Source organism: Gymnoscopelus braueri (assembly GCF_963280865.1).
Source record: "Gymnoscopelus braueri genome assembly, chromosome: 7".
Classification (NCBI taxonomy): domain Eukaryota; kingdom Metazoa; phylum Chordata; class Actinopteri; order Myctophiformes; family Myctophidae; genus Gymnoscopelus; species Gymnoscopelus braueri.
The window spans coordinates 32,113,359-32,254,353 of NC_137608.1; the positions used below are offsets into that span (position 1 = coordinate 32,113,359).

Below are 140,995 nucleotides of genomic sequence, written 5' to 3' on the forward strand. Positions count from 1 at the left end.
CCCGCGACAACTGTGACAAACAACCCTGGACCTTTAGTAGAGAACACACATTTCTACTTCATAGAGTCCCCCAGGGCTATAGTGTCTTTTCAGTTTTCTGTTATTTTGTGGGGAAAGCTTTCGCTGCGTTGTGTGAGCTTGTCGATCAGCTAGTTTTCAGCGAAAGCTTTCCCCACAATACGGACGCTGGGGTTTAAGTGGTTAAAGCATTAATAATGACATTTGGTTTGCACAGCAGAACTAACTAACGGCTCAAATTCAACAGTTTGGCTTATTTTCCTCTGTTTCACCTGCAGATAGACTGTCGTGTTTAGATTAGAATAAGACAGACTTACCGAGATTTCTTGTCTCCAGAGTCCAGACCAGAGTCCAGATCGCACCGTTATTTGCTGGTCCGACTGTAATATAGTGAGAAAAAGACCCACCCAGCCTGGACAAGCGGCTCATCCAGTCCTCAACTTCTAAGTTTGCAGAATGTTGCTTGGTGGTTGGATAAACTACTAGCACACTCGTGGAGTGAAGGTTGTGGATTAATACAATTGTTTTTGATCTAGCTGACCGATCGACAACTTATTTCCTTCGCAGCTCCGACTGCATGGTTGTTGTTGTCAGTCTACGGTTCACTTCGCTCTGAGAAAAACAGACATATTTGGAGAGAGGGAGAGAGAACAAGATAGGTGGGGGGGGGGGAGAGAGAGAGAGAGAGAGAGAGAGAGAGAGAGAGAGAGAGAGAGAGAGAGTTCTACTAGCCAGGACTGAGTTTGATAGCCTACTCCACAGAACAATAGTAGTACCACTATGAAGTTGTGAAGTTGAACATAATATCCTAACATAACCCACACAGTACCATAGGATAGTACTGTATGTATGGGTTATGTTAGGATATTATGTTTGGTCCAGAACCAGAACCAGAACCAGAACCCACACACACACACACACACACACACACACACACACACACACACACACACACACACACACACACACACACGCACGCACGCACGCACGCACACGCACACACACACACACACACACACACACACACACACACACACACACACACAACCGACCGAGAGAGAGAGACAGAGAGATAGAGTTCTAGCCAGGACTGAGTTTGATGGCCTACTCCACAGAACAATATGTGTGTGTGTGTGTGTGTGTGTGTGTGTGTGTGTGTGTGTGTGTGTGTGTGTGTGTGTGTGTGTGTGTGTGTGTGTGTGTGTGTGTGTGTGAACATCATATCCTAACATAACCCATACCATAGGATAGTATACTGTATGGGTTATGTTAGGATATGATGTTTGGTCCAGAAACAGCCCCCCCCCCCCCCAACACACACAACCATATCCACTGTTCTTCTTGTGTTGCTTCTTGTGTTCTCATTGGCTAGTGAGTGATGTACAGAACAGGCTGCATTTACCCACATTTGCTTGGTCTGAGCACCTTATCTCACCTATCTCTCCCTGGTGTGTGTGTGTGTGTGTGTGTGTGTGTGTGTGTGTGTGTGTGTGTGTGTGTGTGTGTGTGTGTGTGTGTGTGTGTGTGTGTGTGTGTGTGTGTGTGTGTGTGAGAGAGAGAGAAAGAGAGAGAGGGGGAGGGTATAAAAAAGAGAAATGCTTAATTTTGAGTCATTCCTCTCTTTTGTGATGGTGAGGAGGTGCAAGGAAAGTGGGTGTCTAAATTGAGGAGTCTGACACACAACCTTAGTCAGGTACTTCTGTTACTCACACACTCACTCACTCTCTCTCTCTCTCACACACGCATACATACACACACGCACGCACGCACGCACGCACACACACGACACACACGCACACACACGCACATGCGCCAGGAGAGAGAGAGAGAGAGAGAGAGAGAGAGAGAGAGAGAGAGAGAGAGAGAGAGAGAGAGAGAGAGAGAGAGATGATGCTCAGGCCAAACATACTATGTGGGTAAATGCAGCCTGTTCATCACTCACTAACCAATGAGAACACAAGAAGCAATACAAGAAGAACAGTGGATATGGTTCAGGAATTATTGATCCTCCTCCACCGTCTGTGTGTGTGTGTGTGTGTGTGTGTGGGCGGGGGGCTGGTTCTAGACCGAACATCATATCCTAACATCATATCCCCATACAGTACCATCCTATGGTACATCCTACACACACACACACACCCTTGTATTTAGTCACATTAATAAGCTACAGGTAAACTGAATTAGCACACTCACACTGGGGTATCTGCCCCTCTATCAGATATCTCTGGACAATGTAGGAGAGTGGGGACATTCCTTTGTGTCCAGCTGAGTATGTCTTTTGGCAATGTTGTGGGATTTGTGGTAAGTGCAGCTGTCTCATAGGAGCAGCTGCTCAGTGCAATTCAAACAGAAACATCCTTCACTCAGCCCAAGCCTGTGGCAGATACTGTACATACATACCATATAGGAACAAGTAAAAATAAAATCCAAGAATCCCACAAACAGGTAAACTGGATAACGTGGAATGTAATATTGGTGTTAATCTGTATTCATTAATACTGGATTACTATCAAGTGTACCCGCATGACTAATTGGGCTCTTGGTTCAGAGAGCTGGGCTATGTAGCTGCAATGACACACACGTTATGGGTAATTTGGGTGGGATGCATGTGAATGTCAATTGTCAACGCACAGAACACCATCGATTGTGAGAGCAGGGGGCATTGTTTGTTTTATGTCTTCATCCTAATTGCCAATGATAATCAGTGTGAGACAGTGGGAGTGGAGTTGCTGCATGTGCTGTGCTGGAACGCTCCAGGAACAACCATTTCTGACCCACTGCTGGTTTCCATGACAACAGGAGAATCTGCCAGACAGCAAGTCTGCTGTCCTTTTATCTGCTGTGACGGGCAACCCCGCCGCCAGCCCTGTGCATCTGGCAAGTGTGTATACCAGGGAATGTGTGAGAATATTGTCTGTTAGGCAAATTATCATAAGATAAGATAAGTGTTAAGATAATAACATCGGTAACAGGATAGCTGGGCACTAGGGACATCTGGGCACCTCGATGTAAAGTGGCTATTTTGTCCAAAATGTTAAAAGATTAAATATTTGTAAAAGATTTTTAAGTAAAGTAAAGTATGCATGATTAGAACATGCTTAAACATTCGACAATTAAGGTCTAATATTTCTACAATTGCAAAAAAAAACTGTATATCCATTACATTACAGTCATTTAGCAGACACTTTTATCCAAAGCGACTTACAATAAGTGCATTCAACATAGGTAGGTAGGCAAGGAAACAACTAATCACCAGAAGTCTTAAGTGCATTCTCTTCTAAAACAAGCAACTAAGAGTATACCTATCGCTAAGGTAAAAGTGCAATGTATCCTACTTTGTCTTTTTGGGGCATAAACAAGAAGTTGAAGGATAACATTCAGTCTGATAATGATGTACCGTGCATGTTCACATCATGTATAGGCTACTTTACATTACTTAAGACCATTTTTCAAATATGTTACTTTTTAACTTGTTACAACTTTACATTGAGGTGCCCAGATGTCCCTAGTGCCCACCTATCTTGTATCTAACATGCAGGTGTTACATAGCAGCAACAGCAGTAAGAGTGAAACAGATACAGGGTACAGGCAAGAGTAGAGCCAAGAGCCAAATCAAGATAAGAATGCTTGGCATGTGCACTGGTACTGAATGAATTAACATAATGTATTCTATCAATAAATATAAGCATAAATGTAGTCTATCACAAGTGAATAGTATATGTATTAATATACTGTACATCTATTACATATAATATAATCATCTATACCATCTATATATCCATTCATATATTAATGGATATATAGATGATATCACTAGTCAATAGTGAAACTGAATATATTGTATGTACAGTGTCAACTGGCCTTCCACATTGGGTATCTGGATAATATATGTACAACCGCAGGTATAAATGTATCATAAAAAAATGCTTGAAACAAAGCACTAACAATATCTGGTACAGTGTGTCGCCCACCGCCTGCACTGCAAAACGCAAGAACAGAAGGCAGAGTTCACGGTGGAGGACAACAGACGGGCTTCACAGTCCACCTGCAGGGCATTTAAAAAGGGTGAGGAGGAGGAAGAGATGACAGCCTGCACTATCTGTGTCTCACACAGCTTCCGAAAAAACACTGCGTCCTCCATCGCCTCGCTCAGCGCTACGCATGCTGTAACCATAGTGACCATTGTTGCCGGCGAGTCACACTGCTCTCCCAGACAGACCGAGTGGCAGATGAGGACACATGCACACGCGCCAACGTGCACACACCTCGAAACACAGAGCTGCACTCAAAGGATCCTCCTCACCTCGGTTGCAGTTTTCCCCATTGTTTGTTGTCCTTCCTTCTCCGACAACCCCCCCCCCCCCCTAAAATGTACCTAACTCTAACCTCAAAGTCCATATCCTTTACCTTAACTAAAACAGTTCATTGTAAATAGTTGTTCAACAATCTCACAACACGTCACACCGTGCTGCATTGTGAGCTTGTTTGGCTATCAAAATAATGTAGAATTTTTGTGGTCAAGTGTCTAAGCAGTTAAATGGGGCACTGACCACATGTCCCATAATCACTCTAGATCTTTTCATTATAGAACCTAATGCACTACACCTGAAGGGCTGAACTGGTCCTGGACATACAGTAGTAACATAAAACTGACTTGATTCTTAGTCAGGTTTCTCTGGGAGAATAAGTGTGGAAATACGTTTTTTAATAAGTATTATGCATATTAGTCCAGAAGTCTGATCTGGTTCATAAATATCAGTCATGAGAGATATCCTTCCTTGTACTGAAATGAATCGTCTGTTCTGTACAGTCTGGCACTGTGGACTATCTTCTCAAAGCAGTCCCTGGAGAGACCCATTCCTGGTCACTGACTCAGAGACAGAAATGCTTATGGCATTAACACAGTCACAACATAGCACAGACTTAAGCCTGTTAAAAAAAGGCTGTACGTGATTATCCTTAAGGTTGCACAGATTGGCAGAGATGGTGCAATTAACAAGAGACTGAGAATGTGACAGCCATCTTGGATAGTATGACTTGATGATATGGATAAACAGGTTTTATTTTCAAATGTCTCACACATAGCCTTTAGGGATCAACAAATGTGTGATGTGTTACATAATAAGTATTCCAATTCCATTTACAGACTCAACTTCATCCCTGCTGCTTTATTCATTCGATAGTTTGAGCAAATGTATTAAATTGCACACTACATTAAGAGGAACTGCAATGCTGTGGTGCATAAAAATACATACATAAAAACGTACCAGTGCATGTACTTTTTCATAATACAATAGCTTTTACGCCTTACAGAAAGTAACAAAAAATAATGTTTTCCAGAAGATTGAGGTGGTAGACAAATTAAATTGAAGACCTCTTTGGCAAAAACGACTAAGCACTTTTGGCCATAGATAAAATGTGTAACTGGCACATTGCAACCAAACATAGATATTTAAAACAGGCAGGTATGATATGCAGCTATGCATATTATACCAGGTAGAACCTGGCCATTACTACAGAATGTACTGTACCTTGTAACTAAATTAGATCTTGGCAATGATTAAGTTCTACTGTATAAGCAGTCCAGAAATTGTTCCACACACAGTCCCAAGACCAGGCAGGTAGAACTTCAGCTGTATTCAAATGGGTCAGATCTCCATGAAATTCCTCTTCCAGAGTGTTTGTGGACCCCTTCGAGTTCTCCAACTAGATTCTACATGAAGACTCCTATCCTCAATCTTTTTTCAGAAATGAAAGCAAAACATCTGTCAAGAACAGAATGCATTTAAAAAAAAATCAATAGGCAACAGATATAAAGCAACAAGGCATAAAAGAAAAGTGAGAAAAGTGCAGGGAGACAAGTCATAAAAACACATTAATATTATAAAATCTATTCTTTGATCACTGGCTACCTCACCAAAGAGCAAAATTCACGATTGAGTCAGCCTCCTTCATGATTGAATGTTCGGTAGCTATAGCCGATATACGTACTACGTCTGTACGGCATCTGCTCATGGTAGACTCACAAGTCAGTCTCTAAACACTTCACTCAGTAAGAGTCGGAGGACAATCTCCCAGCTTTCATTGTTAAAACTGTGAGGAAACAATTAGAGAGCTAAAAAACAAAAACAAAAAAAATGCATTGCCAATCCAAATCCAAACTCCTTTGTATTGTGTCAGTGACATGATTGGTTTTGAAAGTGGTAGGCGTAGGTTTGTTAGCGATTGTTCTCACTGCTGCTCTAGCATTTTGAAGTCCCCAGATGATTGGTAGGCGGTGAGCTCTTAACGTCTGGCAACACAAGACTTAAGTTCTTATGGATATAGCTGTGCAGCGTCTGTTCATGGTGGCTAGATATTTACTTAATCCAGATGCAGTGCTGAAAACTGGAATCGTCCCGCTGCAGCATAGAATCTTTTGAGACGGAGCAGATTTTCATTGTCATTGTACCTGACATACTAAATTGTAATTTATACTTCCTCGCACAACACTTGTGATAAGTGTCACGTGACAATGACAAATGACATATTTTCAACTGAAAATCAAGGTGAGGTCTAATAACGCAGTCACTGACTTCCATTATAAAATTAAAGTTGAATATTTAAAAACATAAAATGTGAAAAGAAGCATTTACCGGTACTTGGCCTACTGGCACAAGAAATTTGGTGCTGAGCGGTTTGCAAGATTAGCCCTGGACTCACAGGAACCATTTTGTAGACTGCTTGCCGCTTACAGAGCCACGCCATAAAAAGGCTCAATCTTTTCAGTTGAAAATATGTAATTCTGCTCAAGTCCCGATCCTGCCGGCCTTTGCTGCATGTCACTCCCCATCTCTCTCTCCCCATTTCCTGTCAGCCTACTGTCCTGTCAATAAAGGCATAAAAGCCTAAAAATAAATCTAAAAAGAAAAAAAAAAGTATTTTGGCCAGTGACACTTGCCATGACATCCACCCAGGGTCTGATAGCTTGCGGCACCAGTGGATTGTGCTCAAGCGTTAGCGGATGATGTGGAGGTATCTGAGGTCAGGGTACAGGAGGTTGGCTAGCAGGGCCAGGAGTCTGGGTCCATCTCTCAGACTGTGTCCTGGGTAGCGGATGAATTGAACAGCCTTGTTCACGGAGTCTTCCAGTTCAGCATACTGCTTACTGCTGGTCATGGCCTCCAATGCTCCCAACGCCTCCACACACAAAGAGAATACAAGTTGTTATTAGAACGTAATTACACAAGGAAACAATATGGGTACAAAAACACCATGTGATTAACATACTTGCTGTGCCTTAGGGGAGAGCTGCAGGTCACTGGTGGGTTGCAGACGAATCTCAGTCTCTGTTGGCACCTGGGCCGAAAGGAACGCTGCCAGACAACGCACCACCACCCTGAACCTACATGTAAATGGACATGGCATGGGAATAGACTGATGTATGAATAGCCAGTTCTTTATCTCTGCTGTCCGGCAGCAGCCAGCTAACTCCAAAATGATCATTTTTCAAGAAATGACAAAAACAAAACAAAAAGTGGAGGTTTTGTTCATCATTGATAAGAACAGCTAAATGGACCTCCAAGCTCACAATGAGGTTGGAGGTCAAAACGGGGTGGAGCCTGGAGTCAGCAAAACCAGCTAACTCCACCCCCTTTGGTGGATATAGCTGGTTTAGCAGAAAGTTTGAGGATCCAATGGAGTTAGCTGGTTTTGTCAGAAGCACTTTTTAATACTTTTCATTGGTTCAATATTGTTTTAATCAACACACAGACATAAAGGGTGTTCAATAGCACTGATTTATGGGAAAAAAATGTAAAAGCGTAAAAATTTTGTTAGCTGGTTTCTGCCGGACAGCAACGATATATGGCTTGTAGTCCTCCATAAGTGTCTGTTACTTTACCTATTTGAAACGGGTGACTTCTTTCCAAGGCCTATGGCTCCCAGCAGCCCAGAATTAAGTCTCTCTTCTCCCAGCTGAGAGAGCCTGGTCTGCAGTCGCAACAGACCCAACGCTACCCTTGTAACCTCCACCTGGCCTGCCTGGGGCTGCAGCTGCTCCACTGACAGGTTTAGGGATTTGTGCCACCACAGGAACAGTTTGGCTTCATCACCTGGACCACTGGAGACACAACAAACTATTAGAGACAAAACGTTCTATAACAGCACACACAAAACAGGTGTAACCCCTTCAGACAGGTCATACAATTAATATCAAAGAGGAAATCTGTGTCATATGCATTTTCTAAATACAGCCTTAGCAGGGAAAGAACCCAAGTGGTCAGGGATGATTGTGCTGTATGAGAAATACCTGGGAAAGGCCTGACTGGTCCATGAGTTGAGTTGAGCTAGTGTTCTCCTGTCATTGGCTGCTGTGTGTTCTGTGTTGAGACGCTGCAGGATGAAGGCATACAGTGTCAGGAAGCTTCCTCCTGACTGGCTCTCAGACAGGAAGTCATCTGCTGTCAACTCAGGCACCTGAAGGGACACCAGCACCGGACCCCAACCTGCAGACTCCTCCTCTGCTGCACATGTAGAAGAAAGAAAACAAAGATATTGTAGTAGTGTAAGGATAATCTTAATTAAAGAAACTTATGATCAATATTAACCTTTTTAATATTTATATTGATATTACAGTTGGCAGTAGTTAGTTACCGTGGTTGAAGTAAGCAGTGATGCATGCCTCCATGATGCGCGTCATGTGACGCACTGATGCCAAACAGCGGGAGCAGGCGGTGAGGAGCGGCAGGATGGGGAACCCCCTCCCTTTCCTGTCCAGCCACACGGTCACATGAGCTGCGAGGGCTTCTCCCGTGGACACGCCCACTCCATTCAGTAATGCCAAGACATCGCTGAACAGACCGCAAAATGCCATGTGCCTCTGCTCCAAACCAGTTTCTACAGACAGAGAGAGAAGGTTGAAAACACCATGGATGGCTGGCTGACAGCTGATGATACACTGATGACGATGTGGAAGGACCCAGCTCACCAGGTGGGTTGAATGTAATGACACTCTCCAGCAAAGCCTCCAGCTGGTTTTCCAGGTTCCCAAGCGTGATGCTGCCTCCCTGCTCCAGAGTGATCAGGGACTGTACACACCAACGCACACAAGCTCCAGCCTTCAATGTCTCCTCCTGACAGACAGACGGACACACACACACACACCATTATTTTGGATGCACCGTGTTATTTAACACGCACATCTGCCTGGAAGCAGAGTTTGCTTGTGATCATAATTTTACCTTGCTTGATATCACAAAGTGCACTCTCTCCTTTATGTATATGCATTTAAAGATTCTTTTGTGTGCCATTTTGAACTCCACCAGGCCAACAAGCCAAGAGGCTGATTATGTATTTGCACCTGCCCGTGTGTGTCCGTGTGACTGTGTACAGCTAATCTCGGACACAGCTGGACCGACTGGTGTCAAACTTTGCATGCAAATTGGCCTCATTATATTATGTTTGGAAAAGTGCTATATAAATAAATTCATTCTCATTGTGGTGCGATAACAGGCTGCTTTACCTTTTGGCCAATAACTGTAGAACCTGTTGTACAATCAAAACCTTTTTCCTGGTTTCCTTGGATCATGCAACTGCCCAAATAGACCACGTCCAATTACGCCTAACTAGATTTTCCGCCACATTTACTTCAAAATACTTTTTACTACTACTACATTGGAGACAAACAGTATCAATGCCATCTACACCCTTTAACTGCTCTGAAATAAGCATCTGCTGGTCAGCTCCATGCAGGGATCCACCACCATAGTTGCGGTGGCTTGTATTTTATTATAAGCAACCTTTTCTTTGTTGTTTTCTATTACTCTTGTCTTTTTATAAACACAAACAAAACACTGCCGGCATTAAGTAATTCTGATCATAACATTTCAATGTCCCATATTTATGTTCCATGTGTAATGATTATGCACTTGTGGGATGAGCTGCACAGCTGATTATGTGGGGGATCCCAAGTGAAATGTGCCACATTGCCCTGCCAAAGTCAAGCAATGTATTCTGTTGGTATTGTCTCAATTGGCAACAGATTGGCAGCTTGGTAGTGTTAAGAGTAGCCTAACAAATGCACCCACGTTGGCTGACCTGTGACGAATCCTGGTTGAGGAATGGAATGCCATCACACAGCCGGTGTGGCGAGCATGAGGAGGTGGAGTAAGGCTGTTATGGCTGTATATGGTTCTTCTACCCACTCCTGACTATTGGTTGTTTAACCATATGAGTGTCCCTATTCTGGGGGAAAACATTCAGCTAAAATAACCAATCTACAAGCTCACAATGCGTTGCATTGAGACGCCTTGTTAGATTGTAGATTGGCTATTTTCAGCAAAGATATTTAGTATAGAGGGAGAAAACAGGAGGGGGCCTAGGCTAGGATAGTTCCCTGGTGGACGCCGGTTAACTAAGTATATAGGGCTTAAGTGGTTAAAAAAAAAAAGCATAAAATTGCTAATATATCCTGTTTATTCCTGCTTACTGATAGGGAGTTGGTTGTTCTGTTGGGCACATTTCACTGAGGATCATCCCCCCCAAAATGCAGGATCATTACAAATGGAACATCACTAGGTAAAAAGGTAAATGGACAAACTGTACAATGTTACAAGATATAATGCAACTAGTACAATAACAAATAAACAAAACCAGAATATCAAAACCTAATAAATACCACTTCCGATGCCAACCAAACAATTCCCAACATTTATGAATTTGATCTCTGTTATACTAAATTCAATTTATATTGATTAAATGTACTGTAATTTTTCTTTTGTAGTCATTATGTTGTTAATTGTTCGAATAATGTGTCTCTTCTTATCAGTTGTAAATAGTACACTCCATTGCGGTCGGGGGAAAATAATTCTGCATAATCTAACATTTATTTATCTATACAGGATGTCTATATCTCTATTTATTATGTGAGCAAATGGGTGAAACAGGTAGACAATAATGGGGTAACTGAATAATTCTGATGATGCCATATTTATCCTGGCAGATTACATAAATCATGTAATAGATTGTGATTGCACACAGGGTAATTATTGCACTGTGCGTTTCCTGTATTTAAATCAGTCCAGAGTAATAACAGAAAGGCAGAGGTCAAAGTTACAGGTTCAACTTTGTTCTGCCATTTCATGTTATTCTTGTACATTATAGACAGCTGAACAGAGACTGGTGGAATCTATACTGTCCTGTGTCCACAGAAAGCATTTCAAAAGGTCAACTTTTGATGAGAGTTCCGCTCATCAATGTCACTCTTTTTGACCAACCAATCAAAATCAAAGAAGAGGCGGGACTGAAAAGATCAACAAACATGGCAGAGGACACAGGCTGATTGCAATTGTGCAACCACATACAGTACTACCCCTTCTCCTGACAGTGGGATCTTCATTGAGATCCACCACAAGGACTCAGATTCTGGCATCCATGCTTACCATTACTTTATCCATTATTTTGCTTAGGCTATTTGTACTAAAAATACCGTTGTGCTCCACCATGGGAAAAAAAAAACACTTTCTGTGGACACAGTAAGAGGATCCATTCTCTCTCACCTCATGTGGAGTGCCATGGGCCTGTGGGTGAAGTCCAGCTGCACTGCGCAGTGACTTGAGCAGCAGATGAGGAGCAGAGTCAGTGCTGAGCAGCAGGGACGGAGGGTAGTGGGTGCCGACGTATCCCAGAATGCCCTGGTAAGAGGAGAGGTCCAGCTGGTACCAGGGCAGGGAGGAAGACTGCACCAACAGGCTGAGTAAAGGGGAATCCTGTTTACATGAAAAGGGACCAAAAAAGGAGGGAGAAGAAAAATATGAATAGAGAGGAATCGAATTGTTGAGTTTTCCTTTAGTGTTGATTTCGTCGACAAATGAAAAATGTTCGTCGACTAACTTTTTTCAATAAAAATAAAAACTAAATAAAAACTAAGCTATGATGACTAAAAATTTCGTCAACAAATAAAGACTAAACTAAAATGTTAGGGAGGGACTAGTGGAGAAGAGATCCAGTGGAACTAAAAGACAAGTCATTTTATGCTTGTCTTTTTATGCTGAGCACAACACCTGTTGTGCTCAGGTGTTGTGCTCTGAAAATAGCAGATCTACAAGCTCACAACGCCTCGACGCGTTGTGAGCTTGTAGATCGGCTCTTTTCAGCATGCAACCGAGTGTAAAATCAGCCATTACGACGCCATCAAGAAACCGCCAAAATACATTTTAGTCGACTAAATCAACTGTACATTTAGTCGACTATAATCTTATGATATTTAGTCGACTAAAACTAGACAAAAACTAAGACATTCAGATGACTAAAATATGACTAAAACTAAATGGAATTTTATTCAAAAGACTATGACTATGACTTTTTATTAAGGTAAGAAAATCTAGTCTAAAGTTTGTCAAAAACCCATCCGCTTGCGTTAAGATAAATTATTTCTGACACCAGCAGGGTTAAAACAGCGCAACTGCAGGCCATTCATATGAACTGTCTCTTCCGTATTAGCCTCAATGTAAAACTTTCAAGCTGGGCCCTTGGTTTGGACGTACCGGCTGGCTGAGGAGCTGCTCCTCTTTAGTGAGAAAAGCTAACATGTAGAGAAGATACACCAACATGGTGTGTGCATCTTTCTGAGTGCCCACACTGGCTAGAGTCGGATAGGCCTGTATCGCAGTGCTGGGCGGGGTCTGGAAGCTGTCGCTCAGGACGCTGACCCAGTTGACCTCGCAAAGGACCTCTCCGAGGAACAGGAAGCAGCTCTTGGGGCTCCCCCTCTCAACCTGAAGGGAACAGGTTTATGAAGAATGAATAAGAAACAGCAGCACTATGTAAAAGACGTAGCAAATGACTTGAATTAAATCAGTGGTGTAAAGTAACTAAGTACTCAAGTACTGTACTTCAGTACAATTTTGAGGTAGTTTTACTTTACTGGAGTATTTCCAATTTTCTGTACTTTTACTCCACTACATCTCAGAGGCAAATATTATACTTTTTTACTCCACCACAATTATTTGAAAACTAGTTACTAGTTACTTTGTAGATTTCGATTATTACTACAAAATATACATTACCCACTTCAGCCCTATATACATTTTGGCCATTTGAAAACACCGATCTACAAGCGCACAATGTGTTGCGATGCAACGTATTGTGAGCTTGTAGATCTGCTATTTTCAAAAGATTTTAATACATTTGAAAACTTGTGAATTGGTTCATTTTGCATAATGAGTACTTTCTACTTTTGGTACTTTAAGTACATTATTTTTTTTTTATAATTGTTTTTATCCCGCGATTTTTGTAACCCATTTTTTTCACCCGGTGCCAATTTCCTAAGTGATCCTGGGCGCTACACCAGCCCTACACCAGCATTACACCAGTCCCCCACAGTAGGGAGGCCAGGGCCGAGCTCATGCTTCCTTCAGGCATGAGAGCCAACTGACATTCTTGTCACCTGACAGGGGGGAGTTTCCCTGGTTGGACGTAGCGCGTGGAAGGAACACGTTATTCCAACCAGGGCGCCTGATGGAGAGCATCAGGCGCCCCGGCTGTCATGGGGGAGGCGGTATAGTGACCAGGATTACTACATGTTTTTGTGAGGGTATTAACTACCCTAGGAGACACGGGGAGAACATGCAAACTCCACACAGAGTAGGCCCTTTCGCCAACCCCACCTAGGGTATGGGCGCTGATGACACGGAGGAGAAGACACGCCCCCAGCGCCCACAGCGTCCCCCGGCGGGAATCGAACCCAGGACCTTCTAGCTGTGAGGCGACAGCGCTACCGACTGCGCCACCGTGCCTCTTTAAGTACATTTTGATACTCTTCTCTCTTTGATACCAATACTTTTGTACTTTTACTCAAGTACATTTTTAATTCCAGACTTTTACTTGTAAAACAGTATTTCTACATTGCAGTATTGATACTTTTTCTACATTGCAGTATTGATACTTTAACTTAAGTACAAAATGTGAGTACTTTTTCCACACACTGAATTAAATAAAGTAATAAAGGAAATGCGACACAGATCAGAGTGCCTTCTCGGTAGTGAGTGGGATTAGATTGGTTTTCCATTACAAATACCATTAGACCATTATTCATACACCTGTGGTCCTAGAGAGAGGTAAAGGCTAATTCAGAGACAGGTTGCAGAGCCTATATTTACGTCAGGGTCATTATATCAGTTAGGGGTCAAAGGGCAGCGACGAGGACCAAGGTCTGAAGTCAACAGCTGCATGGCTTGCATGTCTAGGTCCAGTGTTTACATGATGGGGGTCAGGGGTTTTCAGGTCAGCGGTCAGAACCAGCAGTGGACGAAAAAGTAGTCTGATATTTTACTTAAAGTAATACTAGGTAACTTTTTCAACAAAACTAAAGTTAAATTGTATATCTTTTGTGAGTGGCAAAAGTTTCACAACACCCACTCCATGAATTTCACCCCCGAAAGCCTTTTATACATATATTTTCTATTGAACGGTGATAGGGGTGTCTTTCCCGCGAAAATTACGTCATGTAGCCGGAAAACGGAAGCGGAAATGCACCGGTTTCCTGTTTGGCCAGGAACTACCGCACCGGTTTCCTGTTTGGCCAAGAACTACCGCGCTAATAACAAAAGGGAAACTCACGCTGATTTTAAGAGATTGTATGATTTGAAGATCGATAAACAACAGAAAAAGAAAACACAGCTCACGGTAACTAAAGCTCCACTGGCTAAGAGAAACGATCCACAGATCGTATAAAACAATTAAAAGAACGTTTTTTGAAACGCTTCCGTCTTCCGGTGAAAACAAATGGAATTCTGGGTAACAGAGGAATAAACCAACGGCCTGCAGTGACGGTAATGACCAGCAGAGGCTGCTAAAAATCGTTATTTGTGGACCTGCACTGTATAACTTTAAGTAAAAGTATCAATACTGCAATGTAGAAATACTCGGTTATAAAGAAACTCTGGAATTATATAATTCACCTGAGTAAAAGTAAAAAAGCATTGGTATCAAAATGTACTTAAAGTACCAAAAGTACTCAAATGTTAGAAAATATCAGATCTACAAGCTCACAACGCGTGTAGTGGAGTAAAAGTAAAAGTACAGAAAATTTGAAATAATCCAGTAAAGTAAATATACCTAAATGTTTTACTTAAGTACAGTACTTGAGTAAATGTTTTTAGTTACTTTACACCACTGAGAACCAGGGACTGTGTGTGTCATACTTTGAAGAGCTGCTCCATGAGCTGCGTGTCGGGGTGCAGGAATCTCCAGGGAAGGCCGCGGAGGTGAACGTGGTACAGATAGAGCAGGTACTCGGGGGTGCGAGGAGCGGTGCAGCTTTCGCAGTACTGCATCATGCACAGCCACAGGGCTCCTCTCTGGCCTGGGAGCAAACGGTCTGGTGCACACACACACGCAAACACAACTGTAAATTCTGTACACAAGTGCAGATTACAAAGCCTAAACCATTGGTTCTCAAAGTGGGGTCCGGGGACCCCCAGGGGTCCTTGGGGGGGCGGGGTACCAGGGGGTCCCCGGCTAAATAGATCTTGTAGATCTATTTTTTTATCATGAAAATGTGTGCAAATCTTTGAATATATATATATATATTTTTTAAAGCGAACATGTTTAACTCAAATCTTTGCTTATGGTGGTCCCTGGAACAAAATATGAGATGGGGTCCGCAGCCAAATATTTATCATTTTGGGGGTCCTTCACGTGAAAAAGTTTGAGGACCAATGCCCTAAACAACAACAACACACTCATTTTATATATCATATGGAATGTGTGTGTGTGTGTGTGGGGGGGGGCAGTTCTGTAGACAGAGCTATTTACTTTGTTGGAGGAACCCACCTCTGAATTTGTGATGTAGTGTGTCAATGAGTTGGGAATAGAGGCCAACCAGACAGCCTGCAGCACTGGCATCGGTTTCCAACCAAGGATAGCAAATTGGGTTACTAAGACATGAGACAGAACAATCATGTGATAAGTGAGAGAACTGTAACTGAATGGTATCAAGCAAATGATTCAGGATTGTCCAAACTGTAGTCATTGTCTTTGTACGTTATTTATTTTGTTGTTATTTCTTTGTAATGCACAACTTCTTCTTTCCTTATATTGATCTGCAGAAAACAGCAAGGGATCACGGCACTTTACCCAATTATGGTCACATGGTTTTGCCAATTTATTTATACTGTGCAGAACTTCTTTCTATGCGAGTAATGTGTGCCACACTGGGATCAATCAATAAAATCTCCTAGTACTACAACACGTATTAAAACTACCACTATTGCTGGAAATAAATGAAGAGTTTATGACATCACATTAACAGACACATGGTGTATAAATGAAATATTTCCATACCTCATTACTTTAACATTTGCTTTTCATTTGAACACTATAGGCCAGTAAAGCCTGATTCACGTTTATTGCAGTCTGTGTGGTCTTGATGGTGCGGTCTCCGTGAATGTCGGGTCGTTTCGAAGCCTGGCGTCATTTTGTTTTAAAATAAAATGTTTTGGTCATGGGTGGTATGGCCGACTTTAAAGGATTAAAGTCGGAGTGGCTCAAAGATCTGAGTGAGCCTCCAGATCCCCATAGCAACAAACTGGCCCTCTGTTTTTGTCTTGTACCATTGGTCAGTGGTGGAATTTATTTTGGTACTTTACTTGAGTATTTGTATTTTTGGCTTTCACTCACTCCACTACATTTCAAAGACAAATATTGTACTTTTGACTCCACTACATTTCTAGGAAGGATGAATGAACCCTTAAGCCCTATTTCAAATATAGTGAAAATAGCAGATTTACAAGCTCAAGATGTGTTGTGGGCTTGTAGATCGGCTATTTTCACTATTATTATTCTTTATTCTGGAAAATCTTTGAATTTATTTGGAAAATGTCTACATTTTAATACAGCAATGCATTTATATTAAAAAGAAAATGTTCTTTGTAATTTGTACTTTCGATTACTTACATATTTTTAAAAGCATATACTTTTGAATACTTAGGGATAGTACTCCAGTACTTTAACTCAAGCACAAATTTAACAGAGCAACTTTCAGTTGCAGTAGTAGTTGTAGTCGAGTAGTATTTGACGAGGTGCATCTATACCTTCACTCAAGTACTGGGGTTTTAGTACTTTGTCCACCACTGCCACTGGTAGCCAGCTAATCATGGCAACACGATCTGTGCACCCCCCTACACGATGTAACAAAATCTAGGATGTGTGCGTCTTCACGCTAAGGGCACTATCTTGCCTTACCGCTTATGCCTAAACTTTTCTTTATTATAATTATTTTATGAAAATAGCTGATCTACAGCGACACGTTGTGAGCTTGTAGAACGGCTATTTGAACGTAAGGGGTAAGGCAAGATAGGGCCCTAAGACCCTCCATGGACAGTCGCACAGGCCGTGATTGTGTCATATTGTCACAGATGCAATGTAGACAGCAAGAAGCATGAATCAGGCTTAACTTAAGAGGAAGCAGAAGAGGAGCCATGATTACCTGGCATCGTCGGTGTGCACTGGTAGGATCCACGGCTTAAACAACTTCACAATCTTACTGTGCAGGTCCTGCAGCACTGTCAGTGAATAGAGTAGAAAACACTTTAACCACTTAAGTCCTATATGCTATATACTAGCCCTATTTAGTACTAATAATGCAGGTGATGTGACGTCCCATTGAGCTTGTAGATTGGCTAGTTTCACCATTTTAAAAAAATCTTCAAATACTGATCCAAAGTCATTCCCAGACCAGAGCACCAGTATACTGTGATAACTTTACCTTTCAGAACTTTGCTGCTACCCACTGGCTCCCTGGCACAGCTGCTGAGCTGCACATTGATTAGACAACCAATCAGATGTTCGCAGAAAGTAACAACCTCACAGATGTACGGGGTCCAGGCAGAGTACAGGCCAAAGGTCCGCAGGTCAGCTTTACTGAGGCGACTCCGCAGAAAGTAATCACTCAGCCAATCAACGGTCTCCTCTACCTGTTAATGACCAAAAAGAAGGCAGAGAATTGTCTAGATTAATCGGAGTAAATTCTATTGCTTTATTTTAACAAACAGATGCTCTGATAAACTGCAAACATTTGCTTTCACAATATCAGCAAAAAAGCTAACTAGGAAAGTGCGATCTTCGAAGCGCATAGCTCCGCCAGACTAGGTTGCCTAGAAAGGACTAGTCTTGTGTTTTAGCCATGGGGACACAAGGAAGCGGGCGTGGGGTTGGGGGGATAAGTGTTTCTACAACATAGCGGGCAACATGCGATTCCAATTTGGGATGTTGCGTTCATTATGTTTAGTTTTTTTGTTGTAAGAAATTGTTTAGCCAAATACAGGCAAACATTATGGAATATCAAAACCATGTTTGACAGTCAATGTCACAAGACCATTTGTACCTACTTTGATGAAGGAAACCCCCCCCCCCCCCAAAAAAAAAAACATACATGTTTATCGCATGACTCCAGAGATAATGTGATAATGTGTACCGATTTGTGAGAATTGGCAAAAGCATAATCTCCACCTTCCGGCCTGGCAGAGATAATGATTAGCTTAGTACAAAGTTAAACTATGCTCTCAGGGTCTTATTTCTTATTACAGACATCAATATTAGTTAGTGACATTGTTTTTGTCTCCCCTTACCTGCTGTGGAGAAAGGCTGACAGGGGATCTGTGGGAGGAAGGTGGGCGAGCTAGGGCAGTGCCTTGGCCGTCAGTAGTGCTGCTTCCTGGTTCAGTCTTACCCTTAGTGTTCTGGGAGGTAGGTGAGCAGCTCAGAACTCGCAGAGTCACCTTCCAACACTCTGGACTCAGTAATTGGTCTGAGGAGCCTGTTTTTTATTTAAAAAAAATATATATATTTATTTTAAATACATTCGAGACAGTTAACACATTGAGTGCCAGGGTCTTTTTAAAACAGGGTACAGTCGGTGCCTGGATTTTTAACCATTTTTGAACCTTTTTCAAGTAGTCACAAAATATTTTCAGTGATCACCGTCCTCAAGGTGATCCCCTCATTACACACATAGAGGTCTCGTACAATCGGGGGGAAAAAAATTAAAAAACATTAGGTAATCCGTTCCATAGTTGCAGCCAGTTGAAAATAGTCGAAAATAGTCAAAAATACATATTTTAGAAAAAAAGTACACAGGAGCCGAGATACAGGCTTTTGAAGTCATAAGTTAACCAGGAAGTGGATTGGAGTCTAAATCTTCGGAAAATGATATCTCCTGGTGCTGAGAAGAAAAAAAAAAATAATTTTTTTTTTTTTTTTTTTTTTTTTCCAAAAACGGTCATAACCGTTTTTGGCACTCAACGCATGGCTTCTCAAAAACGGTCCGGACCGTTTTTGGCACTCAATGTGTTAAGACAAATGCCAATCTTTTTTTAGCCAGGTGACATCCCATTAAGAATTATGGGAGTTTAGCTAATTCAGCACCAAGGACAGTGCCTCAGGGTTTCCCTCAGGCAGGTAATAACAGGGACAATATTTCCCAGGCTGCATCCCATTTACTTTTCATTCAAACCCTCAGATCAAATGAACACTCGATGATGTTTGAGCCTTCATTATGTGTGAGTGGGTCGGGGCTGCTGCAACAAAATGAACTGAGATAACTTTAGATGTTACCGCAAGACCACATACTGTATGTTAGTTACAACTTCCTGGTGGTCAAAACATCAACAGATGAAGCAAAATGGATCCCACACTACCAAGTCTTTGTCTCTGCTGCAAACACTCAACGGTTCCTAAGAGACCAGACATTTATACATAATACATGATAACCTCCCTCAATCCCTTCGAATGTGCACTGTTGTGAAGTGACCTGCATAATTGTGTATTGGACCGACACTTTGTGACATGAGAGAAATTGCCTGAATAGGATCCAACCAGTCCACACCTGCTGCAAATTGAAGGAAGTGCATATGATAAAATAAATACCAGGACCTTTACCAAAAAAACGACTATACTAAAACAACACGCGCACACACACTCACTGGTCATAAGGAGACGCAGACAATCGCTGTAGTGGTCGGGGAAATGGTGTCGTAAAAGCATGGTCCAGTGTTTTGTGAACAGGTGAAAGGGCGTGAGGAGGTCAGGCTCAGGGTCCCGGCCACAGACGCACAGCGCTCCGTGCACCAGCTCCAGCAGACGGGTTCTCTCAGAGAAGACGGGATGTGCTTCAGTCAGCCAGTGGAACAAGTCAAACTAGAGAACAGAGACACATGGCCTATTATATGAGTCCTATCACTATTGTGTGACAGAGACTGTAGCGTGTAGCTAACCTTAGTGAGCAGCATGAAAATGACATCAGCAGCACTGTCAGAGTGTAGTGATGACACTACATCCTGGTACAGGAAGACAAGCTCATCAGGCGCCGCGTTGGGAGTGAAAAAGGGGGAAATGAGATGACACAGACGCCTGTTCTCCAGGATGGTCTTTAGCACACGGCCACACTCTGCTGACGTGCCTTGGATGAACACCTACGGAGGACACACAATTACGAAAGTCCAATTCATTATTTAGCCACATTGACCAAAAAAGGCATCCCTATTTTAGGAATTAATATACTGTATGTGTAAGTTTGAAAACTTTGCACATTTTACCCCCCCCCCCCCCCCCAACAATTTCAAAACACTTAAAAGATTGCCGATTTATAAGCTTATAACGCGTCACATCGTCACGAGTTGTGAGTTTGGAGGTCAGCTATTTTCTCTATTCATTGTATGATGAAGCATATAGGGCTTGTGGTTCATCTCTTTCATCTATCACTAATCAAAAGGTTCTTTGTACACACATATTTAGTAATTCTTTGGGGCATTTTTAAGCCTTCATTTGATAGTGCTAGTGCTAGAGGAGAAAGACAGGAAATGTGGAGAGAGAGTAGGGGAATGACATACAGCAAATGGGCAGGCCGGGAATCGAACTGGGGACTCACTGATTGGGGCATTTTCAGCCTGTGTGGTACAGCCACTTGGCTATTGGGCCACATTTTGTCATCTTGTGTCCACAAGTTTGTGCATGTGTGTTGTTTTTGTTGTTTACCTGTCCCAGTATCTCCACACAGGAGGAGAGGTACTGGCGTGTCGGTGGGTGTCTCAGTGTGTCCTCGCACACAAACGACACCACCTGGTAGAAGGCAGACACCCCGACGTTCTGCACGGCAGGGCTCTTCTGTGCCTTGTACTTATTCACCAGAGCCCTGAGCACATGACAACGTTCATTTGTACCGTCATTCCTAGTGAGGCACTGTCAGATGAATACATTTCATTTACTTGTCGATTTGGGGGGGGGTCTACATATACTGACGTGATAAAGTTCTCTGTGTGCACCGCGGCTTTGGCCAGGCTTTGAGGAGGTGCAGCCATGGCGTCTGCCTGAAGCTTCTTGATGTCACTTCGCAGAGACAGTATCTGAGCTTGTACTGCTTCCTGTTTGTGGACACTTTCACACTACACACACACACACACACACACACACACAAACGGTAGCATTTACACAAATTAATAATAATGAAGAACAGTGAGATTCTGAAATGGTGGAGTGAGAGTGTATGTGGCCTTACTGTGACAGTGATGCTTGCAGGTCCCTCACAGTGCTGCCCACCCTTTCCTTTACACTCCAGCTTCATGGTGACTTGCTCAGGTTGGTTCTTATAGAGCAGAGGGAGGTTCTCCAACAGCTCCTGTTCCATTGCCACCTGCTGGGCTTCCCGTGACACTGCAATCCTGACACAAAATAAAAAACCCACACCAATAGAGATTATCCCACACATCTGTGATGGCACATAAAAACAGCTGCTAAGTGATGTCTCTTACTGGAACAAGAGACTGTGATATTGTGCCTAATTTTGATTCCTTTTTTTAGCATGTACCTTAAATTGATATTGTTGTAATTATCTGAGATATCCCTTTGTTTCTTTCTCTATTCTTATGACTATATTAACTGCAATCTTTGGCAGCTTTTACACATGTAAACTTGTGATGTGACAATAAACTTGAATTTGAAGTGTGTGTGTGTGTGTGTGTGTGTGTGTGTGTGTGTGTGTGTGTGTGTGTGTGTGTGTGTGTGTGTGTGTGTGTGTGTGTGTGTGTGTGTGTGTGTGTGTGTGTGTGTGTGTGTACCTGGCCTGGTCCTGCAGGGTGCTGAGGTCAAACTTCAGCAGTTCAACAGCAGCTTTAGTGTCAGTGAGGCATGTGCGGGGGATGGCAGTCACGGGGGCTTTCTGCGGCTGCAGAGCTGGAGCGGAGTGAGGCACTGGGTGCTTCTGCAGGTTGGACAGGATACGCTCCTTGGCTGCACACAACAAGAGCGGAAATGTGACAGAGAAACACGTCTGTAGGATTATAGTGGTTAATAAATGATGAACTGAGCAAGACTTCATTATAAAAAGGTTATGATTTAGAGCTAACAAGCACACGTTGCAGAGAGTAAGACCACTTAACTTTAATCAATCATAGGGATTGAAATGAGAACCTGCCAAATGCAGGTAAAACATTAACTGTGTCGGGTAATGCTTTCAAGTTACTAGTTAACTTGGTGGCTGATGAATCAGTTCTAAATATCACTGCATCTGTCTTAAGTGGACTGAAGGCACAACTCTCCAAGTCCTATCATTATACTACGAACAGTGTCCAGATGTGTAAAATACAACCATTGGCATGCTCTGATGGGGTCTGTGCTAGAAGTACATGTGCTTACAAAACAGCTACTGTTCTCACACAAGTTTTTTAAGGAAAGGAGGCTATGGGGAGATATGAGACCGGAGCAACTAAAGCACAAGGGAATAAAAGGAAGGACACATAAAAAATGAAAATGATGGGGAGGAAGAAGACAATGAGAACAATTAATGCCAAATGCTGATTGGGTCTCGAGTAGTAAAGAAAATGTACTGAGAATTGCTGAGTATACACATCTGAAACTGCTCTCCCCTCTCTCTTATACTATACGTAGATTCATATCGTTGCTGTCGGGCAAAACCTTATATCTCCATATTTCAACGTTTTATGTTTTTTCATAAATTAATGCCCTGCTTCCTCATACAAGAGTGTCACACAAAAGTAGTGAAAATAGCCGATCTACAAGCTATTTTAAATAAATAAATAATAATATATATTTTTTTTAAGTAACGAGTCCTTACTTATTTTTACTAATAAAAATGCTGAAATGGATGCATTGCAGTGACCGTCATCTGGTTTAATTCCGTTTTTGCTATTGAAAATTCTGAGTGGCTGGTAACTATTTAAACACTCACCACGATCACCTAATGGAATTTGGCGTTTGCCCATCTTTATTTTAACCACTTCATCACAATAAACTGGAAAATATTGTAAGCTGTAGGACTTTTTGGACACACAGCAGTAAAGCTGGCTACCTACCGGCATTGGGGCTGGTGTAGTCAGTGAATCCAGGGCTCTGGTTCTGGTGGAAGATGGGCTCACTCTGCACCTTCTCCCACAGAGACAGAACCTCCTTCTCGTCATACTGCACACGCTCAAGGTCCACATACTCCAACCACGGCTCCTACATCATCATAAAACACGTGTTGAACATTATCCCCCACAATGCAATCTGACAAGTGTCTTGTCTTCTACCATCACTATTCCAGTTGTTGATTATTCAGTACACATGCATACCCCGGACAACACAAAGAAACAGACACACACACACACACACACACACACACACACACACACACACACACACACACACACACACACACACACACACACACACACACACACACACACACACACACACACACACACACACACACACACACACACACACACACACACACACACACACACACACACACACACACACACACACACACACACACACACACACCTGTTGTCGCTGCATGACCTTGGCTAGTCTGTGAGGGTCGTACTGTTGAGGGAGAGAGGGAAGGTATACTTCCTGCTTCTGGAGTGTTTCATCGTCCAACCAAACAGCAAACACACCGAATAACCTGAAGGGAAGGAATCACATGCATACATAAAGTCAGCTGCTACAACGGACATCAACGGAGGAGGGGTGTGTTTGATAAATAAAGTTTGATAAATAAAGGAGGTGGGGTGGGTACAAGTTGTGTGGCATGGTCCTACCTGACCAGCTCCGTGTGTAGCTCAGGAGAGGTGAGGTACGACGGCTTGGGGCTCTCATCCCCTGGGCTGTGGGGTTCTGAGGAGGGCGTACGCGGTGGAGGCACCCTGAGAGCCTGGCTGGCAGCATGGTGGAAGTCAGACACTTCCTGGAGTCTCTGGCTCAGGTCTCTGAGTAAAGACATCTGGGCGGAGGCCTGGAAGAACCTCCGGCCAATACAACCACCAGCAACCAGCCTGGTGGGACAGTATGGATAAACAATGGCTTACTATTCAGTCTTAGGTCTAGATCAAGAATATGTTCATGTCTACAGGTATATATGTGTGTCATACCCATAATCAGGGCCTGGCTGTCGGAGGTAGAGCTGGAGGAATCTTTGCCAGACCAGTGGTAGGAGAGGGTGGTCAGGGGGAGTGGCTACAGCCTGACACGCCCAGCGGTACACCTGCAGCCGATGCAGAGACGGAGCTACCGGCAACTTCAGCCGCTGCTGTGCCTTCTGGCTCACAAGCAGACGATTAAGATTAATATTAACCACACAGTTAAGTGTTAATCTAGCTCACAGTACAAAAGAGTATAAAAATAGATGGGACACTGAGGATTTACCGTGCACATAAAGTACAACTTAATTAATGATACATTACTGTGCGTATGCAACGCGTTGCAAGCTTGTAGGATCAACCATTTTGGCTATTTTTCAAAACTTGTTTTTATCGCACCCCGGACTACCCCATAAAAAACTAAAACAATAACTAAATCTAAGCCTTTACAAAATGGGTTTGCTAGTTTTTTTTTAAATTTTTTTTAAAAAACAAATTCAAACTAAACTGAAAACCAATGGAAAATAATGTCTATAAAGGTGTGTGTGTCTGGATTTGGATACCTTCAAGGCCTGGTCTGGCGAGAGGTTGGGCTCTGACAGGAGCTCATGTTCAACACAGCGTCTGACCTGAGAGTCGTCCTCAAACATGCCCTCCATGCTCAGCACCAGCCAGGCAAACCAAACCTACCCAACAGAGACATGACAGGCCTGTTAGGACTGAGAACTTCAACTGCTGCCTTCAAAAGTGCAAGCATCAAGGTCTTTACACACCAACATGAATAAACGATACGAAAATGTGTTGGCGAATATTACACATCAAACAATTAATTTGGTGATGCCTCATTCATACAGGTGGATGATTTTATTCACGGTAAAAAAAGATAATAATAATAAATAAATGTGTCGCTTTATCGCTGCCTAATATTCACATTCAGTGTGGATGTACTCATGACACAAACAGCCATTTAAATTAATGCGAATTCATCAGACGAAATAAACGCTCCCGGTGTGTACGGACCTAAATACTGTAGGTGCTTTGGGAACTCTCACCTCTCCACTAAGGGATTGGCCTTCTATGAAGGAGGGTGTGGCATTTCCAGCAATCCAGCCAACCAGAGATGAGAGCAGACCTCGGTCGCCATGGTAACCTAAAGCATCCTACATAGGGAGCATTGAGATACAATAAAAAAAATAAAAGACGTAAGGGAGAGGAGGAAATGGATGTTCAATTGTGTGTGCCTGATTTACTCCTAACACCCACTGTTTCTTAACACTTATGCTGCTGGCCAATGCCTGCCTGTCAGCGAAATGTACATTCATTCTTCAAGCATCTTTAATAAACGTTAATACATCAATTCATTCAGATCAGATCACATGAACCCTAGCATCCCATTTTTGGGCCGAACAGTCGACGAAAATAGCTGATCTACAAGCTCACAACACATCACAACACAGCACGTTGTGAGCTTGTAGATTAGCTATTAGCGGTGAAGATATTTAGTGTAGAGGGAAAAAAGGAGGGGGCATAGCATAGACCTCTGCGGGACTCCGTTCAGCTAAGTTTAAAGGGGTATACTAAGGGGTGAAGTTATAGTTGAGTTATTGCATTTTTGTTTACATTTGCTTATGACGAATGGGATGTTGTGGTGGATTATTTTAGGCATTGAGTTGCACCTGTGATGATGTGTTCAGTGTATGTCCTGCATTGGGGGGAGGGGGTTCATCTCTGGAGAGCATATATACATATAGTGTTTGTATTTGTTGATGCCATGTATTATTGTGTTAATTTTCTATGCTATGTTGATGAACTGAATACATAGGACCACAATGGAAACAAGTCCCCAGGACTTTTTTTGTGTTATCATTTTAGCCTTAATGTCTTACTGCACCTCGTGCTGTTTACATTTCTGACTAATAAAAGTATTCAATCAATCAAATAAAGCATTGGGGAAGTCAGGGGCATGTCTCTGTGAGGAGCTCCCCATAATCCGCCAATCATCTGGAATAACGAATTTCGTCAATAATGCTATTTTCATAATTCCTAACATGCCTGGACCCAATAACCACTTAAATTCTATATACTTCATTGACTGGTGTCCCTCAGGGGTCTATAATTGGTCCCCTCCTTTTTTCCCTCCACACCAAATCTCATCACCACAAATAGCCGATCTACAAGCTCACAACGCGTTGTGCGCTGGTCGATCGGCTATTTTCGGCAAATGTTCGCCTACAGTATGTCATGCCCAGAATAGGGATGCTAGGTAGCCCTGAAACATGACTGTCATACCATGACAGTCATGGTGCCGAGTCCCCCTGGTCTAAAGTTGTGTTCGATTTTTTCACATTGCCATCTCTCACATAAACATAAACGTTCAGATTTCAAATATAAAGTGCTTACCACTGAGCCACGGATGTTACAAGGCGATGCGGACCGCGATGAGTACCCGTATCTCCCGTATTGTTCAATAAAAAGCATTTTAATCCCATCGCCGGCCATTTTCTTTTTTTGTTTTTTTTTGTTTTGTAATTTATCAGAGTGCAATACACCTCCCAACCATTAGTGTCGCATGGTTGAAAGTATCGGAGACAATTTGGAGAAAATGGCCGGCGATGGGATTAAAATGCTTTTTATTGAACAATACGGGAGATACGGGTACTCATCGCGGTCCGCATCGCCTTGTAACATCCGTGGCTCGGTGGTAAGCACTTTATATTTGAAATCTGAACGTTTATGTTTATGTGAGAGATGGCAATGTGAAAAAATCGAACACAACTTTAGACCAGGGGGACTCGGCACCATGACGCTTGTATACAAGCGTCATGTGAACCATGGCTAGGATGCTAGGGTTCATGTGTTTTAAAAAAAAACACGGGCCCATAGGACTCCAGCAGTTATCTACTGTGTGTGTCTGTGTACCTTATGCTGTTGGTACAATAATTTCTGCACACACTCCTCCTGGTGATGTGTGAAAGCGGCACGGCAGATTTGATCCATGAGGAACAGGACTGTTCTGTCCCGGTACCACAGGCTCTGCTGGGTTACAATCCCAACCCAGAACTCTAGAACAGCTGCAGCACCCACACGGCCGGGCCTGGAACTCTCCACCACGTGTGTCTGGAATTTGCACAATGACATAGATTCAAAATACATGATCAGACCCACCTTTTAAAAGCTTTAAAACTACAATTCTAGCTATAGATGTCACTTTACTAATTAGTGTCAGATTCAGTTACATGCAAATACTTAAAACAAATATGTTAAGAACTCTGTTCACATAAGAGACATTTTACTTGCTTTGCAGTCGCATAGAAGAAAAATGATAAAAATACATACAGTACATACAAAAAAATACATACAAATATATATATAATAGGCTGTAAAAATGTAATATCAGTGTTTAAAGGAAGAAGTAAACGCCAACAGCTTTAGTTTATCTGGTGCATGTTCTTCTGTTTTGAAATTCAGTGCTCTAGGCATGGATTTTAACACAGTGAAGATTCCTTATTGACTGTTCTATGACTTATGTTACTGACAGTCTGTGCTATGCAAACAGTGAGAGTGGAAGCAATGTACAGCTTTAACTGTACATAAAAATGCATTCTTTCTTATGAAGGGTCTTTGTTGTGCACCTGTATGACGCTGTTGAGTAGTCTGACATTGTCTCCATAGGTGGCCCCTGTGAGGAGCGGCGCCACCCGGTGGGTAACCTGCTGCGTCACACCCTGAGGACACACGCTGTCATACTGCAAGAACAACTGGACACAGCTCACAAACCTGTGAGGGAGGGAGGATGGATAATTGTTACTTGTGACTAAGCCAGCATTTCTCAATTCAATGTGCCATTTCTCTCACAGCCACAGGCCAATGATTAGGCTGTAATTAGTTAGGATGTTGCCTACTGGGTGTTCTTGAGCAGGTAGAAGCTGTGAGAGTAGGTTTGAGGCAGGATGTTGTCCAGCAGGTGCACAACAGCTCTCAGGTGGCGAGTCTGAATCAGACTCTTCAACAAACCCACTCCCTCGGTACAGAACTGTTCCAGACTACAATGACACACAATACATACAATACAATCCACTTTACTTATATAGCACATTTAGCAAATGCAGGGTTACCAAAGTGCTGAGATAAGAAACATAAAACAACCGAAGTAATAAAAAAAGAAAAGAAACATAAAAACACAGAAATGTTCCACTCTAATTAAAATTCAATTGGAATAATTTGGGGCAATAATATACAGACTTTATATAACTGATACATGAATTGTGTGTGTGTGTGTGTGTGTGTGTGTGTGTGTGTGTGTGTGTGTGTGTGTGTGTGTGTGTGTGTGTGTGTGTGTGTGTGTGTGTGTGTGTGTGTGTGTGTGTGTGTGTGTGTGTGTGTGTGTGTGTGTGTGTGTGTGTGTGTGTGTGTGTGCAGACCTGTGTCCCACTGTTGTCATAGCTATGGTCAGGTAGCATCCAATAGGGATGCCTGCTTTCACAGCACGGAGAACAGAGTGCATGCTGGGAGCATGTGGGAGCTCCGGGGAAGGGTTAGGGGCCGTGCCTGGGGCGGACCAAGCTGCCTGAGGGCTCTGAGCATTGGCATGGAGCTTGAGCCTCAGCAACAGTTGCCATGCCCATTGGCTAAAAGATGCTTCAGGGGACACACCTAAACGGAGGACACTGGCAAGGTAGGACACCTGTGATAAGACATAGAAGGGACAGAAGGGGACGGATAAACCAATGTTATGGACATACAATTCCATATCAGTCCCCATCCTTTTTCCATTTACGTTCTTCCCCTCGGACGATTCATTCAAAAATATGAAATTTCATTCCACCGTTATGCAAATGGCTGTATCTCCCCCTGAAACTAAATGCCCAGTCTAAACTTCCCAGCCTCAGGAATTTGCCTTGAGGATGTGTTGGGTGGCACTAAGCTTTCTACAACTACGTTTGAAGTTAGTTGTACAGTACTAATTGGTCCCCCTGACTCATCACACATATATAACACGTTCTTGGCAACCTGTCCACCATGTTCAAACCCCAAACCAAAACCTTACATTTTACAAAGAGGTATAGTAAAAGTCAGTTTCTTCCAAATTCGAATTGTCGCAAAAATCAAGCCATTTCTCTCTGTCCAGGACATTTACAAAGTCATCCATAACCTCATATCATCCTGCTTGGTGGGATGATATGATACATGTGAATATAAGTACTCTGTTAACACTTATCCAACATTAGTACGGTAATGGAGTTTTACTAATGCACTATGTACGTACAGTATATATAATCATGCTTAACATTGACAAAACAAGACAGAACAGACATACATACTGACTACCGGATACAAACTAAGTGTAAATACCTCATTATAAATGTGAAGCAGAGTACATATCGCGTGACTATTCCCTACATTTGCGCATACTAAAGCTGACCAGAAATGTCACTGGAAATGGAGCATTACAGTTATGACTTGCTGACTGCTGTTCAGTGAGCCAATTTACCAAAGCTCTCCTATACATATTTCAGATTTATTCTCCCCTTTGGGTGTTCATTTATCTTCTTATGTAGTGATGTTAATCCTTGTATCCTCATACTCCGTATTTTATTTTGTCCATCTGTATCCTTTGGGATAAATATGGTTTTATCCAATCTTACCTGTTTGATGCCTTCTGATATGAGGCCACTGTAAGGTTTATCCGTGAGGAACTTCTGATAGGCCTCAGCCACGAGCAGAGCCACCTCACTGTGGAGGGATGAAGGCAGGGCTAGACAGCCATCCTACAGGGACAAATACACTCAATCACAACCGTGAACGAAGGAGAAGATTTCTAATAATCAAAAAACAATTCTTCACTGGAGCTCGTCAGGGCAACTATGGACAGAGGAAGGCCAGTCTGCTCACAGCTTTTGTGCTCCAAAAAACATTTCAAACATATTTATCGGCTGGAACTTTAGTCAATCACTTTTCATTTGGAATAACTAAAATATCTTGTAAAATCCCAAAACGTGCACAAGCACACACAAACATTGCACATCCATGTGACATGGTCATACTACCAACCTGAGCATAGCCCCAATTCAGTCCCTCCAGTATGACACAAGCCAGCCGGTTCTCCACAGCAGCGAGAGGGTGTTGTAGCAGCCAGGACCCTATTACACACACCTCCTCTGGACTCGGCTTCCACATGCACAGTGGCAGCTCTTTACATAGGTATAATGCCACCTAACGCACGCACACGCACACGCACACACACAATCTTGTAACTTTACAATATCGTTATTAGTTAGTTCTTATCATATACCTGGAATGTCACTGTGAATTTTCCCTGCTATCTTAGTTCTAAAACTGATAGAATGGCGCTACCTACCATGCCCACCATCTGTATAGTTTCTCTCAGTCTTTCCAGCAGCACAGAGATGATGCATGGATGTGCTGTTGCTATGGCAGCAAGCAATTCCCGCCCAACCTTAGAATAGGTCTCTCTGGTAGAGACACTGACATAGGACACCTGGGAGAGAAATTGAGAGGTACTGTAGGACCAAAGGCAGAGTTCAGAAGGTATAGTAAGATGAGAATATGTAGGGACTCCAGTGGTGCAGTGGTTATGGTGTATATGGTGTATATATTTTACTTCTTCATAAATACTTGGGAGTGAAGAAATTAGGCTGGTTAAGTACACGTTTGTACAAAAAGTAATGATCAATTGAATCATGTAGACCTCGGGATCCACATGGGAACGGAATGGCTCCAATAGGGATCTCAGACTTTATGTGGCCAGCCTGTGACTTCAGTTATGTATATGACATAGTTGTCTAATGACTTAATGACTTAACGTATGACTCCAAATTCGGACATGGTTTCAGCCGGTCAGACTCCCATTGAAACATAATGTGAAAACAATTGTGCTACTCTGATATAAGGGGAGAATCACACCGAGACAACGCTACTGGCGAAGATGCTTAAAAAATGCCTTGGCAAACAGTGTGGTGCACCGATCAAAATGGGAAACAATTGATTCAAGCAGACGTTCAATCTTATATCAAACTTTGATCTGCATTTGCCAGCATTGTCCTACCGTTCCTACCACATCTCCTGGCATCAAAACAGGAAGGAGCGGTGCGAGGCACACCGTGCGACTGCGCTAAAAACTTGAGTATTTAAACTTTTATGCACATATAAAACCACAGAAAAAAAACAACGCCTGGTGCAAAAGTGGAGCACATGCCAGGTATGCCAGGTGTGCCATACAATAGGAAAACAATAGTTTTGCTGGTGATGCGTCTCTAGCACCGCGTCTCGGCCCCCATGGTTTAAATGAAGAATATTTGCACATTTCCACCATCACATCTACTTATTTTTTTATAATTTTGGGCCGTTTCTGCCTTTATTGGATAGTACAGTTTAGAATGACAGGAAATAGGAGAGAGAGAGACGTTTGATATACTGTTTAGTGAGTGACACTGTGCAAATATACTTTATTAAAAACATTATCACAATACCTGGAATGCTTTGCTTTTTCATTACCGTTTGATCATTTACATCTTCTCCATGTACAATATATTAGGATGCTGCCAAAATAAAATGGTCATGGCCTATATTTTAATGACATCACATCTCACATAGATTTAATTCTCCCTCCTGCCTTTCTCCTACCTGGTAGATGAGCAAGGCGATGGTGGTGATGAAGGCGGGGTCAGAGTGCTGAGTGGGAGTGGCCATGTGTGCCAGTGCTGTGAGGAGAGAGATGCCGTCAGAGCTGTTGACCTCACACAGCCAACGCTCAAATCTTTCCTGGTGCTCTGGCTCTGAAACATGGAACATAACAGAATATCAATCAGGTCCCGTCAATGTCAGGGATTAAATTAGTCACAACATTGTGAACTACTTCAGAAAGGTTGACTTTCAACTTGGGGTGTAATTCAGACCGGTGACCGGTTAAATGTGGCTTTTAGGTGGTCTGAAAGTAGGCAGTTAATCAAGTCATACTTTGAGTTACCTCTGAGAGCCTTCAGACAGGCATGCGTGCTATCTGCAGACACAGGTGTTTCTAGTCCTGCCGTCTCGGCACACTGCATGGCGTACAGAACCCTCCACAGCATGGAGCTGGACAGAGTCCCATAAGGCATCTCAGACATAAACAGCCAGATACCCAACCTGGAAGGGATCACCGCAGAGAATAAATGTGTTGAAATACTTTGGCCTTGAAAGCACATAGTGTAAATAACTTTGCGGATAAGAACTCGCCTCTTGTTCCTGAGTACATGTAGAACAGCACGGAGGAACAGGTGGTCATATTCCAGCTGTAGCTTGTCCAGAGAAAGGGTGTGCGTGTGGGAGCTGGCTCCAGCAGAATCACTTACACTCACATACTGTGCCCAGTGGTCACTAACGTAACAAACTGTCATTCTGAAGGATGATAACAAAGGGGACAAAGTAACAATTAAATAATAATTCATGTACTGTATTTGTTGACTCTAAAATGTGTTTTTTAGAGGTATTGGATTGTAATTACTTTGTGTTGTAATCTTAACAGCCTGTGATTTGGTTGCACTGACCGTATAGTGTGTCCTATTCGCTTGACTAGCTGCCGGTATCGAGCCCTGTTGTAGGTCTGAAGTCCGACGGCCAGAATCTCAATGAGCGAGGAGGCAAACGCAAACACTCGCATCATCTTCTGACTAGAGCAGGCCTGGGGCTCATAAACACCTGGAACAGGGGATTTGCTCGTTAGCTTGTACATAGGTTCAACCGACTGACAAGACAGGAAGACAAGACAGACTCCCTCACCCTGCTTGCTCATCCCCAACATGTGTGAATAAAGCTGCTGGAAGGGGAACTGGGACAGCAGGGATATGAGGTCCTCCTCACACAGAAGCAACCAGCTGCTGTCTGGGTCCTCGTCCTGTACAAAGAAGACAGCCATTGCAGACAGAGCTTTGCAAACATACTGTACACTGCATGAGAGTTAACCACTTTCCATAAGCTGACATTTTCACAAACTTTTATATGCAACACATTGTAAGCTGGTAGATAGGCAGTTTTTCGGCAAAATAGTATCTAAGTATATAGTAGTATACATAGTGTCGGTATATAGGGCTTAAGAGTTAAACTAACACTAAGGATTTTACTGTGTCTCACAAACAAACCCAGAGTAAACACCCCCGTACCTGCTAAACAGATTTTTAAAACTGGGCATTGATTGTTGTAACTCGATCACAATCAATTACGACACAATAAAGATGCATTGCTTTACAAGGAGTAGAATTAACTGTTAGCATGGGTGCTATAAGTTCAGGGTTGGCCCGTATATATTCCTTCAAGCTCTCTTCAAGAGGGTAAATACAGAGTAAGTCGCGTCTCGAGAGCCACTCACATGACAAATGACACATGAAAAACAAAAAGCTGCACTGGCATCTTTCCTGTGTAAAACCAGGAAATGCCAACTTGGGAAACTTGCAGTGAAGTTAAATCTAAGCATGTAAAAAATATATTTTTCATCTCTTAGTTTTGTTCTTATTGGTGAAGATTATAAAGATCACACTGTCCGTTTAGAGACAAGCCTAGTAGCCTACTCTTAACTGCCCAATGCCTTGCATTCCCCAAATAGTTCACCTATAATCTGCTATACAGTATAGTGAAAGTCACTTAGAGAATTGATTAACTTACATATCTCTCAGTTATGTCAAAACTGTTCTTATGTTTTGTTCATAGAGGTGAAATCAGGCCAACCCATTTTATAGGGGGTTGGCCTGATTGGCCAGCCCAGTTCTGATCTATTGATTAATAATAAAACAATTATTGATTAATCTAGCTATTTATTTAGTTCTCATACAGATTTGTCATTTGCATACAAGTGGCATTAGGCATTACTGTAAATAGATGCCAGGTAGGCTACTAACAAGGTAATTGCCACATTCGACTGGGTTCCTTTAATATGCAACTCTCTAGTATAAAGAATTCTCTGCTGGTATTATTTCCAAATTATTACATTACATTACATTACAGTCATTTAGCAGACGCTTTTATCCAAAGCGACATACAATAAGTGCATTCAACATAGGTACGGAACGAAACTACTAATCACCAGAAGTCTTAAGTGTCTCTTCTAAAACAAGCAACTAAGAGTGTACTGTACCAAGTTAACCATAGTGTACTGTACCAAGTTAATTTTCTTTTTAATACATTTTTATCCCAAGTTTTTGTAACCCCATTTTTTACACCCAGTGCCAATTGTCTATGTAATCCTGGGCACTACCTTCCCTCTGCCAACCTAGGGAGGCCAGGGCCGAGCTCATGCCTCCTTCAATGCCTGAGAGCCAACTGACCTTCTTGTCACCTGACAGGGGGGAGTTTTCCTGGTTGGACGTAGCACGTGGAAGGAACACGTTATTCCAACCAGTTCCCTTCCCCTCCATCAGGCACCCCGGCTGGCCAGGGGGAGGCAGTATAGTGACCAGGATTACTACATGTTTTTGTGAGGGTACCTACACGGGGAGAACATGCAAACTCCACACAGAGAGGCCCTTTCACCAACCCCACCTAGGGTATGGGCACTGATGACGCGGGGGAGAGAACACGCCCCCAGCATCCACAGCGTCCCCAACCAAGTTAACCATAGTTACATAGTTGTACCAAGTTAACCATACCATACTGTGCATTTCTCACAGATGGTGTTTTTGTTGTCCCCCCATGACAAAATCTTGCCCCCCCTCCTGACAGGGGTAAAAAAAAAAGACTGGTATATCTAATGTGTGTATGTGAACGTGTTGAATGTCCAGTAACATTTGGTTTTAAAGGAAGCTTGCCAGTTGCCACAAGGCCTTATAAATAAAAATAACACAATGTTGCTCTCTACGTACTACAACCCTTACCCCAGACAGTCACTCCCACACAACAGCAGCCAAAACGACCACAAGCAGCCTGTGGCAGATCAACATGGGAGCATAGCTTAGCTTAAGTGGATACACTTAAGCTCAGCTCCACGTGCACAAATGATGTGGCTGTGTGCGCAGTGCAGTGAATATAAAACCTGTCGAACGACCATCCAAATATTTGGGGCCAGCTGTAAACTAGTTCAGGAAATCAACACTACTAAGCCAATACAAATCAGCGGATGACATTGTCTTGTGAACTGCAATACATTAGTTATGTGCTTTTCTATTTTGTTTGATTCCTTTTTGAGAAGACCCTTTTTGGGTTCATCAGTAGTGAGGAGCAGGTTTGGTGTCTTTTCCCCACATTTGAATGAAAACGAGAGTTCCGCATGTAACTATGGTTCTATGAATTCCGGATGACCGCCAGAGGCGGTGTTGAAAACACCACCTCTGGCGGGCAGAAGGAATGAAATAGAACTGATGTTAACCACTTCCCACTTACCTCCTCTCCCCCCTCATCCACTAGTGTCCAGTTGCCAGACTCAGGGCCAGAGGCTGTCGAGCTCTGGCCTTCACACGGCTTCATATGACTCAGGAACTCTGTGCGGTGTCTGGGGGCAGGAGCCAAGAGGGAGAGGCCAAAGGTTAGGGATTAAAAGATGATGGGAAAGGGGTGAATTGCTACACTCATGAAAGCTTGAACTGATTGCTCACCGTGTATCAAATTTTTCACATTCCAGGTGTAGCATTTAGGGAGGATTAGGATGAAATGTTCATACTCACAATGGCTATTAGTTAATTTGGTAAATTCTGTAATCACCTGGCGGGAGACATGAGGATGGCTAGAGCCTGCATGAAGTGCGACACTCCACAGCTGTTCCCAAATACCTTGATCTGAAGTAAAAAAAGATTACAGTCTTAAATATTAATATTTTTATATTGTTTAGCATTGTATATTTTAATTCTGTCTGTCTGTCTGTCTGTCTGTGTTGAATCGTGCTGCCAGGACCAGGTCTAACCTGTAGGAACGATGCAGCCCACTTGCCCACTCCGGCAGGACAGCAGAGGAGGTGGCACAGCAGGTACAGGTGCTCCCCTGACCCGCCGACTTGTAGCAGGACTGCCACCTGGGGATTGGCACACAGACATGTCTTAGGAAACACAACATGATTATACCCATTGGAACACGTGTGTGTACGTGTGTACGTGTGTGTGTACGTGTGTACGTGTGTGTGTACGTGTGTGTGTGTGTGTGTGTGTGTGTGTGTGTGTGTGTGTACCAGTCTTTCCAGCCAGTGATGGATGTCTGTCTGGAACTGTGCGTCATCGAGTACTCTCCGTGTGAAGCTGAACAGAACACTGATGGCCTCTTTCAAGGGTTGAAGAGAGCAAGGTTGTGTTTGGCTACTCGAACAATCTGCGCACAACAGAAGCACAAATAACTGTAGTTCATAAGCAGAGCACTGAAAGACCTTCTATGCCTTGAATTTTTATGGTGTGGCTCTGCAGGAGTCTAGACGTCTAGAAGAGTATGTCTGTGTGTGCAGAGCTAATCTCACCAACCGCTGCACGGATCAATGCCATTTTTTTTGATTCTCTGTGTTTTCTAGTGCTGTGTATGTGGAACAGTGTAAGTTTTACATTCATACATGGGTTTTGTCAGGCATAAAATAATTCTCTCACCATTTAACAGGTGATACAAGTAGGACTCCACCTGGAGGCGCGACAGGAGGGCGGTGTATGAATGCAGCGCCACCTTCTGGTGAAGCAGTTCAGCGCGGGCATCAAATAGTCTCCCTAACTCGGCCAAAACGCTTGGACTAAAATCAGCCTGCTGGAACCGATGGTATCCACACACCTTTGACTGGTCTGCACACACGCCCTGCAGGGGAAGAAACCATGCTGAAATCAATGCACAAGCACAACGGCAAAACAGATGGGTATAATTTGCTCCAGTGTACTTTTGTGGTTGCTCTAATAACACACACACCTGCAGTGTAAGCTGTTCATCTCTAAAGCTCCAGAGACGGTTTTGTGTGCTCTTGCATTCAGAGGACTGCGTATGGAGCTGCGTGTGTGACTGTGTGAGCTGTCTGCGGCAGCGCCAGTAGTTCTGCAGCAGCTCGGTCAGTTCATGGTTCTCTTGGCGGGCCAGAGCACAGAACTGGACGGCGCACACCTCGGCACCCTCCAGCCACGCTCGAACGCCCCCAGCCGGCTCCCATACGCTCAGCTGCTCCGGCGAGAATGCCTGCAAGTAAAATAAGGGTGGAACGGTTTTCCTTAGGATTGATTATTTTTGCATTGGCAACCACGTAAATGCTTTTGTGATCAATAATTTCCAATTACCACGTTATTTGTGGCTTTGGAAAAATCCTATGGGAGCTGAGGAATACAAACTTAAGTGTGCTCACGTAACACAGTAAGCACTCCACATATATGCTGTGGGCATTGTCTGTACTGCTTTTGAGTGTGCCCAACCAAAAGTAATTAAAAAATCCATACGATAATTCTCCATTTCACAAGACAGCAGCCGCACTCATCATGTGTAAGTTACCTGAAGCTCTGGTTCAGTTTTGGGTAATTCTGGGTACAGTCTGCTTCGGGAAAGTTCAGCTACAGACTCAAGGGGTTGTAGACTGGGAGGAGACGTCTCCTGCTCAGGAAGAGCCAACACTGCAGGTCCCTGTGTCCTACAGTTTCTCAGAGCTTCCTCTTGGAGTTGCATCAAACCCTCCTCCAGCACATGGAGAGAGGGGTAGAGAGCTGGGGCACTGGGGGCCAGTGACTTCTCAAGCTGGGTTGAAAGACAAGTCCATGACTCATCATCTCTCCCGACCTCAGTGCTCTGTGAAACCACTCTAAGCTCTGCACCCCCTTCATCCTTCTTCTCTGCCTCCTTCGGTTGGACTGCAGCCTGAGATGTTGACAAAGTTGGGGATGCATGTAAAGTCTGTGCTAACGGTGATTTGGATGATGTCTGTGATGCTGAGGAAGCTTGATGCTCCTCAGAGGGCTGTGCTGTGGTCTCAGGGGTCTGGGCAGGCTCCTGCTGCTGCTCGTCTGTTCCCTGATATGGCAGACTGAGGGGGACATCGGTGAAACCAGAGCTGGGACTCTCTTCACACACAGCTGATGGGGTTGAAACTTCTTTGACTTCCTCTGCCTCTTTCTGCTTCCTGGCCTGCTGGAAGCATGCAAAACAACAATTGCATATCAAATTGATTTCCCTTGGGTTAAACAGTAACTCCAACCTTGCCCTAGTTTTGAACATGTGAGGCTGAGCTCATGTCACGCTCACGCAACACTGAACAGAATTGGCTAAGGTAAAAATCACCTGAGACCTCCCGCTGCTCTTGGACTTGGTCTTCTTTGGTCTCACAGCCTCCATCTTTTAACGTCTGCTCACGTCACCGCCTCCCAGCTCTAAAATCATATTCAGCAGGCCTGACACAGGAGAACTAGATCAATGTGGGACAGTAGCTACTGTAAAAGTAAGACACAAACAACATGGTCCTCCTCTATTTCACAACAGGCGTTTCAACATATAAACAAAAATGTGCTCAAACAGCAACAACTAGAAGTGAGGCAGTACCATGCAGAGTCACTGGTGTAGATAACCAGTTACTGACTGACTGACCAGTTAGTTGACTGTGCTGTCAAGATAAACACTGTCATTGGCTCAGAGTCAGAGCTACAACGCAAGCCTTATGGGGCCTGCTTGAGGAACCTCTGTGGCAGAAGGGACCAAGGCAGTAGCAAACATGTCTATTATATCTTCTGGACATTATGTTCCAGTGAAGAAGTCCATATGGAAACAAATTTTTCCTTTGGTTTACCATTATTCTGCCACAGCTAAGCTAACGCGCTATCGTTATGTTATGTTGTTATGATGCTGTGCTGTCTGTTTTTCTATTGCCCCTACCTACAGCCTGGGCTAACTCTAACTGTCTCACAACACAACAGTTGCATAATATCATAACTCACATTGTCAGAGATCTGTTGCTTCACATCCAGGGAGCTGACATTGGACATTGAGGGAGCAGCCCCCAGATCACATCAGCTGTCTGCTGTTTTGTTTTGTTTTGTTCCTAGAACTCTATCGCAATCTCTCTGATCACGTGACTACCAGCGTTGCCATGTCTGCGTATTACAAGCGACTTTGGGCTTGTTTTTCTGTAAAGTCTTTCTAAAGTGCAGTTGCTTATTTGGGCTTGCTTCCACCTTTTTTGATTATTATTTAAACCAGTGGTTCTCAAATATTTTCATGTCATGAATGGACCCCCAAATAAATTAATAATTATGTATTTGTCCCGCCTAACCCCCATATGAAAATGTTTTGTGTCAGGCCAGCACTGCCAGTGGGGCTCCATATCAGATTTGTGTTGTTGGAATGTTTTAAAAATATTCTAAATATTCCATTTGTACATAAACATGATTTTGACTTCAAAAGAGCCTAGTGAGTGACCATAGAGTTAAAGCTAGTGACCCTAGTCGCTTCTTTTGGGCTTGTTTTCCTAGACCTGGTTGCTTATTTCTCTCAAAAGATCTGGCAACACTGGTGACTGCTCCACCTCATTACGGAACGGCTGAAGGCTCAAAGTATACGTGAGCGAAAGAAACTCAGGACATTGTACATTTAACATTACAACAACCCGGGCGGTTGTTGTAATGTTAAATTGAACCGATTGAACCGTATCTGTCATAATGTAATGTGCAATGTCAAATCAATGTCTGAAACGTTTGAAAGTGTGAGGACCGCTGTTACTTCAAACCATTTTCAGTAAAATGCAGTATTTTGTCTGTGCAAAAACAGAACAGCATGCTATTCTTTTGAATTCACCAACAAATTAAGTCAAAATCAAGTTTATGTTATGTGTAACATCTTTTTTATACACATTTTGACCAATTAGCAATTTATTGGTTTACAATTTCTAACTCTGATCACATAAGTACACAGACAAGTTGTGAGTCAGAAAACAAAACATTTATTTACAATGTAAAAAACAATTTCCCTTTAAAACCTCCTTTAAACCCACAGCTGCCCATTTATTGATCAGCCTGTATGTATCAACAATATTTAGCCTTTCTTTTTTCTTTTACACTGTCAGTAGTAAGGAGATATGACAGTTGTTGTTTTTTTACCATCTATCTTTCTCCCCCCCCCCCCCCCCATTCTTCTTCCTTTCCTCTTTTATGGAAATAACAACATAATGGTCGTACTCGTAGCTTGCACAAAAATGAATTTCACCCACTGTTTTACACCTGTAAACCTGTGATGTGACAATAACATTTATTCTGATTCTGACACCAGGTTTATTCTTCTTGAGTCATAGTGAAGCCTCTATTGATCGACTCAGTGGTGTATATAGGATATAAATTTTCTCAAAACCTGGATACATACAAACCAGATATTAACAAAGCAGTCTATTCAGACGCTACCTAAAAATAAGTGTGTGTAATGGCAATGTGACGTTCAAGAGACCACCTCACATGGTACACAAGTATCACATGACTATCCCTGGCCAGAACTCTAAACCAGTCTGGGACACAGACAGCAGGTCAGTATTGTTTTGGTTTGTAGGATAAGTTGTGTTCTGGTTGCTGTTCGATGCAAAAAAAAAAAACACTCCAGTCCAGTAGCAGTTGGAGGCCTTTTGGCTGACTTTTCAAACACATCCTGTGTCACTCTATTCAGGGTTGATCAAAGGCACATGGGTTTGCTTTGGGCTGGGCGCAGGGCTGTAAGAAGGCAGTAGTTTTGGCTTGCCCGAGGTTGGACGGACCGTGTGCCTAGTGCTTTCATGGAGGCTTGGCGAGGGACTGCAGGGTGGGGTCAGTGAATCCTGGCATGATAATTGCTGGAAAGGACGTTGCTCATAATGGTATATGGGACTCGGGGGTTGACTCAGGTGCACGTGTGTCTGGTGTATGAATGCCTGGCTCAGAGCCAAGGTGAGGATCTCAGTTTTCTCCTTGTAGAAACGGAGCTCGGTGCCTCGACGCCGGGCCAACACCAGCTCCTTTTGTGCCACTTGCAGCTCCTCCCCCAGTCGCCCAGGCGACCTCTGCTCCCGTCCCATCCAGTCCAGAGCCATGCTGCTACGCATGTACTCATCAAGTCCTCGTTGGGAGTAATAGGCAATCACACTCTGTGGAAGAGGAGAAATGGGCAATCGTGTTGCAGTGAAAACAGAGTCAAATGCTTTGGGAAGGAATGTAGCAGTGGTTCTCAAACCTTTTCATTTCAAGGGCCCCCATAACTCTGAGAGTATACAAAATGGAACTCTGAGAGTGTACAAATGGACCCAGATAGACCCATAAGGGTCCATTTGGGTCCATTTGTACACTCTCAGAGTTACAGACCTGTAAGGGTCAATTTGGAACCCCGCTCAAGGAACCCTGGACCCCACTTTTTTGAGAACCCCTAGAATACATTATAATTTGCACTAATGCATAAAGTGGGAGACATTCATTCTGATGAGTTAACCACTTAAACCCCAGTTTTCGGATGCTTAAACCCCAGCATCTGAAAACAGAAAATACACTAGTATAGAGCCCTGAGGGACTGTATGGGGTTTAAGTGGTTAAACCCAGTTTTATACATCATCATACGTCGGTGTTATGCGACAACAGAAATCTACAAGCTTAGTTTTGAGCTTGTAGATCTGCTATTTTCACCTTTTTTAAAATTATTTTAGAAGACTCTCGAAAGAAAATTGACAATGACGACATGCCCAAACTAGGGATGCCAGGTTGAAAGTGGTGAAAGAAGTGTTGAATGAAGGTGGCAATGGTACCTGTCGAGAGCATTGCCTTTCCCTCAGAGCTTTAAGTGTCCCGTTCCAATGCAACAACTGGAACACGTCATCATTTCCTACAGAGAAAAAAGAAAGAGGCAGAGACAGAATGTGAGAGAAGTGGGACAAAGAGAAATTATAATGAATTTGTCTTGTTTGACACCATGATTAATTTGGATTCTGAACACAAACATCCAGGAATTGAGCAATCTGCAAACAATAGGAAAAAAAAACATTTCCCCCTTTGAATCAGCTGCGGGGCTCTGAATTTGTCTTGAGAGATTAGGAATTGAGTAACCGCCCCTGACAAAGACCATGTGTTATGAGAATATTTATTGAAGCCATAACCAGATTGATTACTTTAAAAAGATTCTAAATATTCCTGCAACAGGTAGGCCTTATCTCTGACTTAGAATTCACTGTCTGGCTGAACGGCTGTCGTCTGTTACAGATGATTTATTACAGAGTTAAACAGAGACAGGCTAAAGATTAACATGGATTAACCTAATCACATACAGATGGAACATGTGACACGTTTATTGTCTGAGGTTAAAGTCCTCTGTGTACATGCTACCCGGAGGTGGGTAGTAAGTAAGTATATTTGAGAAGAAAAACATACTTTTACTCCTTTACCTATGGGCCAAAATTAAAGGAGTGAAATAAATATTTTTCAAATGATTTGGCTACATTCATCTTGATACTTTCTTTCTACCCATTTTTTTAAATTAAATGCACATTCAGATTTATTTTAATTTTTATCTCATTCTCTCACTTACTGGTAGTATTTGCGTTGGCTCTGTCACATGACTCAGTTTCACCAATCAAATGTAGCCAGTCACACCACACAGAATATCTCCGTGCCAGCAGGTGACATGAGGTTACACACACAGAAGAATGAGTGGACAGACTAAACAATAGGTACTGTACATTATGCACTGCTTTCTTTGCCTCCCTCTCTCTTCTGACTTAATTTGTGTTATTTAGTAAAAATCGAAATTACTACTTTGCATACTTTGTTTTATTTAAAGTGATTAGATTTTTCACATTGGCTATTTTATGTTTTGTTTATTTCAACTGGACAAGCATTTATTATATTTTATTAAGTAAGTAACTCAGTGAATAATCTTTTCACTAGATACTTTCTTCCTCAAGTAATTATTTGGATGACTATTTTACTTCTATTTGAGTCATCATTATTTTAAAGTAACAATACTTTTACTTGAGTTCAGTTTTTGGCTACTCTACCCAACCTCTGATGCCACTCACTGTTTTCAGCCTGTACAGTAGTATGTGTCCTCGTCTGTTTAGGATCCTGCCTGTCTGACTCTTTGTTTACCAAACTATCTGGCACCTACAGCAGTGATGTTTTTATATTGTGGTGTCAGCAATTCTGTTCCACTGGGTTGACTCACAAAGCATGTGTACCTGTCTGTACTCTGTATGAACATGAACAGTGCATACAAACACATGTGCAGGTGTGACCGATGTACTACTGAACACACAGGTGCATATGAGTGTGGGTGTGGGTCTGGGTACACACACTATGGCATAAATAGGTTTCCACACTCGAAGGTATGTACGACTGTACGTATGTGCATGTATGTACTTATTAGTGTAGGTGCATGTGTATATGTCAAAAGAAAGCTAATACGTGCACATCCACACCATGTGTTGGGCAGGTGCTGAGCTAAAAGTAATAGACTAAACAAAATAAAATAATTCAAAAAACGCTCGCACACTGATGAGCTCTATTTTAAGAAAAATGCATTTATTGCACCCCAAAGTGCTGTGATGTTACCATGGGTATATGTCCACACATGATAGTGTCTGTGTTTGTATGCGTGCGTGCGTGCGTGCGTGCGTGCGTGCGTGTTTGTATGCGTGCGTGCGTGCGTGCGTGCGTGCGTGCGTGCGTGCGTGCGTGCGTGCGTGCGTGTGTGAGACAGACAGACAGACAGATAGAGAGAGACAGACAGAGAGAGAGAGAGAATTACTTGGAACCTTCTCATCTCTACATGTCCTGCTTTCACAGGAATGATAATGATGCCATTTCCTCCTAGTAATAACCCTCCTGCTGCTGACGAATGATTATTTACATGGAGGTAGAAATATGAGGTGTTTCATACCACCTTCCACAGCCACAGGTCTAAAATAGTCTGACACCAAGACACTCTGACAGAAGGAATAAATGAAGGAATGGAGAGGTTTACATCCCTAGAGAGTGGAATTACCTCCCACACAGGTTAATTGTGAATGTGATAGAATTTGGCTACGCTTGGCTTACTAGCTTCTCTTATTTATTTAATGTATATACAATAATTAATCTATTTTTGCCATACATCCTACTATGAATGTGTGGAATTTCTGTCTGTGTGTCCATCTGTAGTTCACGTAGTAGTCGGTCGGATAGGCGGTTGTCCAGAACTGCCGATCCGAACAATACGCCCATATATAGGCATATGGAGATCCAGTTGTCCAGAACCGCCAATCCGACCACTATGCCCATATATGGGCATGCCCATATGGGCAAAGAAATGGGCATCATTTCTTCCCCCCGCCCCACAAAGTCTCAATCTTTTAAAGTAGCTAAGAGGCAAATAGGAGCTGCCTGCAACATAACTCCCATCTTGTTCTACCTGGAACTGAAGCATGGTCCGACCCATGTAGGAGCTTAGAAGCAGACTGTAGGTTCCTATGCTGGTGCTTGGGTCACATGCATCTTCTATAGAAGCCTAGAAGCACAGTGAGAGGCAGGAGATATTATTCATCAGGATCACATTATCGTTATCGTTATACGATCCGTCTTAGCTTTCTTGATTACAGCAGGATAACATTCGGTTAAAGAAATCAAAGCTAAAGCTACGTGTTTGCATTGGCTGACACTCACGGCACTGTCTGTGGAGGCCTGACACAGGCTCTGACTGATAAACTGAGGGGTGATACGTCGTGATGGTAGCTCGTTTACCAGGGAGTTCATCAAAGCAACGCGAGCAGCATCTCTACGGGCCTCTGCCTGAGTCTCACACACCTACACATGGAGAGATGGAGGAATATGAAGGAAGAGATGAAAGGGAGGGAAAAGATTATTGTTATCTCATTCACTTCACAAAACACCTTTTGGGTCTGTTGTTGAGCTTAAGCTCCTGGATTACAATGTGGGTGACTGCATATTGTGCATAAGAGCTGATCATGATATCAGAAATCAATTCATCACTCAGATTAGAACATCAAAGCCAGTCAGGTATCATAAGGTCAGTATAAAAAAAAACTTAAAAGTGTGTGATATAGCAAATCTACCAGGATCATGCAAGCTTAATCTGAGTGTTGTGTAAAGACATTCTTTCAGGAAGTTCCAAAAGGACACACCTTGTAGTTTCCAAAGCAGCTTCCTCCAGGTAGGCTGACATAGCAGACATAGGGCGGCCCAGGGCTAGGGGCAGATTCATACAGCAACAAGCTGTCTGACTGGCTGGCTGAATCCATCACAGAAACCTGGGATTCACTGGGTGATCTGTTCAGCTGGCCCACCTGTCTCTGCTCCCAGAAGTGATGGAGCATGGCCACCACATTCACTGGATAGAAAACAAAGGTTATGGTTGTTTAGCCCAACATATTCTAAACTTTGTTGCATGACTTTTGCTCACTGTATTTTCAGGGAGCAACACGATCATACTATGAAGTATCTGGATATCTGAAATTCAATTTTTTTTTTACTTCTTTACATTCAGTAATGAAAACATTCATCACTACAACAGAAAATGAGGTCTGCATTTTGAAAAGATTTGAGCCAAACATATGCAGAGTTCATCTGGGATTCTTCATAATGGAATGAAGTGCACAGCGCTATTGCAATGCACAGTATGTGATTAATTAATCTTAATCAGACACAGAGTGCATCAAGGGTATTTTTATACTGGAGATAAAAGGAATTTGAAGCCTCTTCTGTGACACTATTAGAAGTAAACAGTTCTTTCTACAGAGAACTCCACCTGGAGGCATGAGTGTATGAATGTGTATAAATGTTGATCTACGAAAGTAAAACAATCATTCTTTAAACTATAAAATTAACATTCCCAGACATGGTTTATTTAAGTAGAATTAGGTACTGGTACCACCCCGTCACGAGGCTGCACAGATCAGCATTTCCAGAGTTTCTGACACACCAAAAAGATTTAGCAGCTTCCTGTGGCCCTCAGAGTGAGAAAGAGAATTGACTGAAGGTTAGGCTACCGGATTGATGTATCGTAAGCTTTCATGTAAGCTTTCAGTAGTTTGCCTTTGCCTGTACAGGATAATTAACACTTAAAAGGAAGCTTTTGTCCGTTTGGCAGAATACATGCCTGCAAATATATATATATTTATTGGTCACTTGTTCCCATTTTAGGTTGTAGCCTATACCTCTTATTGTGAGTTGTTTTTTAAATTTAGCCTACTTACGGTCTTTGAGGTCGGTGTCCATCTCCCTCTCTGACAGGTGTGACATCATGTTCTCCAGTATGAACTCTCTACTCATTCTTCTTCATCCAGTGCTCACCCCCAAGTTTCACCAAATACGCTCAGACCAGATTTTTCACAGACTTCATCCAGTATAGCTCACACATGCTTTATCAAAGTAAGAGCAGTTGCAGCTTTAACACAACCCTAAAAAAGAGCAGCCTTCATCGTCCACACAGCTCCGGGCGGGAACACGACAAGGAACAAACCTGAAATCCTAATGCCCCTTCACTCTCCCTTTCTCCCCTCCAAAACTCCCTCTCCTTCTCCCCTCCTCCCTTGTGTGAACATCTCCCTAGGCTTTCTCCTCTGAAGCAGACCACCTTTGTCACCCGCACTGCCAATTAACTCAGAGGGCCCCTCACTCTTTCTACACACAAGTTTGCACGCATATATGCACAGACTCACTCTCTCACACACACTCTCAGAGGTCTGGCACTGGAATGCTGTACCCCTCCCCTCAGGCTGTGCAGCTGGCTAATCCCTGAACAGAGTCAGAGAGTTAAAGACATACACAAACTTGCCCAGTTGAGCCACAGAACTTACCCTTTGACAATAAACAAGAAAATGTGCACCTAAGTCCAGCCTGGGTGAAACGTTTTTCACACAGAATATCTTCAGCATCCAGACATCCGACCAATGACTGACAATGAATATGGGGTGTGTGAGAGATGAGGGCTTGGGGGGGTGTGGAATGGAGCCATGCTGTTGACTTGAAACCCTAGTCTGAGGCCATCAGACCAGGGTTTGAGCTCCATTCAGGCTCCTTGTATGAATAGCTATTGTTCCGGTCTGAATTCCCATTCCCTTACACATTAATGAACTAAACGCTGAGAAAGGAGTGGTCTCTTTGCTCCCCAAGTCCTTCACATTACATGCACTTCATGGTGTGTATATATCTCAGTGAGGCACGGTAAATTGGTGTGTCTATTTCCTGGCCAACTGGAGCAAACTGCACCTTATGGTGAACACATTGTGTACCATGAGCATGTATGCTCCCACATGTGTTTGTGTCCGTCTGTGTGTGAGACTCTATTCAGTTCATTGGTTGCCTAGAGGGCGGATGTAGCTATCCATTCAGACACTTGTCTGATTGTTGGGTCACCTTTGAACCAGAGCCTAGTACCACAGATGAACGCTCTCAATGGAAGGAACTTGTATTCTTGTTCAAAATCTTAACTCACATCAATCATCCTGTCAGGTTCAAAATTAATTTATACGTTGTTGTCGCTTACAGAAAATAACAGATTTTCTAAAACGCTTTAGAAAATGATTAAAAGCTTAAAAATCACCAAAGCATAGGCTTTAGAAGGTTAACCATGAACTTGGGGAGAATACATGCATGTCTTACATGCATTTCCATTTGATGTAGAAAGAAAACTATAACAAATTAAATGTTTCATATTCAAAAGGCTTTATTATCAATTATACAACTTCATTAGTATGTCAAGTTGTTATTTACAATGTTACTTATATAGTGAGCATTAATTGAAGGTCAACTGCATACCAGACTGACTACTTTTCTTAACAGTTGCAGAAATGTACACACACTTGAATTTGTTGTCTACAGCTGTGTCCTTCATCACAGCTGTAGCCTGTTTAGTTTTTTTAATCACCAACTTATAATATCTGAGTCTTGTTGGTATATCCTCATTGCAATAACCCATCATATGTTGTTTACACAAGAAGGAGGAGCTGAGCAGGCAAAAACACAGTTGACAACTTTCTTTTCTTTATCTCAGTATCTGCTCTGCAGTCCCCTTTATCCCCAGAAGGAGGCACCATCCACACTGGACTTGATGTTATCCTGGTTCTCTCTCCTAGCATCGGTCACCAGATTAGCCTCCCCCTTCTGCAGACGTCTCCTCTGTGCAGCCTTCTGCTGCTTGTTCAGCTGCCTCCGTATCTTCTCGCGCACTACTTCCTATAATATACAATCACAAAAGATGTAGTTCAAACAAAAATGTATATATGATCAATTTATATAAGACCAGCAACATTAAAGACCAGACACCCAATGCAGTTTAAATGGGGGTTCTGCTGAAAAGTGGTAAAGTAGCAATCAGACATTTCCAAGCAGTCAGTAGGCAAGCATATCAGTTCGTTTTTTTATTCTATTATTGACATTAATTGTGCCCCTGTATCATCTTCTCCTGGGGTTATGCGATATAGAAGAATATTTTCACCCCCCCACTTAGTACAACTGAATGACTATAAAAAGACAATCTGGGTTTATTTCTCCTAACACAACTGCTGTCAATAATTACACATAATGACACATGATGTTGTATACTCAAACTTTTATGTGATTTGCCTTGGTTGGGAAGTCAAGCCCAAATAGAACCTATATATATATTGATAACTATCTATAGTATAGATAGTTATCAAAGTGAAAACTGAGGCTGCCTGCTGCTGTATCTCTTTCATAATTAAAACGAGACAACAACCCCAAAAACCCTAATGTTTTAGCTTATACCGTTTTGCAGCTGCTGAACAGAAAATGTAACTGTGAATAGTGAAGCAATGTTGTAATTACAACAGGACAGAACACATACAGGGCCCGATTTACGTACACCACTGGTGCAACATGCAATTTACGCTTGCAAGGTAAGTTAAATTAATGTCTGATTTACTAAGGCAGCAACTAATTAGGAAACCAGCCAATGGGACTGCCTTGTAGTCACATTTTTCGTTTGAAGGATGAAGCAGAGCTTAAAAAGGTGCAGTGGAATGGTGAAATTTGTGCAACTAGAAGGCCATAACAAGTTCAGGAATAAAAAGAAAACTAACTAGGTCTCTGCCAGGCCAGGTGAATATTGCTCATAAAATAAAGGCATTAGGAGTCACTAAAAAGAAATGGATGATGGATGCATTACAGATGATTTGAACATTAATAGTATGTTTTCTGTTTCTCGAAGTGTTTAGTGCATTGACCGTCTTTGTTGGATGTCTGTTTGTGATTCGTATAACAGCACATTAACGGGGAGAGCAGTACATGACAAATGTGGACTGTGATATTCCAGCTGCTGTGGCTACGGTAAATAAATGGTATGATACATGTTCATCACATGACTCCAGAGATCATGTGTAGCTATTTGGGGGTCATCCCCATGTTCCCCGGGATCTAAGTTCCCCGCTTACCCCCCAAAAAGGTTAGGTTAGGGTTGTAAGTGGGGTACATAAAACCTGGGGAACATGTGAGTTTTGGACAAATCTTTTGGCCTCAGAGTGTAAAATGTACAAACCGGTGGTATGGTAGAGCAGCTTCCTACGCTGCCTGCTGTGGCCTCGCTGTCTGTTCTCCTTCGTCTGTGTTCTGCGATGTGTAGAAGGCTGTCTGAGTCTCTGCAGGGGAAACACACCGAAAAATATATTGTGTTTATTAAATATGGCGATTATTATGGTACATTTTGTGACAAATAAAATCTATTCATTGTAATGAACTGGATTCTAATGCCACATTTACACCTTGCATTAAAATACTATCTGTATCTGGATATTAAACCGCGATGGACTAAGTAATACTGGGTGCAGAGCAGATGCCTTTGCTCGCCAGTGAAGAGGTGCAGTCCATGCAACAATGCAAATTATAAACTTGTAATTAGTCCCAACAGTGCTAACCAAACATAATGACCCGACAATATCTGCCATTATTATTGTTGTTTCCAGGCACATGTCCATTACAAAAAGCAACAATAGACACACAAATTGAGCAATTTTTTACATGGCTCCACAGAAAATGATATTTTAAAGACATTTTCACTTTAAAATGCATTTATAAAATGATATATTTTGTGAGCTTGGATAAGAGGCCGAAACGTAGAGGAAATCTTAGTTTTGCAAAATATGACTGTGGGCACGACAGGTTCAAAATGACCAGAATTGAGTAGTGGTCTTGTGTACCTTGTACAGTACATATGGACCCAGGCATAAGAAGCACCATCAAATGGCCTTCCTCTAATTTTGATATCCAACAGATCATTACATTACCTGAAGGGTTTGAACTCTTTATTGGAGGTGGACAGTTCCACAAGCTCCGGGCAAACATCATTTGTTTCATTCTCCGCTTCCTGCATCTCTCCCTCTCCATCACTTCCAGCCATTAACACAGTTCCAGTATCATGTTGTTCTTCTTCCCTGGTTACACATTCTTCTGCCTCATCCTGATGTTCAGACACATACTGAGAGTCTGCCTGAGGCTCACTGACTTTCAGACCTTCCAGCTCCAGCATCGTATGGTTGTATTCCTCCATGTTCACATGTTCAATCTGTCCTTCCTCTTCTCCTGCCTCCTTGTCCTCTCTTTCCTCTTCATCCTCGTCATCCTCCTCATCCTCCTCTTCCTCGGGTCCTGCTGGGTCTAACAAATTGGCGTCTCTCTCCAGATCTTTGGTGAATCCGCTGGCTGCGATCTCCACATCTAGAGAGCAAGACCGGCTACAGGAATATGCAGTGAATAGTAATACCAGGGGTCAATTTGATTGAATTACACAACACTTATTTTTTTACAAACTGATAAGACAGAAGACAGTTGAATATAGATGTGTGATGTCACCTGATGTCTTTGAAGGTTGGGTAGAGCTCACTCTCATAATTGTATCGTCTCAGAAAGAAATCTCTGACACATTTTACATCTCTGTCAAAGTACCTATGGCAAAGATTCAAGAAATCAACTACCTGTACACAAATACTGTACGTCTACCGAAGTTATTATGGCAATAAAACTGACAATAGTGTATGAGAGAGGAGGACTGACCATTCAGCGTTGAAGTGTGTGGTGGACACCATCTGAGGGAAGTCAATCATGGTTGCATGGTCCTGGTCATCCACCATCAGGTTGAACTCATTAAAGTCACCATGAATCAGGCCATGATTGGCCAGTTTGACTATCAGCTCCATGACCTCATTGTAGAGAGCAGGTGGGTCTTGCAGCTCACGAATCTGACATCTGACAGATATAGGACAAAAATGTCACCAAGATAAAGCAACATCAATAATCTTCGTGAATGTAGTACTTTCATAAGACAGGTGTTAAAGCACAAGAACACTTTGGTAGAGGTTTGGGTTGTGTTCTTACCTTGTCATAACGTAACTAGTCTAATTGGTGAGACATTTTATCATCCAAAAATAGTCTCTTCATTGACTTCCATTGTACAGTGAAACAGCTCTCCAAGTCACAAATGCAAACAATGCTGATTCTGGCAATATCTAACATCACAAAACTGTACTGTATTTAATACAAATGTCAACTTCCTATCGATTTTACCATTTTTATTCGGAAGAACACCCAGAATGCACCCGCGAATCAGAATCTTCAAATAGTAAAATAAACATGAAGTTGACATTTTTATTAAAAACAAATGCTGTGTTGGGTTTTATAAAGTTACACTGCATATTTTGTTTGCGTTTGTTTATGTGCTAAATGAGTGCCTTTGAGAGTTATTTCAATTTATATTTTAAGTCACTGAGGAGACTATTTTTGGATTATTTATAATCAACAGTGCAGCAGAGCAAGATATCTTGCCAATTGGACTACCGTAGTTACATTATGACAAGGTAAGTACACAACACAATCCTCTACCAAACTGCTTTACAAAGAAATAAGAAAACAAAAAGGATTCAAAACTTATACAGTAGGTGCATTACATAATACAATCTACTTTCTTACAAATAAGAAAGAAAAACACAAACAGTAATGAAAAAGGAGTGGGGGAAGACAATCATAAAGGATTATAGTGGCAACTGAAACGGCTTATTACACACAGTGGATATCCATTGATGAGTTCCATCACTATAGCATGTCTGTTATAGTCCACAGGCTTGGGTACAGGAAAGCCACGTTCATACAATGCCTGGGAGAAATAATGACATGACAAAGATTACTTCATCTTATTACTTTATAAACCAACATCAGGAAGGTATCTTGCACCAAAGTCATGTTGTCGTGTTGGATCATGATATGACACATCTATCATAAATACCTTCATGTAGGCAAACTCCTTCATGGCAGAGAGGCGAGAGAGGTAAAGCCAGGACATGTTCTTCCTGTGTTTGTGGTAATCTCTCTTGTTCTTCAGGTTCCTGAAGGAGGTTCGCCCCAATCTGTGAAGCTTGAGGGCATACTGGTCCCCTTCTGGGCTAGCCACGATATATATATCTACAGGGATGCAGATGTAATCAAATGTGTGTGTAAACATGTTTTATGCATGTTTTTTTGGGCTGTGGATTATTCAATTTAACTAATTGACCAAAACTTAATTGGCACTTACAGCAATACAGTCTAAAGGCCAGTCCACACCAATGCAACTCATTGCAACTACTTGCAATCATTATCCTCATGGTAATTGCAAGGAGTTGCATTGGTGTGGACTGGCATTATAACTGCTTTGTTGCGACTAGTTGCGTTGGTGCGGTCTGGCCTTAGGATTGTAGTTGTTTGCAAGGAATAGACAAAATGACATTTATACCTGAAAACTAGCATCATTAACTCTTAGCTCTGTTGGAACATTTAGGGGTTAAGTGTTTCACCTCATAACCACTTTATACAAATTTATGATTGAATGTGGTGACATTTAGTTCACTTTCCCCGCCTCGTTAAGGAACTTGAATCAGTGAATGTCAAGTCACAGGAAATGTTCTCTAATCAAGCTACAATCATCCAAATTTAATATCTGTGATTGTATGTGTTGTGTACATTCTAGTTCTGCTTTTTTTTTTACCTGACTCTTTCCCCACACCCATCTGATTGCCAACAGAGAGCAACACTTCTCTTGAGCAGAAGGTCTTCAGGGCTAGGTAGTCATACCCTCCATAGACCAGCCTGTAGCCCTGCCCCACTGAAATTAATACAACTCCATTAGAACTTTGGGCTACATGTACATACAATCTTTGCCTTTCAACATGTGAGATATTGACTTACTTTTGTTTTTTTCATAAGCCACAAGTTTGTGCTTCACTAGCTCTCTGAGGATCTTGTTGCAGCCTCCATGTTTGAGGCTGGCGATAGAGGCCACGAGAGCCACTGGAACGATCTCATGGTTCTTCATCCCCATCTCAACCTGCATGAGGAGGAATAGATCTTTGAACTGAATGTAATCTGACACAGACTATGTAAGTCACTGACCGTTATGAGTACAACCATTAAAATAAAACTGTACCCAGCCATACCACACCATGTTAAAAACCCCTCTCACTGACTGCTTCGTCTAGCAGCTTGATGGGCAACATACGCCCCGCGAACTACGGCCTGGGGCCATACCGGCCCTTTGACCATCTCATTCCGGCCCTCGAAGTCCTCAAAGAAAAACAAAATGACCCCCAAAAATGTACATCTTAAAAGGCACCATTTTATGTTAATGCCTGGTTTTGAGAGGAATTCATTGAAATAGACTCCAATGACTAATTAGTTAATATGCACCATTAGAGCACATACCTGCATTCCATCCATATGTACTCAAATGTTAAATGTTTATAATGTGACAGAAACAGTCTGCCTATATCCCAGACTAATACGAGCGAATAGGGGAAGCGAATCAACGTCACGTGATTCCCTTATTTGACCATTTAAAAAGGTGCAAACAAATTGGTCAAAAACCAAGGAACCTTGTCAAAAACCCGGATGTATGTCTCAATTAATTTATAACATATCAAACACATTGCATTATCATAATGCAATGTGTTTGATAATGTGAGTGGTACAGTACAGCTGTAAAATAATAATAATTCTGCACCATGTGTTTGAGGTTTCAATGTGTCCAATGTGTGGCCCCCTCACTCATATTTAGTCAGTATGCCATGGCCCCCTGGGGAAATATTCTGCCCACCCCTGATCTAGCAACATACACTACATAAAGTAACGTCGCTACAATACAGCTACAATAATACAAAACGGTGATATGAGCTGAGACACAAGACACCCTGGAGCTCCGTACAGTAATTCGCCGCCTGACCAACCCAGTCAACCTACTGTCTGTAATAATGATCACTTACCGCTGTGAGGACCCGGAAGTCGTCTCGTGTCAAGTACCTCAGGACGACCACGTTTAATTTACCCATATTTATTCTGTTCTGGTGCAAATCTAATAAACGTGAATAGAGAGAAAAAATGGATTTTAGTTTAGTAAACACATGTGCACGGCGGAAGTGAATGGCTGAGCGGAAGCGACCAGTGTTCAGTGTTGCCAGATTAAGTGAGAGAAATAAGCAGCCAGTTCTATGAAAACAAGTCAGGAAGAAGCCACCCAGAGCACTTTATTGGCTATTTGAAAATAGACGATCAAGGCGAGCTTGTAGATCAGTTATTTTCAAAAACTCTTGTAATAAAATGTGGAATATTTTGAATATTTTTTAAAAACATTCTAACACCACAAATCCTCGCTGTTACAAAACATTTCCATGAAAATATTTGAGAACCACTGGTCTAAATAATAATTAAAAAATTGGAAGCAAGCCTAAATAAGCAAGTACACCTTAGAAACAAGACAACAAAACCGCAACCCGCAAGGCCGCAACTAACAATTTTTACAAGCAACTTTACAGAAAAATAAGCCCAAAGTCGCTTATAATAAGCCGACATGGCAACACTGGAAGTGACGTCCGTCGATTTCCAGTTTGCGTGGCGTGACGTAACATGGCAACAGACAGAGGCAAATATTTTTTTGTGCTGCCAAATAAATATCTGCTGATAATTATAAAACAAGTCTAATGTCCAATAATTCATATATTATATTCAGTTAAACATTACTTTAAATTATTATTATTAAATTACAGTACACTCAATTGTTAACTTGTCCTTATCTCACACATATCCAGTATTTGTGTTCCTAAAGGAGTAGGAAGTATTATTATTATTATTATTATTTTAAAATCAATTTCATATTATGCGACCAGCAATTTGTACTTGTCCACGTCCACAAGAACAAATTGCAGTCACAAGCTGATGTCATGTCGTTTACAACAGTAAAGGTCCTAGTATGCTCCCTTGCGGAATGCCACAACTCACTGGAAGGGGCGGGGGGGGGGACAGGGTTCTGTTCACCTCCACCACCTGTTCTCTTAACCTGACGCTTCCAGATCCAAGAAGCTTGTGTCACACATTTGTTTCACAGTATGCTGTCTTGAGAAACGTAGTTACTCAATACCGCCCCCATCTGGCAGAGTCAGGTTACTGTTATCTCCCCTCCAGATAGGATTGCATCCAGTTCACTAATATCAAAAATCTATCAAATCTGATTTCTTTTAGCTTATCAATCAATATAGTCATTTACTGTGTCAAATGCCTTTTGGAGGTCCAGCATGACATGCTGCAGTATTTATCCGCGTCCATCTCATGTTTGGCATGTGTCAGAATTGGGTGTTCTGTAGCCCTGAAACATGACTGTCATACCATGACAGTCATGGTGCCGAGTCCCCCTGGTCTAAAGTTGTGTTCGATTTTTTCACATTGCCATCTCAAGCGTCATGTGAACCATGGCTAGGTGTTCTGAAGCTTTTGGAATTCGTACATTAGTATTTTTTTAAATTTTTTTCCCCCATCAAGATACTTTTCAACCTGTTCATAAACTATTTTTTCCAGAACTTTCGATATAGAACTAAGAATAGAAATAGGACGGTAGTTGCCGGGGTCTAATTTGCTTCCTTTTTTTGTACAGAGGGATTATGCAGTAACCTGCTGCATTCAATCAACAAGCATAACTCAATATCATTTGTTCTCGCGAGATATTGATATTACGAGATCTTTCTCGTTACGTCACGATCAAAAATAACCATTCTTTCTCCCTCCGTACGGTGGCGCTCGTACAGCGGAAAAGGCGGCTGCTGAAGATCCCGTATGTTATTGTAGCTAGGTCCTTTAGCAGGCTGGCTAGCTGCTGTGACGCTGCTACATTCTGCCGCTACCGTCGTGCCGCCGCATCGGGGAACTCCGATTAAACTCGAACCCCCCTTGTGAGAACCGTTCGTCGTGGACGTCTGTAACCGTCGTTTATGTATTTATCATGATAGAAAGTCACTGAACGGGGCGTTATTTGTAGGAATTGACGTGAGTTTGGGAACCGGTTTGGCGGGACTAGATCGGGGCTAACACAATACGACGGAGCTAAAAGGCTAAAAGCAGCTAGCTAACCCGCACCAGGCAGAAATACAACCAGTCGTTTTTACATCAGTTAGGTAGCTAACGCGGCTAGCTTAGCAAGCTGTCATGGAAGGAGACAAGACTTTTACTAAAGAACTAGACCAATGGATCGAACAGCTAAACGAGTGCAAGCAGCTAACGGAAAACCAAGTCAGAACACTCTGCGAAAAGGTATGTGGTGGAGCCCCGATGTGAAAGCCGACATTGGTGACCGAGATGGAGCCGTTTCATTGTGGCCTACATTGTGAGAAAGGGGGGGCGTCTAATTGCTGGGAGGAAGTTAACAGCTAGGCGGCGGTTCCCCGTCCCTTTTTAGAGTCATTCGGGGGATTTGCTATTGGTACTAATCTGTCCACAAATCCACAAGGAAAACTCATTTGATGTATTTCACACTTTAACGCTACATCGAATACACACAGCGTTAACTATTATGATTTTGGTGCAAGATTGGATACAGAATTTAGTGTTTTCCACCAATGTTCAGCAAGTGAACCGGTCCCATTTTCAGCCTGTCTAATAATAGGCCTGCATTTTACACCGCTCCTGATAAAGTGTTGAATATAATGTTTTACCACCCAAAAAGATGCATTCCGTGTGTTAATGCAGTGCAGTACATTGTAACCTGAATACATTGACAAACATTTGAATATAATTTACTAGGTTGCACCATAACAAACTTGCACGTAGCTTATATCCATCGACCTGAAAACGACATAATGTCAGAGACTTGTAGCCTATTTCAGTGGTTTGGTTTGTTAGAATCTGTTTTACATCTGTCCTGGTATTACTGTAGCTGAGTGAAATCGTATTTCCAGCCAGAGCTGTAATGTAAGTTCAAGTTGTGTGACAATGACACCCACCCAAAAAATAGAAATAAAATAATAGATTATAGATATACTACCAGTCAACCAGACTCGGTGAGTTTGTGTTCTCAAAACTTATTTAAGCATAATCGGCCAATATTAAAGGCTATTGATTTTATGGATCAGTTGGGATTTAGAAGAATTCTGTAACAAACATGCTAATGATGCTATTACAACTGATTAAACTGTGTGTGTGCGCGCGCCTGTGTCTGTCCCTCCAGGCCAAGGAGATTCTGACCAAGGAATCCAATGTTCAGGAGGTGAGCATTATCCAAGATGGTTTCCCTTCTGTTCTACTTGTGATACCATTGTAATATGTGTAGGCTCCAGGGTCATAAAACTTGCTGTAAACTAAACTGTGGCTGTAGCACAGATAGCCAGTCTGAATGTTTTCTAACATTCAGATCTGAAGTTTAGAAAAGGTACAGCTGTGTTTTTATTCATACAGAGTAGTTGTTTAAAAAACAACTATATAAAAAGGGAGAATTTGGGCATGTGAGATGCTTATTTAGTTTTTTTTATCTGTTTTGTTTTGAATGCTATTACTACATATATAGATTGTTTTTCTGCCTCTATCTCATCATTTTGCAGCAAAACATAAATCTTTGTTTGTACATCAGGTGAGATGCCCCGTCACTGTGTGTGGGGATGTCCATGGTCAGTTCCATGACCTGATGGAGCTGTTTAAGATTGGAGGAAAGTCTCCTGACACCAACTACCTGTTCATGGGAGACTATGTGGACAGAGGCTACTATTCTGTGGAAACTGTCACACTGCTTGTCACATTAAAGGTACTGTATGCACATTTGTTATGTTTTTGAGTAGTTCATGAGATATTTAATTAGTGTTTGCTGTAGTGAGGTTTTAGGCAATAAAACACGTTTGACTAAGATATATTTAACATTACATGGAATAGTTTTCTTTTTGATGACCTTCATGTTGCATGTAGTGTTCTGCATTCTATTACTGCTGGGGCTAATTTGATTAATAGATGCTCTTTGAGAAATGTTTGTTACATTGGGTGTCATGACTCGTATGACGCACACCACAAAGTCACAACAAATAAAAACGATATCCGTGTCCAGAGCCATATAAGGAGAGTTGTGTCACCTCCGTTCACTTAAGATTTATGACATTTTGAGTCTGTATCTATCAATATTGGGTTCACCCGAGTGAAGGGTCCAACTGTCCAAGATGTCATTGAATAATATTTAGCCCCCACTTGCTGGGGGGGCTTATCCAGAAGTCATTCTTGATAAGACTCACTGTAAAAGGTTATTCATCTTCATTATTTGCCATGAAATGTAAATGGATCCCACTTGCTCCTTAATTGTAAGCCACTCTGGATAAGACTGTAAAATGTTTGTCTTCATTATTTACGAAGAAATGTAAAAAACAAAAAACATCTGCGAAGTGGTTCTGGGAGATCATTTCAATTCTTCAATTTGCTGCCAATCTTAAACACCATTGCATCTTACTAAATAGCCCTTTTTGTCATTTGCATGTCAGGATGTTGCAGTAGTTATTGTCATATTTTGAACACGCATGCGCTACTTGGCACCCTTTGTTGGTATCATTGAGCAATAGTGTGTTGCGTAACAAACCTGTTGAGTAAATGGGTTGGAATCACAGACTGCTTTCTGTCCTAACTTGACTTTGAAACGTACCACTGCAACAGTTAATTAAACTGTGGTGCGCTGTGAGCTTGTAGAATTCCTATTTTGTTCGACACCGTCGTATGACAATACTTTGTTGTATGAAATAGGGCTTAAGTAGTTAATCAGACTAATTGATTTAGTAATGAATCAAAAAAAGTATTTATAGAATAATCGCTATCGAGTTGCAGCCCTAGATACCATTTTGGTGAGTTAGATGACTGTTGCAGAAAGGCTATATTATGTGTATGTTTGTATTATTATACTTTTGAGGACTGTAAATTGATTTACATGGATAACATGCATTCCTAAGTGTTGACCACTACATACATGCCAAACCTTCATTCAACCCTCTTCTAAAATGCTAACTTAAAATAGTCAATTGAAAAGCGACAACCAGCAAAATGTTGTCTTTGGCAAGTATTTTCATCTTTCTATTCTTGAAGACCAGGAGTCTACCCAAGAATAGAAGTATAAGAATACACACTCGCATACAGTCAGAGACTCACCTCTTATAGGACTTTGGGCTGTAGTTAAAGTGATCATCCCAATTACTGTGCTAGATTTAGCATTCACGGTTATTAACATGGCTATTGGTCATTTTGTATTGTCATGCACCTGCAATACAGCTGTGGCAACATTGAAGGTAGTATGAGGAGCAGTACGGGAGACTGGGGACAAAAGTAACAGGGGGCAAAAGTAACACGCACAATAACTCTAATTAGAATTAAGCTAGAGGGGTGAGACTTCTTGTGCACATGCTCAGTAGGGTCCTCTCTCTGCCTATGGAAGGATAGAATGATCATTTCATCTCAGTAGTTTTCAACAAAAAAATGATTTTGAGGTGTAAATGTAAATTTTTGAGTGTACGGTATTTTCCTTCTGCTGTCTAAAGATAAGATGTCAGCTAATTTAAACTTGGATGAATTGTATCTATGTTATTGGTCACAAATTAACGTCAGCAGCCTATGCTTAGTATAGGTGTTTCTAGCTAGAATATGGGATTTTATCATGGTTGCCCCATCGGGGGCAATTGTAACAAAATGACCGGGGTCAATTGTAACAATGTGTTTTCAATGCAAGCAGATTTTGTCTGGGATTTCATACTTTTATGTTAGTAAATGAACATATTTCACTAAATGTCACTACATTTCGAAGTAAAAATACATTTAAATAAAAAATAGACATACATTTGAAAAAACAAAATTGAAAAATAAAATAATTCGAATAAAAATACAAAATAATTGTAATTATGTATATAAAACATTCGTAAGTAGAACTGTTCAATTATAGAAAATACATATTACTTAGTGATGTGCTTTTATTTGAGATAAAGTGTATTAATATGACTTATTTTTACAGTGTTACAATTGCCCCCAACCACTGTTACAACTGCCCCCGTCACGGGGGCAATTGTAACACTGTGACTCATTGCATTCAAATGAATATTTTAGTCTTGTCCTTATTAGTGAAAGCTTAAATTTTTTATTATTAATTAGGGCACATATATATGTTTCTTATAGCAAAAGATGACTAGGATATTTCAAGTAGTCTGTGAATTATGAAGGCAAATACAAAAAGTGTTACTTTTGTCCCTGGTCTCCCTACATCTAAAATCATAGAAGTCCTGTGCAATATGGCCCCATAATAATAATATTAATACACGTTATGTAGCATGAGTCAAAAACTAAAGTTGAAGTTGTTCGGTGTGGGCCCTGGGGACAGTGCTCGAGTTATGTGAGCGAGTCAGACACACACACACACACACACACACACACACACACACACACACACACACACACACACTTCATGCATTTATAGATGGATTACTGATATGTCCATGAATGTTTGTAACATTTATTTATCTAGTTGATCTCAAAGTATGGGTGTTTGATTACAACAATATTAAACGGTACGATTAAAATGTTTCCACAATCAGCGTTTTCTGAGAGTGAGTGAAGTGCACATTCTATTGTTTGCAGTTATATACCTTATTTTATACTCAGCAGTATATTGGTGTTGCTTGCTAAATGGAACAGATTTATAAGCCCACCACATTGTGATGCTACACAATGGTAGCTTTCAGAGTTGTTCTTTTTCCTCATAAACATAGTTCCCTCCCCCTGTTTACGGTGTGGCTCTGCAGGAGTCTAGTGGCAGTGTAGCACAGGATGACAACACAGACGAGTTGTTACATAAAAATAATTTGACGTCGGTAAAATGGATTAACTGGTTTTGATTTTCAACAACAGTTGAATTATAGCCTGATATATTTAGTCAAACAACAATGTTGTTGTAGCCCAACAATGTAATTAGAAGATTTCAGTATGAACCATATTGATTTTTGTTGGCCCATTACCTTTCCTTTAGCGCCACCCTTTGGCCAGAAGCAGCACAACCTCTTAACCGCAAGCAGGGCTTTTAGACGCTTAGTCTTATTTATATTAACAGCAATATTTCCAATTGTCCAAACTTTATGGCTAAATGGAATGTTTCCTCTTTTATGTTCTTAAAACCCTCCCATCTGTTTCTCCTTCCAATCTGTTTCTCTGCCTGCCACTCCAGGTGCGTTTCCAGGAACGAATCACTATCCTTCGTGGAAATCATGAGTCGCGGCAGATCACACAGGTGTATGGCTTCTATGATGAGTGTCTGAGGAAGTACGGAAATGCCAACGTCTGGAAATACTTCACAGACCTGTTTGACTACCTGCCACTCACGGCCCTAGTAGACGGACAGGTGAGGGATAGAAGGGCAGATATGTACCCGTTTGTTTATCTTCTGCTTTCTGACAAATTAGATGGACTTTTGAGGGTCTGTGTGTCTGTTCGCATATGTTTATTTCATGTGAGCCTGTGTTCTATAACATAAATAATAATAATATATATAACTCTCTCTTGGTAGATTTTCTGTCTCCATGGAGGCCTGTCTCCCTCCATAGACACTCTGGATCACATACGAGCACTGGACCGCCTGCAAGAGGTCCCACATGAGGTACAGAATTAGTATCGACTACAAATAAACACAGAATACACTATGGCTGCAACTATTAATTATTTTCGTAGTCATTATTCCATTAATTCTTTTTTCGGATTAATCAAATAATCTTTGAGTGTCTTTGTATGTAGCTTAAGCCCTATTTTATACTTTGGTGTACAACGGTGTTGTGCGAAAATAAAAGATCTACAAGCACCCATCGCATTGATTTGCGATGTGGTCGGTTGTGAGCGTGTAGATGTGCTGTTTTTGAAAATTGATTATAATCCATTAAATTGATTAGTTCAATGAACTATTGCAACACTAGAATACACATATTGCCTGCAAGATGAGGTACAGAATTGAGTACCCACTAGATATAAACACATAGGCAGAATACACGCACATATACACATTGCCTGCAAGAGGTCACAAATGAGGTAGGGATGTAACGGTTAGTGACAGCGAAGTGCAGAGCCCAGCAATGACTAAAATAATGTTATAAAAGTTATAATACAAGTGGACACCCCCACACACACAGAGATGAGATAGTAGGTGCTCTGATTCACAGCAGACACTAAACACACTGATCTCTTTGTTGATAGAACAAACGGATATAAATGAGTCTTTGACATTTAATGACACATTCCCACATATCCATAGATGCACAAAAATTAACAATGATACTGATAAGCTAAATAAAATACATTATTGGACCATTTCCCCCACTTTCCTCCCCACCACCTCCGTTTTGTTTTGTAACGATCACTAATCTCTCTCTCCCTTCGCAGGGTCCTATGTGTGACTTGTTGTGGTCAGATCCTGATGACCGTGGTGGTTGGGGCATTTCCCCCCGTGGTGCTGGCTACACCTTTGGCCAGGACATTTCTGAAACCTTCAACCATGCCAACGGCCTCACCCTGGTATCCCGTGCCCACCAGCTTGTCATGGAGGTATGACAGGGACATCCCTCTTTTGTTATTGTGGGAGCATAGGGCTTGATTCTTTCATATCATTAATGTTGACTCGTCACTTTTCTACTTCTCTTTTTCTCATGTATACTAATATACTGTAGGTTATACTGTAATTTACATGCTGCCTGTTGGTGTTTTATAATAAGTTCTACAATATAAATAAGTGACCCTGAAAGGGGGTATTGTCCTACTATTTAACTACTTCTACATCTATGAAACAAAGGTGGTTCAGTTTTACAAAAAACATTTTCGGCTACACACCTACCTTTAGCATGCATTTCAGCCACTGACTACATATAAATTATTATTAGGAAGACTGTTGTGACCTAACAAGGGAGAAATAATGGCTTGTTCAAACTGCTATTTCATCACAAGCTTGTGAAGAGTACCAGTTTCATGTTTGTACATCACTTGACTATTCACTTTGCAATTTTAGACCTATATATATATATATATATATATATATATATATATATATAATTTTTTAAATTACATACTTGTAATACTTGAGAATATTAGCTTCAGAGTTGGCTGGAACACAAAGCTAGCATGTCTAGTGCCTTGCTGCTAACAAGCATTCTTGACTTAATTTGTAGGCGCCACAGAGTAAAATTAAAAACTGGAAGATAGTCGCTAGCAACACTTGCTTTTCAGTATTTGGAACTCCAGTTCCAAATACTGTAGTTATATAGGATACTAATTATATAAGCTTAAAATAGACAATCTTGCCCTTACATTACATTTTACAACAAAATCCCACTTAAGACAACTTGTTTATTGTTATATAATAAGAGGTTAAATGTTCTATTTTACATTTTCTGTATTTTACATTTTCTACTAGGGTTATAACTGGGGCCATGATAAGAACGTGGTAACCATCTTCAGTGCTCCCAACTACTGCTATCGCTGTGGCAACCAAGCAGCCATCATGGAACTGGACGATACCCTCAAATACTCGTTGTAAGTAGTAGAGAGCGTCTAGTCAGTCAAGGCTGAGTAGACCTTAGCCTTTGTTTACAAAACATTTACCTGAAAGCAGAGTCGAAGAAGTGCTTCATAAAGGCATTGAAACCATTTATGGTGAAACATATTGACTCCCTGACTGGCCCCATGAACTAATGTTGACTCATGTATCGATGGTGTTGGTTTCTTTGTAAAGCCATCTCTCAGTTGTGCCTTTTTATAAAGGCCTTATTAATGGACAGAAGTACATTTTCACCACCTCAACCGTATGTTTTTCTTTTCCCACCCATAGCCTTCAGTTTGACCCTGCCCCGCGCCGTGGTGAGCCCCATGTGACCAGACGCACTCCTGACTACTTCCTGTGAATGTCCAAAGCCATCCCTGTCAATCATCCACAAAGCAACACCCACCCTCTCCCCTACTCCTACACTGGGGAAAAAACAATACTGTACCAGGGATAATATAAACCTAAACTGATCGGCCTGATGAACAGATTATTAAAATGAAAAGAAAAAAGAAAGAAATAAAAAAGAACAACAGCGCCCTCTCCAGTTGTGTTTAGAAATATGCTGTCATAATGCTGTGCTTGTGGAGATGAAAAAAGACAAAGACAAAAAAAAACACACACACACAACGAAATGTTAAAGATTTATTGTTTTATTTTCTTTTTTGTTTTAATACATGTTCGAAAATGTTTGACAAATGATACAACTACCAACGTGGACCAAATGTGCCATATTATGATCCTTTACGACATGTACGACTCGCAAGGTTTTTTCCTTTTTGTTTTCTTTTTTTTCTTAGAACAGCAATATAACTCAACCTACCTGACATCATCACATCACATCTCATTCATGGCATATGTGCTTTTTTCCGTTGCAAGTTATTACAAAAAGAGAGGATTGCTTAAAGTAGTACAGCTGTTATTTTTAGCTCTCTGGTCTGCAGCTGGCAGTCATCTCAGCAACTACATACTGTAATTTGAATAAGAGACAACGGACGTATGAATAAAATGTCCTATTGACAAACTACCGGGCTGTACTTGACTTTATTTGTATAACTTGGTTTAATGGTACAATGCTGGAACATAATGTACATGTGGTTAAAATTCTACAAAAAACGTAAAACACCAAAAGATTAATTTACGGCTTTCATTTTGTCTTTTTAACAAGTTGGCCCAATATGTGACTGCTCATCTCTCAGATATTAAATAAATGTTTTCCTTTATATTTATCGTGACTCATGTTGTGTTAATTGTAGATCAGTCAATACAACTTTTTTGGGGAGGCAATTGGTGTTCTAATGTTTATGCCTGCCTAGTGTTATACACTACCATAATTTGAATACAGCTGAAATATTTGAGGACTTTTTTAAAACCACTTAAACCTCAGCATTGGCATTGTGGGGAAAGGTTTCGCTGAAAATAACAGATGCGTTTTGCATTGTGAGCTTGTCGATCGGCTATTTTCAGCAAAAGCTTTACCCACAACAGAAAAGACACTATGAGCTGAGGGACTCCGGTTACCCATGTGGGGTTTAGGGGGGAGGGGGGGTTCTAACTTCTATTCTAGGGAATCCCATTCATAGAGCTCAGCTCAGCCCATGAGCCGAGAAGATTCAATAGTTCAACTCTACTATCGCGAGATTGCGAGCGACGAGACGTAAATATAGCTTTAGCATAGCCCAGCGCCATGTTTTCAAATGCATGTAAGAAGTGGATTGCTGTTTAAGCTCCCCGATGATAGATTTCTAATGGATACACAACCGAGCCATCATTTGATGGTATGTACTTAACATGAGCCCCCAATTAATTGATAGTGACAGATCAGATCAATACAGCAAGCAACAGTGACCAAAAGTCTAGCAAACGTTAGCTAGTTAAAATGCTATTACTAGCTGTTACTGCTACCAGTAACCAAGCATATTTAAAACATGACTTGTAGAGCTTGTAATAAGGAGTATACGTGTTATCTTCGATTTTACTATCACTCATCAGTTCCACAAAACAAAGTCAACCACAGCATGAAGAGGAAAATATCACAGTTGATACACTGAGCCTCTATGGAGGATGTGGTTCTGTATTACAAGTCTGCCGAAGCTGCCAATGAGCCTGAGGTGAACAGTCTGTTGCTGAAGACAGAGGGAGCTCTGAAGACTTTCCCCTGTCGGGTTCCTCCTGTGTTCAGCCCCTGGTTTCCCTCTGCTGGAGACCACTGGTTGCCCATCAGACCTTCCAAACCCGCTCCCGTCCTCAGCCCAGGTCAGGGTCTTGATTGAAAGATGTAAAGCTAGATTGTTTACCGTGTAGCATCTAAGCCAGTGGTTCTCAAACTTTTTAATTTGACTCAGAGTGAACAAATTTGTTTCCATTTGTACACTCTGAGTCTCAGGCCTATGTCATAGACCTGTAAGGGTCCATTTGAAACCCCTTCAAGGAACCCTGAGGACCCCACTTTGAGAACCACTGACTGATCTAAGCTATATTTATATTTTTCACTATCATAATTGTTTCATGGTTTTATTATTAAGTAACAAAGCTACAGTATAGTCTGTGTGAAAAACATTGGGCTGAATCTTTTTAACAGTGTATTTGAAATTATGTATTTCCCCCCATAGCTAACGTCCAGGAAGGCCTAGGAAACCTCCCAGCATTCTCTACAACCATTATAGATCTCCCCTGTACCTTCCATGCTGAAACATGTCTGGATTTAGCCCCAGGCAAACAACGATCTATACAGGCAACTCACCAAAAAAACAAGGATGTCATTGAAAGACACCATGATTTGACCCCAGCCTCAAACCATGGAAGACACAGACAAAGACTATACAAAGACCCCAACACACAGACAAAGTCTATACCACGAACACCAGAGAAACTACAAAAAATTAAAGATGGCATCTTCATTACTGGAAATTCACCAAAGCCTAGCACACAGGCACCCCTCTCTAGACTGTCATTGGCAAATTGTGAACCACAAATTCTCAAAGATGGTGTCAACACCACCGAGGACTTTGGAAGACCAGACGCAAACACACAAACAGAATCTACCAGACCATTGCCTGAACAATTGCAACCAAAGGAACTTGAAGACAGACATCCCCTTAGCTCGGAGGGAGAGCTCATAAGGTCATGGAGTGTACCTGTATTTGTACAGAGTGGTGGTTTGCCCCAGAGCTCTCAGAGTCTCTCCAATCAGTTCTGCAGGGTGGTGGGGTCCCACAGGCTCCACCTGCATCAAAGGGCAAAATTGGTGGTGTCCGACCACAACTGTGGGGTGGCAGGAGACATAGAACAGGTCAGTTTATTTTAGTTTTCTTTATAATCATATTTACCCTATGGTGTTTTAGAAACATTTGTCTGTAAGAGTGATAAACAAGACCTCAGCGGCCTTCATATCGAACAGAGTTCCTCATGGACTGAGTGAGTAATTATTCTTCCATGTTTGTGTTGCTATGAATGGAAATGTATAGTGTATATATTAGATATATTTATTTACACGGTTTGTGTGCATTGGAATGTCCACTAACTGGCCCACTGACTAACCCCAGGTCAGTAGATTACTAATCTCTCAAGAACAGATTCTGCTCTGCGAGAGATAGTACAAACAGCAGAGGGCGCTGTTTTTCATTCTCACTGGCTCTGGGTTCCCAGATTGGTAGATTACTAATATTGCAAATGTCCATCCCTGCCAAAAGGTGCACAGTAGAGTCTAAACTTCCTACGACCTTTTATGCCATCAGATTTGAATTAGCACTGATTATTTTACTGTGTATATGTCCATTGCCCTGGGATGTTCTGGTGGTTGTCAGGCACAGGCTTAGTCACAGAGTCATGGGTTTGACATCTAGCTCATGATGAGATTGATGACCACCAGTGGTTTAGGGTTATGAATGTGTCATCATATGACGTGACAGCTCTCCCTTCACCCCATATTTCCTATCAGTTGCCATAGCATGTACTGTCCAATACAGCATAACTTCCTGAAAAAGAAACTTAGAAAAAGGGGAAGTGTTTGCATAACTTCCTGCCATGGTAAAATCTTTCATACCTTTAATGATTTATATCTATCTGATCCCCTTACAGTATATGCAGTGATTTACAACCACCCATATAATCTATTAGCTGTTTCTCATGGAAAGTTTTAAAGAGTAAAGTGGAAGAAACTAGCCAATAAAATACATAATTTTATTTTCTTCCTCCTACCCCTGCGTATTCTTCTACTCATTTCAATATCCCAGTGAAATAATTAATATATGAATCATCTATATCAATGAATCTGCTCCTCCTGCTTACTTCTCCCTCTCTGTGTCCTTTATCTTCTTAGTGACCTGTTTGTGATCTTTTACAGGTATGGAGACAGTTAAGTCGGGCTGTCAGAAGCCGTAAGCTGCCAACGTGTAATGCCAACATCCAGAGAGCACTTGCTCAAATCTGGGTCTTCTGTGACATTCTCTATTGTGAACACGTAGGGAAATACATCAAAGAGGAATTCAGACTGACTGGGAAAATAACTCTATCAGTACACAAACTGGGAGACATTTTCAGCTTCTGAGAGACATACAATACAGTATAGCTTGGTCGTAAGACGGGAGGCCTTGGTGCTGTATATAAATGATCGATTGGCAAGTTCACTTGCAATGTAATTAATTCAAAGGTAAATGGTAAAGTAAAACAGATTCCTTCAACCACTCCTTTTAACAATAAAAAAACAAAAACGTTTCGACAAAATCAAAACAAAACACCAACCAAGAGAAGCTCTTCAGAGCCACAATCTTTGTACCGCAATCATTGCAATTCATGAATGTTGTGTATACTACAAACTGCAAAAACACGCCATTTTATTTTTCTATTTTATTTAATGTAAAATGTGAACAATATTTGTTATGAAATTTGTGAATATGTATATTTTATTGTGTGCAATAAACCAGTGGTTCATTTTAACATCTCAATGTTTATCATTATTATGCAAATCTAAGAATGAATGCATTTCCATGAATTGTGGGAATTATGTACAGCTTTTAGCTCTGAACTGGAGATATTTCTGCAGATTTGCAATTCTGAATAAGCAGTCTGGTCTGCACTAGCCTCGGAAACCCATGCTTTTTTTTTTAGGTCTGCACTGGATAGGCCTATTTCCTGGCATGGAACAGGACTCAGATGACCCAGTTGAAATTGATGAACATGGGTTCAGTTTACTTCCTGGCAGACTGTTATGCTGAATGTTTGAATAAATCTTATAGTCAGAATGGTCTGGTTTAGTTCAAGTCAGCTTGTGTGTCCTAGTCCCAGGCCAGTTGTAATGGTTAGAGCTGGTGTTCTGGGGTACCAGGTATATTTCAGATAGGCTACTACAGATGCTGCGGTTACAACTAACAATGAATAGATTATTATATTATATGCAAATAGATAGCAAATTGCGTTGCTTTTCATTACCCAATACAACATTTATCGCCAGGGTTGTGAAACTGTCTAATCTGGGTAACTAAGCTTCATCCCCTGATTGTAGGTCAGCTCACAAGAGACACCGCAGACAGTAACTACAACCATCACCCCACACACACACACACACACACACACACACACACACACACACACACAGTACCCAGACATGAGGAAGAGAGAAAGGAGGATAGGGGGTAGGGGGTATAAGTGCATTATAGCAAAAAGGAGATGTAGCGGAATGAGAGAGAGAATGATTGGGGGCAAGTTGCAGTGTAGCTGACAATAGATTGGGAGTGGAATTAGGAATGAGCATATTCTATGTTCTTTAAATTTCTCTTTAAAATGGATTACATACTGAGTAAAGAGGATGTAATGTAATATGACCCTAACGAATGACAGTGATTATGTAGGCTATAGCTTGTTCTTAACACTGTAGTGAGCCTGCAGCAATCACATGATGTGGACAGTCTATAAATGTCACTTCATACACACAGACAGTGTATGCATAATTCCCCTAAGCCAACACTAGGAGTGTACAAAGTCATTTTGAAAAGAGATTCTTGAATATGGCAAGGACTAAATGGGCATGAATGGATACAGTATAATGCAGTGCCAGGCCTTTGTTGCTGTGCAGAGCGGCTCTTGTCTCTGTTCTATTCTTTTGACAGCTTTCTTTCTCTGCCTGGCGCATGGAAACTAGGTTACCGGATATTACGTCACTAGGCAGCCTGCCTTGCCCCGTTGTAATAATCAGTGTTGCCATGTCCGCTTATTATAAGCGACTTTGGGCTTATTTTTCTGTAAAGTTGCTTGTAAATATTGGTGGTTGCGTTTTTTGGGGCTTGTTTCTAAAGTGTAGTTAATTATTTGGGCTTGTTTCCTAATGTTTAAACTAGTGATTCTTAAAAACTTTTTCATGTCAAGGACGTTGAATGACCCACCAAATTAATATGTTCTTTCTTGGCCACAGATCTGAAAATATAAAATAAAAATACATAAAAAAAACATTATTTTTCAAGATCTTTCTTTGAAAATAGCAGATCTACAAGCTTGTAGATCGGCTATTTTCAAATAGCTGATGTTTAAAGTGCTCACGTGGCCCATAGTCGCTTCTTTTGGGCTTGTTTTCATAGACCTAGTCGCTTATGTCTCTCGCAAGATCTGGCAACACTTGCCCCGCTGTAATAATCTGTTACAGCAGACGGCCGAAGCCACGAGCCCTCTTTTCGCGTTGGAAGCAAATAATCGATCAAATAAAAGCATCACATCGGACTGTAAAAGAAGAATTGGCTATCGACAACTAATCATCGCATCGTAATGGCATCCGTTGGTTATCGCGCCGAGGAGTTTGACGGTGAATAAATAAGGTGGGTTTACGTTTTAAAGCTGCTGCCCTGGCTAAGCTCAGCGTGCATTGTGTGTCTGTACTTCCTGGGGCCATTTGGTGTCTGAGCCTGTGCACAGCGTTCTGTAATGTAATGTCTGACACCCCAGATGGGACTGTCTGCAAGGAGCCGTTCTCCACTAGATTTGACATCTTCATGGATTAAAGTTCTCAATCGCCGTGACTTGATTTAAGTAATTTGGATTCCATAGAAATCAGCATGTCTTCACACCGAATCATGTTGCACACCGAAAATAGCGGATCCGCGACGTGTTAGATCAGCTATTTTCGGTTATTATTACTTATGTTACGATCAAAGGATATTGGAAGTGGTCAAACATAGCGATAGAATACATGTTCAGAAGCATCTTCCATAAACACGAATGTCTCAGAAATGTCATAATAGCCTCAGTCTGTGATTTCTTCAACTGGTTGGCTGTGTGTGGAACAGCAGCAACATAGGTTTAGAATGATAATACCTTTAAACATCGTCAAATTGATCACAATATTTTATTTTTGCTTTATTCCATGCATCTCTTTTCGCAATGTTAGCATAAGGATTCATCTAGCTTCCTCCACTATTTTGACATTCATAAGCTGCCGTTCACAAGCCCATGACTCGCCAGGGTTCAACGTAATCGCGGACGTGGTCCGACCGCCACGAAGACCTTACATAATCTAGTTAATAATCCAATGTTTCTTTTCGCTGTCTTTACCTTCGCAGGTGGCCCGACGCGCCTACAGATGTGGCCTCTACCGCTGATGCGACTTCTGTACATGAGTGTTCGGAATGTTTTGATCGACAGGCTGTCACCTGGTCTAGAGGGATGACAGGACACACTGACTGAGTGGAGATGGAGACAGGGGAGACCAACAGCCATGCTCAGTTAGTCTAGTAACTATTTGTAATCCCTATATACATCAATCTCAGGCTAAAGAAGAATACACATATTTTTTATGAACAAAAACCTCCCTGTTTATTTTGTTGGGTTTATTGCACAGCCATATATATATAATAATAGTGTTTGACATATCAAAATGAGCTCAGAGGGTTTTCAGTACAGGGCACTTTATGACTATAAGAAGGAGAGAGAGGAGGACATAGACCTCCATGTAGGGGACGTGCTGCTGGTCAGTAAAGGGGCTCTGCTGGCCCTGGGCTGCACCAATGGAGCCGAGGAGAGGCCCTCGGAGATTGGCTGGCTGCCCGGCTTCAATGAAACCACACAGGTAAGAGATACCGTTTCATTTTGTTCTATTGTGTTTGATCATGGCTTGTTACCCTATGTGAGTAAGAGGAGAGTGGACATGTCATCTTTTGTCTGATAAAATGCTAATAAATCCATGAATAGTATCCAATTTATACAATGCAAACAACATTTTTTTTGCATTTACCTAACACCGGGTAGGTTGACTGAACACATTGTTTTTTTTTGTGTCAACAACCCTCTGCTTCACGTTAACACAATACAGTTACACACATTTCACACTCGGGAGCTACTCACTATAACCACAGTCTTATAAATACTGTTGGCCACGCAGCAGTTGGGGGGGTTAAGTGCCTTTAGGGTTTTACTTATTGACTTACCTGCTGTCTCACAAGCATTCTCTACTAGTGCCTGATTTATACTCGGTTGCTCATTGTGTCACACACACCGAAAATAGCCAATCTACAAGCTCACGACGCATCGCAGCACTTGTAGAGCTGCTATTTGCGGTGTGCGAAACCGGCGAACAACTAAGCATAGATCAAGCTATTACCTTCAGGCCACTGCTGCCTCTGTCAAACAAGAAACCATAGACACACAACTGAATAATACCAAAACAGTCTATGAGTATGTGGACCCTAGCCTATTTTATAATATATATGATAAAAAATTTATGTATTGTTGTCCCGTGCTGACCTATAGGAGAAGGGAGACTTTCCGGGGACATATGTGGAGTTTTCGGGCAGGAAGAGAATGTCTCCCCCCACTCCTAAGCCCCGACCACCCAGACCACCATCAGCAGCTTCTGCCAGGGCTGACTCCGAGTCAGAGGGTGAGTAAACAGAGTATAAAATACAAGAAGGCGCCAATACTAAATGAGAGCATACGTTTGCTAATGCTAAACTAGGTCTCTAAGCTAAGGCCCCCTTTGAGCCTGTCATTAACTTCAACATTATCTGTGTCATTTTGCATAGATCAGATTAGGGTGCTCCGATCAGGATTTTTGTGGCCATCACCAATTATTTTCCTCTGGATTCGCCAATACTAATACTGAGTTAAAAAGGACAAGAATATTATTACTCTTTTCTACTGTAGTATCTCTGCTGGCTGTCTCTTCTTAGAAAGGTCTTGCCCATATTATTGTACCCATATGATGTCACTGTCTTTGCACTGATTTGTGCTTTGATGAAGTTTGGCCATTATTAAACTGGGAAAAAAATTACTTGAATAGGTCCTCCAAATATTATCAAGTATGTTGTCACTGTTGGGCAGAAACCTTGTATGTACAAAAGAAAAACATCATTTTTCAGGAAATGGAAAAAATAACCTGTTTTCCAGTGAATCCATTGTAGTTATTATTTAGTCACAAGCTCTTAATACTTTTCATTGGTATGTATGTATGTAAATATGTATAAAACCTACAGACAGACCCACTTTCACTTTTTTTTTTAAATTAAAGATACTAGCGAAAAAGGCAGATCTACAGAGTTTGTAGATCTGCTATTTACACTACTTTTACGTTATGTCCTATGAGAAGCCTTTCACAGTGTAAAGCCTAGTTCATAAACAAAATTCATATTCGCCAAATAACCTATGCAGACGGACAAAAGAATGACTGCTGCACCTAAATGGACATCTGCTCAGGGTTCCCTTTGGGTCCACACAGCTATTTAGCAGGCGCTGAGTAGACATCCACAATATAGAAGTTTCACACAACAGTCATATTTTGTGTCTGTGCATGCCAGTCCATGAGAGATGTCTGTAATGTCATACGGTTGGTATGCACATGCATTCTGGTACGCTATAAGTAGGGTTGAGTACAGAGAACCGGTACTACCACCTCCGATACGTATAGTACCGAATAGGTACTGTATTGTAATGCTGTGTAACTTGTTTGATGATGTAGGCTGATCTAGAACCAGAAAAAAAAGTACCGATTTAGGATCTAGACTGACATCTGATCTGATAATATTAAAGCTGTATGATTTTATCGGAATGTCAAGACGATAAAAAGACTGACGTAAGACAGCTCAGACTCAGATTTATGACCACTGTACACTGTTGAGATGACGGGAGCGCACCACTCCAGCAAAAGAAACTCATGATTTTATTTCGACATTGGAAATTTGTTTGTGACAGTGAAATTGTTTGAAAAGGGGATTAGTGTAAGGCCGGCATTAGTTGTAATACAGTTACAGACTACAGTACATTTGGCAGTAAACATAGCACATTCTTTGTGCGATGAAGTACAAGCTGTGCTCATAGGCATAAAGCCCAGGAGCAAATGCGTCCAGGATACTTTGAAGAACCTAACACTCAAATCCCCCTTCAGGTGGTCAGAAACACATTTAACCACAGTGCTGCCAAATAGTAAATGCAGCATCTGTTGCATCCATATATGCAACAGCTATGTGAACATAAATGAATGATTGTTCTCCGATCCACCTTGGAAGAGCACCAAAAGCAAGATATATGCTATAATTATAAGTATACACAATGTCTAGCTAGCAGACTATCTATATAAGCACACACAACTCCAGCTTAAACTCTTGAGGTAATGAGCTTTAGAAACATCACTCATGTGTGGTCCTAAAGTGGATTTAAATAGTCTGCAACCTCTAATTGTATAGTAACTATGATTCAGACCCACCCTTGTACCCTTTCCTATTGCCTTTTAAACGTTGGTGATTTGACGAAATGAAACGCACGCACAAAAAAAACCTCACTCACAACTGCAAGTTGTGTTGGGTAATGGCGTTCACTGAACACCACAAATTTTCCATCTGCAGTACGTTAGGTGTTTATTCAACAACGTTCTTAAGCTTTTCATGTGATCTTGACATTGTTTGATAGTTTCCAGTTACAGTAAATTGTTGGTTTGGGTTTGAGTGACAGAGTATTTGATGCCGATGCTAAAGAGGAGTCATTATAAACAGCTTTAATCAACTTTTTCCTTTCTCTCTTTGGCTGTTTTTTCTTTCTCGTGTATATCTCCTTTTCTTTCTTTTTTTGGTCTTGTCTTTCTGCCTCTAACTCACACTGTTCACTTGAATGCACGCCCCTTGTCATTTATTAACTTGTGTTGCACAAAGAAACAAATATGCAGACGTGTGCATAAACTGGGGCACACAGTTGTGCAAGCATACGTACTGTAACTTATTGTTACTTGACTTGACAGACAGACACACACACACACACACACACAAAGTTGTGCTGGTTTTCACAGTTGTCAGCTGACTTCATCATCATTACCATAGAACACAGGAAGGAAATCAGACCTATGTATGAATGTTTCCAAACACACAGCACGTATTGTATAGAATTATAATACATTAATTGATGTTATCTAGACTGTTCTCGAGACGGTTCTCAAGTAGTTTTGTATTTTGCATGATTTTAAATATTTGTTATTTTAATATTCCTCTATTGAGACTGTTTGATGTTTACGATCCCTGTCAGAACATCTCATGACCCTTTTTTGGGGGTTTCAAGCCACTGGTTGGAAACTGTTCTAGATAAGTGCTTTCTGTCTTGTGGTCAACACCAGTGGGCTACATTTAAACTTCAAACTGTGATCACACATAGGGCTGTGACAGAGAATTGACAATGAACTGAAAAGGTTTATTTTCTCCAGAAACCCTTGAACATAGTTTTGCAAGTTGATGATAACTAAACAATGATGTACCATATGCACTCCTGTTTCACCAGCAAAAAAAAGAAATCCCTGCATAAATTAAAATGAATTGTGGTGAGCTCAACCCCGCAGGATGCATCACATAAGCACACTAATGTGGTTATTGTCCCAGTCCTATTTACAGAGCAAACAAGGTATTAACATTAACATTTTTGATGGTGTTGAATTCAATGTGTTTGTGTGTTATCCAGGCTCTGTGTTACCAGACCTCCCAGAACAGTTTGGTCCCCCAGAGACGGCACCCCCTCTCCTCAACAGACTGATGGAAGCTATAGAGAGCAGAGGTAACAAAGACGCACGTATAGTGATACACACACACACACACACACACACACACACACACACACACACACACACACACACACACACTGGGCCACACTCTGATTGTGTAAGCAGGCTACAGAATCATTTCATTTGGTCTCTATTAAAATGCACAGAAAGTTGTCAGTTCACAGGTGACACCCATGTATACAATCTATTTGTGTTGAATTCAGGAGTCGAGAGTCCAAGTTTGTACAAGGGCTTCAGTGGCGGAGGACTGGACACCAGACAGCTGGCTGATACTGGTGAGTTCACTATGTGTCTGTGTGCATAAAATGTATTGGTCAGTCCTAGTGCCCGGCCGATGCCAGATTCTTGGGTCCGATCCTGATTTAGGAGAGTCCTAGACCAACGATCACCGATGTTTTGACGGCTATTTTATAAAGATTCTTGAAAATAACTTTGAAAAACAAAACAAATACTTTTTTGAAAGGCAAGACATTAAGTATGAACAAGTAAATATAAATTACACATAAACTGATCTTTATTTAATTTAACCATAAACCCTATTATAAAACAATAAAAACCTGATCAACAAATTCACGTGTCATATTGTGTAGATTGTGTAGAACTTGTAGATCTGCTATTTAAAATTAATAAGAAAAGGTAAAATATTGTGACAGAAAAAAAGGCTGATATATGCTCCTAATCCCTTTTTGTTATGTATGGTTAAATAGGAATACAATATTTGTTTTACCCCCCAGCTATTTCAGGAAGCATGTGTCTTCTGCTAACAGACTGAGTTTTGTTTGTTTTCAGACCTGGAGCAGCTGGAATTGGTGTGTCTGTGTGACGGGGTAGTGAGGTTCCTCCAGGAGTTGCCCGGCCCGGTGCTACCCACTGTGCTACAGACAGACATGGTCCACACCGTGCAAGGTCAGAACCTCTCACAAGCAAATGAAACACAACAGAGAAACAGTATAATAACAGTGTAAGAATTAGGGCTATTGTGATTAACGATTTAATTGTGTTTTTGGCATCAAAATTAGATTTCTGTTTGGCTTTTAGGCTTCATAAACAAAAAGTCCACAGGGCAGATATACAAAAGTTAACTGACCTATTTAAAAGCACACTTAAATACCAGACAACCTCCTTGTAGGTCTATGTAAGAACAATGATGTTGAAAAGGGACAATATAAAAAGCAATATACCTTTCCATGCAGAGGTGAGAGACCCAGAGGAGTGTGCCCAGGTGTTGCGGGGTGTAGCCAGCTCCCCAGCTTGCCCTGCCCAGTATGGCCACACCTTCCTCAGCCTGGCTCGCCACCTGGCCAGGCTCTGTCTTCACAGCTCCAGGAACCAGCTGAGTCCCAGGGGCCTCGCTGAGGGCTTCAGTCCCCTGGTCTTCAGACAGCCTGCCAGGTTAGTACCACAAACAGTTCAAACACACATACATGGTGTACACACACACGCACACACATAAGGATGGAAGAGTTTAATAACGCGCTCTTCTTCATGCAGATGTCTGGGTGAGTGTAAAGGGCTACATGTGCATGCCATACACACACATGCACATAAATCTACACGTATCTACAGACATTGTAGAGCTATTAAGGGATGGGACTATGGGCACTTTTACACGTGGGAATGTTTGCAGTTAAACGAGGTTAACCGTAGCATTATGCCATATTTGTACAAATTGAGCACATCATGAACATTGGACACAGCAACTGTATCATACTGTATATCGCAACGCTGTGAACGAAGCCAACAGCCTCATTATAGACAGAGCATACAAGTTGAACCGTGTCTAAATAAAGTCAAACAGTCATCTGTCTTTCTGGAAATGTTTACCACTGCCTTGTGGTTTCCTGGAAGTCTCTTTTATCAGCCAAGGCTTCAGAACAAAGCTTTTTGTTTATCGTTTACCATATTTGATACATCGCTTGTATAAATCCCAACAGGATAAAGTTATGATTAACGTCAGCACCACCGTGCTGTGATATAAATACATAAAAAGCAGCATTTGTCACATATTAGAAAGAAGCACTTTCTAATAAATGTGTTAAATCCAGTCTGAGAGCTGCTGACAGTGGAAGGTTTACGACAATAGATGCTTTCCAACACTTGCCGCCGCTGACGTCGGTTTGGTGAAGAGCTATCCTAACACTGCTAGAGTCTTGTAGGAGTAACAATTATATACAAATATTTGTATAACTAATATTATTTATATTGTATGACATTTTTCATAATCTTAAGTTAATTAGACCTAAACGGGTTGTGGGTTTTCTTTGTGTACACAGTTTCCTACTTAAACGTTCCATCCCTAAGACCTATATTACAAACATAATATCCAGAAGTTCTAGGTCAAAATGTATAGTGCTCAGTGCTAATTGCTTAATAGAGGTGTTTAGTGGGGTGATGCTGGAGGTACAGTTAAAATGGCTATATGGGAAATTAGAGACTTAATTAGATACGAGTTACTTTCCATAAAGAGTTGGGATTTCAGTTTACACTTCTGTCTTAAACCATCACATAGAGGGAGTGAACAGGATAGCAGAAGAAAAGCTTCTAATCTTAATATCTCTCACACAACTGCACAAACAAAAAACGAATATCTGATACCCAGTTAATCAGTATCTCTGTGTGTCTTGTGTCCGTCTTGTGTTGTTTTGTGGCAGCAGCTGTGAGTCAGGTCCGGACCCCCTGGTTCAAATTCTGGAGGTTCTTATCACCAGCGAACTCAACATGAACCAGGCTGCACCAGGTAGTGTGTGTGTTTTGAGTGTGCACTTTCTACATCCACAGTCTTCATCCACCCTCTCACACATCTGTCTGAACATAGCCAAAGTTGTGCCGTTTGACTAGCCTTCATCTGTGTGTGTGTATATGTACTGTAAATGTCTCAGCAGAACGTGTGTCGATGCCATAATTTTAAACTATAACTCTGCTAGACAACCTAAAAAAGTGGACCTATTGTTTGCCCGTCGATGTGTTTTTAGTCTCATGTCTCTCGTTGGCTGTTTTGTAAAGTACTATAGGTTTATTATCAGATTTGCATATTTTTGTAGTGCGCCGAATTGTCTCTGACACCACGTATGCCCACATCTCTCTGTAGTATACTGCCTCAAGTAGGTCCTTTGACACTAGGAAGGAGGAGAGGATAGAGGGAGAAGGAACAGCAACCATTTTAGCTAGATTGAGGAAGGGAGTGAGAGAACTGGACATGGAAAGCAAACGACCATCCTTAGTCGGTCAGTCAGAAAACAGCCCAGCAGTCAGTCAGTCAGTCAGTCAGTCAGCTAGACAGCTTAGCATCCAGTCAGTCAGACAGCCTAGCATCTAGTGAGTCAGCCAGACAGCCTAGCATCCAGTCAGTCAGCTAGACAGCTTAGCATCCAGTCAGACAGGCAGCAGGTGATGGCATAGCATGCCAGCTGGTCAGTCAGTCACTGACTGTCATTTTTTAGCCTAGCAACCAGCCGGGCGGCCAAGACAATGACATCATCGTTCTGGAGGACATGAAAGATGCAGCAGTGGAGGGCCAGGGTGGGGGGTGTTGCCTTGGTGACATCACCGCTGTCGCAGGATTGGTTGGGTCGGGTAGTGATGTCACACATCTCCAAGCCGTTCCCCTGGGCTTTGAAATGAGGCTCAGTCTGCCTGCAGACAACACAGCAGCAGAGGGGAGAATGAGAGTCAAATGGATTATTGGGGAAGAGAAGAATCTGTGTCCTTTAGATTAAACTGTTCCGAAGAAAACGCAGGGTGAAAGGAAGAGGTTGACCTATTCTCGTCTCTGTAATATTTTAAGAAATACAGTTTTACTGACTTACCGTCTTAATTGTATCGCTAGAGATTAACGGTTATCTGAGCTCAGAACAAAATGTGTTTCATTAGCCTTTAGTTGCCTCTACAGGACAGCAGGACAGAGATTAGCTTGCTTGATGCACAATGGGAGATTAGAAATTTCTCTTGATGTCTGACCTGTCCATTCTGCGATCAGGATCGGTCTGACTGCAGCACGTTACATTTTGGGGAGAGAGTGATATATGCATAGAGAGAGAGAGAGAGAGAGAGAGAGAGAGAGAGTGGGAGACAGAGAGAGACGGAGAGCGCAGTGCAGAGGACAGGAAAGAAGAGTGTCTACAGCGTAAGCAAGCATACTGTAGTAGGTAAGGTGGAACTGCTTCCTCCTCGGCCTCAACGTCTCTGTCTGTTGCATCTGTCCGGTTCCGTGTGTTTTCGGACGCATGAGCAGAGATGGAAGAGGGCTGCGAGAGATACGCAGAGAGAGTCGGAGAGGTATAAGGGAAAGAAGGAGGAGAGCCTAGATTTATTTATCCCCCCTCTCTGAAGACCTCACACGCACACTCTTATAATGCTGTGGTGGTCCGTGAGGTAAGAGGAGGAGGAGAGATGGAGGGATTGAGGGCAGAGGGCGAGGCCATGCGAGGAACAGAGAGGATCCTATGCTACATAACCATGCAGAGCCCAGGTAGGACTACCTATAGCCAAATATGTTAACAATATTGACTCTTGCAGCATTCACAGCGCAACATGCTTTTGCTCGAAGGCTTCCAGTGCAAGTTATTATGGTGCTGTGCAGAATCTCAGATCGCAAACTAAGTTACATGTCAAAGGGAATCTTTAATGTCTTTGAAACTGAGAAAATTCAACGGGTTAGCAATCCAAAATTGTTTTCAGATATAATGTAGATAAGTAGGATGGTTATCTCCGGCAGGCAGGCCGATAGATATATTGCATTCAGCCCTTATCTGTTTATCCGTCTGTGTGTCTGCAGCTAATCTCGCAAACTACTAGGCCAATCAGTGTCATAGTTCTTGTGCATGCTGCCGGCAGGCCAAGGAGCTAAATTCCTGATCATCTCTCAAATCGGTCAGCGACGACTCTGCCACGAGCCCCAGAATTAAACTAGGAGTTTATGTGGATCTCACTAGAAACAATGGGGCTCTGGGACTCAATGTGACCAGTCTGTGACATCACAGTCATCTATGACGTATCTATGACATAATGACTCAAAATTTGGGAAAGTTAATCAGCACGATTACAGACCCTATTTACTTCCAATTATAAAATTAAAGTTAACTATTTAAAAAAGTATAAAACGTGAAAAAATGTACTTGAAGTGGCCTACCCGCGGCGTGATACAAAGTTTGGCACTGATTGGTCCAGCAATTAACTTTATTAGTTCCACACAGACGAGACACACACACCCTGCCATGCCATCACTGTAAAAACAAATTGTTAAAGTTGCATTGTACTTGATAATCTATGCATGTAAAAAATATAGATTTTAGACTAATCTATTAGTCACACCCAGCATATTGTGCTTGTGAAATAGTTGTGTTCTTAGTGGTGAATAATATAAAGATTTCTATGTCTGTTTAGAGACTAGCCTACTCTGCAATGCCCACTGACTTGCGTTTGCCTAAGAGGACTCGCAAAGTGAATGTAGGGCAGCAAAAACCTAACAAATTGCACATGGATTAACGTTATTTGTCGCTACAGCGGAATTTCGTAAAATCGGATTCCAGAGAGGCCATGAACGAGATCACTGTAGATCCGAAGGGAGGGAAAAAAGCGAGGGGTGTTACAGGACTTAGGAATCACACTACCAGGTGATAGACAGCTGATTTGTATAGGGATACAATCTTACTTGGTTGTCTGTAATCTATTTATTAATTAACTTAACAATCAGAGGTATATCCCCACAGTTTTTTTAAGTAGGCTAATCAGTTTATCACATCTCTGTAGAGGTGCGCACATTCAACTCTACACACATTAGGTTAACACCAGAATATAAATTATTAAATTAGATTCTTTGAAAATAGCCAATTTATATAAGGCTAGAGATATAGTGGTTAAACAGATTTTTATGCTACAGTATATTGATATTAACTAATAGCTGGAGACCCCCTTGAACCCCCTGGTGAACCACTTTGAGAACCGCTGCGCTATACACACCGTCCTGTAGGCTATACAGCCAATATACTGTACGTCAGGCGCGTATCGTCATTGGGGCCAACGAGGCCATGGCCCGGTCTGTAAACCCAGCTTGTCCCTGTGTAGGGGCAAGATCCGCCAGGGGAAAAAAAACTAGAAATCAACATTAGCAGCCCCTCACCCTATTCTGTTGTCGCCGACCACAGAAAGTCGCCTTTGTTTTCAAATGGGGCTCATTTGCATTCGGCCGAATTGTTAATGAGTGGCCATTAAAAAAACTGTTTAGCCGTCAAACCGGTTTCCTGCCAGGTACACAGTATAAAGAGGGCCCCGAAATAGCTTCACATTTCATTATTGTTGTGAGTAGCAAAAAGGAAACCTCGGGCCGTCCTTCTCTCCATTGCGCAGAGAGGCCACCTCTCTCCATTCAGAAATGGAATAGAAGAAGAACCGTCGTCCTGAAACACCATCGCCCCAGGTCTAAACCGGCGGCCTCGGTCCGCGAAAAAAATGGGGCAGTGTGTTTTGGGACGAGCGTTCCGTTTTCCACTGTTCTGGCCCGGTCAACGTTAGAATCCACCAAACGCCACTGCTGTACGTCCACTGGGCTCACGGCATCCCGTAGGGCGTAGGCTATCCATCCATCAGGCTAAAGGTATCCCGGACAACAATAGTTTAATCCTTCAGAAAATATTTTTTATGTTGATGAAGATTTGTATAGTCTAGACTTTTCGATTAAGTTACACACCTTGGATTTACTTTGTGGCACTGTCATGCAGAATAAGCTGAAAACACAAAGTTCAAGTGTCCCTATGATTCTGAAGACCTTGTATAAAGCACAATGACACTTTGGTAGAGGTTTGGTTTGTGTAGTTACCTTTCCATGATGTAACTCCAAATATAGTAAGATATCTTCAGTAGTTGCTACGTTGATTAAAAATGGATATTCCAAAATTTCCTACTCATTGACTTGCATTGCACGAGTCACTCTTTTAGTACACAGTGAGCATTGCACGAGTCATTCTTTTAGTACACAGTGAACATAAACAAAGTGGATTCTGCCAATATGTAACATTACAAAACCTGGTTCAGCATTTATTTTATTTTTTCATATAAAATAAAGAAATGTCTACTTCCTGTATTTAAAGATCTGGATCCGCAGATCCAATCAAAGGAAGTTTTTTATAAAAACATAAAAATGCAGAATCAGGTTTTGTAGTGCTGACTTGTTTGCGTTTTGTGCTAAAAGACTAACCTTAAGACCTGTTTCAATGTTCAATTTAAGTCAATGAGGAGACTGTTTCTGAATATCAGTTTCTAATCAACTGAGAAACTATTTCAGATATCTCTCCAATATTTGTAGTTACTTAGGTAACTACACAACCCAAACCTCTACCAAAATGTCATTGTGTTATACATTTTAAAACATTCTCAGTTGAATGCACATACGGTACATGACTTTTGTTCTTTTTTTTCCTAAATGTTGAATACGTTTTATGAAAAAAGGTTTTCAGTCAGAAGATTATTTTTTTGCACTAAATTGCAACCTTTCATTGACAAACACAATTGACACGCAAAAAAAAGCGCAAAACATGCTCCTTCAGACGTCCAAACGTTTTTTTCCGGAAAGGGAGGTGAGATAACTACATTTTTAGACACTCCTGCACCCCCAGATGTCCTGACTGTCTGAACTAGTTTGGAAAGTCTGTCCGAAATGGAATTCAATTTCTTTTCTGACATCGGAAGGAGCATGTATTGACCTTAACAATCACACAGAACTTTATTAGACAGAACTATGATTGGCATCTGCTCAGTATTACATGCAGGATACAGCCATTGGAGGGTTGCGCACACATCTTGCAATGTATTAGGCAATATTGTAACATCATGTTTGCCCTCCTAGTGATGACAACATGCCACACTACTTTTCCATGTGTTCACTATCTAAAGATTTGTCTCCATACAGCCTGTCCACTCTGAATCCACCGTTATGATGTAATAATGACATTACTTTATTTCCCTTACTTCCATTACCCTGTCATTTCATATACGCACACGACCACAAAACGTTATCGCATGCCCCCCCACACAGGCAGAAAGATGGAGGGAGAGGTAGAGCAGAGGGTTGTGCTCTACTGAGCACACTTTTCTAGTTGTTCATCATGTATTGCAATACATTCACAATTATATCAGAATATGCATATGTTATTACTACTAGTATAGTCCTGTTGTCTATTCTATCTACACTATCAACTTTCCAACAGAATATACATACATGAATACATGCTGTATGGTTGGACATAGACAGTATACTGTGCTGCAAGTATTCAAAAATGTTGATACTGCCCTGATTGATTTGTTGATGGACTTCCTTGACCAACTGGCAGCGTAGTCAAGAAATGTGACGCTGATCAACCCAGTGGTTTCTGAAATTACCCACAGACAGACATACAGACACGCACACGCACACACACACACACACACACACACTCACACTCACACTCACACTCACACACACACGACAAACACATAATCTCCCCCTTGCCTTTGGCCTGGAGACATAATTAGGCTGGTAATTATCACTGCTATATATATTTATAGCTCTTCCTTTGCTCAAATTGTTGCTCAATGTCTCCATCTCAGCTCTTCCTCCTAAACCGGCCAAGCCATCTACTCCAGTCCCGAGCATCTTCAACAACAGCATGGCCCTGACGGACTCCGAATGGTACTGGGGAGACATATCCAGGTGACATTACGCACACACTACAACATACTGTACGTATCGACAATACAGTATATTCACACAGTCATACAACTCTGTTTAAGTGATCAAGTACACTTGTAACCTTTTGTTATGGCGTTTGGGTGTTTTGCAGAGAGGAGGTGAATGAAAAGCTGAGAGACACAGCTGACGGTACGTTTCTGGTCCGAGATGCCTCCACCAAGATGCACGGTGACTACACACTCACCCTGAGGTCAGTTCACCATATTTAGCAACTTTGAATACACACAGTGCTATAACTCCCAGCTCACTGTTCTACAACTCTGTTAGATCACTGTTGCAGAGCTCCATCAGCTCCACAGAGACCGGGATTTAAAATGCATTTTCAAGGCCATGCTCCCTTTTGCAAATCTTAAACTAAACTAAAACCTTTCTATGAATAAATTGTCATGTGTTCAATGTTGGTCCCACATTTGTTTGGTTGGGTGTAAGAACAGCACAGCCTCTAGAGGCCACTAGTGTTGCTTTTTATACACTCTTAGTATTGATATAATATACTATCATTCTTCACCTATTGAATCTTAACCGTCATTGATGAGCCAGTAGACTGCATCACAAAAGAAAGTGCCGGCTCAGTACCTCGTCTGACCACACTACACACACAAAATCTGGCAGTGCTGTAACACAAATTTGTACTCAGTGCCAGCTCACTGGTGTAGAGCTATCTCGGGTCATTGTACTATAACCCTGTTATCAGCTTATACAAACTCGCTGTTCTAGAACTATCAAGCTTGCCATTCTAGAACCGTCTGCAAACTCAATATTCCAGAACTATCTATAAGCTCACTGGTATAGAATGGCATTTCAGGGTTCAGTAACTGCCACTTCGCTGTTAATTGTTTTTGGTACTGTTGTGTGATACAGCAAAAAATAAACGGGGAGAGTTTGAGATTTAAATGTGTAATCGATGTCATTTCATTTCGTATCTTGAGTATTCCGGATGGATCCAGGGCCATCAGTGTATTATTGTGCAAATCTTTGGGGATCACCTGTGCATTTTGAGACCAGAATTTGACTTTTAAACTCTTCTTCTGTTCTCTACAGGAAAGGAGGCAACAACAAACTGATAAAGATTTTCCATCGGGAGGGGAAATATGGGTTCTCTGACCCTCTGACGTTCAGTTCAGTGGTGGAGCTCATCAACCACTATCGGCATGAGTCTCTGGCCCAGTATAATCCCAAACTGGACGTCAAACTACTCTACCCTGTGTCCAAGCACCAGCAGGTTGGTGTGCTAGTTTAATATACATATCTGATGTAGGTAGATTGGAATGAAGCCTGTTGAGGTATCTCTCAACCCCAACCGGCTGTTTTTGTAGATTAGCTACAAAGATAGTTTTGTTGCCCAGTATAACCTTCAACTGAAAGAGGTGCTCGGGTGGCACTGGGGAAATGTACATGCCCGCCACCAGAGTCTAGGGGTGCAAATCCACCCCAGTGCATCCGGCCTGCAGAGTCATAATTGGGCATGTTCAGGAGAGCGCTATGTCCTCTCAGTGCTGTGGCAAGCATTGGGAGAAATTAATTGGCATAGTGACTAAATTGGGAGAAAAAAGGGATACAAATTATTGGCTACACACAAATATAAATAAATAAAAATCCTTCTACTGAAAACAGGACTGCTTTTCAAGACCAAAAGGTCACCAGTTGGTTAGCTAGCTGATAGGCAAATGGGTAGATGGATGCAAGCAGGTCGTTTGGCACTCGTTTAATTGTCTTATTATTAATTTGTATCACAAGAGCAAGTAAAACAAATGCAAATGTACAGTCATAAATATGTTATTGTGGTTGTTAATAATGATGATGAACACTGTGTTTAGGACCAGGTAGTGAAGGAGGATAGTATTGAAGCTGTTGGGAAGAAACTCCATGAGTACCATCTGCAGTACCAGGAGAAGAACCGCGAGTACGACAGACTGTACGAAGAATATACCAGGACCTCACAGGTACATGCAACATTACAAAGTTCTAAACTTTGTCTAAATGGAGAAACAATGCAAAATGGGGAGTGGACAGCTCACTGTAAGATGGCATGGAAAACACATGGGCACATACAGCTCAGGCTTTCACAAATAAGAAAATGTATTTGCAACAAGAAATAATATACACAAATAAATGGAGACCAAATAGAGAAAACGTGTGTTACAGTAATTAAACAATGTTTAGTGAAGGAAAAGAACAGAGAAAGTGAGAGCATGCTGCAGCATGTTTATTCCTGTACAAGTAGACGTTCATTGTACAATGTTTATTGCCTCACAGCACAAACTACAATTACCCATATTACAGTTATAGCTAGCTGTTTGGTAAACAGGAGCATCACAATGTTTCTATGCAACAGCTACTAATTCCTCCCTCTGTTGTACCCCTCCTCTTGCTCTCCACCTTTACCGCTCTCTCGATCACCCCCTCCCTCCCTCTTCATCTCTGTCCAACAGGAGATCCAGATGAAGCGAACAGCCATTGAAGCATTTAACGAGACCATAAAGATATTTGAGGAGCAGTGTCAGACACAGGAGCGCTTCAGTAAAGAGTACATCGAGAAGTTCCGGCGGGAGGGCAACGACAAGGAGATCCAGAGGTAGACATTTTAAGCAGAAACTCTTGACAGGTCATGGGTAAAGACCTAACTCTTCAGACTGCACATCACCCCCTAGAACTCTCCTTAATACCTGCCACCTTCTGCCTCGATTGATGCTAGCGATTGACCGAGATCTGGCTACCATGCAGAAATAACTTGGTCACTCGATCTCATGTTTTTGCTACTTACCGTAGATTTGTTTTCTTGACCACAAAGTTAAGGATGTAATAAATATGTTATTTAAACAGATGCTAGGTTCATTGTTTACCTGGTATCCTACAGTTTCAGTGTGCAGATAGTTTTTTCGATAGTATATTGTTTGACTAGGTTCTTGGTTTACCTGGGATCCTAGTTTCCTGAGGCACTACACTGTTTCTGCATTCTATGCCTACATTGTAATTGTATATTCTAACTATATCACAGTTAAGAGCTGTTGTTCTGCCTGACATGAAGTAGATTATGTAAGCTTTTAAACAAAAAAACAACAACTAATCTTCCTTACCCTGTCCTGTTTTCCAAAGAATCATGGGTAATTATGACAAGCTGAAGTCACGGATCAGTGAGATTGTGGACAGCAAGCGCCACCTAGAGGTGGACTTGAAGAAGCAGGCATCCGACTACAGAGAGATCGACAAGAAGATGAACAGCATCAAACCTGACCTCATCCAGCTCCGCAAGACCAGAGACCAGTACCTGATGTATGTAACACACAGACACACACAAACACACACACTGTAGTACGCATTGGCATACATACTGTATGTACAGTATTTTACCACAAGCTTTTTATCTACTGAGATTTGAACACAACCACTAGAGGGAGACATCTTCTGTCTGTATGGTTTAAATACAGATTGGATTCAATGCATGTCATTGTCTTTTCACAGTGTTAGCCATACATAGCACATGAGCTCAGATCATGTTTCAGTTAATGGCTTAATCAATATTTTTAGATTTTACATATGTTAAGATTTTTTTTTTTTTTACAGCATTACCAAACTTACATCAGTAGTTGAGTCAACATTGGCTAAACCTCACTGCACGGTTAATAAGTCATGATAACCCAGCAGTATCTTGCCTTAACTCCCACTTCATGTTCAACACAATGCTTTGACTCACCTCAAACTAAAGCAATGCAAAAACAAACCATTGTTTTAAAGGATGCTTTTTTACAACAACTAGGCCACTACACAACATTGAGTTCTATGTTTATAAACTGTGTGTGTATGTTTGTGTGTCAGGTGGCTGACCCAGAAGGGAGTGAGGCAGAGAAAACTGAACGAATGGCTGGGACTGAAGAACGAGACCACAGAGGAGTGAGTATACTAGTACAACAGTCTGCCCTTCAATGAACCACGCAAGTTCAGTTAGGAAACTCTACTTGGCATAAGCTGATTGGACCACTCAATAGGGTGCCTTTACAAGCAAACCAATAATGTCAAACATTAATATGGCAAACTCAACCCCAGTTAGCATGGCATCAGGCTGCTCTCTGCAGCTGCTTTGTGTGTCACACCTCATCCTGACTGAGCGATCTGGCCACGAAATCATGCGACAAACTGTAGTGTCCATGGTGTTGAGACATTACTTGAACCAATCAAATGAACTAATAACTAATGAGAGGAGCGGAAAGGAATGTTTCCGCTTCATGAAGCTACAACATGGCGTGCATGCGTGTGTTCTTCTTCAGTAAAAACAACCACTATGACTATCACTTTACTGTTTGACTGAAATTGAAAATATTAAGTAAAGAGGGTCTCACTATACTGTTTGATGACGGTCGTTTGAACAGTAGGCTATAGAAATAGACTATAAATATGAACTAGCTAACAAGGGTCTCACTATACCGTGAACAATCCTTAAATGTATATGAAGTGCGTCAGGAGCAATGCGATTTAGAGAAGCTACTGTGTTGTCCGGCCACAATGCCATTTGAACATCCAATTTCCTTCACTCTTAATAAAACTTCCGACAATCAAAATAGCTGTATTCTGGGAATGGCTGCAAAGCGGCGTGAGCATCTCGACCAATACAAATCGTTTGGTGGTGGAACACGGCCGTGAAACCTCATCACAAAAATAGAGACACATCGAGCAAATATTTGATGGTTGGACTGAATGTTTGTCTGTATGCATATCTGCCTGTTACTGTACCTGTGCCCATGTCTACCCACCTCTAACAGAGATTTCCCTGTCTTGTCTCCAGTGAGTACAGCATGGTTGAGGATGAAGAGGACCTCCCCCATCATGACGAGCGGTTATGGCGTCTGGGGAACATTAACCGCATCCAGGCTGAGTCTCTGCTCCGAGGAAAGAGAGATGGAACCTTCTTGGTCCGAGACAGCAGCAAGCCTGGCTGCTACGCCTGCTCCGTAGTGTAAGGATCATTTGCTGGTGTCTGACTTGACTGTCTGTCTGTCAGAATTTATATGTACCTGTCTGCCTGTCCAGAGTGGTAGAGAGATACTCCCTCTCTCTTAGTAACTATATTATACACACATATACAAATGGTAGATACAGCGATACTGAATTCTGTTTTCTCTTTCCTCTGCTCTCCAGTGTGGAAGGAGAGGTGAAGCACTGTGTCATCAACAAGACCCACACCGGCTTCGGTTTCGCCGAACCCTACAACCTTTATGGCTCCCTGAAGGAGCTGGTCCTTCACTACCAACACACCTCTCTGGTTCAGCACAACGACTCCCTCAACGTCACGCTGGCCTTCCCCGTCTACGGCCAGCAGAGACGCTGAAGCTCTCTCAGACTTTGTTAACTTTACAGCTGGTGTCCCAATCACATACCGCGGAGGTGCCGCGTGTAGTATTATTATAATTTGTTTTTGTTCTTCATTTCAAGTACTACACCATGTGATTTCCTTCTTTCCGATCAAAGGTGTGTGTTTGGTCGGATTAGAAAATGGAAATGCATTCAGCACCTGAGGATATGACTGGGTGACACCACTCTATAGAGATGAAGGGGAAGGTTCTATACATCATATGCTTTATTGTCTTCATAGGCCCATGCCCAGAACATGGTGTTCAAAGACTGAGCTCTCAGCTGATATGGAGATAAAACTGGGTCCTGCTAAACTCTCAGTGGATTTTATTATTTTTCTTTTAAAAGGACATGTTCACCCCCACACCAGTGGTTACACTAATGCACTTCCTTCCAACAACATCCAGAAATCACAAACACAGAAACATCGATGAACTTCCATAGCTGAATTCAGGTATTGTTCAGCTAAGAACAGGAATATCAGTGATTACCCTGTCTAGCCCCTTTTACATCCAACAGAGAGAGCTATCTAGGGGCATTCCGCTTTACCACAAGACCTCTACGTGTCCGTCTGTATGGATCCTGTTGATGATGCTGAACTTAAATGCAAATTATGTACGAAGACAAAAACGATGTCAAAGATGAAAGGAGGGACAATCGAGTGAAGGAAAAGAGAGAGACTTTTCTTGACATGCTAACACTGTGAGTGAAAATGAAATGGGGCGAACTTAAAAAGAGGGTAAAGAAATTGACCGGCACGTATCGTTCAAATACAAATAACCCCACTTCTCAATTCAGGATCTTCTAAACCACCATCCACACGGCTTGTTTTTTTCATGTTTCATGTCAATTTCATGCTTTTAAAGCCGTGGTTGTGCATAGTCTGTGAGTGAGCATCTGTGTGTCCAAGTGAGGCAAAGGTTTTGTTTGAAAATTATGTTTGCCAAGCTGGGAAAAGTTTTGGAAAATGACATGTAACTCAACAAATATTGCAAATGTCATGTTTTTTTTCTTTCTCAACTAGATAGGTTGGTAGATCTTTGTCTTTTTGAAGCAGTAATAACCCAATAATCTCATGATTACACATGTCCCAAATGAGGGTAATATAGTGCTAGCCATAGTGCTAGCCATCCTAAGTCCCCCCTTCCTTCAATTATCCTTCCTTCTATTGTCTTGAAAATGACAACCCATTATTAACCACTTGAGCCCTATATACTTCATCATACAGCAAATGGCGGCAATAGCCCATCTACAATCTCACAACACATGAGCTTGTAGATCTGCTATTTTCGCTTGTAGAGCTTAGGAGATTTTAGAAGAGTTTTGAAGAAATTGTACATTATTGCAAAGTTTGTGCGATTTTCCAAAAATCGGGATGCTGTGGATAAATGCTATACCATAGAACCAAATACAATTATTGTAAAACATAACACAAACGGACTGATCACCAAATCGTTCCTTGTCATTTCTGATTGCTGAAAGGAAAGAGAAAACTAGCCAAAGTACAACATTACTTGAGAAGACATGCAGCAGAAAGTGGAACTTACATGGAGCATTAAAACTATTCAAGCTGTTAAAGGAACGCTGAACATGGGTTGACACGTTTGTCTTTGAAACTGTGTCTGATTAAACAATCCATGATCATTAGCATTTGAGGTAATTGTTATGGGTTTAAATGCGACTGATGCTGTCGTTATTGTTTTAAATAGACATTGATCTTCTGGTTTTGAATCTTTTTTTTTTACTCCGGTAATCTTAGCAACTTCATTGCTAGTTGGCCATCATGTTTGTCCATTAGCAAAACATGAAAATAAAAAAGAAGTCACAAGGTTTTTAATTCACCATTGTAGCAGTGTACATTGTAAACCATGGTTAATTAATCTTCATTGCGTTTAAAGTCATTCATGTTGATCAGTTTTAGAGTACATTTCTTGCTTATTATAAGCGTTGTTGTATTTGATTTCATTCTGAGGTATTGAGGACATGGATAAGTATGTGAAGATTGTCATTCCACAATGAGATATCCACCTGTTTTAGGGGATTTACAATAGGTCTGAAGGCAAGTAATCACTATACTGTCAATAGATGCACACATGGGCTCTCTTTTTTTAAGAGCAGAGTCATGTGTGTTTTTGAAACATTGAGTAATTTCAGGTGGTGCAATTTTTCCAAAATGGACATATAGCATGTTGGAATGAGACGGCTTCAGATATTGTGGCCTACACATTCAGGTGCAGTTTCTCAGGCTTAATATTTTCAACCAAGGAATCGTACAGTGATATTAGAACCCCAGTGAGGGCTAGCCTGAATAGGATTATTGATTTATTTGGTCCAAATCCATATTCCGGGTGCTGTCCCTTTTTTACTTTGAATTATTTCTAGTGCAAATAATGTTTTTGTGATTTATTTTTTTCTTCTTACAATGCTATGAGAAGGGTGCACACATGAACCAAACCCATTTCTCCACAGACAGTGGAATATGTTGGAGAGCCTGAGCCAGTAGAGCGTGAATGTGTGTGTTCAGCATGGTTTGTGTGTTTTGACTGTTTGATCTCTGTTTTCATTCCATAGAAACTGTATTTTCTGTATCAGAAATCCAGATAGTAGTACTTTTCTTTTTCTTCTCTGCTTCTAATTGACCCTGTAATGCCAGTATCAACGATGTGATGTCACAAAGGACAATAAAGCACCAAGATCTTGAAAATATATACATTTTTGGGGTGTGGACTCAATTGTTTTTTTGTTGAGGTTGTGTCTTGGCGTCTGAACATATACCGTAGCGTAGATGCTTTGGTGATATAACATTTTCTTAATAATTTTGTTTATGCATACACACATGCTATGTGTGTGTACATTTATATATACATACGTGTGTGTGTGTGAATATATATGTGTGTGTGTGTGTGTGTGTATATATATAAACTGACCATAAAAAGTTCGGAAACTAACTTCGGTCGATTATATCTCCCCTTTAATAATACCTATTGGTTTTATATAATTTTTATTGTTGATTAGTCACCTTACAACAAGGTACAGCTTGTAAGGATCGGGCATTCGTGGAATGAGCAACACAGCTAAAAGTGTGGATAGCGCCTCCCAAAGAATTGCCAAAATCACCCCATATGCTTGTTGGTAATCGCTCTTGTTTTGAGCAACCTGCCAGCACACACCTTCTGAGAGGTGTGTGACTGGCACCTGAGCATGCGTTCTGCAACTTTGTTGAGTTTGTGTATGCTCCAAGCAGTAACACTGCCCCCATGGAAAAATGCCACATTTGTCCCTTCAGGATAAGGCCCGTGCAATAGGGCAAGTGAAGCTGGTGTTACGTTATGCAGATTACGCATTCTTTGGTGTTAGGCAGCCCTGGTACCATTTGCAGGCAGGTGTTTGCCAGTCACAGGTGTGTGTGACTGGCACCTTAGCATGGGTCCTGCAACTTTGACATCTGTCTTTGGTACCGTTATTCAAATCTTGCCAGTAGATCTATGGCTCCTCAGTGAAGCAAGGGGTCTTGGATTGTTGTCTTCCTTGTTGACTTCACCAGCCTCACAGAACTTGGTCCATAGTCTAGAAATGGTACCAGGGCTGATACCAAATAATGCTGTCACTCTGCATAAGGGAACACCAGCTTCCACTCCCCCCCCCACCCCAAAAAGGGAAAGAATAATATCATGCCTGTATGAAGTTTGATATTAGTTTATTTATATAAGTAGCTGTCACTTACACTTAGGTTGAAGGCGATTGCTTTATATTGCAAAAATGAAAATTGTATTAATCAACATCAATCAACATCTTGAATCTTAATGTTCTAGTGTTCCTGTGGATTTTTCTTCATGATGGACATATAACATGATTGAACCTGAGTTTCAACATAGGGCCTTCCATAAAATGGATGGTTATGACTAGCTAGTCATAGCATGCAGATAAATTATTTTCCACTGGGGAGAGGACACAGATCCTGTCTATGTCAACACACGGGGAATCGATGGATCATTATGGATCTACATTTTCTGTGACCGGTTGAAAAAGTTATAAAACACAAAAATCTCTGGCAGTGGGTGAGCTTATTAAAGTATATACTCTGGCAGCGAAAGAGTTAATATCAATATATATTTCAAACACAAATTAGACAGTTTTTCCTGCAGTATTTTCAATTAGCAGTGGCTGCCACATAAAAAAGGGCCACTGATGCATCAAAGCAAGTAAAATATTATCAAAAATACTGTTTACATCTAACAGAAGCAATTACAGGCCGAGTAGTAAATAGTAATCAATCGTGAGAACCCACACTAAAACAAACAAACAGGTAAAGTCATGTGTGTGTGGGGTTATTCAATCACATGTGGGGTCCAGTGTCCTGTTGAAACCTTATTTAGTGTCTGTCTCCAAAACTCCCTCTCTTTCAGCATGTCTACTATCCCTCTTAATAAAGAAAAGATACAAGATAGATTAGACTGCATACTCTTCTTCAAATAAAAATTTAAATGTAAGTGTAGGTCTGAAACAGTAGCCAGACCTAGAACACCTAAGTACGCTTACAACCACTGGGATTCATTTAAATGTGATAAGATACTCTGGGTATGCTTGCATATCAGAGAAAACAACAAACATTGTTGGCGTGGCTGGATGATCAGTGACACTGTCATAAAGGTTTGCAGTGCTCCCATTGCCCTTTTGAGGAGGTACGATCATGCCACTTGCTCCTTTTGTGAAGTCTCCAACCAGAACCCTGGCTAGGTACATGCGACGCTTCCCACTGATGCTAAGCGTGGCATAGTTCTGTGCTGAGTAGTTGGGGTCCACGGCGAAGTAAGAGCCATTGCCATACATTGCACCTGAAGAAATAATAAGAAAGTACCATACATTTATGTTAAATTATTTATGTATTTTATATCATTATAAATATAAAAACATAAGAAGTGTACTTACACATTGTCCTACATTGCACCTGGAGAAATACTTATGTAGTGTGCTACTATAAAAATGTCAACCATTAACTAGCAATTAAAAAAACAAAAAAACAAAGTAAGAGATGATAAAGGAAAATTTCCATACATCACACTAGAATAAGTGATGCTGTGTTAATTAAATATATAAAAAACAAAATGGTAATTAAGGTTGCATTCCATTCAGGTCAAACAGACTTAGAATGCTGCTATTGTGCCTGCTGGCCAACTGCAAAATCTCTGCTACACTAAATAGAACTGAACCTAAATTTGTATCATTGATAACACCTGTGTAGTGTGTATCATACTATTAATGTCAATATGGCTGCTGAGTAAAAGGTCTATCTGACCTGCTAGTGTTTCAAAGTAGCCTTGCCTGTAGCCCAGAAGCCTAATATCTCCCTTGGCCAGGGATTCTCCTTTAATCCAGATGTTGGACCAACAACTGTCCCTGTGAAGAAAAAAGCAAAGTACAGACTGTTTTGTTTACCGTTTGTCCCTGCGTAGCTGCGGTTGAAGCCATGAGCGTTGATGCGATCAATGGAGGTGGAGGCGGTTCCATGGAAGAGCAGCATCTCATTGTTCTTATGTTGGTTCTTATCCTCCAGCCTCTTCTTCATCAGTTGGTAGCTCTGCCACAGTGTCTCGTTTTGGACACGTTCAATCTGCCAACACAATGGCTTTGTTAATATTAGTGTTTCTCAATGGGGGTGGTACTGTCCCCCAGTGAGCATTCAGAGAACATCAAGGAGTGCTGGAAGTAAAAGCGGGTGCTGAGGTGCTCTTGAGGTGCTCTTAGGGGGTGCCAGATTAATATACTCCAGTGCATTTCTTTTTTTTAAGCATAGCTAGATAGTAGCTGTTGTTTAACAGTAAATAATAATAATACAATGACATCCCTGTCCTATTTTATGGATATACAATTCTGCTTCTAATTTAGTTACAGGTGTTTTTTTCTTCTTTTCTCCCGAGGAAGTAGGCTAACTATCATGTTCCATGACAGTCCAATGTAAACAGTTTAACAGTTTAATGTAAAATCTATTATTTGGCAGTCAATGAGATGTTTTATAAATTATTACTAACACAGAATAATGAATACACATATATTTTCTGTGCAGAAACGTATCCTGATTTTTTATTGGGTGTAGGGACGGTAAGGGACCTGGATAGAGGGGGGCTGGCCCAAAAAAGATTGGGAACACGGTTTACTTTACACACAAATTACCTGGTATGGACCTGATTCTTTTCTTAATCAGGTCTCAATAGCATCAATACATTTTCCAGGCTATCCTAGTATAGAGACCAAGAGGTCATAATCAGTGTACTGTAGTATAGCGTAATTTACCTACAAATCTGCTCAATAAATATTTTTTACATGCATGCACACATGCTTGCCTGATGGGTTCAGGCAATAGTTATTTGCACACGTGTTGCATTTGTGTGAGTATTGTAATAACACAGTTTATATGATTTAATTAGTAAGATGTGAACATACTTTGCTGATTGTCATGTTGAGTCCAGTCTTAGTGCATTTACTCTCCACATCGCTGTATTCTTTGGACCCCTGTTTTACACGAACAGTAAGTGAGCCTTTCGCGTCTTCCCAATTTGCAGGCAGAGCGATCTCATCTGCAAAAATGTGTTCAATAGTTTACAGAAGTATTTAGAATTTGAATGTACATGTTTAACACAAATTTCAATATTATTCATGAAGTCCTGGACAGCTCATTCTACATAAGGACTGCACAATTAGATACAAAAAGGTGTCTCACAAATTACTAAGAAAGGTGCCCAGAATGACGCCCTGTCATAACATAACATGTTATTGATGAATATCAATAACATGGTCATTCTGTGTGTTGTAGTATATATATTTTTTGCCCCAATGTAACCACTCCTCTAGGCCCAGGTGTGAAAACAAGTGTGCCCTCGGATTAAACAATTGTTAAACATTACACAATTTGAATTATTTAATTAAATATTATATTTACTTACCTTTCTTCTCTTTTCTGATTAATTCAATCCATCCCTGTCCTTGGGTTTGAGTTGCTTTCCTGCGCTGCACATCAGCAGTATAGTCTTGGTTGTTGATTTTTATTTTCACGCTTTGCTTGCTCCCTAGTGCCTCCTCAAGGTCATAGTTGGTAAATATGCCGAAGGGTGTTGGCCCAGTCTGCTGGTCTTGGTATTGCCACTTAACCAGTTCACTTGTCAGGATGGCTTTCTCTCTGCGACTTTCTGTCCTCTCTGCATTCCGGATCAGGTCCCTGACAAAATGGACAACGAACTCAATTTAAAAGGACATTTCACAAGAAAATACAAAATTTATTTTGCAAAACTTCAAGATAAATTCTGAGAAAAAGCAGAATCCCAGTGTGATTTGGAGATTTTATAGGAGTACAATTTAGTATGTGCATAATATTATACAGATCATACAACAGTAAGCAGTGTTTACACCAGTTCTTAGGACCTGAGAATAAATTACTTATTACTTAGAAAATATCCTCTATTGCTTTGGGGACACACGCACACGCACACGCACACACACACACACACACACACACACACACACACACACACACACACACACACACACACACACACACACTCTCTTTCTGGCACACTGGGATCTAACTAAGGATTTCTAAACCGTGGAGGGTCAGTCGGCCACATTAACCGTTTTTGCCAATGTAATATAGGCAAAAAAGTTCATATTCTTTCAAAAACCTTAAAAAAAACACGATTTGTCATGAGTTTTCAAAAAACATCTTTTGAAAATAGCAGATCTTGTAGATAAGCCGTTTTTGAATAGACAAAGTAATAAATAGGGCTAAAGGGGTTAAATAGGTAAGTGTTGGTCTGACTTTATATCTGACTCTGCTGAAAAGACGTCTCTGGTAAGCCCCTCCAGGTGAATGCAGGCCTCCTCTTCCTTGCCCTGCACCCTCTCCAGATGGATACTGACGGTCAACTTCCTCTGCAGGGCACTGAGCTGGTCCATATCCCCTTTTGATAGATGACTTATAAAGTGGTCAGTGATGGTTCTCTTGTACTGCTCAGCCACTATCATCTCCTCAATCTTCTTCTTAGCCAGGCTCAGAGCCTACAGGTGGGGGTTAGGATATACATATTAAATCACGGGAGGTCAGCTGAGGTCCTGCTTCACACTCACAAGCAGGAGCTGCCCAGTACCACCACAATCTGTTGCTAAATGGTTTGCAAGTCTATGCAGGCTGGAGTGTTTTTTACCTGGGAGCTTTCAGCACACAGGTGAAATACTGCAGGCTCAAACTCCTCTCGTTCCAATGTCAAGCTGTTGCTGGTGGGACGCTCACTGTCCTCATTGGGTCCCCGAAAGTATGAAGTAACTTTATCTGACATAAGAGAAATTTAAGCAGAACACATTGTTGTGTTGGCGATCAGTCCAGTGGTTTGCAAGATTAGCTCTATAAACACAGGCACACAGACCTCTCTAAAGCCCCTTTCTCATATGAACACTGGAAAATGTCCGGGGAATCAGATCGGGACATTGTCCGGTGTTGGCCTTTCACACATGTAGTATGTAACAGGAGAATGTCCGTTTCAGACGCGTTCACACCTGAGGGTAACTAGCCTGTTTGATAAGGTGAGGGCCGGAGTTTGGGTAGTAGACGCACACATTAGCTACTCCCACTTAAATATAACACAGGCACAGCCTGAGGGAGATGCGAGGATCAAATAGCAAAGCGCAGATGTAGCTTGTTGTCTATTAATTAAGAGATGTTTGTTTTTTGTTTCGATTATGAGCCATTGATCATGGAAGTTTGATCGGTGAATATTTTCAACTCAAACGCTAATAAAAAGCAGAATGAATAAACTGGTTTTCAATTAACTGTCTCTCTCTCCAAACACCTCGGGAGGAGGGGAGGCTCTTCTCTCCTCGAAAATAGAAGCGTCATCAACAAGTCCACTCGCTAAATGTAAATTCACCGGACAATCACCATGTCCATTCACACATACAGCGGTTTGAGCCAAATCGGACATTACCCAGACTTAAAGGGGTAGTTCACCCCCCAAATAACTTTTTTTCTATTGATTACTCACCCCATGGAGCCTTGAATTCATGGATATTTTTTTGTTTTTGTCGCATTCCTTCCTTTATTATTTGATTATAATAAATTTAGCCCCATTGATTCCGGTAGGAGACACAAATGCATTTGTGTCTCCTACCGGAATCAATGGGGACACATTTATTATAATCAAATTATTGGCTTAGGAATGTGACAAAAACAAAAAAATATCTATGAATTCAAGGCTCCAGATGGTCAGTAATCAATAGAAAAAAACTTATTTTGGGGGTGAACTACCCCTTTAAGTCAAGGGTCCTGCCAGCATAAAGTCTGTTGCATGTCCGATCCTACTGAGCCGGAATGTTGTGTTACATAATACAGTGCAAGTGTGAAAGTGAAGTAATAGACGAGCCTCGCAGTAATAACCCATCTTGTGTGACATACCCACGATCTTGGTCAAGACGTTCTTCTCCTCTACATCCTGACCTTCTCTCCTCCTCATGCTGTTGTGGAATTCCTTCATCATGGCTGTCTGGAACACCAGGATCTTCACACTGTGGACACAACGCTGGTGCTTCTTCCTCACAAACTCCACCACAGCATCTATCATGGCATCTGCCACAGCCGTGGGACTGACACCTCCCTGACCTGATAAAGACACACAGATGAATGGACAGACTAACAAATATGGATGACTGATGAACAGGCAGATCTGACACACTGAACACATTTTGAACAATGAACACACAGAGAGAGAATCAGGGACCTTGCTAGAAAATTGGTGAATCTAGTAGGCACCCATGTTGAGAAGCGATGGGCACGTCATTCCCCCACTGCTTTCAAGGTTGGCTGTGGCCAACTTGACTCTCAAAATTACTGTCACCAACTGCTACATATGAAGCCACAAACCGCCACTAAACAAGATGTGGAGAGCGTTAATGAATGGAGCAGCAATGCTCACATATTCAACCTCATTCATGAAACCTGCATATTATGATAGAATATAATCTTAAAGTGTATTTAAAATAATGTATTTTCTCATCTTAATTTGTTCTTTGGTGTGGTTAAAAGTTACATGTGTTGGAAAACACATGGGAAGGTATTATGCTGACAAAGCTTCATTTACCTATTCTTAGTGCAAAATCAATAGTGTAATCTAGTACCCCCTAAAAAATTCAATACATTTATAGTTCATCAGGCTTCTGTTTATATAAGGGTGGATTCAGACTGGGTCCGATTGATTCGAACCATTCCCGAGTATGATTGGCCTCTCCCAGCTGGCCAGCATTCACATTGGCCAAGATTCTTCCGCACCCAAGTATACTTCATTCAACAGTAATGGTGCCTCATGGGGGCGCTGTGGACTATGGGGCTTTGGGAGATAGAGAATGTCATTCACAGAAGAAGAGTCACTTGTCAGAGTTTAGAGTGAATAATAAAGTTTGACTGTTTTCCTGACGTTGTCTTGAGTTAAAATAACAACAGAACAACAATACACAACCAAAGCAGTGTGTGTGCTGGTCTTTGAAACCTCGAAATGTAACGTTGTCTCTGTTATCATCATATGATGTCACTGACGCATCCTTGGTATTTTAGCAGTGACGTCACGGACTAATCCTTGGTATATTTATCCTAGCAGCAGCGTTCGCTACACATGTGTTTTTTGTTTATGTTTTGATTATGTGATTAGCAGTCCACTTCCTTATGTTGGTACGGATGGATTCACATTGCAGCGTTCCGTTCCCAGGTGCGCAGCAATCGGACCCGAGACTACCTCCCCAGGCAGTCCCGGGGACGGTACGCTGATCCGTTCCGGGGAACGATACGCAACATTCACACTACCACAACATCTGCCAAGTGGTCCGGGGTGCGCACCCGGGACCATAGTCTGAATCCGCCTTAAGTGGCATGTGTAAACCTCCGTCTGTCATACAACGCAGTGTGTACCATAGATGTGCTGAAAGGCGGTTGGATACTTGGACAGTGCAAGCACAAAACGCCAGTACATGCCTGACACAGTATAAAATGAAAATAAAGTAATATAGTGTACACATTCCTGTTTAGTCCTAGACCTGAGGTCAGTAGCCTAAGAAGTGTTGTGCACTGTAACTGAATACTAGTATGATAGAATTTGTGCCTTTCAGCAGTGGAAGCATGCACAAAAAGCAATCCGGACCACACAAAGACGCATACTGACTAATCCAGTCTGCAACCAAAAAAAAAGTTTGACACCCCTTGTTTTACATAAACACTTAACATTTATGCCATCTACAGACAACTCTGACTGGCACTATAGAGAGAGGGCGCTCATGGTGCCAATTCAGCCCACCTTGCCACCTGACCTTAGTTGTAGTGATTGGTCAACTGCTGTATAACCCCTAGGCAAGATATGGCTTTAGCTTGTGTTGATTGGTCAGCTGCCTTACCAGCCCTAGGGGTTATACAGCAGTTGACCAATCAGCACAAGCTAATCACCCTCTCCTTTTATCACCCCCCTTACCAAGGTCAAATAAAGGCTGGGTATGTTATACTGTATTATATAATTGGAATTGGAATGCATAATGTGATAATTATGTCACCTCAACGTAACAGTACAGCAGTAAGCAGTACACTGACCTGTTCCAAGGGCAGGGAAGGCGACAGAGGTGAATTTCTGTTCTTCACAGTACTTCAGCACATGGTAGACCACATCTTTGACCCTGGAAGGATCATTCTGCCCTATGATATGGAGAATGTGTCGACTAGGGAGAGATCCTGCTGATGTCAGTATCATGGATGATGACTGGTGACTAGGAGAATTAACTGCAGAAAGGCAGAAAGTGAATGGCAAACACAATGATAAACAGAAGCTATTTTCAGAAGAAATACTACATAATTGATAGATAAACACATCTATATACTGCATCTATATGGATTTACCGTAGATGAATAGATATATTGTATAATTTTACAATGGCATTTCCAGTGGCTGAAACATATGGGTGTACGTCTATAGTTTGTCCATCAAGAGCAGTGTCTTTTTAATTATTTGCCCTCATTTACTTATAATCTGCAGCCCTTTTATGGTTCACATTATAAAAATGAAAATTCCTCAAATGAAAACATACCAAGCGTTGAGCATTCCAACTCCACTTGAAATCCAGCGCTGTCTAAAATGGCCTTGGAAACACCTAGATCAAAATGACACAATATTGACCTTTTGAACTGTCAGGATCTGTCTCCTTGTACCTTATTTAGTGGTATCGTCCCAGTGTTTCCTGTTCTCCTTGTAGCTGTTGCCTGTCTTGTCTCACCTACCCTTTGATAAGTTATGTTCTCCACCAGTGTCCTGTTGTACCCCAGCCAATCCCCCTGTATTGATTTGTCTTTGAGTTCACCCGTGTCTAGTCCTGTGTCTATCTAAGCCCTGTGTTTGAGTGTGTTCATTACCAGTTTATTACTTTTTGTCATCTGTGAGTTTGTCTGTTCCAGATCTGTATCTACATGTCATTAGTTTAGTGTTTCCCATAATAGTTAAGTTTTCCAGTTCGCTTCCTTGTGTATCCTGTTTATTTCTTATTACCCTTGAATTTAAATACCCTCGTCGTTTCAGCGCTTAGGTCCTGCACTCCTGTCTCACACCCTGACACCCTGAATGTGCAACACAAACTCACTTTCCTTTATTCCTTATTTGTTGATAAGCGCCATGAATCAAGACAACAACGGTATATTGACTAGAGTAGAAGACTGTATAGTGACCCCCCTAACTCTCACCAAAGAGTTCAATGATTAAAGGTCATAGTCACCCATTTTGAGGTTAAAATCCTTATTGGAGGAGTTGACGATAACATCACTGTTGTCCTTAGTGATGTCTCCAGATGAGACTTCTAAGTTTAGCTGACCCATCTTCATCTGGTACACACCGAGAGAGGGGGATGACACCTGGCTGAAGGATGCTAGCGCACACAGACACGCACGCACACACACACAGACAAAAGTGTTACGGGACAAGAGAAGAGAGTCAGGCTTGGTAAATAAGGGTCCGGGTTCAATTCTCCTGACCAGCTGAGAAGAAGAAACTGATTGAGTAGCAATTCTTTTTCATCAACAACTGGTGTCAAAGAGCCTCTATGTAAAGCAGTTAGACTACGATTGTTCCAGTAAAGTAAATGCATACATGCAAAGAAAACCTTCCAGTGATTGAGTGAATGGAGATCAAACGCAAGGTGTAGATAGTATTAGCTGAGTGGTTTAGACCTCCACCTCTCGGCACATACCTGTCCTATGTAGGTCCAAAATGTGCTAAACCCTTACTTTCCCCATCAATAGAGAAAGAAAAGCTATAGAAAGTGATATCAAAATAAATGTTTTCAGGTGGAAAATCTTACCAGTGGTCTTCTGGGATTGTACAGTAGATTTAGAGAATGATGACTGGTCAAAAGCACGTGCTCCCTGATGATTTCCCGGCTTCTGACCTTTGAACTCTCTGGTAAAACTCTGACAAACAAGAACAGGAAAATAATAAAAACTGACAAGTTCTGTAAAGGTGGCAATGCTAAGAGGTTGGTAATTTCTACTTTTAGATGGACAGCATACTGTATATAAGACAGACAGACCTTAGTGTGGGTCCGTCTCATTGTATGATACGTACTGTAGAGTCTCCATAGCTCTGCATGTTTTTAGTCCAGTGTATACTTGTGCAATATGAATGCACAGTCAAATTATTAGAATCAATTTTTATTAAATCGATGATTTAAAGGATGAATCGATGAATGAAACTGATCTGCGTTGAGTTGAATAAATTTGAATGAATGGCAGTGTGTAATTTTGTTTCCTTTGTTAAATTTGGGCCAGTGAAGCCTGTTGAGACTTTAACAGTGATTAAGGGCTATACACAAAAGAATACTTGAAACAAACTTTCTTTGACTCGAGTTGAACTAAAGGCTAAACCCGTTAAAACCGGGAAAGCATCTGTGTCATTTTAGATTTTAGCGTTGGCTATTCAAAAGATTTCAGATATACAAGCTCACAGCGCGTCACTTCGTATCGCGCTGCGAGCTTGTACATCTGCTATTTTGAATTTAAAAATCTTGAAAGTGTGAGAACTACTGATCTAGAAGGCATTTGTAGAATCGGCCTCAGGTCTTAATGGGTTAAGTGTCAAGAAAATATTGACAAAGCATAAACTAGACTTAAAGATGAACTAACTGAATTGAGATGAAATGTAGGAACTCACTTCCACAGTCGGTGTGTCATTAGGGTGCAGTACCACAGCCACCTCCCTCAGATACTGGGGTGTTCTCCTCTGGCTGTAGATGTGAACCTCCTCCAGAAGGGTTCTGGCCACCAGAGATTTAGGGAAACCCATGTTACCAGTGCCAATCGCTGGGAAAGACACTGACGCCATTCTGAGCTTCTCTGCCTCATCCAGGCAATATCTGATGATGGATTTTAATTTCTGGAACAGAACGACAGCATCAACATTATTGATTGAAGTTGTAAAATGACAATATTCGCACATGCGCAGGTTTATGAAAACAAATATCAGAAACGTATCATAATATTATGAATGTTATCAGTAACATTCATATGTAATCTAATCAAAAGAGAAAAGTGGGAAAATGGGTGATGTAGGCAACTGAGGAAAGCAAGGTCAGTTCTTTTTTCTTCAAAAGTATTTCAAGTTTACTGGACTGTACAGGAAAGAGGGGGTAGAATACTGTCATTAAAACGAAATATTTCCCTTGAGGTCGCAGGTTATACTGTTTGTCTCTTGTGTTCCTTTTATACAGAAAAATACTATATGTTGTATTTTTTTGCGCCAACAATTTATCATTAGGGACAAATAAAGTTTGACTTCATCTGGGATTAGGTTAAACAATGAATTGGACCCCTAACCCCTAACCCTAAGTTCCCCAGACCTTCTTTCTATAACTACACCATTCACCTCCTCTGCCTGCCCGGCCCCGTTGTCCCAGAGGGGGCAGATGATATGGAAGACCTTTTGACACTTCAGGTTAAATCCAGCTGTTACAATGATATCACCGTAACCGGCTCCTTGTTTGACCGCAGACTGGAGCCTCGGGCCGGCTGTCTCCAGAATCGCTTTGGAAACAGCTCCTGAGTCCAGGTTTAGGTTTTCAGAGATGGTGTTGACAATGACATCAGTCTGGGAACCGAGTGTGATAGAAAACATTCATTAAGTATAATTTACCTTTATCTTTTGCAGCATATGACAATCACAGGTGTGGTAGGTTGTGTAGGTTGAGCACCATATTCAGCTAACAAGGAGGTTTATTAGAATGCTTGCCAAATTATAGCCAGAAGATAAAGCGAATAACACTCCCATTTGCTGTAAATTACACCGGTATGTTTATTACTATAACAAGGTATTTGAACAGGATTTGACAATTCTGTTCTCTTAAGAGCTCTCAATAAGCTAACTTTGAATCATCACATTTTGTACCCGTTCTGTGGAATTTACTTATTTGACTACACCTCACACTTATAGAATTTCCACAACACAAGGACAGGATGAAATATGCACACTGTATGTCCTTACATCCTGCTCCTGGATGTTTCCCTTTCTGAGACAAATCTTCAGCCCTTCTTGTGTGTGTGTGGTTTCAAGGTCTCTTTCATGGTCTTGTCTCCTATACCTGTGACAAATCACAAAAGAACTGAACAATGATGTCAACACATTGGAGAAGTAAACCACTTAAACACTAGGCAACCTATTCTGGGAAAGTCATAATAGGCGAACATGTGGCCAAAATAGCGTAAGATTCGCCATGAATAGCCAATCTATAAGTCACAACATATTGTGACATGTTGTGAGCTTGTAGATTGGCTAATTTCAGAGCAAATTTGGTGTAGAGGGAATGCTGCCAGGAAACGAGACAAGTACTTACTAGTTAATCTAATACTACTACTGTATTTATTACCATGCATATTACTCATAGCAGTAGCGCAATTATAACACAAGTATAGGACAAGCCTTTTCCCTTACCCTCTGTCTTCCCCACCAGACCGAAGGTGTCCTCTGGGGCTAGGAGCTCCACTGGGTCCCTGTTGGCCCTCTTTCCCTCCAGATCCTCCTTGTCCTCTCCCCCTGCCCCGGTGTCCGCTGGCTGTCAGATTCCTGGACCCTGATTGTCCTCTGGCTCCCCACTGTCCTCGTCCCGCACTGGGAGAAGAAATTGAAAAACAAAAACAAAATTGGAGATTAAATGTGCTGCAGAACTGTAGTAGCATAGCAGTTATTTGGATTTTTTGTAACATACGATTAAAATAAATAAACATTTATTAATTTTCCCCACCATTAACACTGCCACTGACGTAAAAAACGTAATTTGTCCCGTTTACCAATCCTGCCACTGACGTAAAAAACGTAATTTTAATTTTTTCAAAACATTTCTTTTTTTTTTTTTTTTTCAAATTTGACCCAAAGACCAAGGAGATATGATTGTTTAAAGATCTAGACTCCCATCCACTTCCTTGTTAACTTAAAACTTAAAAATTCTGTATCTCGGCTCCTGAGTACTTTTTTTTTCCGATGAAAAATCTCTGGCAGTGGGCAAACGCGGCCAGCAATAATTGTGGCAGTGAATGAGTTAATATAGTATTATTTTGAGGATACATGGTTCAGCCTTTTAAAAAAATGTTGCAGCCTCTAAACTTTGTTCAAGACCAAAGCAAAGAAACAACCTGGTAGTACATGTCTTCTACAAGACTATCCAAATGAAGGTAAATTCATTCACTTTATTTATACCTTGAATATCCAGCATGTCTGCTGCCTCCCTGTCGTGGTAGAGTCATCTTTGGCTGGAGGTCTATGAACTTATTGTTAACAGCCTTGGCAAGAGCCCTCACAGCCTGGTCATTGTTGTCCGTCAGGTGGATCTCAGTCAGCAAACCGGGAGCTTTCTCAGTATTGCAGTATTCCCATACAGCCTGAGCAATGGTTTCAGCACAAAGCTCAAGAGGGAAGCCGAACACCCCAGAACTCACTGCCGGCACGGCAATAGTAGAGCAGTTGTTCACCGCTGCCTGCCTCAAGCTCTCCTGAATGGCCAGGTTTAGCCGTGACACTGCCGTCTTCCTGTCTGAATCAGAGAACCGAGGGCCGACAGCATGAACAACATACTTGCATGGCAGGTTGCCTGAATCTGTCACAATGGCATCACCAGGTTGCAGACGTCCATTCGTGGCAATGTAGTCATCGCAGAGTTTCTGGAGTTGTGGCCCAGCGGCCTTGAGCAGCGCCAGAGCTACACCTCCGATGTGCTTCAATTCCTCGTTGGCAGCATTGACTACAGCATCCACCCTGAAGCTACAGATATCAGTCCTCGAGACCGAGACCAGGACTCCCGAGGCCGTCTTAACTTCACAGTAGATCGATCCTCCCACCCCGCCTTCTTCCTCATAGTCGTCTTCATCTTCATCATACTCCTCTTCCTTGTCCTGCTGAAGCACCACCACACAGTCAACGATATACGTAAGGAACCTGTTCTCTTGAGACAGGAAGTACTTCTTAGCCCCAGGCTTGTCCACTGTGTGTGCATCAGTGCAGAGAGCTGCCACCAAACTTTGTAGGGAGGCCTTGGATTTCTGGACATGGAGATGCGCACCAGAAAGTTTGATTCTTGGCCGGCTGGGATCAAAATGGACCCTTACTTCATTTGTCGTGGCAAAACTGGTCCATTCTTGTTTTTTTCTCTCCAGAATGAACTGGACCACAGCATTGGACTTGACGCGGATGGTTTCTTCAACTTGTGAGTAATTTACAATAAATTCCTCCAAGCTGCGGGCGACCTCTTTGACTGGGTTGAGGAAGCCTGACACTGTTATTGTGCCTCTTCTCTCTGGGTTGAGATTTATAAGCACTGTTTTCATCTTTGAGGTGCTGTAGGTTTCCACCAGCTGTGTGTTCAACTTCATCCACTCAGGCATCCTTACTACCTTCTCATCCTGCACAGGCAGAGACCGCATTGAAAATGCATTCCTCATCTTCCGCTCCGCATCGACCAGAGCATTCTCAGAACTTCCTGTGAGAAGAACCCTGCTTTTATCTGTGCTGTAAATGGCACTGATTCCCTGATTTGTGAATAAGTCCTGAGACATTTCCATGGCATCAACTGACTTGAGGAAGTCTAGAAGACATGGGTCCACATTATCCAGGGGTTTCTTACACATTCTGAGCTCTCTCTCCAAGATCCAACACTTCACTTTAGAGACCTCTACTTCAAGGCCCGAAATGGTCAGTGTCTTGGTGGGATCTTGATAGGACAGGTGCAACTCCTGAGAAATATCTGACACCGCTTTTAGCAACCCTTCCTGCTGTAGGATATAGTAGTAGGCCGGGCACATGTCCATTGCCTCTGATACAGTGTCTCGCTGCCTCTCTATCTGTCGCACAGCATTGAGAATGATATCCTCTACAGGACCTCGAATCCGATCCACATCTTCTGCCCGCCCTGCCACAGTCAGCATCCCTTTTGGTGCATCCAACACCAGCACTGCGTCTTCTTTCACTACTGAACGGATATCTTTCTCCATCATCTTCCAAGCAGGGATAGTCACTACAAAGTCATAAGCAATGTATTGGCTCAAGAGCTTTCTGAAGGCCCCCGAAGCATTGTTTGTCCACTCATCCACCTGTCTTGCCGTCAGACCCTTTTGCTTCAATAGACTTGGCAGAGGGCTGAGCTTTGCCTCAGGGTTTTCTAAATCCACATTGCAGAAGTAAGGGCACATTTGTTGGTTGATGGCGTTTAGCTGTTTCTTCATGAGGAGGAATTTCCAGACAGGGGGGTGGACATTCTCTGTGAAAGGTTCAGGCATCTTCCATGTTGGTCTGTCTTTGCCATACAGGGCAGTGCCCAGGGACTCATAGAAGGGGTACACCTTGACAGGGACCTTGCATATAATATGGTCTTGTATCTTGGAGATTGTCTCTGCAACTGGAAAATAATTGGAAAAGTACCAGGACAATTGAGTATAGGAAAGTGACAGCAGGCGTAGTGTATTGAATATTTAATCCGTTAATTTAATAGTTTATAGTTACAAAACTATTACCAAATCATTAAACCTTTATTAAATCATCAATTCGTGTAAATCAAATACAAAATGTGAATACTTAATTGTGTACTTAACTGATATTATATAACTTAACTTGTTATATACTTAGTATTATGGTTTGGTAACCATTTCCCTTTTTCACCTTTAGGATCATCGAAGGTGGCAACAGCTGCTTTTTCCTCAGGGATCATGCTGATGCTGACTGGCAGAGTCCAGTTCTTCTCAAAGTACAGTTCCAACATCTCTGCAAAAGGAATTTGTCAAATTCAGGGACATTTTACACCTATATCAGTCCAGGATACATTCACATCATTAACCACTCTGTAAAAATAGTCAAGTCTAACAACTCTTTACTTTTACTTCACATGCTGGCTGAGTAAATCCATCCATTCATTCAGGAATAACACAAACAAACAAATAAATAAATACAACTCTTAAGAATTTAGAATCTCAACCGCTGCATGCTGCCAGGATGGAGAAGTTGACATTAGGTGGCACGATGACCAGGTAAATGTCTACAAATAAATAAAATATAAAAAATACGTGAAATATAGAGATGTGTACCTTTAATCACATCCGGTGTGAGGTTCTCCACTCGGACAGTCTGTGCTCCTTCCAGCTGCCGTGCAGCCAGCCCATGCCTCTTGAACTTCTCATTTCCCAGACTAGCTTGCAGAAATCTGTCCACAGCTAAAGAAAATGTCACTGTATCAGTATCATCCGACATCATACCGTCATGTTTCCTGCCAAATCTTTCACTAAATCTATTCATGCTATTGCCTTTTCTTCCTCATACTTAGCCCTGAAACATGACTGTCATACCATGACAGTCATGGTGCCGAGTCCCCCTGGTCTAAAGTTGTGTTCGATTTTTTCACATTGCCATCTCTCACATAAACATAAACGTTCAGATTTCAAATATAAAGTGCTTACCACCGAGCCACGGATGTTACAAGGCGATGCGGACCGCGATGAGTACCCGTATCTCCCGTATTGTTCAATAAAAAGCATTTTAATCCCATCGCCGGCCATTTTCTTTTTTTGATTTTTTTTGTTTTGTAATGTATCAGAGTGCAATACACCTCCCAACCATTAGTGTCGCATGGTTGAAAGTATCGGAGACAATTTGGAGAAAATGGCCGGCGATGGGATTAAAATGCTTTTTATTGAACAATACGGGAGATACGGGTACTCATCGCGGTCCGCATCGCCTTGTAACATCCGTGGCTCGGTGGTAAGCACTTTATATTTGAAATCTGAACGTTTATGTTTATGTGAGAGATGGCAATGTGAAAAAATCGAACACAACTTTAGACCAGGGGGACTCGGCACCATGACGCTTGTATACAAGCGTCATGTGAACCATGGCTACCTCATACTATACTATACATTTCAGAGAGAACTAATTCAACGCCAGTAATTCCATGACAAATGAGTAGCTACAAGGTGGCTTATATCATTCATGTAAGCAACAGGTATACTGTAGACTAAGTTTGTTCCTACCAGTGGGATTGTTGAGGGTCATCACAGCTTTCTTTGTCTCCCAGATGATCTCCAGACTAAAGCTCCCCTCATCAAGCCCAGATACGGTTTCCACCACCATGGACAGCATGTCTCTGTTCATGTGCTCAGGGATGTTCTCCAGAACGATGGCAACACCATGTGCAGACTCTAACTCAGAGGTAAAGGGGGAAAAAAACATGATCAATAATTTCCCTTGGCTGGTTCTTTTTCAAAGGAAAACGCTAACAAACCTCCACCCACTGGTTTGAAATCCAATCCTGAATCCTGATACCCTCCCAATATGAAGGACTGCCATAAAGTCTGCTCATTTTATACTGCTCTCCTCACCTGTAGAGCCTCTGAGTCCAGATCCGTCATCAGCATCAGCTGGATTGTTCACCAAATCTAACAGATATATTTAGCTCAGTTTAGTTAATTCAGATCCTGTATTTGTACCTTTTTAAAATTAGTTATCTACATGTAGTTAAACCATCTGGCCATACCCATTATACAGAATGATGACAGGGAATCCTATTAATTTTTATAATGATTAGTTCCATGAAAATGTTCTTAGAAACGGCACGCTTCCTGACTGGTACTTGACAAAGCAATGAACAAGGAACTGCCCGTAGACGGTGATGACCCTTGTCCTCCTCACTATTGGTTGCTTCTTCTTGTAAACTGGAAATGTAAACTTAAAAAACCCAAACTATTTTGGGGTCTTTTCTGCCTTAATTTATATTGATAGAACTGTATACGGTATGCACCTTACCCACTCGGCCATCTGTGCCCCCTACTGCAGTACTTGGTTTAAGTCTATCTGTATCACTTAAATTCCTAAAATATTCAGATGTGAAACACAAATATTTATATGATCTTACCTGCGACATTGTCAACTTTTGGAGGGGTCTGGCAAGAAAAGGAGGACATAGTCATACACAATGACATCACTGTTTATTAGTTTGTTCAAAAGACATACATATAGGCCCTACTGTATATTCTAGAATTTAAATAAAACATATCGCCAAAGGACATGCTTTTGAAGACAGAAAATAAGGCTTATTGTCAAACTGGCACCTATTCAAATATGAAACTTTAGATGTGGAGCTAGCATGTCTCAAGGGTCATGAAACTCATTCAACACACACAAGGACTACATAATATAACTAGAAAAAGTGCTCCTCAGAGCAAAGGTCTCCACCAGGTCAGGTAGGTTAATGTGGGCCAGCAAAGTTTGGAATACACCAATCAGGATGGAATGTGAAAAAAAAGCTGCGATCAAGGCAACAGTGCCGGAGATTAGCTGTCCACGGACGGACGGACGGACGGACGGACGGAGGACACACACACACACACACACACACACACACACACACACACACACACACACACACACACACACACACACACACACACACACACACACACACAAAGACGGACAGGGTGCAAAACATAGTCTCGGACATGCCTTTGGTGGATACAAATATTCAACTTTTTATTTTAAACATGTAGCAAGTTTAACAGGCAGAAAGATATGGAGAGCTGAAGCACAAACAACAATCTTTGTATCATGACACTTATGGCATTCAGTGTAGTGTAACACAGGTCAGGGTTAGGTTTAGATAAATAATGGCGAGAAAGGGGAAATACTGCTGATAATAATTCAACACTTAGTATGATGACTAGTGACTGGAATTCAAAGAACCAAAAATCTTTCTAAAAAACTATCTAATGAACTACAGATTTGTGAAAGTTGTACTACGAGCAAATACAGTTCATATGCATTATGGGTGACATTTAAATATGAAAAAAGGAATTGATGTCAGAGAGGGTCAGAAAATGAACATATTCATAAGATATTAATCAGTGCAACTGGTTTCACTGATATGCAGTTTGTTGTATCATCATCAGACCATAGTTAGTCATGTGTGGATACTGTTGTACATTGTATTGTCTATCTGCTGTGGTTATATGATCGGGAGCATTAAGACGGTGTGCGGACCCTTTTCTTTTGTTCATGTTTATTCAGTCGGATCCAGCACCCGTTGCAATTTTTGGATGTGTGTGCACCATCTAACCGCTTTATATGATTCATTGAAATCATGTAGGCTATTATAAATGTGCTGTAAATGTCAGAAGACCTTTTATCTGCACATGACACGATTTCCACCTGAGTGGCAGTAAAACACTTGTAAACAACATACACTCCAGTAGTTACGTTGACATGGTCAAAAGGTACAAATTTCGTCTCACACACAGTTACATACAGCCTAAAAGTGGATCAATCTACAATATTTGTACTTGTCCCCCTAAATGTTAAATTTCACAAAATTAAAATAGACAACAACCACATGCACCCACACACACACCCACCACCCCCCCCCCCACACACACGCGCACACACACACACACACACACACACACACAGACACACACACACACACGAGAGACAAAACAACAACAACTAGCATTTATACTCACTTGCTGAGAAGGCTTTTCAGTGTCATCATTGCTCGGTGACAGGTGCAACTTCACACTTGCCTTTTCAATGGTAATTTCGTGATCATCCCTGGCAAGGACTCTCTTTTGTACTGTAAAATAAATTGTATTCAAACTTAAAAACCTAAAAAAGTCTATCTCAGAATAAAACATATAGACCTATCATCTTGTAATAGAACATTCAAAAGATTTTTTTAAAATTGAGCACTGCCAAAAGGCCAGAGCAAAGGCTCATGCACACACAAGATACATACATGAGCACTTTAAACCTACATGCATCGGATTGAAAATAGGCGATCTACAAGCTTGTAGATGTGCTATTTTCTACAGATGGGGGGTCCTTGGATAATAACATCAGTGTGGTACATTTAAAAATAATAATTTAAAAACAGCATAGTCACCCTCGTCACATTTAAAGTACACCGTCGCTCTCACGGAGTCATCACCGGTTACCTCGACCCTACAGTCCCCTCCGTCCGACTTCTTTTTACTCTGAAAATAGATCTGAAGTTTGTTCTTGATGGCCTTGGCCTGACCAGACGCCCATTCGCCTTCCACTAACAGCGGGTAAGGGTACTCGTCCATTGTTAACCTCTTTCATTCGACAGTAAAGCGAGTGTAAGTAAAGGCGCAGAAGAGACTTTGAGCCACGGAGTGGAGTCTTGGATTTTACTTTCGTTTCTCCGCTGGATGAAGAGGATAAGTTTCGTTCCCCGCACCTACTTAGGAAATAGATTGGGATCAATTCGCTTTGCAGGTTGCTGATCCGGCCTGGTTTTAGAGCGGATGCGGAAACCGTGCTTGCATGTATGTGTAGTCTGCTCTTTACTGCATAGAGTAGGCGGGCTCTAGACCGGATCATAGTAGCCCTGGTCGAGAGCGTTAGTGAGTTGAGTTCTCTCTAACGCCCTGCCAGGCGCGCTGCTCATAGACCCAACATTCTACTGCCGTGCGAGGTCTCCGTCTTTAGTAAAGAATAAACAAAACTATTTCGCTGCTCACCTAAACAAAGGCTGTTTTGTGTTGTTGAAAGTCTATTGTCCAGGGTGGGAAGCCTCTCAGCACCCCACCTTCTCTGTATAATACACTTTTTGGGCAGAAAAATAATGTCCGCCAGATGGAAATTATTTTATTTACTCCACTGCGCTCTCTACAGATCTGGTCAATATAAATTACCATTGACTAGATCTGTAGAGGGCGCAGTGGAATAAATAAAATAATTTCCATCTGGCGGACATATTTTATTTGTTTAGGTGAGTAGCGAAATAGTTTTTTTTTTTTTTTTTTTTACTAAAGACGGAGACCTCGCACAGCAGTGGAATTTTCGGTCTATGAGCAGAGCAGCGCGCCGGGCAGGGCGTTAGAGAGAACTCACTAACGCTCTGGACCAGGGCTAGGATCATAGCAGCACTTTACAGTAAATAGAAACCACGCTTTCCATGGGTAGGCGTACTGCAGAGGCATGTTGTTGACACAAGGTTAATTTGCACTGCACACCACACAGACCATCATTGCACCCGTGTACGGTAGCCTACTTTGCAATATGACCCAAATTCCCTCCAATATAATGCATTCAGGGGCGTCACAGGGGGGGGGGGGGTTAATTATCACTCCAAATATTATCTTATTGCCGTTCTATGTACACCCAACCAGTTAAATAAATTGCAGGTAACCTCTTTAAACTCTTTTGAACTTTTGAAATATTCAAGACCATTAGGGTTTTATGGGAGATGCTTCTAAGATACAATTTAAGCAATAAAACATGTATTCTATTGCTGGTTTGACCCATTCTAATATTATGAAAATGACTGAAATCACAAATCAGTCAGACTGAGAACTTTAATCCATGGGATTTTACAGAGGAGAGAGACATAGTGGAATCAATGTCACACTCCTGTGATGTCTGCCATGATCTCATCTACAATTGTCCTTTGTTACCTCTACACAAAGAACCTCTCAGTATCACAAGTGTAATCAGACAGTATAGTATGTACTATGTACTATTTATTTATATTTTGATAAACCTTTATTTGTCCTGGGTAGGGCGGGGGCAATGTGTCGATTATATCTAGACAAAGGTTTAGGATTTTGGACATATTGGTATATGATGATGTGTTGTCTTTTCCTGGTTTGAATGGAGATTGCAGTTGTGTGCTTTTATGGTATATCCAGGACTAAAAGTAGCATTTCAAACATGAGAACATGTATTTCTATGATATTCCATGGTAAAATACTTGAAGGTTTGTATTTAGGACTGAGTTTGACCTTTGGTCAAATAATGTAAGCCAGAGAGAGATTTCACCCAACTTTGTGTGGGCTCAGCTGTAATGCAATCAGTTCAGAGACATTGACACCCTCTGTCTTGTCTTGATTATCAGGGCAAGGCTTTTGTATTCATTTAAACTAATCAGAGTAATCATTGTTTCTTCCTGGGCATAGGCTACAGACAGCAAACGTGTAGTGATGGAAGCCAGGTCAAGATGATTGAGTAAACAGTTAAAATATATACACTTTGGTTATTCTTCTTTCTTAGGTCTTCAGTGTGTAGTTAGAATGATTAAAGTCTGGATAACTATGACTTGTGTTGTTAACAAAGAGAAATGTCATTTAAGGAAAATATTCAGTCTTAAAGTAACTGTTGTTTTTGTTGACTCATTGTATTTCTAACTGCTGTTTGCAATTGTGAATGTATAATGTGTGTGGACTTAATTTGAAGGTAATAAGATGTTAAACAAAGATTTCATAATATGAGCTTGTGTAAAAGTATAGTTTTATAGATAAGGGTTAAAGTAAATTGTCACATGTTTAAATCTAAGCGGATGCTAACTAATTCCTTGCGCTGATTGTGAAAGGCTGGCCAAGAAGCCTTTTGTTTCTAAAAGCTTGTTTGTGAGTGGTCAAGAAGGAGGACTGGGAGGAGGTCCTATGTCAAATGTGTGTCTGTATAAAGTGTAATGTTTTGGTGATTCAAGTACACTCTGTGGATTGGCAACTCAGATGTCACGTCTATGGAAATAAAAGCATTTCTGTGGACAAACCCTCCTTCAAACTGGATCCTTGTTCTTCTTGCATTCAGGGAATAGTTATGGAATAGTGTTTTTCTTGTCTGATCAATGGACCATATACGACACTTTTATTGCGGAGAAGCATTTCACCTGCCTTTTTGCTTTGTAAATTGGTGATGTGGTAATAACATTTTACCTATGGAAAGCCCCATTTAATTCTTAAGCCCTATTTAATTATTTTTTCCCCTTTATTATAAGTAAATAATTATAGAGTTGTGAATTAGTTTCACACATTGCAACCACACTATAAGACCTTGACTCTGTACTTGATTTGCTCTTCCCTACACTAAACCTCTTTGCCGAAAATAGACAATCTACGAGCTCGGCTATTTTTGCTGAATGTTCCATCCAGATAGGGATGCTGGGGTTCAAGCAATTAGTGAACTAAATTGAAAAAAACGTTCTTATCACACAAAGATTTGGTGGCCCCCCAGTAATAACTCTAAGGACCCCCTGTTGAAGACCCATTAGGCCACTGGTTCTCAAACTATGGTATGCATAGCCCCTCTAGTGGTACACAGAGGAAGCTCCCACATATTGAAATATTAAATACAATATTAATACTGTCAGATACTAATACAAATGGTACCTTTGGTATTTACATTCTGGTAAAACACCTTTACCAGAAGGTATTTCATTGTCATATTTAATTGGCTACATTTAGCCTCTCTGTAATCTTTTGGTGATAGTTGTAGGAGTCGTGTGTGGAAGAGTAGAGCGCCAGTTCTAGTGCTCCCATTTCGTACAGTGCGACTTTGGCAGACAACTGTCAGTGTCAACAATAATACGATAAATAATATTCTTATTAGGAATACATTTCGCCTCCTGTATGAACCGTGCATGGCTGAAAAGATTAGGGTAGGTCTACGCTACTGTATTTTAAACCATTTACCGATTCTAAAAACGCCTTCTAAATCCTCAAATATACCATCCCACTGAGAAGAAAAATACATGAGAATGTATAAAAGTCTCCACCAATTCATCATCATGTCACTGTAGCACGCTGAGTGCTACTATGGTTGTTTAAAACAGTTGTTCTTAACCTTTTCTGGATCAGGGTCCAATCAAAGTTTCTGTGCTATATTGACCACCATGTACATATTGGTGCACCAAGTCTGTGTACTCTGTGTACTGCAGCCTTGCTGGGTTTGCTCATTGCTATGCAAAGTTATAAAGTGTGTTTAAATTAAAGTTCTTTATAACTTCGCACCATTGAGTCAGCTCCGTCTCTGCTAGCATTCTCTCTGGTGTGTGGGTGTGTGTGTGTGTGTGTGTGTGTGTGTGTGTGTGTGTGTGTGTGTGTGTGTGTGTGTGTGTGTGTGTGTGTGTGTGTGTGTGTGTGAGCCCAGCTAAATAGAGCACAATTAGTCAAATGTTAAAGGGATGGTTCACCCAAAATGAATTAATAAGCCAATAATTTGGTGACCAGCGGACCGGTAGGCAGCGGTTCCGGTAGGAGATACAAATGAGACTCTTTGTGTTTCCTACCGGAACCGCTGCCGGTCATAAAATTACTGGCTTAGGAATGCGATAAAAACAGGGCACGTTGGCACAGTCGGTAGCGCTGTCGCCTCACAGCTAGAAGGTCCTGGCTAGAAGGTCCTCCGCGCCATCAGTGCCCATACCCCAGGTGGGGCTGGCGAAAGGGCCTTTCTGTGTGGAGTTTGCAATAACGTGTTCCTTCCACACGCTACGTCCAACTGGGGAAACTCTCCCCTGTCAGGTAATAAGCAGCTTTCTAGCTCCTCATGCATTGAAGGAGGCATGAGCTCAATTATGGGCTCTCCCTAGGTTGGCAGAGGGAGAGCAGCGCCCAGGATTACATAGGCACCAGATGGGTGACATGTAATGAAGTACTTCACTGGTGTACAGTTGTTGTACTTTGAATAAACAATAATGCTGTGGGGAAAGACAAAACTTCAGTACTACTCAAAAAGTAGTTTGTTAACTCTCACACTTAATAGGAAAAGTGCACGCACACAATTTTTTTTGTTAGTTTTGCAGCTGCAGAAAAATGTGTTCTGTTGATGAACAGATGTTTAGTTCGTTATCCTTCTTTAAACCTATAGCAAGTTTAAAACTAAAGCTGTACTTAACTGGAGGGAGCTAGGAAGCTACTGTACCATTAGCCTCGGAAACCCATGCCTTTTAAAGCTAGATGTGACTGTGACTCATCTAATACCCAAAACCAATCAGCAGTGGTCAGGGAGGGGCTACATGGGGCAATTGGGAATTGGCATCACAACAAGACTTCGGCCTAGACAATCCACCAATAGCGTCCAGGAGGAATAAATTGGTGAGGTGATAATTGACACTGCACGTAAGAATATTGGGCGGGGGGAGTAGGACAAAGGCTCTACGTCCTCCCAGTGGGGGGCTCCTCGCTGGTAGGTGAGTCAGTAGGATTACAAAAGCTGTGACAACAGAAATGTGTGTGGGGAGGAATCAATTGGCATAACAACTAAATTGGGGAGAAAATTTGGGGGTAAAAAGCACACAAAAAAAATCCTGATATTATGCTAACTGTGTAAATCAGTTTGAACAGACATGAAAATAGTCTCTGGATGGAAAACCAACTTTACCTATGCTTCATCTACTGAGGTACTGCTTTAAACCTGTTTAACTTGTGACAATAATGTTTTGCTGTTCATTGTGATTGCTGGTTGAGATTTATTGCATCTTGATTTTCTTTGATATGGTGACCTTAATTTTTGTCATGTTAGAGCTTGGAGAGGGAGCAGCTAATCAGAAGGTTTGACGAGATGAAGTTGGCTGGCAATGGACAAAATAAACAAAACAAAATAAACAAAACAGCACAAAGGTTCACATTTATTATTCTATTCTATTAATAGTTATTTTCTAATCACAAGTGAAATATCAGATATTCATCACTGCAGTATTCACATGCTGGCCTTTGTGTTTTTTAATCTAACGTAGAAATAAAGTTTTGTTCCAGTTCAAGCATTATTGCTAGCTTCAGAAAAGACAGGTACAGTCTCCATTATGGGCTTGCTAGTATCCTTCACCTTCACTTGGTAATTTGCCTCAAAAATTTAAATCTTTCCAAACTGTTCTGTACAAAAAGCCAAATCACAGTACGGAGGGAGAGATGGAAAGGGGAGCATACTCATTTGACTTTTGTCCAGGGCACCTCATATTTGTCACTCACGCACTTTACATTGAGGTGCCCAGATGTCCCTATAGGACATCTGGGCACCTCAATGTAAAGTTGGCCTTTTTGTCCAAAATGTAAAAAAAAAAAAAATTGAAAATTGGTCTCAAGTAATCTAAAGCATACATGATGTGAACATGCACAGTACACCGTACATCATCTATCATCATCATCCATCTTCATCTGTCTGTCTGTCTGTCTGTCTATCTCCATCCACCCATCCATCCACCCACCCACCCACCCATCCATCCACCCACCCACCCACCCATCCATCCATCCATCCATCCATCCGTCCGTCCGTCCGTCCGTCCGTCCGTCCGTCCGTCTGTCCATCCATCCATCCATCCGTCCGTCCATCCATCCATCCATCCACCCGTCTGTCTGTCCATCCATTCATCCGCCCGTCCGCCTCCGTCCGTCTGTCCGTCCATCCATCCATCCATCCATCCACCCGTCCGTCCGTCCACCCATCCATAAATCCATCCATCCATCCATCCATCCATCCATCCATCCATCCATCCACCCGTCCGTCCGTCCATCCATCCATCCATCCATCCATCCATCCACCCGTCCGTCCATCCATCCATCCATCCATCCATCCATCCATCTGATCCTGTCTCGACAGAAATAATTGGCCGGAAGCCCGGAACAGTGACCGGAACCACCACCGCTGTGCACCTCCAAATTCAATTCAAACTTTATTTATATAGCACATTTACAACAGCCAAAGCCGACCAAAGTGCTGAACATGGTTAAAACAAGGTAATTCAGACACACAGAAGCATCTACAAAAAATATATACACAGGGCAAAAACAAAAGAAAAACAAAGGAGAAACAAAACAATGCAGAATTAGGACAGAACGGGATAGCTAAATACGACTAAAAGCAAGAGAGAATAAGTGAGTTTTTAGTAAGGTTTTAAAAGCCCCAATCGACTGGGCAGATCTAATGTTGAGGGGCAGCAGATTCCAGAGCCTGGGGCCAGCAGCCGCAAAAGCACGGTCACCCCTACTCCTCAAATTAGTCGTAGGAGCGACCAGCAGTAGCTTGTCCGCAGACCTCAAGGCCCTGGTTGGGATATAAGGCTCAATTATGTCAGAGAGATAGGAGGGTGACAGGCCGTGAATGGTTTTAAAAACAAATAAAAGAACCTTAAAATCAATTCTAAAATGAACAGGGAGCCAATGAAGGGTGGCGAGGACTGGGGTTATATGGTCACGTTTTTTAGTGCCGGTGAGGAGGCGGGCGGCTGCATTCTGGACCAGCTGTAGACGCCTAAGTGAAGCTTGATCAATGCCAGTATACAGAGAGTTACAGTAATCTAATCTAGAGGAGATAAAAGCATGTATGACCATCTCCAGCTGTTTTTGTGGGAGGTAGGTTTTGACTTTAGCTATAAGTCTAAGCTGAAAGAAGCTTGTCTTGACAACAGAGCTGATATGTTTGTCAAGTTTAAAATTATTATCAAAAATAAAACCAAGGTTTTTGGCAGAGGAATGGATGTTTGAATTTAAGATGCCCAGGTAGTTGGAGGGTGGGACAGGATGGTGGCCAAAAATTAAAATTTCAGTTTTATTTTCATTGAGGGTGAGAAAATTGGCGTCCATCCAGGCCTTGACTTCGTGGAAACAGGTGAGAAATGGCTGGAATGGATCATTGGAGTTGATTTTTAGCGGAAAATAAATTTGTACATCATCTGCATAGCAGTGAAAGGGCATATTGTGCTTTGCAAAAATTGAACCAAGGGGTAATATGTAAAGAAGAAATAAAATCGGACCTAGTATGGAGCCTTGAGGCACTCCACATGAGAGGGGAGTTGCAGGTGACGCAAATTCCCCTATGTGCACAGAGAAGGTTCTATCTGAGAGGTAGGACTGGAACCAAGAGAGTACAGTGCCGGAGATGCCAACAAGGTGTTCAAGGCGTGATATTAAAATATTGTGGTCAACCGTGTCAAAGGCCGCCGAAAGGTCGAGGAGCACCAGTGCAGCAGGGGAACCGTTATCAGCTGTTAAAATTAAATCATTAAAAACTCTAAGAAGGGCTGTCTCTGTGCTGTGGCCAGGTTTGAAGCCAGACTGGAACTTTTCGTGGAGACCATGTGATAATAAAAATGACTGAAGTTGTGAATACACGACTTTCTCCAGAACTTTAGATAAAAATGGAAGCTGGGAAATGGGCCTAAAATTGGAGAGGATGGAAGCGTCGAGATTTTTCTTTTTAAGTAGTGGGTGTACAACAGCATGTTTAAAAGCAGGGGGAACAGAACCAGATATGAGGCAAGAGTTAATTAGTAGGAGGACACTAGGACCAACCACACCAAAAACCTCTTTGAGAAGGCGGGGGGGAATGCAGTCGGAGGGACAATTTGATGGGCGTAGCAGCATAACCATGTCAGTAAGGGCAGAGAGTGAAATAGGCTCAAACTGAGAGAAAGTTGCAGGACATGGAGAAGGGGTGGGATCTAAGGCCGTGAGTTGATGTGCTGCCCTGAGGTCAGAGATTTTGGAAATAAAAAAATTCTGAAACTCAATACAGAGGGGGAGAGAAGGAACAATGGGAGGGGCTTCGCGGGGGTTAGTGAGGGAGTTGAAAATATTAAAGAGAACCTGAGGTTTATGGCTGTTATTGGTGACAAGATTGGAGATGTAGAATGATTTAGCAGCTTTCACTGCACTCTGGTAGTTGAAGAGGGAGACCCTCTTTAACCAGCATTAACCACTGAGCAAGGGATGAAGGTGGTGAATAATATGGGGAAGTGATCTGAGATGCATGGAATAGGAAAAACGTCAGAAACAGAGATAGTGAGGCCAAAAGACAAAACAAGGTCCAGTGTGTGGCCCTTTTCATGTGTGGGGCCAGTAATAGATCTGGTGAGATTAAATGACTCAAGGAGATTAAAAAAGTCCTTAACTAGGGGTCGAGATTCACAGCTGACGTGAATATTCATGTCCCCACAAATTATGATGTGATCATATTTTATCATTATCCCGGATAGAAAGTCTCCAAATTCGTTAATAAAATCCTTAGATTTTGGGGGGCGATAGACCAGGGCAAAGAGCACAGGGGAGGATAGATTTAGCTCAAATAGTTGGAGTTCAAAGCTGGAATAGCCTGTGGCTGGAGTCAATCGACATGATAGATGGGATTTATAGACTGTAGCTAGACCACCACCTATGCCTAGGGGCCTCGGGGAATTAAAAAAGGAGCAGTCGGGGGGGAGGAGATCAGGAAAGAGTGTGCAGTCACCAGGCTGAACCCATGTTTCTGTGAGGAACAAAAAATCGAGGGAGCGGGCAGTGAAAAGGTCATTCAGCCAACGGGTTTTATGATTCAGGGATCTCGTGTTAAAGAGAGCCATCATGAAATTGGTGGAGTCTGGACTGGGGGGTGAAATAGACCGTCTCAGGGGTCTGAGGAGGGCGTGCTCCACGCAACGTCTAGTACTAGTCTGTATGGATTGTCTGGAAGTTATTAGAATTGGGATGTGTGATAGATGAGTAACAGGGTTTTCAGAAGCAGAAATAGGCATGATATTACAAATGGGAGATGAAATTTGTGGTCCGAGCCCAGAAGCTAGTGCACTGGAGAGCGGGGCGGAACTAATGTGCTGGGAACTGGGACCAGGGGGATGTCAATAGCTGACGGACTGGTCAGTAGTCAGGGCTGTGTAGTGACGTCAAGCCCCCAGAGTTGCTGAGAAACATTGAAGCTGCCACCCCAGTGGCCAAAGCTGGAACTGCAGGCGGGGAGAAATACATGCACGCGCAAAACATGCTGAGAGATATTTATATATATAGATATAAATATGTAAACATATTATACATAAACACATATGCATTTAGTTATACATAGGCATCTCGAGTGTATTTAATAAATATATCGCGTTCAATCCTTGACACACGGGCTGCCGTAGAACGCCAAAAAGGACACTAGTGCGCATGCTCATAACTCTATGGATGTACAAAAACAAACCAATAATTCTACTTCCGGCAGGTTTCCGGGTGCTTCAAAACGCCACTGAGCACATTCATAGAGCACCGAAGTCCTGACGTCACTCGTTCATCCCCAGGTTTGCGGAAGTAATTTCTCTATGGAGAATAACATTGGGTCATCTTAGAATCGTCTCATATAAGAATTGTGGTCCAAAAATAAACACCGCGTGTCGGCGTTATTGTCAGGGAGGAGGTTCTGTATAGTTTATGATAGTCAGTCACTTATATTTGATACAGTCTGTTTCTGGCGAAAATGTAACTAATTTGGCGGAAGTAACATTAGCGTTTTCTCACCGTCAGTTGATGCTTCATATCCATAAGAGTCAACCCGCCGTGGTCATTTGTTTATTTTTGGAACACAGTTCTTATTTGACGCGATATTAAATACGTCTATGGGATTCAGAACGGGGGTGGAAAACTGCGAACCAGGTAGACAAACAAAGGATGTGTAAATGACGTCAGACTTCGGCGGTCTATTGAAATGATAGCTGGGGGCGGGGCAATCCGCCCTCTAGTTATATTATACCTCTATGAGTGACGTACGTTAAGAGCTAGATTAGCAGCTAACGTTAAACTTCCAAATTTATTCGGATGGAGACCATCGTGGTTAAAAAAGGAGGCGTGGCCCCAAAACAAGTAAAAATTATCTACGAAATTAAGATCATGAAGCCGACACAGCCTAGTGAGCCAGGTGTTCAGACTAGCAATACGGCTGAAGCGCTCGTCGCTGCCAGTAAGCGTTGGAATGGGGCCAGAAATAAAAAATATCATTCCACTACTAGTTAATAAATCAATGAGGCGTAAAAAGTGTTGTTTTGTCACCTCGGAAGTGTGACGGGCTGAGTCGTTCGTGCCAATATGAACCAGGACCTTTGTGATGGACGATGGGATTGAATTGAGGACACCTGGGAGTTTTTCCAATATAATCGGGACGGTCGCTCCAGGAAAACAGCGCGTAATTGCATTCGGAAAGTGGATGTGTTTAATGATGGAGTCGCCGACGATTAGTAGTGAAGGGGGAATAAGTGGAGGGATGGTGGCTGGAGTAGCTACGATGTCATTATTGACCATGGGGTGAGTCCGACCTGCCATCGGGGTGTTTTGGGGGCAGTGGACAACAGGAGAGACAGACGGCTGGAGCAGCTGTGACGCAGGAGACAGCGGTGGAGAGGAGCAAGGATCTAAGCAAGCACCCGTCCGCGGAATAAGAGCCCCGGACTGGCGTCGGACAGCTGCTTTTATCAATTGATGACGGTCATTTGTCAGACCGGGGGCAGGCAGCCCTGACCTCGCCGAATGGGGAGGAGAGCCGTCGGGTGACAGCCCCGCAGGGAGAGAGACATGGACAGTGAGTGGGGGGAATTCATCGTTGGCCAAAGGGGAGAATGGATTGCTGGTGGTGGTGGTGGGTGGGGGGGCAACGGGAGGGGATGAGCGAGAGGGACCCCCGTGTTTGCTGCGTGACACCATAGTCCAGGGGACCGGAGTCGAGCTGGAGGGGGGTGGAAGCCTGGGCTTAGCCCCCTTGTGGGCCCAGTAGGCGGAGGAATCCAGCCAGGGGACAGTTTTGTCCATATCTCGGGCGGTTGTTGTGATAGCGGTGGGGCCAACAGAGACCTCGGAGTTATTTGAAGTCATCACAGGAGCTGGACAAATTGATTCCCCTATAGTTTAAAACTTGTTTAGTTTGGTATAATGGTTTGTTTCTTTTGATTTGATTTGGTATGCCCATCTTTTATTCTAACCCCCAGCGTGTTTAGCGAGACTAAACGAATTGATTTGCATTATGTGGGGAACAAAAACAATGCGACGCCAACCGGAACCAATCACTGGAGCCACGATTATTTTTGTCCATTAACCTGTGGTCTCAATCCTCATCATCTCCAACGGTCTTTCAAACACAACATCGCAGATTACTCCCACAAAAAAACACGAAACGAAACAACAACAAAGTTGTCTTGCAGGTGAGCTGATGATGTTGGGAATACTGTGGAAATAACGTTATTAGATGTTTGTGACCATCACTTTATGTAGGTTTGATGAAATATGTCACAGGCTAGTTCAAAAGTTAATCATTAGCTTGGAGCCAAGCTAGCTAGTTGTTGTAACATGCATGAATCATGGCTGCCAACTTTTCAGACTACCTTGGAGTGAGATTTGGTGGTGTGTGTGGCAAATTTGTATTTTTTATAAATACATGTACAATGTACGCAAAGTAAACAACATTTTTTTTAAATTATATATCAATGTTTCCAGTTTCTTAACTTCAAATCATTACCCTAACCATATATTACAATTAATATTGCTCTGGGTGGGCTATAATGATGGGGGGGAAAAACACACACACACACACACACACACACACACACACACACACACACACACACACACCTGTATATCAGGTAACATGTATTGACTTCAAGTCAGCTGTTATCATTTCCTGATTATTGTCCATTTTTTTATTTCTATTTACAATTTGTAATTCTTTTCGTAATCTACTGGCTGGTGTTTTTTGTGTAATCTGCAGGTATGGCATTGGTAGCGGTCATCATCACTCTCCAGGACAGCTGGTCCCAATTTACCAATTATCCAAATCTTCTGGACCGTCATTAGAATTGACGGGGAACAATTCATGTTGCCCGAATGTACAATGGGAAACATGCTGGACGAACTGCTTCTAGATTACCCTGGAGGTTACCGTGCACCTGCAGATCAGCATGTTCCTGTTGATCTGGGAGACTACACGCCACACCAGGTGTGTTTTACCAAATGATTCAGAGCGATGTGTAGTTTGTAGGAAAATAACATGAATAACACGTCTGGCATAGCATAATACATTGTACAGTGTATATTTATTGTAAACAATAATATTGACTTTTAACATTATTTATTCATTTAATATATTTTTTTATATTTATATATTTGCAAGCATTGGCGACACTCGCATCAAAATGAAATAATAAATAATGGGGGTCGAGTGAGCCCCCACGGCCGTGCACATAAATTGGCGCGCCTGCTTATTACTTTTAGTTACTTTTACCAAATTGCCCAAATAGAACAATTAAATAGCCTGGATCTTTTTAATCAAATGAATGGCCATTCATTTGATTACAAATACTCATAAATAAATGAGTTAATTCAATAATTAATCATAATACGTTTAATTAATTAAACGTATCAATCCTCTTCACAGGTGGTCTATGAGGCGGTGCTTGGAGGCAGAGAACTTAGGTTCGATTACAACAGAAACACCGTGCCGTTTAATCTGATTGTCCCCGCACGGGGTCCGGGTGTTCCAAATATCAGATTGGAAATTACCCGCCATTGGGTCAAACCCCTTTACCAGCGCCAGCAGTAAGTCTAATTTTTCTTTTCTTTTGGTCACAGTGTATGTTAGAGCCAAAAATATAGAAATATAGGAGAGCTGCTCTTACTATTTCAGCCCCCAAACCAGGAACACGTTCATGAACACGCACGCCCATTCACGCACACACAGATGACCATAGTCGTTATTACATACAGGCATTGTTCATTCATGTTTTCTGATTATTGGTTAGGTGAGCATACTACAGCGGACTACTGAGCGTGTGACAGCACGGGAATGCAGTTCTCACAGGCAGTGCACCAGTGCACATAGAACGCTGCGTTCATGATTTGCGGCATTTTGTTCAAGATGAGCCACTCCTGCAAACTTTAGATGTCAATCTTAGCCAATCACGATGGAATATCAAACATCAAACAGATCCGTCTTGATCACAAGACTATAGAGATCATGTGTACCGATTTGCGTGAAATTTTGATAAAATCTGAAGGAGTAGTAAATTGTTTTACATAAGTCGGCCTCCTGGTGGTGAAAATTGCAGGGCAAAGGCTTTTATTTTGCCTCTAGGGAGTGTGCATACAAAGTTTTACACAGATCGGTGCAGTTATAGGTAAAAACAAATCGGCCTGTTATAGCGCCACAATGAGGCTGATTTAAACATTTCCAAGTGGCATTTCTTCCTCAGCCTAGTGGGAATGTGCTGCAAAATTTCACGGAAATCGCACGCTGTGTTCATCATTTGAGGCATTTTGTTCAAAACGGAGCACTCCTGCAAACTTTGGAAGACAATCTTAGTCAATCAGGAATCGGATGGAATCTGAAAAATAGTTTTGTTTTGTTTTATGACTATAGAGATACTGTGTTCCGATTTGCGTGATGTTTGGACAAAATCTGTAGGAGTACTGTCAAGAAATGTGTTTTGGCAAAATCGGCCTCCTGGTGGTGCTATAACAGGCCCATGTGAAAACTTCAGTGCAGAGAGATTAGCTGTACACTAGTCTCGCATGGCCAGAGTGTTGCCTCCCACAGTCTGGGACTCGGAAGCTCTGATCATGATCAGAATATAAACCGGATGTGAAGCCTCCTCCCCACTTCCGTTTCGTCTTTACAGTCGCGCAGATTTATCCTAATGTAAATACAAATCATCTACATATATTTAGCTTGCTGTTAAGCAGAAATGGAAATTATAAAGTAAAATGTAAAGATATTTTAAAATATATTTTCGTGAACGGAAGTGCCAGTTTCCTCTCTCGGATTTCGGGAGTTGTAGTTCCAGACTCTATATAGCATTCAGAGATTGTGGAATAGTTGTCTGGCTACTCGAGACTAGCTGTACACAGACAGATTGACACACGCACACAGTTTTAGAAAATGTATTAACAAATACAAATAACCAATCTGAGATACAGAGGGAACTGTGCTAATCAGTTGGAGCATGTTGAAGTAATACAGTATCTCTTTCTCATTTCAGGTAACTGATGTTGCAGATGGAGGTGGAGTTGAAGTTCAGTGACTCCTGGCCCTTTTAATGGTGCTAAATCTGTTGGGGTGGGGTGGGGTTTTTTCATATTATATTATACATATGAAGTTGAAGGTCTAAATCTGTTGGGGTGCTAAATCTGTTGGGGTGGGGTGGGTTTTTTTCATATTATATTATACATATGAAGTTGAAGGTCTAAATCTGTTGGGTGGGGTGGGGTTTTTTCATATTATATTATACATATGAAGTTGAAGTTCAGTGACTCCTGGCCCTTTTAATGGTGCTAAATCTGTTGGGGTGGGGTGGGGTTTTTTCATATTATATTATACATATGAAGTTGAAGGTCTAAATCTGTTGGGGTGCTAAATCTGTTGGGTGGGGTGGGGTTTTTTCATATTATATTATACATATGAAGTTGAAGGTCTAAATCTGTTGGGGTGCTAAATCTGTTGGGGTGGGGTGGGGTTTTTTCATATTATATTATACATATGAAGTTGAAGTTCAGTGACTCCTGGCCCTTTTAATGGTGCTAAATCTGTTGGGGTGGGATGGGGTTTTTTCATATTATATTATACATATGTATGTATTACATTGTTCTATTATTCTTAATAAAAGATTAAGAACAAGTATGGTCTCTTTTATTTGTGAAAAATCCAAGGACGGCAATCTTGCATCACACTTTACAGTACAGTTTCTCCACCCACTCATATACTGTATTCAAAGAAACACCATTACAAATAACTAATGTATTTTGACTGTTCAAAGGGCGCTGGATGATGGGTGATGAACCTAAATGATGAACGGCATTGAGGGCCTTTGCAATGGCAAATGTACATATAAAAGAAATGTGCTTGGATTGAACACAAGTCACTTTTTTGTTTATTGGTTTCTGAATTAAGACTTGATGCACAGAAAGGTCCTATTGCAAAACGTCTTATTAAAGTGTTAAGTTTAATTATTTAATATTAGGCACACATGAGGTGGTCCACTGCTTTAGCTTTCCTTGTTATAAAAACATAACCCAAAACAGTAGTGTTCATCTTTCATCATAATTTATATTCTTAAACACCAGGAATCATTTATGTAATTGTATCATAAGTGACAAGTTGTCATACATAAATTGAGCACAAAATCCAGTTTACAAAATATAAACTTACAGGTTTTTCTCATGGGCCCAGTTCTACCATCAACACCCAGGCCAAGTTCTCCTGATAACTCCAAATTGGTGCTACTTGACACCCAGCAGTGAAAGTGCCCAGGATTGTGGCCTACTGTGGTAGTAACAATGTTTAATGTTCTCACATGTATACTTCTGCTCACTCACTCACTCACTCTCTCTAGCTCTATCTATCTATCGTATTTATAAATGGTATGTAACACACAGAACACAGTCATGTGTTTCAGTGCAGTGTGTGTGCCACCTGGTTGCTTCCAAATCAAAACGGTCTCTCTTAGTTACAGACAAAGGTTAGTTGTGCCCCTGGCATGCAGTGGTGGAAAAAGTACTCAATTTTTTTACTTAAGTAAAAGTATCAATACTCTAATTACTCTGTTACAAGAAAAAGTCCAGAATTCCACTTGAGTTAAAGTACAAAAGTATTGGTATCAAAATGTACTTAAATACCAAAAGTAGAAAGTACTCATTATGCAGAATGTCCCATTTCTCAAGTTTTCAAATGTATAAAATGTCTACAAATCTTTTGAAAATAGATCTACAAACTCACAATTGTAGATCGGCTATTTTCAAAGGCTGAAATATACTGAGGCCTGAAGTGGTTAATGCATGTTCTGTAATAATAATCAAAATCTACAAAGTAACTAGTAACTAAAGTTTTCAAATAATTGTAGTGGAGTAAAAGTACAATATTTGCCTCTGTATGTAGTGGAGTAGAAATACTGTACTTAAGTACAGTACTTAAATGTACTTTTTTACTTTACACCACTGCTGGCATGTCTCCTTAACTATTAGCTATTGTTGTTTTTATGCTACATGTAAACACTCAGAACAGAAGTACAGTATGAGCAGTGACCTTCAATGTGAATGTGAATGTCCAAAAAAAAGGGGCGGGGGGAGCCTTGCTAAGATGAAAAGGAAAGCTGCTCCACTATTTACTCTGTTGTGTTTGGACATTTCTGGCTCATTGCATCTGTATGGTGGGAACTGGGGGTTTACCTTTTGACATTTAATATAAGATAATGCATTATTTTCTGTCAAGCTGGCTGTAGTAAACAACCACAAAGAGGTGAATAACTGTGGGCACATCACGAACATTACCTTGTTTACCAGGTTGTTAATGTAAAGTGATAATGTGCTCACTCATTAATCTACCACTATCTGGGACTCTGGGAGCATGAATGAATGACTGTGACACAGCCATTCATGCATTGTCTGCCTGCCAACAATTGCGAGTCCCCGCACGTCCGTCCGTCGGTCGGTTGGTGTACGGATGGAGCATAAATTATGCTTAAACTGGTGTGTCAATCAAGGCCATCTGGTAACAGGATAGGTGGGCACTAGAGGACATCTGGGCACCTCAATGTAAAATTGGCTATTTTGTCCAAAATCTTAAAAAATATATATTTGGAAAATGTTTTTAAGTAAAGTATACATGATTAGAACATGCTTAATCATTCGAAAATTAAGGTCTAATATTTCTGCAATTGCTTCAACACCTGTATATGCAATCATTTTTGGGCATAAACAAGAAGTTGAAGGTCAAATGTTTACTAGTTAGTTTATTTAGCAGAAGGTTAAAGTGTCCCATTCTCAATGGAATATTCAATAATGCTGTCTTGCAGCATGACAGAAAGTAACACCACCCCAACCCAGTCAACAGTTAACAACACATATTTGGATATTTCAGCAGGTCTACATTGTCATACTACATCTGGGATATTGCTGGTTCACATTGAATCAGATCAACTATCGGTGCACAGTAGCTGGACAGGTTGTATTGGTGGGGTACGGTCACCACACACTCATGCAGTCTCTCAGTACAGGCATAGGATGTGTACCAGAGGAAGATATATATGTGTGATGATTGTCCTCCACCTGAATTATATTTACATGTATATACACAGTTTATGACTTAACTCATTCACTGCCATAGGACGACTTTGACGACTTTTTTCCAAAGGCCCAGACTGCCAAGGACGACTAAAACTACTTTTGGACTATTTTTTAATTTAAATTTTCATTTCACACACAGAACCAGGAGATAACGTGATCCAAAGATTTACTGCTCCATTCACTTCCTGGCTAAAGTATTTGGGAAATATTCTGTATCTCGGCTCCTGTGTTTTATTTATTTTATTTTTTACAAAGGCGTTTATTTGCTTTTCTGCACAGACATTTCACAGTGTATAAATTTTTTCCCCCAGCAAAACAACTAAAATAAAAATACACAAGAAGAAAAAACAAAAGAGAAAAACAAAATAGAAAAGAAAAACAAACAGGACAATTCGGCAGACATATTAAACAACAGATTGATTCAGATTAAATATTAGGACATTCACTTGGAAATGAAATATACATAAATATAACACAAGGTTATCATGGCACATACCTTTACACAAAAACACACAGACATATATCTTCATATACTGTAGGGAGGTTAAAGTACCCTATTACGGGGGACCAATTTTTTAGGAACACCTCGTACTTCATCTGGAGCTTAGCAGTAATTATTTCCATAGTAGCCTATATATTTTCAATATCCTCTCATGCCATTGGTTGATCGTAGGTGGTAAAGGTCAGAGCCAGGATAGGGTAATCATTTTTTTCGCTATCAACAAAAGAATATGTAGGATATAGACCTCTTGTTTGTCTGCCAACCCCTCTGGAACCACTCCAATACAATATACTTTTGGGTCTAATGGTAAATCTATATTAAGGATGGCCCGGATTTCCATGCGTATTCCCTTCCAGTAACTTTCCAATTTAGGGCAGTCCCAGAAAACATGGGTATGGTCTCCAATCTGTTTCCAGTCAATTTATCACATTTGGATACCATGAGGGGTGTTCTGAAATATCTCATTTTTATTTTCCAATTGAATTCTTTCCACAATGGGCTGTTCGTGATTTTGTGACCTCCTTCACAAGCCCTTTCCCGCTCCTCATCTTCTATTATCATGTCATTTCCAATTCCCATTTAAATGTATTCTCTAATGTGTTCCCTGAAACTATGGACCGCAAGCAGTTATATATTTGAGATATGATTTTCCCCTCCGTTATCCTAATTAAAAACAGCTCCAAAGGGGTTGGCGTTTGTCTCAAAATCTCCCAGTCCTTATGTGACAGCAGATAGCTTCTCACCTGTAAGTATTTGTAAAAGTCTTTTGAGTCCAAACCAAATCTATCCTGCAACTGTTTGAATGATTTAATGGAATCCCCCTCAAGCAACTGGTGAACTGTGATAAGTCCTTTCTCTGTCCATACTCTGAAACCCGCCGAGTCCAGTTTGCTTGGTAGAAAATCCTCATTCCTATCTATTCTAGTGGCTCTTGATATTGACAGAGACAGCTACAATTTCTTCCTTACCAAGGCTCCTGTGTATTTTTGGGCAAGACATGCTATTTTCAACGGCGTATGACCAGTGAATGGGAGGTCGCGATGACATTTCTTTTCTTTTCGCGGAAGCACAGTGAAACCCTCAGTGATTAGCAACCATCAGGGGATTGATCATACTGGAGATAAATATTCTGTGACTACTTGAAAAGGTTAAGAAAAATGCTAAAAATGCATTTTAAATCCCACTCTCTCTTTTGTTCTTAGTCATTGAAATCCCTCTGCTTTTCTGTCCCTCTGTCTATTCGTGTGTCTGACCTGATGGACAATGTGCGGCCGGTCGTCTCTGAATCCTCCCAGTTCTGGGCTTCTCCAGTAGACGACAACTGGAAATCGCTATATTTTAATCCATGTTTGTGTTGTCCAGAAATTAATCTATTACTATGGTGCAGTTATGTAACCTTTCCTCATTAGCATAATATGCATACATTATGCAAAAATGTTTGTATAAATATACTCTAAATATATGTAGGCAATGTGCTTGCATAGCTGAAGGTACCATCGGGTTGCAAAAAAAAAAGACCAGAGATTTGTTGCCCCTCTTCAGACAGCATCCAGGCCGTGCAGGTCAAGATTATCCAGGCTCTTTGTGCAAGTTACCAGCTCAGTGGCCTTGTGATTTGAGTGTCCGCCCTGAGATTGGAAGGTCAGGGTTCAATCCCCCGGCTGGGTCATACCAGACTATAAAAATGGTACAAAATGCCTCCCTGCTTGGCACTCATAATCAAGGGTTGGATTGGAGGTAAGTCCATGCAACATACTTGCGTCATGTCCAGGGGGTGTACTTGTACATCATGGCTGGGGGATGTACTTGTACATCAAGCTGACTCACGCAACAGGCCCATGGGCCACATGGCTTGGCAAGGCGCACTACTACTTGTGCGAGCTATGGAGATTTAGTTCACTTTGAATGGATATCCTGCCTTGAATTGACTTTGAAAACTTTGGGTTTACCTTGAAAAGGGCTTTCTTGGTGAGATAGACGTCTTTGATGCTGTTTGACAGGAACTGTTTTGCTGAAACTTTCCCCAATGGTGTGTAATTTTACACATGGTAAGTAGTTGGAGGCTTGCCACCCTGGCATCTCTAACGTGTGACCTCCTTCAGTAAAGATGGGAGATTGTAGTGGTCATACACCTACAAAGATCTCTCTATACTCCTTGGACTTGCTGTTCTGTGAGGCTTTGAAGTGGTCAGCCTACTGGGCACAATGATCTATGATGGATTTCCCTGGCCATTCCATCCATGAGAGTTACCTTCTTAGTTTACAGGGGATAACCATCACTTGTAGCATTTTGTGGTTGCTGATCAGCATCACCAAAGTCTTCACTAGTCCTCTCCTGGTTGGGCAGTTCCTTGAGTATGGTCTCTTGTCTGTGAACAGCAGGTCACCACTCACTGTGAAGAGGTGGGCGGTTGATTGATTGATGTACTTTATTTAGTAAGACATGAGAACAACAGTACATGGAAGTACAAATTCACAATACACGGTCTACTAAACTGGAAGACTCATTAAGCACTGAGCTTGTTTAAGATGAGATCCCCATGCACACAAATCAAACTTGTGCTGGCCAATGGTTTCTTTCAGATTGATCTCTGACCACCACAATTTGATGGATAGGCCCCCTGAAAAGTGGGCGTGGACGATTTTATGGTCAGGAGTAATTCTTTACTAAAAACTAATGGTTGGAATGGATTCAGCACCCCCGAAAACCGATGATTAGACACCCCTCAAGTTAATATTGGCCAATTTTAATTGTTCCAGTTTTTGCCCAGCCTTGTGTGTGTTGTGTGCGCAGTATGTGCATGTGTGTCTGTATGTTTATGAACAAAGTGTCAGTCAGTCAGTCACATTGCAATAGATTAAATGCATGTAATCAGTAAACTCATTTATGTCGTTCAACTGAAGCAGCATGACTAAAATATTCCTAGTGCACAGACTGGAACTCATACAGGCTGCTGGAATGCAGAATTAATAGTTTTTTAATTGAATGAATGTTAATAAGCATGGTCCTAATGTCAGCTCAGCATCACACAGCTACATTATAATTCTCCCTGTCAGAGGAGTCATTAATTCACACAGATAGTGTGTCTTTATCACAATATGCCCAAATATGGATTACTGTGTCTGTGTCATAGTACTGACACAATTCAGATCATAGATTTAGCTAAAATAGCCATTCAGGTTGAGTAACGTCATTAGCCAATCCATATAATGATGTCCTCACGCAATGACATCACAACATCATTATTACATCAGATGTAATTGTCCTTTTAAATGTCGTTATTATATTTTCCAACACAACACATTCAGGAACTTTTAGCAACAAGTTGCCCTGCCTTCTAACAACCTCTTCTGTGAATTAGTTGCACTGATTCACAGTGGTGCTGGTGTGTGAAATGTTTCACTGGGCGATACATCTGAAAGGACATAAGAATTACTACCACGCTGCTGTGGTAGTCGGACACAAGCTGTACTCATTTGAAGGATACAGTTACATTAACAAGAACAACAGTGATCAGGTTGAAGTCCACATATTCAATACAGTGTCTCTACGCTGGAGGAAGTTGCCCCCATGGACAAATGGAAGAGGAGAACATCACCTTGAGGTTCCCTGTGTGCGCCAGTTTCACACAGCTGTTCTGGTAGAAGATATTGTCTACATCTGGGGGGGACATACTTACTGTAACGTGCTTTATGCATTTGATGTAGACAACCACAGATGGTCCAAACCCAATATTTCTGGTACTGTTCCAGAGGGGAGGTGCCAACACTCAGCCTGTGTCTTGAGGAAGGTCATGTATATTCATGGAGGATTCGCCCAGCTGACTGAATACACTAATGACATCTTCAAGTTGGACATCACCACAATGGTCTGGACTTTAATTAACACCAGAGGCACACCACCAGCTGCTTCAGCAGATCACTCTGCCACCATCATCGGGACAAAGATGTTTGTATTTGGGGGCTTTGGGGGCTATGGGGACTATGGGGGCCAGGGGGGTGACTGGTACAACAACATCAGAGTGTTTGACACAGAGACCAACTGCTGGCTGAGCACACCTTCTGCACAGCTTCTTCCAGCAAGACGCTCTGGTCATTCAGCCTTTGCCTACAATGGAGAGCTGTACATAATTGGTGGCAACATACGTGGTGGCAACATATTTGCTGGAAGCAACTCAAAGCAGGACTTCAATGATCTGTGGAAATTCAATCCACAGACCTTCTCATGGAAGAAGGTTGAGCCCAAAGGGAAAGCCCCGTGTGTGAAGGCTTGGGTATATTATTGCATGGTGGGAGATTGTTGCATGGTGGGAGATCGTATCATCTTTTTTGGAGGATACCACACACCTGATGACCTGTATATCTTAGATTTAAGTCCTAATCTGAAGATGTTATGCAAGCTAGCAATTATTCAGTACGGTGTGGAGCAGTCTGAACTACCACATGACATCAGATGGGAACTGGCTGTCATGACAACAATAACTGAAAACATAACATCCCTATAAAAAGAGAAACAAACTGTGATCCCACTATAAATACATACACAAATAAACAAATACATAAATAAACTGAAAGTGGCAACAGGGTCCAAGCATAATGTAATAAGATTATGACATGATGATTAAGAGAAAGATGATGAAGAGAATGATGATGGCTCTCAGGAGAAAATGCAGATGAAAAAGAAACACAAAAGCATAATAAAAATCACACCCAGTGTGAAGTGATGGAAGCTCAGTGATGGAAGCTCACTTAAAAAAAAAGTGCATAGTCCTATTTATAGGTTATTCATTTCATCATGTATCTCGCTAGCCAATCACAGTGCTGAATAGAGTCAGCCAATAGATAATAGCCAATAGAGTCAGCTAGTTGTTTTATCTATATTACAATTGGGATGCAGGCGCGAGATTTGTCACTGGTTTGATTTGGTCACGTCTTTCACAGCTGTTGCCAGATCGTGCGCGAGCAACAAGCAACCAGCTTCATGAAAAAACACAAAGCATGCGTCGACGCACTTTCTCTAACAAATTTACACCCACTTCACGCTTACAACATCTGGACATGGCAACCCAACCTCACTCTCCGAGCCTATCAGCGTCGTCGCTCATCGTTCTGTGATTGACAGCAAAAGTTGGCCAATCAGGTGGCGAGTTCGAGTGAGCCCGAATGGCTCAGAGTGCAGCCTGACTGTAGCCGGAAAAAGACGAACGGTAGCCATTGTTGTTTGTGCGAGTGCCTTCACTTCTTACTTTCGGCTATAAAACGCTCTCAAACTTATTTTTTGAGGCACGGAATTTACTTATAACATATCGTTTGGATAGAATTTAGTTGTTTCACTTCATATGTGTGGTCAATTAATCATGACAGAGCCTATTTAAAAATAAAAATTCAGAGAACCGGCAGGGGCGGCCAGTCACACGCATGTATCCGAATAAGGCAACCTATTCTGGGCATGGCCATCTCAAAAGTCCCGTTGCGTCACATTAGTCGCGGAGGTGGCAAAAATGCACTGCAGCCTATGTTGACACACACACACACACACACACACGCACACACGCACGCACACACACACACACACACACGCACACACGCACGCACGCACGCACACACACACACACACATCTGTTGTGCTGTAGTCAAGGCTTTGTTTGAAGTGCAAAAAAAAACAGCCGATGGGGTCCGCGATGTTTCACGGGGGTCGCGATGTCTCGCGATGACTCCCAGGCGGTCCGCGGACCCCCTGGGAGTAAAATTATTTAAAAAAATAAAAACACTTTTTTGGGGGACATTTCTTCATGAAAAAAAAAAAACAGCCGATGGGGTCCGCGATGTTTCACGGGGGTCCCCAAGACTCCCAGGGGGTCCGCGGACCCCCTGGGAGTAAATTATTTTTTAAAAATTTAACATTTTTTTGGGGGGAAATTTTTATCCCACGATTTTTTAACCCCAAAATAAGCGAGCCCTCGCTTATTTTTGCGCAGACGTAATTTGTTTGTCATTGAGGTGAATGTTGTGTGTGCTGCTGATGTTTGTTGTGTGCAGCTTAATGTCAGAGTGTTTGTGTTGGAGCGCCTCAGTGCGGCTGCAGAGTTCATTTGCAACATCTTGCATGTGTGGCTGTGGCTTTACAGTTTTCCTTCACCATGTCTGTAGGTCACAGCCTGGACACCCCAGGGTCTCCAGGGACCCCTAAGGGGGCGGGGGGGGCGGACCCTCTGGTTTTTTTTTGTAGAAGTTTTTTTTTTCTGTTCTGCCCGCGTAGTTGGTTACAGAGCAGAGGTGAGGAGAGTGTCTTCTCTCTTTCTGTCAGATAATACGTTGTGAACTCATGTTGAAAAACTCTTGAGTGTGCTTGCACTGCAGCATGATGCATACATTACTATGCAAAGTCAAAGTCAAAGGAAAAAAATAATAAAAATCACCTCTCTGTGCAGGTTCTATTCCAAATACTGTCTCCGCTATAATTTGGAATTTGTAAATGGCTACACAACCTTTTTTTTATGCAGGCCTGCATGCTTCCAACAATTAGACTTCTTTTATTGAAGTGATGAACAATAATGGAATATTCAGAACATATCAGTGAATAACAATAATATGACTAATGCGTCAAAACGTAATTACTTTTTAAAAAGTTAAAAAAAAAAAAATCTTATTTTTCAAAAACAGTCAAATTTACATGGGTAGCCAGCATGACATTTTCACTTGCTGCTTCCAGACACCTCAATGTCAGGGACCAGTTTCTGAGAAGTTATTTTCATAACATCATTAATTTACATGTCTGATATGTGTCATCTGTGAGTGCAGTTCGGATATTGCAGGTAGGCTAGTGTCCAGATTCATAGCCAGATCCCCCCCATTCCTAGCAATGCTGTCATCTCGTGTGTGTGTGTGTGTGTGTGTGTGTGTGTGTGTGTGTGTGTGTGTGTGTGTGTGTGTGTGTGTGTGTGTGTGTGTGTGTGTGTGTGTGTGTGTGTGTGTTTGTGTGTTAACCTCACACTAACCTATACAGTAACTTTGGTCAGACTATTGGGACATGCTTTGGAGTCAAAGTAGGACACCAGCGATGTGGTCTGAACCAGTGATCTTGGGAACATCAAGTTAACGTCTTAAAACAGTGAGACACATGCTCGCTGTTCCAGTATTATTAGTGCTGTAAGTATTGTTCTGGATGTAATTTGCAGCGCTATCCAATGGAAAATTGCCTGGGAGGAGTCCCGGGGCTTGGTCAGTGATATCCAATAAAATGTGTGGACATTGATCAAGTGGTGTAGGAACAATTATGTACAGTAGTATCTAGTCACCAGCTCAAAATGAGCATTTCATACAGTATACAGTATTTTCCAAACAACAAATTCATACAGTAGATATCAATTCAATCTTTATTTCAGACCAAAGGGAGATCCATATCACAATAAAAAATACAATACAATAAGTCTAGAGGAGAACCTGACAGAACTACGTATAGGGTTAGTTATGACAGCAATGATGTAATTTACTGACTCAGGTGCCCTACACATGCCCTACACATAAATTGCTTGTAGCAACACCACAGGGCCATGGCAGAACAGAGAGGCTGGTTAGTAAGGTCATGGGTGCTTGGCTGGTGCACTGGGTCAATCAATCCACACACCGACTTGATCTTATTCAGAACTGTTAGTGTTTCTAGTCTTGCTCAATGCTAGGGTGTCACTCTGAACAACATCAGCTAATTGGCTAAAATTGTGATCATTGCTACCTTTGAATAACCCGTGACTTCAGGAACAACAGCAACAGTCTGTCTCGCAGCAGATCTGCTATTTCAGGTAGAATTTGTTCAGAACGGTGCTCTCCCTCTCTCTCTCTCTCTCTCTCTCTCTCTCTCTATTCATCATAATCATCTATATTTTAATTTGAGTCCTAAAATATGTATACATTTGCATGTACACACGTGTACATAACTACACTGGTATATGCCCAGCAAACGTCCGCACGCATGTGCACGTCATACACCATTCCATTCTCATAGAATATATTCAGCTCTCAGATAGTCTGTGTAGTCATTAAAATCTCCCTGGCTCTTTGAAGGCCGATCAAATTAAGAACCATTTAAAAGATGAATAAAACGATTTTCTTGACAAATAGCCAGGGGAAATTTGTATTCAATGTGTAAGATGTGCATTGCTGTAAATAGCACATCAACACATCTGTCTAGAGAGCAAATCACAGGAGTAAAGATGATTGCCACAGGTGAATGTAGATTGCTGGGAATGCATGGGAAAGCTGCCTCAGTGAACTGAGATAACATATGAGTGGAATTTTATTTCAAAGCACCTGAACACGCCCCTGTGTTAACACCGCCAAGGTTATTGCAATGCTGCACTTACTGAACTTTATTCAAGCACATTAAAATGTTAATTATATGATATTTCTCAGAGGACACAACTGTGAACCAGATCTGTACAGATAATTCTAGTGCATTTCTGCTTGCTTTATTACATGGGGTGGTTTAAAGTTTAAACCACCCCATGTAATCACATTTCTGTGATTACATGGGGAAATAAAAGTAATGGGAGATGGCCTTATTGTGTCATTGTACCATCAAGTCACAGAGGGGTTTCATGTTGTTTCATCTGGCTTTTGACATCAAAGTCTACCTGCCAAGAGACATTAAACAGACGTGTGTATTGTTTTCATGGCTCATGGCTGGTTGCTCATACAGTAAACTAAAGTATGTGTTGGTCCAGGTGGAATAGCAGCATTCTCCTGCCTACTGCACGACTCACACTTTTATTGCCGAGGAGACATTAAATGCTTGAAAGAAATGGCTGCCACCTCATGAGGAATGCACTGACACTGGCAGCCTGCGAAAGAATAACAGTCTGAGACATTTGAGCTTGTGAACATGAATGAAATAATAGAAAGAGAATCCTTTTATCATTTTCATCTATAAAAGTCTTGTGGCAAGTATTGGAGTAGTGGAGTAGTAGAGGGGAGGGGATGGGGGTGTAGGGCTGTGTATGCAGCGACGAGCAATGAAATGTACGCATGGATTTTAACAGACGGGGACTCAGGTGATTGATTGAAATCAGCGCCTACACAACAATGGTTTCATAGTGAAGTCAGATGGACAGAC

At 41.6% G+C, this 140,995-nt stretch overlaps 8 protein-coding genes across 13 annotated transcripts in view; 3 read left to right on the forward strand and 5 right to left on the reverse strand.

The window, feature by feature from the left end:
- The window catches only part of dnajb5 (DnaJ heat shock protein family (Hsp40) member B5), a 13,956-nt gene extending 13,344 nt beyond the window's left edge, over positions 1-612 (reverse strand). The window contains exon 1 of one of the 2 annotated variants that reach the window (XM_080433856.1): positions 336-612. The gene's annotated coding sequence lies outside the window, so the exon portion shown is untranslated. Of the gene's footprint in view, positions 1-327 lie in introns of both variants that reach the window. The other variant, XM_080433855.1, reaches the window with a different exon arrangement.
- Positions 613-5,166: 4,554 nt separating this feature from the next.
- On the reverse strand, positions 5,167-39,370 carry epg5 (ectopic P-granules autophagy protein 5 homolog (C. elegans)). 3 transcript variants are annotated; one of them, XM_080432238.1, is made up of 46 exons: positions 39,266-39,370; positions 38,616-38,725; positions 37,836-38,465; positions 37,269-37,529; positions 36,962-37,160; positions 36,559-36,695; positions 36,298-36,405; positions 36,099-36,172; positions 35,781-35,889; positions 33,192-33,306; positions 32,960-33,110; positions 32,649-32,810; positions 32,401-32,558; positions 32,058-32,209; positions 30,772-30,912; positions 30,465-30,626; positions 30,059-30,181; positions 28,835-29,097; positions 28,316-28,456; positions 28,046-28,190; positions 27,333-27,530; positions 25,466-25,573; positions 24,977-25,099; positions 24,426-24,592; positions 24,096-24,329; positions 23,836-23,959; positions 23,364-23,508; positions 22,110-22,281; positions 21,551-21,713; positions 21,295-21,437; positions 21,031-21,187; positions 20,271-20,468; positions 19,980-20,193; positions 18,627-18,814; positions 17,765-17,972; positions 17,486-17,561; positions 15,832-15,935; positions 15,201-15,376; positions 12,543-12,773; positions 11,556-11,765; positions 8,987-9,131; positions 8,653-8,895; positions 8,309-8,522; positions 7,901-8,119; positions 7,288-7,402; positions 5,167-7,197 (listed from the first exon to the last, which is right to left on the reverse strand). In XM_080432238.1, exons 2-46 carry the CDS (start codon positions 38,667-38,669, stop codon positions 7,015-7,017), a joined length of 7,743 nt encoding a protein of 2,580 aa, XP_080288364.1. In that variant the 5' UTR covers positions 38,670-38,725; positions 39,266-39,370; the 3' UTR covers positions 5,167-7,014. The 3 variants fall into 3 exon arrangements, with proteins under 3 accessions (XP_080288364.1, XP_080288363.1, XP_080288362.1); XM_080432237.1 differs by having other exon boundaries at positions 32,960-33,306; positions 37,836-38,462; XM_080432236.1 differs by having other exon boundaries at positions 32,960-33,306.
- A 1,266-nt stretch (positions 39,371-40,636) lies between these two features.
- On the reverse strand, positions 40,637-46,634 carry LOC308088068 (protein limb expression 1 homolog). Its single transcript, XM_080432418.1, is given in 7 exon segments — positions 40,637-41,430; positions 42,079-42,143; positions 42,146-42,155; positions 44,715-44,810; positions 44,966-45,106; positions 45,445-45,650; positions 46,516-46,634. Coding segments are annotated over 7 exon segments (1,056 nt in total). The 5' UTR covers positions 46,592-46,634; the 3' UTR covers positions 40,637-40,968.
- A 1,350-nt stretch (positions 46,635-47,984) lies between these two features.
- riok2 (RIO kinase 2 (yeast)) lies at positions 47,985-54,740 on the reverse strand. The gene is made up of 10 exons (XM_080433753.1): positions 54,562-54,740; positions 53,492-53,630; positions 53,292-53,408; positions 52,554-52,729; positions 52,336-52,424; positions 51,329-51,520; positions 51,128-51,220; positions 50,563-51,009; positions 49,818-49,917; positions 47,985-48,496 (listed from the first exon to the last, which is right to left on the reverse strand). The coding sequence occupies exons 1-10, from the start codon at positions 54,625-54,627 to the stop codon at positions 48,335-48,337; spliced, it is 1,581 nt and encodes a 526-aa protein (XP_080289879.1). The 5' UTR covers positions 54,628-54,740; the 3' UTR covers positions 47,985-48,334.
- A 1,659-nt stretch (positions 54,741-56,399) lies between these two features.
- Positions 56,400-65,368, forward strand: LOC308089275 (serine/threonine-protein phosphatase 2A catalytic subunit beta isoform). The gene is made up of 8 exons (XM_080433903.1): positions 56,400-56,875; positions 57,789-57,827; positions 58,188-58,358; positions 61,788-61,961; positions 62,127-62,216; positions 62,990-63,151; positions 64,014-64,132; positions 64,428-65,368. The coding sequence occupies exons 1-8, from the start codon at positions 56,771-56,773 to the stop codon at positions 64,498-64,500; spliced, it is 933 nt and encodes a 310-aa protein (XP_080290029.1). The 5' UTR covers positions 56,400-56,770; the 3' UTR covers positions 64,501-65,368.
- Positions 65,369-65,812: 444 nt separating this feature from the next.
- On the forward strand, positions 65,813-69,055 carry shld3 (shieldin complex subunit 3). Its single transcript, XM_080433779.1, has 3 exons — positions 65,813-66,395; positions 66,752-67,431; positions 68,485-69,055. The coding sequence occupies exons 1-3, from the start codon at positions 66,197-66,199 to the stop codon at positions 68,686-68,688; spliced, it is 1,083 nt and encodes a 360-aa protein (XP_080289905.1). The 5' UTR covers positions 65,813-66,196; the 3' UTR covers positions 68,689-69,055.
- A 1,713-nt stretch (positions 69,056-70,768) lies between these two features.
- Positions 70,769-92,936, forward strand: LOC308089293 (phosphatidylinositol 3-kinase regulatory subunit alpha-like). 2 transcript variants are annotated; one of them, XM_080433930.1, is made up of 17 exons: positions 70,769-70,945; positions 71,687-72,192; positions 72,873-73,002; positions 76,056-76,148; positions 76,359-76,430; positions 76,945-77,061; positions 77,349-77,547; positions 78,807-78,892; positions 84,736-84,838; positions 84,969-85,067; positions 85,919-86,099; positions 86,695-86,820; positions 87,310-87,452; positions 87,974-88,150; positions 88,694-88,768; positions 89,658-89,828; positions 90,011-92,936. In XM_080433930.1, exons 2-17 carry the CDS (start codon positions 72,001-72,003, stop codon positions 90,198-90,200), a joined length of 2,154 nt encoding a protein of 717 aa, XP_080290056.1. In that variant the 5' UTR covers positions 70,769-70,945; positions 71,687-72,000; the 3' UTR covers positions 90,201-92,936. The 2 variants fall into 2 exon arrangements, with proteins under 2 accessions (XP_080290056.1, XP_080290057.1); XM_080433931.1 differs by having other exon boundaries at positions 78,810-78,892.
- A 967-nt stretch (positions 92,937-93,903) lies between these two features.
- LOC308087902 (protein mono-ADP-ribosyltransferase PARP14-like) lies at positions 93,904-113,946 on the reverse strand. 2 transcript variants are annotated; one of them, XM_080432140.1, is made up of 23 exons: positions 113,681-113,946; positions 113,262-113,371; positions 111,662-111,689; positions 111,129-111,185; positions 110,781-110,948; positions 109,842-109,967; positions 109,420-109,521; positions 106,969-109,159; positions 106,207-106,383; positions 105,760-105,856; positions 105,145-105,366; positions 104,434-104,655; positions 103,586-103,694; positions 103,004-103,153; positions 102,326-102,388; positions 101,835-102,020; positions 99,663-99,866; positions 98,419-98,543; positions 98,034-98,272; positions 97,165-97,436; positions 96,665-96,798; positions 95,660-95,834; positions 93,904-95,058 (listed from the first exon to the last, which is right to left on the reverse strand). In XM_080432140.1, exons 1-23 carry the CDS (start codon positions 113,862-113,864, stop codon positions 94,775-94,777), a joined length of 5,625 nt encoding a protein of 1,874 aa, XP_080288266.1. In that variant the 5' UTR covers positions 113,865-113,946; the 3' UTR covers positions 93,904-94,774. The 2 variants fall into 2 exon arrangements, with proteins under 2 accessions (XP_080288266.1, XP_080288267.1); XM_080432141.1 differs by lacking the exon at positions 106,207-106,383.
- Positions 113,947-140,995: the final 27,049 nt, after the last annotated feature.

What these genes read in the sequence shown, in the direction of transcription:
- epg5 (XM_080432236.1), bottom strand. Translation starts at nt 38,669, where the DNA reads ATGGAGGCTGTGAGACCAAAGAAGACCAAGTCCAAGAGCAGCGGGAGG. An exon ending in CTTGTATCACCTGTTAAATG is followed by an intron (nt 36,696 to 36,961) that starts GTGAGAGAATTA and finishes TGTTGTGCGCAG; the next exon opens with ATTGTTCGAGTAGCCAAACA. An exon ending in TCTGCGTCTCCTTATGACCA is followed by an intron (nt 18,815 to 19,979) that starts GTGAGTGTGTGT and finishes AATAAAAAACAG; the next exon opens with GCTCCTCAGACCAATTACTG.
- shld3 (XM_080433779.1), top strand. Translation starts at nt 66,197, where the DNA reads ATGGAGGATGTGGTTCTGTATTACAAGTCTGCCGAAGCTGCCAATGAG. An exon ending in CGCTCCCGTCCTCAGCCCAG is followed by an intron (nt 66,396 to 66,751) that starts GTCAGGGTCTTG and finishes TTCCCCCCATAG; the next exon opens with CTAACGTCCAGGAAGGCCTA. An exon ending in TGGCAGGAGACATAGAACAG is followed by an intron (nt 67,432 to 68,484) that starts GTCAGTTTATTT and finishes GATCTTTTACAG; the next exon opens with GTATGGAGACAGTTAAGTCG.
- LOC308089275 (XM_080433903.1), top strand. Translation starts at nt 56,771, where the DNA reads ATGGAAGGAGACAAGACTTTTACTAAAGAACTAGACCAATGGATCGAA. An exon ending in AGGAATCCAATGTTCAGGAG is followed by an intron (nt 57,828 to 58,187) that starts GTGAGCATTATC and finishes TTTGTACATCAG; the next exon opens with GTGAGATGCCCCGTCACTGT. An exon ending in CCCACCAGCTTGTCATGGAG is followed by an intron (nt 63,152 to 64,013) that starts GTATGACAGGGA and finishes ATTTTCTACTAG; the next exon opens with GGTTATAACTGGGGCCATGA.
- LOC308087902 (XM_080432140.1), bottom strand. Translation starts at nt 113,864, where the DNA reads ATGGACGAGTACCCTTACCCGCTGTTAGTGGAAGGCGAATGGGCGTCT. An exon ending in TCTGGTGGGGAAGACAGAGG is followed by an intron (nt 105,857 to 106,206) that starts GTAAGGGAAAAG and finishes GATTTGTCACAG; the next exon opens with GTATAGGAGACAAGACCATG. An exon ending in GTTGGAATGCTCAACGCTTG is followed by an intron (nt 102,021 to 102,325) that starts GTATGTTTTCAT and finishes GCCTTTCTGCAG; the next exon opens with TTAATTCTCCTAGTCACCAG.
- riok2 (XM_080433753.1), bottom strand. Translation starts at nt 54,627, where the DNA reads ATGGGTAAATTAAACGTGGTCGTCCTGAGGTACTTGACACGAGACGAC. An exon ending in ACACACTTCAACGCTGAATG is followed by an intron (nt 51,221 to 51,328) that starts GTCAGTCCTCCT and finishes TCTTTGCCATAG; the next exon opens with GTACTTTGACAGAGATGTAA. An exon ending in CCAACCTTCAAAGACATCAG is followed by an intron (nt 51,010 to 51,127) that starts GTGACATCACAC and finishes ATATTCCTGTAG; the next exon opens with CCGGTCTTGCTCTCTAGATG.
- LOC308089293 (XM_080433930.1), top strand. Translation starts at nt 72,001, where the DNA reads ATGAGCTCAGAGGGTTTTCAGTACAGGGCACTTTATGACTATAAGAAG. An exon ending in CATGGTCCACACCGTGCAAG is followed by an intron (nt 77,062 to 77,348) that starts GTCAGAACCTCT and finishes CTTTCCATGCAG; the next exon opens with AGGTGAGAGACCCAGAGGAG. An exon ending in AAGAACGAGACCACAGAGGA is followed by an intron (nt 88,769 to 89,657) that starts GTGAGTATACTA and finishes TCTTGTCTCCAG; the next exon opens with TGAGTACAGCATGGTTGAGG.